At 45.5% G+C, this 142,400-nt stretch overlaps 6 protein-coding genes across 10 annotated transcripts; 4 read left to right on the top strand and 2 right to left on the bottom strand.

Moving 5' to 3' along the window:
* Nucleotides 1–29,754: 29,754 nt before the first annotated feature.
* krt8 (keratin 8) lies at nt 29,755–33,648 on the top strand. The gene is made up of 8 exons (XM_053849931.1): nt 29,755–30,263; nt 31,251–31,459; nt 31,833–31,893; nt 31,965–32,060; nt 32,135–32,299; nt 32,378–32,503; nt 32,583–32,847; nt 32,910–33,648. Exons 1-8 carry the CDS (start codon nt 29,871–29,873, stop codon nt 33,140–33,142), a joined length of 1,548 nt encoding a protein of 515 aa, XP_053705906.1. The 5' UTR covers nt 29,755–29,870; the 3' UTR covers nt 33,143–33,648.
* Nucleotides 33,649–50,259: 16,611 nt separating this feature from the next.
* Nucleotides 50,260–53,850, top strand: LOC128749920 (keratin, type II cytoskeletal 8-like). Its single transcript, XM_053849930.1, has 9 exons — nt 50,260–50,823; nt 51,712–51,920; nt 51,995–52,055; nt 52,125–52,220; nt 52,291–52,455; nt 52,530–52,655; nt 52,727–52,947; nt 53,020–53,075; nt 53,147–53,850. The coding sequence occupies exons 1-9, from the start codon at nt 50,368–50,370 to the stop codon at nt 53,374–53,376; spliced, it is 1,620 nt and encodes a 539-aa protein (XP_053705905.1). The 5' UTR covers nt 50,260–50,367; the 3' UTR covers nt 53,377–53,850.
* A 1,350-nt stretch (nt 53,851–55,200) lies between these two features.
* Nucleotides 55,201–59,863, bottom strand: zgc:171775 (STKc_p38 domain-containing protein). Of its 2 annotated transcripts, XM_053849933.1 has the most exons (12): nt 59,688–59,863; nt 58,564–58,693; nt 58,165–58,223; nt 57,837–57,948; nt 57,378–57,407; nt 56,774–56,821; nt 56,590–56,704; nt 56,445–56,516; nt 56,153–56,232; nt 56,010–56,088; nt 55,615–55,788; nt 55,201–55,534 (listed from the first exon to the last, which is right to left on the bottom strand). In XM_053849933.1, exons 1-12 carry the CDS (start codon nt 59,819–59,821, stop codon nt 55,473–55,475), a joined length of 1,095 nt encoding a protein of 364 aa, XP_053705908.1. In that variant the 5' UTR covers nt 59,822–59,863; the 3' UTR covers nt 55,201–55,472. The 2 variants fall into 2 exon arrangements, with proteins under 2 accessions (XP_053705908.1, XP_053705907.1); XM_053849932.1 differs by having other exon boundaries at nt 56,590–56,821.
* A 1,290-nt stretch (nt 59,864–61,153) lies between these two features.
* On the top strand, nt 61,154–108,093 carry LOC128749919 (plexin-B1-like). 4 transcript variants are annotated; one of them, XM_053849928.1, is made up of 40 exons: nt 61,154–61,349; nt 70,265–70,390; nt 83,419–83,495; nt 83,907–84,780; nt 85,563–85,799; nt 86,683–86,865; nt 90,080–90,208; nt 91,636–91,736; nt 91,811–91,943; nt 92,056–92,212; nt 92,284–92,392; nt 92,646–92,754; nt 93,012–93,779; nt 94,574–94,675; nt 94,836–94,958; nt 95,272–95,365; nt 95,808–95,977; nt 96,259–96,410; nt 96,474–96,579; nt 97,188–97,324; nt 97,393–97,566; nt 98,654–98,885; nt 98,952–99,194; nt 99,256–99,429; nt 99,713–99,861; nt 99,928–100,028; nt 100,092–100,309; nt 100,388–100,566; nt 100,637–100,703; nt 101,137–101,283; nt 101,359–101,530; nt 102,051–102,154; nt 102,222–102,306; nt 102,403–102,575; nt 103,754–103,914; nt 103,983–104,130; nt 104,383–104,447; nt 106,177–106,252; nt 106,478–106,552; nt 106,709–108,090. In XM_053849928.1, exons 4-40 carry the CDS (start codon nt 83,908–83,910, stop codon nt 106,811–106,813), a joined length of 6,531 nt encoding a protein of 2,176 aa, XP_053705903.1. In that variant the 5' UTR covers nt 61,154–61,349; nt 70,265–70,390; nt 83,419–83,495; nt 83,907; the 3' UTR covers nt 106,814–108,090. The 4 variants fall into 4 exon arrangements, with proteins under 4 accessions (XP_053705903.1, XP_053705900.1, XP_053705904.1 ...); XM_053849925.1 differs by having other exon boundaries at nt 98,654–99,194; nt 106,709–108,092; XM_053849929.1 differs by lacking the exon at nt 93,012–93,779 and having other exon boundaries at nt 98,654–99,194; nt 106,709–108,093.
* Nucleotides 108,094–111,960: 3,867 nt separating this feature from the next.
* Nucleotides 111,961–115,935, top strand: si:ch211-220i18.4 (SRSF protein kinase 3). The gene is made up of 11 exons (XM_053849685.1): nt 111,961–111,980; nt 112,459–112,562; nt 113,489–113,597; nt 114,033–114,120; nt 114,177–114,261; nt 114,336–114,439; nt 114,553–114,753; nt 114,966–115,073; nt 115,225–115,294; nt 115,369–115,461; nt 115,534–115,935. The coding sequence occupies exons 1-11, from the start codon at nt 111,961–111,963 to the stop codon at nt 115,719–115,721; spliced, it is 1,170 nt and encodes a 389-aa protein (XP_053705660.1). The 3' UTR covers nt 115,722–115,935.
* A 3,002-nt stretch (nt 115,936–118,937) lies between these two features.
* lhfpl4a (LHFPL tetraspan subfamily member 4a) lies at nt 118,938–142,192 on the bottom strand. Its single transcript, XM_053850064.1, has 4 exons — nt 141,169–142,192; nt 125,812–126,048; nt 125,130–125,146; nt 118,938–123,896 (listed from the first exon to the last, which is right to left on the bottom strand). The coding sequence occupies exons 1-4, from the start codon at nt 141,575–141,577 to the stop codon at nt 123,843–123,845; spliced, it is 717 nt and encodes a 238-aa protein (XP_053706039.1). The 5' UTR covers nt 141,578–142,192; the 3' UTR covers nt 118,938–123,842.
* Nucleotides 142,193–142,400: the final 208 nt, after the last annotated feature.

Here is a 142,400-nt window from a genome sequence, read left to right as displayed (position 1 = left end):
CCTGGACGGGTTATGTGAGAAGACCAAACCGCTACCGCCACGCCTCGTTCACGGCCCACCTGTTCCGTGAGGTGGACGTGGTGGCTCTGTTTTGTCTAACACAGGTGGTGGCCACACCTGAAACTCAAAATAGAGACAAAAAAACAAAGATAAAAGAGAGCGCGAATGACTGAGATAGAAGGTTGATTTGGATGATGGCCATAACAGTAAATCCTCTGACTTCGTGGGAGCGATGGAAGCAGGACATGAGGGTGTTTTTTACATGCGCCTACATGTTTATTAAACTCACTTTGTCCACCACAGAACCTTCACTGCAGACACTTCCAAGGCACTTCTTTTGCAAGCTAATATCACTCACTTTGTCAGTGTTTGAGAATGAGAGAGAGCGAGAGGAGTGACGCTAGAGTTAATGGCTACGTTGGAGAATGAGCCCTTCACTGTTATTAGACGCCAGAGGGGAGGAATAAAAGATCAGGAAGAATCTCGCTTCCTTCACCCAATCGTTGGATAGTTTTGGTGGCAGCTCATCCTCCAAAGCGCCAGATGTAGCTCGCTGACCCGCCCCCTCCGTAGCTACCACTTAAGCAACTCTAAATAAAGGGTCACTTCTTCACATTAATCTCGACTATCGTACTCACGCAACATAAACACGAGTGGCTCGCGGCCTGTAGCGCAGCTGCTATTGCACCTCGACAATCGTAATAAATCACACACTCAAGTTGGGGTGTTTGAAAATGGGGGGAAGGATGTTACACAACTGCAACATTCCGCCCTTCAATGCTAAACATCCCCCAGCTGTGTGTTTATCCATCCCTGACTGAACAAAACTCAGAATTACTGTTATTATGACGCCGGTTTAATACTACAGTTGACTTCAATCTCAATCCATTTGTCACCAAAACAGAAGGAAATCTGTCGCGTCACAGTTGTGTGAGCGCACGGTGCAAACAAGCCCCCCCCCTGCTCCCGGTGAGCAATCGCAGACCCAGAATAAAAGTGAGATACTCCTTTTTTCCCTTAAAATATGACTGGGTTCGGGCTGTGAGTCGGCCCGCTGAAGCTGGCTGGAGTTTGGTACCTCAAAGGACCTGGCCCGGGATCAAGAATTTGGCCACAGTCGTCCTGATAGCAATCACCCACCATGAATGATTCTCCTCCCAGCTGCACACTAATCTCCTTCCTGTTAGGGTCGACCCGCAGGAACAAAAAAAGGGAGCGGTCCAAATATTGCTTGGAAAGTTTGGGTGATACAAGGATTACAAGTTTGACTGTAGCCTGGATTTATCTTTCAACCCCCACAAAGACTCTTTCAGAGTTTGAAATCTATTTTATTTTTTATTTCCAGGGCAAACCTCCAGAGTGCAGACGGCAGATCTTTATAAGGAGACTCTACTCCGATCTTCTCCGGTGACCTCGCTCTGTGCTAGTTGCTAAAGGGGTTCAATATATACATATATTGACTATGCGATGTGGTTTAAACAAACTCTAAATAAATAAGCTACAAAAAACACTCAGTCTCGTACAAAATATACGGTATATGTTTGGTATAATGACAAGCTTCCACTACCTCACAGTTGACACCTGTAGCTGTACACGATTCCCCAGGATCCTGTGACCAAGAGGTGGGATAATACTAAAAAAAAAAAAAAAAAAAAGAAACAAACAAATATATGAAAAGCTAAAATATTTATTTAAATATCTAAATAATAAAGACAAAATGTAAAATAAAAGAGCAGATGTCCCAATTCATTTTAGATATTCTCAATATATATATAAAAAATATGTGAATATTTTCAGATAAAAGAACAAATCTATGCAATAAAAAGAATTTAGTTATAATATTTCATTCAGAATAGATACATGAAGGTCACAAAAATACAGGCAAACATGTCGCCCCCAAATGAGTTCAGATGTTTCTGCATTTTTTTTATGATGTATGCAATGAAAACAACCTTTTACGCTTCAAACTTTTTCAACTTCAGCTGTAAAAGTAAAATGTCCAGCCCCCACATTCTCCTCCCCATTTTCCTGATTTTATTTCTTTTTTTGTTTCCCATTTGCGTCATAAAAATCCAGCTAATACTTAGTGCCATGAGATTCACTTTTGATTTTGGAGGGAGAAGTGTTTCTCTTACACACTAAGCTGAAAGCACAACCGGATGATGTGCAGTGTTTTCATGGTCATTCTTGTGGAACTCTTCTTTACGTGTGACCCGGATCACTCTGATCCGCCCGGTCCTACACACCCATCTGTCACCGACTGGAACTGGCATCCTAGTCAGGAGGTGACATGAGGATTCATTCATCCACCGTGAGTGGATTTACCTGCAGGCAAAGTGTGTTTGAACAGCAACATTTATACTGCACAAGTCAAGTGTTCTGTGTTTGGACGATGGACTTCATCTCAGCAGTGAGGAGAGGAAAAAGCGGACAGTTCCGTCCTTGTTCTGCCGGACCATCCTTGTTCTGACCTCCTGGGTTAGAACACCCACGGACGGTCATAAATCTGAGCATGAGAAGTCTTGTTCCAGACTGGGGTCACAAGCTCAACACCTCATTCAGTAGGAGAGCAAGCCACAGGGGGAGATTCAAAGGAGCCCGAATGGAACTCTTGTTTGGAAACGTTCGCCTCCCTGGGAAGAAGACTTGATCTTGAATTCGACCCACTGCCTTCGATGAAGGACCACTTGCTGGTGGTTTCTCAACTCTTTCCTGCCACATCATTTTGCTCCCACATCACGGTCAGTGTGGGAGACTTATACCTGTCCCTCCATCATGTTCTAATCTGTCCATCTATCCATCCTTTTACAAATGTGCCACATGTCTGATGATCCATCTCTTCACTCATCCTTTCAAATGATTGACATTACTATCTTTCTCTCATGTGTTCATCAGTGCATCGTCCTTTTATCTCCTCACATTCTCCAATGGATCCATTCTGCCATCTTTCTCTGCCCATCCCTCCATCCATTTTTTGTTTGAATCAACAACCCTAAACCTTATGGTTGCCCATCCATCCATCCATCCATCCATCCATCCATCCATCCATCCATCCTTCATGCCATCCATCCATCCATCCATCCATCCTTCATGCCATCCATCCATCCTTCATGCCATCCATCCATCCATCATCCATCCATCATCCATCATCCATCCATCTATCCATCATCCATCCATCCATCCATCATCCATCCATCCATCCATCCATCCATCCATCCATCCATCCATCCTTCATGCCATCCATCATCCATCCATCCATCATGCATCCATCCATCCATCCATCATCCATCCATCCATCATCCATCCATCCATCCATCATCCATCCATCCATCCTTCCATCCATCCATCCATCATCCATCCATCCATCCATCCATCCATCCATCCATCCATCCATCATCCATCCATCATCCATCCATCCATCATCCATCCATCCATCCATCCATCCATCCATCCATCCATCCATCCATCCATCATCCATCCATCCATCCATCCTTCCATCCATCCATCCATCATCCATCCATCCATCCATCCATCCATCCATCCATCCATCCATCCATCATCCATCCATCCATCCATCATCCATCCATCCATCATCCATCCATCCATCCATCATCCATCCATCCATCCATCCATCCATCCATGCATGCATGCATCCATCCATCCATCCATGCATGCATGCATCCATCCATCCATCCATCCATCCATCATGCCAATCCATTTATCGTTCTCTTTCTGTCCTTGACCTTTCACCCCACCCTTTTCCTCAGTGCCACTGTTTCCAAACCATACTACATTGCCTGACCACTGTTTTGGACACTTTCCCTTTCCTCCTTGTCGACACCTTTTTGTCACACATCACACCTAACACTTTTCTCCAATGATTCCATCCGGCCTGCACCCGCTTCTTCGCCTCTTTCTCACACTCTCCATGGCCCTGGACAGTTGAGCCTCAGTACTTTAAACCCCCCACCTTCTTTATCTCTGCGTCCTGTCACTTCACCTGTCCACTTGGCTCCCTCTCATTCACACACATGGATTCTGACTTACTGCAGCTAACCTTCACTCCTCTCCTCACCTCTCTAGCTGATCTTCCACTTGCTCCCTGCTCTCACCACAGATCACAATGTCATCTGCAAACATCATGGTCCGGGGGGCTTCTTGTCCAACCTCATCCGTCTATCTATCGATGCACGTTGCCACGCAGGTCTGAGCCAGAGACGCGATCTCATCCTAACTCCTGAAACCAGTGTGCTAATGAAAGAGTGAAGTGAGTCAGGAGGGTCACACTTGTTTTCAGTCTGCTCACAGGTGTGTGTGGAACATTCCTGGCGAGTGGATCAGCCTCAGCAGACAGTGCCGACTCACTCTTATGGTCAGGAAATTCACATCTGATCTGGATCTGATCTCCCCCGCGTGATTACGGGGGTAGTTCGGTGCCCCTGGGGCACGAGACGCTGGATCAAACCAAGCATGTCCATCTTCACGATGACAAACAAGTGACTTCATGACTGTGATCATGTTTCCTGCGGGGCGGAGTAGACGTCCCTGGCTGAAGGCCGGGGTCAGAGGTCAATCATCTAGTTAAAGCGGGGTCAAAAGTGTGGTTGTCTGGGTGGAGTTTTGGAAAGTGTGTAGCTCCATAATGGGGTTTCCATACTGCAAGGGTTAAAGGTTAAGTTCTGTCCCGTCAGAAATAATGGTGGGAGTAATACATCACAGTGAAATATCTGGATGTTTACATTTATTCCAAGCACATGTTTAGCAGTGAGCAAGAATCTGAAAAATCTGTTTTCACTTTGTTGTTATTGGGGAGGCGGGGACTCGCTCTGGACCAGAGAGAGGAGCATCTGTGTCATGAAAAAGTGACACAAACATTTGAAATTCATCATAATGTGAAACGGGAGAATAAAATAAATGAAAAATAAAATACTGACAAGGTATAAAATAGCAAGAAAAAGGGTTTGATTTCTGATACAAGCTTATGTGAGCATCAAATGTCAATGTGAAATAGCATCCAGAAATATGTAAAAAGTAGAGTTTGGTGTTGACCGAGCGACAGCAGAGTGTTACCTCTCTGGGACGTGTGAGTGTGGTCACTTGAATTCCGATCGTTCCTTCTTTAAATGAGTTTGAAGTATGACCCACTTGAGCATAAGTGAGGAGAATGTATTGAATAAATGATCAAAGGGAATGAACTCAGGCTTGACACACCACAAACATTTGTCCAACTGCCATTGGAAAGTGTTATGAAAATACCTCTCCAATGAGGACAAATATTTTGAGTGAATTCAGCGCGTATTTTACATGTATTCACCTTAAAAATATAATGTAAGAGATAGCACTGGTTTCTTGTTTATTCACCCAAACAGTCTCTGGTCAGTAGCAGCTGAGGTGAGAGGTACGAGGCACAAGAACTCAGTGGTTTATTATTATTAACTATCAGTTTCATAGGAAGCAAATGGTCCATATGTGAGGACTTTTTTGTAGACATTTACATGAGAATAAATGTTTTACAGTTATTATTATTACTGTTATAATAAGTATTATATAATTCCAAACCCTCTTTGTCTTACAAATAATTTTTTTTTTCTGTAAAAAAAAAAACAAGGATCTATAACTGATAAATATGAAAACAAATAACTGACCAAATAACAAACCACTGCAAAATATGAAGAAAATAATTTAAAAAATCTTGTGCACTTCAACAATAAATCTGAATTGTTCTAATACGTATATTTACCATCTGTAGTTAAATAAATAATTACATATTACATTACATTTAAAATGAAACTGACATGGAAAACAATACCATTTTTTGTGGTTCCATGAATGAAACAATGTCAAGGTTGAATGTCAATGTAACATAACGTGCCTTATTTAGTTGCTCTACGTTAGAAGACTCTTCATTGGAAACTATAAAAGCTGGATGAGTTCTTCTAAAGGACCACGTGAGCTGGGTTTGGGAGTCACAGTCGACAAACAAGGCCAGAGTCTCACACATAAAAGATTGATGGCGTATGTGGCAGAAACTTGGAAAGGTTAGGTTTGTCTCGTAGCTCACACACACACACACACACACACACACTGCCGATGAATGAATGAATGTAAATCTTGCGTCGGAGCCTCAGCTTCATTCTCTCACACAGACATCCTGAGCTGCCGTCTCCTCCTCTCCTCATCATTCCTGCTCTGTAATTACTCCCACAATTCCTCGCTCTGACGCAGGGAAAGAAAGTTCCAGCCCGGGTCCATATAATTTAGCCATGGAGACGAAAAACAAATGTAAAGTCACGGTGGAAAAGTGCTGCCCTCAGGGCTTTATTTCATACAGTTGCTCTTGGCGGACTCCCGCAGGAGTCGACACACCACATTTCACAAGTCTGTGCGAGACCACACTGCAGTCGCCAGGGTCCATATTTCCAGCGCCCCGCTCCCCTCTGCCGCTGCGCAAGATGTTTTCAGACACAATGGGTGCATTTGACTGGACGCAGAGAAAAAAGCCCTCAGTCCAGAGAAGAATGAAAAGCAGGGGGTGAGAGAGAGCGGTCGCTGACTGTTCTCAAGAATGTGGAAGCTGGCCAAGTCTGGGAAGAAGCGGCCATTGATGGAGATGTTGTGAGAGACAAGTGTTCATGTTCACAGAGGGAGCCATTAAAAGGAAGCCAGTCTCATTCGTCATGGCGACATCACGACAACACAACCAAGGGAGACTCTCAACAGAGAGGGAGTCCACGCTACAGAGAGCGCGGCCAACTCCGTGGTGTGTTCTCTGAGTTAAAGCCACCGAGCAGTTGGATGGTGTTCACACAGCAGTCGGCCATAAAACTTCTCTTCCACCTTATTCATTCCACTTGTTGCTTTGACTGGGAATCGAGTCGACGGAGAGGCGAGGCGAGCAAGAGTTCTACTTCTTACTGTTACTGTTGAAGTCGCAGTGGTAGTTGTTCTATGACTTACGGTTTAGTGAGCCGGAAAAATTATCTGAAAAACAAATTTGACTCCATAACCAACATGGCGACTGTGGACGAAGCATCGCTCATGCAGCTCTGGCAAGGATGAAACGGAGGCAGCGATGTGGAAGGTGGTGGTCGGTGAGGCCGGGAATAATATCGCAACTGGAGGACAGAGAATTTCCACCAGTGTTATGTCTTATTCGTGTCTCTTGAGCGCTACATATCGGGTAGCAACAGCAACACTGCCCCCAGTGGTTTCCAATGGTACTAATGGTTGTGGAAACGTGTGGAAATACGGAGGAAGTGAAGGCAGAGCACGGACAGAAATCTCAATCTGGATTTGGATTCGTACGTAACGTTGAGCATAAATGGGATGACGTCATAATAACTGGGATATAAACATCATTGATTTATACATGAACTTGAAACACAAGACAGGAACTGGTGTCTCATGCAAGTCTACAGTCGACAGTCACGCACAACTAAGGTCGACACAGCAGACAAGGGTTGCTCATATTCTTTCCCGGGTTTAACCTCCTGAAGAGAATGGTCCACAGACTTACTGTCGGGAAACTGCACTGGTCATTTGGGTCCAACACAGCACTTAATATATTTATATTTAATATATTTTAATGGCTCACCTTTGCTCCACTTTGAGGCAAGATCAAAACGTGCCTCTCAAATCGGGGTGGGGGTTGGGTTGTCCGGGGTCACTGCATGTTCCCACTGGTTGTCTCGCCAACATGTGGTTGCCAGACAGAGCAAAACCAGACTGAATGTTACATGGAGTGCAGTTTTTGCAGGGATTATTGTGCACTAGTTCAGTGATACATTGAACTCTGTAACACTCACAGACACTTAGAGTGTGGAGAATATCATTTAAATTCTTGTCACACAAGTTGGTTCTGTTTGAATGAAATGTTGCCGACGATGCTATAGGAATTACCAGACCTGAAACCGTTAAAGTGGGCGGTAATTTTCCCGCCATTTGGACTCCATTAAAACCATATGCTGCCCCCGTGGCGTGGCACGGAAAACGCCGCTGAAAACGTGGAAAGTGGCGGGGCGACGTAATGGTTTCCAGAGCGAGAAATGATACGTCTGAGGGAGGCGGCAGGGAGGACAACGTATGGAGGACTCCCTCGGTTTGGGGGAAGCCCCATCCTGAAGGGATTTCCCTGAAGCCACGTCAGCACTCGCCACATTCCATTTACTGTATACAATGTGCCGCCGTGTCGCTGGCACAGTGAGTCAGAGCTGGAGCCTTAAATAGAAGCCGTCTTCATGATGTAGGTAACAGATGGCGCTTGTTATATCTTAACCCTGGAAAACTTTGGAGATGATTTAGGGAACAAGATGTGCGGCACATTTGGAAATCAGTAGCAAACCTTGTCGGCATTCACCACACCAGAGTACTAGTATTTCACTTTGGTAATACGTGATCAATCTCTTTTTAGACCCAAAAATACCACTTTTAGGATACAATACTCAACAGAAAGCACAGAAACTCTTTTTGTTTGGGTCATATAAAGCAAGAAATAACCCCCCCCCCCCCCCCAACAAATATTGAAAATAAATAATAATAAATAAATAATGAAAAGAAACATTTCAAAATTTGTTTCGTTTTTGTGTTTTCACCAATAAAAAGCCAACCAAACAATTTCAATGTTACTTTTATTTAAGTTAAATAAGTCCAAATATGTGTAAGGATCTTTCACATGTTTTTGCCTTTTTTACCATAAAGCAAGACACGCGCAGCGATGTCGAAGGTTGGATAGTTGATGTACCACGTTGTTCCCTTGTCTAGTCACCAAAGTAGCAGTGTCGCCACATGCAGTGTTGATTGTGTACTTTGTGGCGCTGCCGTTCCTCCTTCATTTTTCAGTCCATTTCAATACTTCTAAATTAAAATACTACTTTTCCACACATGAATCAAGTCTTTGCACAGTAAGATGAGCCTCGTGAGCGAAGCCAGCCTGGCGCGTGTTGATGACACCACCCTTATCCTGGTTGTGGTATCTTTACTCCTCACCTGTGCAGGAACTCTACATGTGTGATTTGTACTTTCCGGGACTGGGCCTACAGATTGATGCCAGAAGTATCACAATCGGGGTCGTGGGGTCAAGTCATCCTGTCACCATGGGGAGTAAAGAACATGAAAAAGTGAGTATTCACTTCAGTATTCAGACTATGGGTCTGGACCAGGCCGAGTCCCAAGCATTACATGGAGAAAGTTTTGGTCAAAGCAGTGAGGATTTTTTTCTCCTTTGGATGATGTTTGGATTTGTTGCAGTGATCCAAATTTTCATTTCTGTTTTTTTCCCCTTTGATGTCATTGTATTTGTTTATTGTTGTCTGTGTTGAACCCAATCGTCCGTGGCGGTGGACCTTCAATCTTCCTTGCTCTTGTGCGTCCGTTGCTACATGGCAGTGGGAAGTGACAGTAGCCCTGAAGGCTTGAGATGATTTATGACAGTGTGGGAAACTATTTCACAGTCGCGTCTGAGTGACTTCAAATTACTGGCGTCATTTCTCTGTTTTTAAAACAACAAAACTGATGTCATTTAAGATGTTGTTCAGTCCATCTGTGTGCACTCGCACACGTTTGCGTACACACGTCTAAACCAACACTGCTGCTTGTTATTTGCACAAGTGCATCCACTTTTTAACTTCTTGAATTTGTGTGTCTATATCTTAATACCCAGGTGTGTAACTTTTAGGTGTGTGTCTGTTTGCACTCTCACTTGACCTTTGGCTGGGGAGTGGCCATGGACACCCGCTGCAGAAATGCAGAACTCCGTCCGTCCTTCCTTCCCCTTTTCTGAAACATTTCTGACTTTATGATTCATCGGCTCCATCCCTCCTTTCCTGCTACGACAGATTAAACTTTGCTCTTTTATAACCTCCCAGCCTTGTATTCCTCCCCCGGTTCACCCGTCTCTCTCACCCCCTCCACCATCTGGATCCCGGCCATGTGGGAGATTATCACTCAGACCGGCTCGCTGTGTGCAGAATTTGGCCTCCACGTCCGCCACCGGAATGTGTGGTTCGCTGTAAAGCAAAACAAGAGTCCAGATAAGACTGTGTCTGCACAAGGACACAGTGCTCTCGGGAAAGCCAAAGAGGAAGATGAGTCAACCACCACAGGGCATGGGAATCACTTTCATGATTTACAGCAGAGCTGCATGAGTTTATACAATCGTCCTCACCAGAATTTATTAAACTCCCACTGAAAAAAGAAGGTGAGGATGGTAACGGGATGATCTTTATGTCGGGAAAATAGAAAGAAAAAATGACGGAAAAATATACTGGGGGGAAAAAAAAGGATTTTCAGAAAAGTAAATAATAAAGTAAAAATAAAAAATAAAAATATCCTGGGGAAAATGGATTTTCAGAAAAGTAAATAATAAAGTAAAAATAAAAAATAAAAATATACTGGGGAAAATGGATTTTCAGAAAAGGAAATAATAAAGTAAAAATCAAAAATATACTGGGGAAAATGGATTTTCAGAAAAGTAAATAATAAAGTAAAAATAAAAAATATACCGGGGGAAATGGATTTTCAGAAAAGTAAATAACAAAGTAAAAATAAAAAATAAAAATATACTGGGGAAAATGGATTTTCAGAAAAGGAAATAATAAAGTAAAAATAAAAAATAAAAATATACTGGGGAAAATGGATTTTCAGAAAAGGAAATAATAAAGTAAAAATAAAAATATACTGGGGAAAATGGATTTTCAGAAAAGTAAATAACAAAGTAAAAATAAAAAATAAAAATATACTGGGGATAATGGATTTTCAGAAAAGGAAATAATAGAAGAATAGAAGTAAATTACTTAACTTAATATTTGACATTAGAATGATCACATTTAAGTTGAATCAGTCCAGATTTACTGAAACAATACGCTTTTAATTGTGATAAATTATTTAAATAAATATGTGCAATAGCATATGCAGAAGGTGGAAATAACATCAGTAAAGTAGCTAAAATAAAACTCCAGAATCTCTGAGAAGTGAATGAGGAACTAGCGTGTGCAAGGGATTTTATTAATATGTGAAACAAAGCTTGTATTAGTGTAAAAAAAATCCTTGATAAGTGACAGCCGGATTTACTCTCCTGTCCAGTCAGCACCCTTTAATTATTGACTTTAGCTGCGCTGCAAAACAAACAGCGAAACCTTGAGTTGAAGAGCGGGACAGCTGGATGTTAGTTTTTAGTCACGGATTCCTACGTCAATGTCCCATGAAACGGCGGGTGTGGACGCACCGGTAACCATGGCAACCGGACGTAGACAGACCAAAATGGGTTAAACATTGGACTTCCCTTCAAAATAGGAAGCGCGCTGAAAGACTTCACATCCCCCGTGATCCGGCTCCGTGGATGCTCAAGTCAAGCATTACATAACTGTGTCAGGTTACACACACATGTGCACCAACAATGGCTCCTTTCTCTGTGGCTCAGTGCTGAGCAGACATCTGGCACATTTGGCCTCCAGAGCGACACACAAAAGCGTCGTCATACGTCTCATTTGATGGCAGCGTTTAGCGATTAGCTTGACACGGTGGAAAGCTTGTGACTGAGTGGAATTTATATTTATGCTTAACAGTAGGGGGCAGCCTTGTGCAGGTGTTTGGTTCTCAGGTAGCAGGACGTGGTTGGTGTGAGCACTTGTAGTTTGATGCATTTCTGCTGCCTAATTGTGTGTGTGTGTGTGTGGCGGCTGTGGCAGCGGACTGTCGCGTGTTTACGACTCCAACCGCTCGGGTTTGTGAGTGCGGCGCTCTCACTGCGGCAGTGTGTGGAGTCAACGTGGTTTTGAAAAGCCAAGTTGTGTCGCCGGTTTTTATTTGTCTGCTGTGTCTTGTAGGTGTGAGGAGTTTGGATTTTAGGGGGATCCAACAGAGAACGTCCAACGGGAGGATCATAACAAGCGTGGGCGAGTTCTGTGGAATCTCTGCTCTTATCAGCAGCAGCAGTAAAGTTGCTGGGACTCCAAAACAATGTGTTTGGGGGGGGGAAGCCAACTCCGTCTTTCCACAGGCTGATAAAATAAAATGGCCAGCTGTTATCTGCACTCTGCATGCAGACATAGTAGGAAGTCTGAAATTCACACCCGTCGTGCTCTCTGACCTCTGCAGCTACGCTCCTGAGAAATATGCACTGAAGTGTCTAAAAAGGTCACTGCGCACTAGTCATAAAATACCCATGTTTAATAATACACATCGATTGATAACTCCTTATTGGTCAAAGTTGCATGTCACATGACAGCAAGAGCCTTCTTTTACTAGCTTCTGCTCTCTGCACACATGTATTTCTCTCTTTGCCTTGTGAGGTTTGTCATGGCCATCACCCTTTCCCCAGCCTCTCACTCTAAACCTAACCATCCAAAACACACGGCTAATCTTAACCAGGACTCCGACACTTGCAACCAATTATAACATACGGCCCTCACAAGGATAGCGTTTTGTCAAAAACTGGTCCCCACAGAGCAGGATAAACAAGCGCATACACTAGAGGTGTCAATGTCAATATCAAATAAAGAAACACGCACAGTGCACATGCATTGGCAGCTATCCTCATAACAACAACATGGCTTTGCTATACACGACAGCACAAAGGAAAACCATTCGGATGCTACCATGTTAAGCATTTTCTGAGCGAGGCTCCGTCTGAGGCCTGATGACGGCACACTTCCTACTTATTTGATCTCCAGGTATTCGCCCCGAGGCTTCGGCTGTTGAACCTGTTGGACGAGTTTTGGTTTCCAGGTCTGCCATGAACACTCCATCCCAGGAATAGAATAAGCTCTTGTGAGTAGATATGAGCAGCCAATGTTGGCGGCCTGCGTGTCAACACAGCGCACAGTTAGAATTCCAAGCCTTTTGAAGTGTATTTTAGCAGTGATGGAGCATTGGTAGAAGGCTAAGACACCCCTTCTGGAAGGACAATGTGACTCCAACCTGTACCTTTTTTTTTTTTTTTTAAGTTTGGTGTTGTCTATGGTTCTCCGGTCATACTTTTTTTTTTCTTAATGCATCTTGTCTGTCTTAAATGCCACATTTTACAAAGCAAATGAGGCCTCTCAAACTCCATCCTGCCTCCCCAAACTCACCTCCTCCTTCATGCCCATGACAGCCACGTATCTACGGGACCTTGAAACAAAAGAATGCAGCAAAGGAAATATTGCACCTTCTCTGACCCTCCCTTCTCAGATAACAAGAAAAGCTGTTAAAGGTATTTTGCTGGCGCAAGGACAGGGTGTGTGGCGCCCGTGGCCTCATGCTGACGCAGACCATTATTATTAATAATTGCCAGTCTGTCAGGAAAGAGCAAAGAAGGTCATTGAGAGCCATTTGACGGCTTCATATAAAGCAACGCACTCACCAACACACCTTTGATTCATAAGCAGCGTTGAGTCAGTGTAGTCCCTGATGAAGGATCCGAAAGATAGAAAAACTGCATATTTGTCGCATCTGTTTGGTACATTTGACGTGTGGCTGGGACCTTAAGTTGTGCCACATTTAACCGTGACAGAAGAGACTTGGATATGAAGGGGAACCCAGTTCGAAAACCACTATGTTTCAAGTATAATACAGCCAAATTCTTCACTCTCTAAAAAGTGTGCGCTCTTACCGATGATAGGGCGTCTGCAGAGTGGGGATACATGGCGTCCACCTTTTTGGTAGCACCTTTTAGTGAGACCATCCTAGGGCCCATTGGGTTTGTGCATCCACCAGGAGTACTTCAGTACCTCAACTTCAGATGGCTTGAATCCACTTTTTCACACTCGATACCTTGAATATCGGCCGATACCGATTCAATACTGCATTCACCATGCAGCATATATTCCGTTCCCCTGAGGGAAAAAAGCAAAACGGCCGACAGAATAACTGAAGTCATGCAATACTGCGATGGATTACTTGAAAGTTCAAGACAATGGCTTCATTTGGTCAACTTCTCCTGAATGTGTTCGGAGCGAGACTAGTTTAGTCGTACTTTTCAGCACATTCAATATTTCCTCCATAGCTGTCTCTTGTTTTTATTTGTCACATAACTGTTCACCCTCCAGCAAGGCTTCCAGCTATCCACTGTCAGCGTGAAGACGCTGGATCTGAGCTACAGATGTCAGACGTAATGCTAACATGCCGCATTTAGCTCACCTGTACTTCAGACGGATCGGCGTATCTGAGGTGTTTCACCTGCACCAAGGAGCTTATGTTTTCAATAGTGTGGGTTAGTCTGTGTTCAGAATAACTTATGTCACAAGCTGGGATGAAATCTTACAGTGTCATTGGCAGATTGTTTAGGAGAGAAGCTGCTTGGCGGAGGTTTGCGCTCTCTGAGTGATTATCTGTCGCCCACACTTAAGTTTTAGCTCGTGCTTCTGAAGCGTTTCCTCATACCGCAAACCAGAAGCCACACCCACCTTTAATCGGTCAGTGTGCTTCTCACCAGGGTGGAACACCAACTGTTCCTATCGAAGGTCGAGGACTTGACGATGAAGCACGTGACCAAGACATTGATTTGCACTGTTTCAGCGCAATCCATAAATCAACGGATGGAAAAACAACGCTGCTAAAAACGTAAAAATGCAGATAAAGATCAAACAAACGGCGACTATTGAATAAATATCACTGCAGTTGCTGTAGCTGTCGAGTGGGTAGAGCCGATAATATGGTTGTCAATCCAGTTTGACCCAGTTCTGACTGCTGGTTGAACCTGTCCGTCAAATACACAAGTCAGCAACTCATCCTTGCAGGGTGCGATCCACTGACCTCATGAGATCAGGGGCCCGGGTAACACAAACTTGCACACACACACACACGCACGAGCGTTTCATTCATTCCTGTCAACATGGCAGCTAGAAATAATAGGGAAACTCAATTCATAAATTCATTTGAAAAAAGGCGTAATGTTATGTAAAAAGTATTGAGAGCGTTGCAGTTGTGTTTTTCACTTGTGATTCCTCCTGGAAGCCTGACAGGAACGCTGAGCGATTCTTCCTGACTCTGTTGCATCATCTCTGCTGCTTGTAGCTCTGGTTCTGAACCGTCACGGAAATGAATGTGTATCAGTGTAATTTCCTGGGTTGTGAAGGAAATGCTAATCGCAGTGCATGCATGTGCTGCCATGCAGCATGGACAGCAGCTCGCTCGCATGTGCGCGCACATGTGGCTCGGATCTGCAGATCTGGCCTTCCAGAATCGGAGAGAAACTTCAAAGGTGATTTTGCAGCTTCATATCAAAACCATTGGCGTCGTCCAGGGCAGCGGGTGGAGGCTGCGCCCTGACACACACACACACACACACACACACACACGCACACAGGGGCCACTCCTCAACAGGCCCTCTCCCAGTGGGTCAGGTCGGTGATAATTCACGCCATATGTTTGAGTGGATGACTGAACTGGGTGTGGAGGTCTGATGGACGTACATCATGGTTATGTAACGGTTTATAGGACACAAGATATATCATGAAGGAACATTCCAGAAAAACACGCCTCCTGATTCTATTCCAAAAAAATAAGTCATTGTCCAAATATAAGATTTGACTGCATTTTGTGGATTATTTACATTAAAATAATAAAATATTATTTTGGAGTTTCAACTGAACAATAATCCTCCTCATTTATGTGACGCCAAAGAGACCAGAGCATCCAGTCCTGGTCTGTGGGTGTTGACCTTTTCAGAGCCCTACCACACAAGGTCCCGTCGATCAATCGAAACCCATCGCAGTTGTTTCAATGAATATGCAAACTCAATGAGAAATAAAATGTTGGAGACCGTGAGATGGAATTGTATTGAGTGGGATGGAGTGAACTGCTGAATCCCTCTGACCACTTTCCATCGCGACAATAAGAAGGTCAGTCAGTCGCTGGTTTTACATTTTTAATGTTCAGCTTATAGCCACTTTGTGTGGGAGTTAGTGTACAGCAATAACCTTAAAAACACTATATAACCCTCAGTTAACTTCTCCTCGGTGAATATCATGATCAGGCTTTTAGCTACGATTTTGGGGCGGGGCGTTGAAAACCCCGCTCCGAACCCACCCCCACCTGACACACCAAGTCAACCAATGAGATGACACTATGAGTTGGGACGAATCGTTCATTTAGGGCGTCCTGCTGAGGAGACAGGGCGTCCGCTATGAAGTGCTGGAGGACCTCCATTTCTTTATGTTTTGCAGTTTAGACGCCATCCAGCGAGTTTCACCTTGGAAGCATTGTCAATATCTAGGTCCCTAGTAAAGTGATTTACTCCCCTGTTTTCTTTTGTCATACCAGATTCTTGTTGGCTGCTAACTTCTCGGTGTCTCTACTTTGTCTGAGCCTCTTCAAGTACACATCCAAATTGTGCGGATTCTTGGAGATATGCAAGCTATAGAGAGTTGTAGTTTTCCACTGTCAGTCACTCCTCTGCCTTGACCCTTCCCCTGAAAGGTCTTGCCACAAGTCTGCTCAGGTTCAAACACCAGGTTGCAGCTGCAGATTACTGGCTGTGGACAGAAGACCAGTGAGGAATTGGGCACCTCACATTCCTCCCTGAAACCCATAAATCCACTCTCACACCGACGCTCTTGTTGCTCCACGTTTACTCTCTTTTTTTACTGCACTTTTACTTCATTCCCATTCTGCTGCCGAGCCCATAATCCCAGGCTTGTATTCCTCACTGCGTGGTGTGCGTGAGGGAAGCTCGTGAAGTTACGTGGTTATGTTTGGTTTTCTGTCCGTTCCTCAGTTGTCACTTTCGTTTCCTCCGGTTGGCAGGTCGCCATAGCAACTATGAGCTATGCTTCAGCCACTGTTTCACACAGGGAAGAGTTTAGAATATATTGGCAGTAGAATGTGTATAACTCAACCAATTCATTTATTCTATTATTATTTTGAAAATGTCTTTTTCACCTGCAGATTGAAACCTAGCAAAGCGTTCTTGATGCTATTCCTGAATCATGTTGTTCCGACACTGCTGCTTGAAAACGTGTCTGATGTGATAGAAGCTATTACTGCAGATGCTTTTAATACCTCACTGGTGACAGGTGTGGCTACAAGCGATTTTTAAAATTGTCATTTAACTGATCATTACAAAGCCGAACCTTAGTGTTCCACTTACAGTGAGGTGTCCGAACTTCCTTTTCTTGCAGTGACAGATCAACCCTCAAAATGCTCTCCATAGAAACAGAGTGGGTTCTCAGGTGATGATGCTGTATCACTGCTGATGCTGTAGTGTGTTTCTGCTTTTATCCCACAGGATGTGTGGCGTGCCCCTGGGCGTGGCCTTTGGCCCGATAATCTTTTATATCTATTCTATTTGAGCCGCTTTTCTTACCACCTCTATGCAGATGACATCCACTTCTCACAAACACACTGAGCTCTGGAAGCAGAAACGTTCAACTGCAAGCCATCATTCACGGTTGTGCGATGTTATCTAACTCTATTTTGATTCAGAGCTTATGCAAACTGGGAGAGGAAAGACTGGACGTGCAAGCGGCCCGTCCTTCATGTAAGAAACTCTCCCTCTCTTGCTTTCACCCTCCCTCCCACGTCTCCTCTTGTCCTCCCCTTAAGACCCTTGCTCCCAGTCTTCTCTCCCGCTCCTCTAATCCATCTGGGCACATTCCAATCCTCTGCCATCATACCTGCTGTACACAGTCTCTGCATGTCCAAAAGTCTGTTCCCCTCTCGTTCCGGACAAAGACTCCATGGTGGTTCACCAGACACTTGAACCACTGTTCCCAGCTTCTGAGCAGAGAAGGAGAGGCAGAGGTGGAGGCACTTGCCAAAAACTTGCTCCAGTTGCCAATTTGTCCGCGTGTATTTCCTGAGATTATTTCGCTTGTGGGCTAAACTTTATTGCTTTCACAAAGCGGCCGAGCCAGAAATCCGAGAAGAGTCACGGAGAAATGAATCCGCTCCTCAAGCTGCATGGAAGCCCTTTATGAGTCATCTGTGGCCAGCACAGGAAAGCACAGCCCAAGATTTCAGGATTTTATTTAGAACATACTTTTTTCATTTTTATCTCTCCCTCACCATGGAGTCGCCGTAAACCAATGACTCAGCTTTATTTCCTTTACGTGAGAGACGGCTATTGTTTCTTTTCACATTGTTCTCTCGTGGGACCGCCGAGTTACAACGTGCTTTGGTTGGACGGCGTTAAGACTGTTATTTGGTTAAACAAAGATTGGTGGATGGGAAAGCTGGCAGATCCTAAACAGGAAATGACCGCCGAACACTAGCTAGTGAAGTTTTCAAAAGGTCAGATCGCATCTGTGGGATGAGGCCAAGGTGAAATAACAGGTTATCAGTGACACCTATCTCACTGTTGCGGTGCCAAGAAGACACACCTTGGCACGGCAACAACAGCCATCACGCCGTCCTCCGCGGCCCTTTAGAGACAGCTCTTTTGTCACCCATGGAGCCAGGTGTTGCGTGTCACAATGAGGAATTCAATCATCTCAAAAAGCCACTGGGATTCCACCAACAAAAGTGGTGTCCTGGTTTCCTCCCATTCAACAATGGCAATGTATATTTTTAATGGACGTGTCCTGATAAAGTAGGGAAGCTCTGGCAGATATCTGCTGGATGTGGCAGAAAACAAAACAAAATCGTAGCTGTTGTGGTCCACAATAGTGAGGTTGTCAGTTATGAATCGTCTTTTGAGAGCACTTTTCCATGGTCCCAGTATGTGGTCCACAAGCTTGAAGAAATGTCAGACTTCACCTCCAAGTGCAGAGTTCAAAGTTGTCTGAAACTCATCTGAGCATTGAGTCAACAGCAGTGCCGTGGTCACCCATACATGAGTTAAACATATGCTAAAGCTTCTTCCTCCAAGTCACCTGACTTTGAGTGAATGAAACTGATGGAATCATTGGCTCACTTGTTTCATGACGGTCATTCAGACCAATTTGGAAGCTGTGCAGTCTGAGGGAGTCAGTAAAAGCTGCAATAATTCCTTCATTGTTAATGTTCGGGAAGCCCAGTCTCATACGAGTCCCACCAGGACAGTAGAAAATACCAACACGTACCTGTAAACAAGGGTTTCATTTTGCTTCATTTTAATTTGGGCCCGCTTAAACCTGCAATAAACAGCACTTTCCGCCACCGTGGAAATTTAAAAACGGTCCGAAGAGAAGCGACCGGTTTTGGTCGGAGCCGAAAAACATTTCTGAAACACACAATCATGACACATTCCACACGCTGCAGCAAACAAACACAAGCGGCCTGTAAATCATCTTGCGTCTCAGTTAAATAATTCAGCAGAGCAGATGGTCAGACTGCAGACTATTTCGACCAAAAACTCCTGCTGCCTGTTCCAATTGGAGCTTTTGTTCTTTTATGGTGAGCGGAGTAGGAGGTCCGACTTCGCCTCATAACTCTGATCCCTTGAATCAAAAAAAGATGTGTTGCTTTCATATCCATCAAAAACGGAACGTCTTACCCGTAACTTGCTGGATGTGGTAGCAGCATTACCTGGAGAATCTTGTGTTGGGGTTGGTCTCTCTGAGGAATGCTGGCGTGACAATCCACATAAATCTTTGTTAACTTCAAACATGTGTCGTCACAGGTTCAGAGCTGGGGAGAAGAGGTTTGGAAAACACGCAGAAATACCTGCTTAGGTTTTACATTCTTGGCCAGATCTCGCTCAGGTTATGTCTCCAGACTATTCTTTGTGGGAAAGATCTTTGCCTCAAAGTCGAGGAGCATCAAAGCCTCTGTTCCACTAACCACCTGATACGATGTTCACATCCGCCTCAGTACTGGAGCCCTCCAGCTAAGCAAAGCCCCTCAGCTCATTGCAGCCCAGCACAAGCCAGAGAGGAAGTGGAGAACAGTACCAAAATAAAAGTGTCTGTCTGCCTTGCAAGCATCAGCGGGTCACTCCTTCTCTGTCTTCAGGGGAACAATAGACTTTATGCTTGTGTGTTTACATGCACAGCGTGGTTTTCTTTGCTACTTGCAAAATCTCACAGTAATAACGGCGAAGTCGCGCATAACAGCGTTACATACCTGTAAAATCAGCTGTTATTTATTCGTCGTTCACACCTTCTCAGCCTTCTCTGTCTGGATCACCTTGGATCTTGTTGATGTTGCCTTCACAGTAGATCACTTGGTTGCGACCCCACACAGAACAGGTGACTTTTTTGTGCTTGACATGTTTTTGGATTTCCCTGCCTGCTGAATCAGAACTGTCCTGAAGCCAGGACACGCAGGAGCTTTATTCAAACTGAGTCTTCTCGCCTCCAAATGACAGACAGGAGACTCGACCACATGTTATGATGTAGCATCAACACTTCGAATCACACAAGTCCTAAGTCGTAAAACCCCTATAACGTGATGCCCTAAGCTAAAATAAAACTAAATCAAAGGGGCGTCTTTGGCTTATCTTAGGTGGTGATGATGACCCTCTACTGCGATTCCTTCAGAGTCCATCAGCTAGTTTTGGATATGATCGGTCCAAGATTTGCTCTCTTGAGTCGGCACAGGCAAAATCAAATCTGACTGAATCGTCCTCAGTAGGTGACACTGACTAGAAGATTTACTTGAGCCTCCAGTGGCACGAGTGAAGACTTGAACGGGACCACATACACCACAGACTGAGGCGGTGACGGCGACATTTTCTCGACGCTGGAATTCCAAGTGCGAGAGATAAGATAAGCCGGGGATACGCCAGTCAGCTCTGGCCCAGACAGGCTATCCAAGGTGGTCCCTCTTGTGTATCCCAGCTCCAGCCGTTCTGAGTGGCTCAGCTAACCTCAGAGTGGGCAATGCTTAAACATGGCAATCAGCTTTGTTTACCTCTCTCCCTTCAAACGGACCACACCCAGTCCCTCGCCTCACCGGCAGATCCGAAGAAAAATATCACTGGCTCAGTTTGGTGCTCAGTTTATGAAGTAACTCAAGTCAAATGGAATGGAAAAGCCCGAGCTGTGAGTCTCATAAAACATGTCCTGATGTTGATCTCTGCTTTAACAATTGGATGGGACTATTGTTGCTGGGTGACATGTTGAATCACCACCTACAGCATGAGCAGTGGGAGGGATCTCAGGTGGTGCTTTCAGTTCTTATGCATGTCTGGACTGTAGCAGGAGCAACTGAAATATATTGTTTTCAAGCTTAAAAATGTGCGAAAGTCAATGGTTAAGACTCAACTACAGTTTGTTCTCTGGACAGGACTCAGGTTAGGGTTGGTGAGCCTCTGCACTTGGTGTTAAAGAAATGGCTACCCAGCTGTAAATGTACGGAAATTGAAACCAGCGAGTTATCAAAGAGTGACTCGTGCCTGTTGTTACTCTGAATCACTTTTACCAAGTCAGAAGCTCTTCACACATCCAGAGTTGGAAACTCAGTCCTGCCACACAGCAGCATCTCACACGGTGGAACAGCAAATTCAAAGCCTGAGTTTTCTCCCCGCAACAGAGAGACGTTGTTCAAGGGCCGGCGTAGAAATGTACAGACATGTGTATGTAACAGAGAGAGAAAAAAATGTCAGAATTTCTTGTAGTTGTTCCGTGTGTTCTTTGTGAGGGACATCTGTGCAGTTGGTGGATCCAGATGTAGAGACAAAAGTCTGGGGCCTTTGGGGTGATAAAATGCTTGTGTGAAGAAACAGTGTGTGGAATCCATCTTGAACAAATATTCCAGCCAATGAAGGTCATAGCAGCATTGTTTCAAAGCTGTTTCTCTGCTGCGGTAAACTGCTCGGTCAGCAAACAACTTGAAAGAGTATGACTTCACTGATCGAAAGCAGGACTTCAGGGCGACGTTTGTGTCACATGAATTCACCTGCTGTGTCTGTCCACATGCAGCAGGGTCACCAGCCTCAAAAAATTCCCCAGATCCACTTCAGGTTTGGTGGATCTGAAGACACACTACCTGCAGGTCTACCTCCACTTCTGAACCCGAGTGACATCACAGTTTGACAGAGAGAATGGAGGCACAACAGAGACCATTCTTCATGTAACCACTGTTTTGATGAGCGGAAAAAAACACCCCGCTAGGATGTGTGTGGGCGATGACGTCACCTCAGTTGGGGCAAAGCTACATGTCACACTGTGCTTGAAAAAAACTCCAAAAGATGAACGACGTGAAAAGCATAAATGGACCCCATACATTCAAAAACCCATTATACACAGCGGAGGTCTAATGAGCCTCAGAGTTTCCAGGCCTGAAAGTTTCCTTCGCTTTTTTCCAGGTTACTTCACCAACGCAAACTGCAAATCTGAAAACAAGCCAGGTGTTGTTCATTGTTTTGAAAGATTTTATTGTTAAAATAATATGATGCTGTGCATCATATTGCTGTGACACTGACTAAGAAAGTGCCAACACCTTTACACGCAATACTCTCCACAGTCAAAGTGAAATGGAGTGAAATTATTACGGCTGCATTATGATATTGTTTTTAGTGCGGAGTGTCGACTGAAACAGCCGCCATCTTTGAGTGATCTTGGGGACTCTGATCCAGAGTTCATCATGTTGCACCAAATAAACATTTCATTAAGAACCGAGCGGTCCGTCGCTTCCAGATATAAAACTCACGATTTAATGATGTGTTTCTTTAAACATCTTTACAGCCAGATATTATTATTATCTCTGAGGTTTTCAGACGAAATCTGATGGGAGCTGTTTTAAGTGGAATTCATCATGGAGCTGGGACAGAAGGTCAGTGGTGTGACTCAGATGTGAGTCAAGGAACAGGATTGTAAAACATTCTTTTTTTTCCCTCATTTCTGGTTTCTCTCAGAAGCAAGATAAACAGCCACTGACTTGGAAGCGCCCGGGCAGCCTCCCCCTGCTGAGTGGCACGTACACCCTTGAGTTGTAAGTGTGAAGAGCCTTTGAGATCCTCTCTTAACTTTAAGGAGGCGATTGTATTTGATGTATTTAACCAAATGAAAACAGGATTACGGGATTATTTGGGTTTAAAATGAGGTGGGTAGTGTGAGCAGAACTTCAGTGGGAAGATGTCAGACATGGTTTCGAATGCTCAACAGATTTCTTTGGCCTCGGCAAACAAAGATGTGTCAGGTGTATCCGAACTAAACCGGTGTTTTTTACTCACTGGGACCTCAACTTTTTGATTTGAAAACACTAGTTTTGAATCTTCTTCTGGATAACTTAACCTACGTTTAGAGAGTTTTTTTGTCTCTAGACCTTAAAGTTGTCACCTCTCAAAAGCAACTTTGAATCGTGCTCAGAACGGAATAGAACAGTTGAGTTGAAGGGTGACAAGCGCAGACGTCCAGGCGAGCGACCACCCAGGTGTAGTGCCGCCTTACAGGAGCTTCCAGCAGGAGGAGCACTTCCCAGAACTCTGTCTAATGGCTTGAACTTGCCACCAGATTTCTGGTGCCATGGAAAAAGAATTTTATTTGAAACTGAAATCTCTTTCTATGAAAGAACTCAATCCTGTTTTTGTGTCGCGAGGGAGGAAATTTGGCTATCAGCGCCAACCTCATCTGATTTACATGTGGGCGAATAGGTTTGCCTGTCTGGTGTTGCCAGGAAGTGACTGTGTGTCACACAAACCTCCAACTGCTCTCTATACGCAAGTTGACACCGTATGTGTACCCGTAACCATGGCAACCAACTATTTCCACGGCAGGCGCGTATACTTCTGCTATAGTCATCAAGGCACTGCGGTAACCCCCCGTTGCTATAGCAACCCGGGGTGGAGCATGAGGGCAGAGGGAGGAAATGACTGACAGAAAGATCACACGAGGACACGGTTGGAGAGGAACACACGGCGCTGTGCGTGCACGTGAATAAACTTTATTAAAGACAGAGTGACACACACTCTCCACAACACAGTCTTTGTCCTGAAGCAGGAAATGCTACTGTTCTAAATGAGAGGAAGCAGACTGAAAGCCAAACACGGAACCAAACTATTTTTTGTGGGTGCTGGTAAACCGGCCTGAGTAGTACCAGATTTTTCCACGGAACATCTCGCTCCTCTTCTCTTCTGCCAAGCTTTTCTCTTTTCTTTGTTGAAACGGCTGCCAAGTTATAAATACAAGGCAGAAATTGGAAGTTCCACATCATGGTCAGTTAGTCACTCAGTTACACCAATGTGGATGGAAACTGGAGCCCAACATGGAGCTGTGTTGACGCTTGGGATGGAATATTCTGGAGGAACATCTGCCTGATCTTTCTAGTGGAATCCGAGTGTAGTCTGCATTTGGTGTGATGCCAATGAAAATAAATCCTGAAGCATGTTGAGATGCATGTTTCTCAACACGCCATTCAATCCTTCTTTGGAGGTTCCACCTACATCATGAATGGGCGCCAGGACGGATGCATTCCACAAGCAGACCCATGTGGTACCTATGTGCCCCGGACCTATCCCTGTTTCCATCGCTCTTCCAAGCTTATGATACAGCCAGACTGCTGATGCTCTCTTTGGAGCAACAGACAGCACTGAGTCGCTCTGCACTACATAGTTACAGAGTTTTTCCAGTTTGGGTCAAAAAAAAAAGTTACACATGGAAACATTCTGGTGGCGGTTTTCACCCAGTTTCAGCCAAACCATGCAATTCCCCCCGTGCTCAGCCTATAAACCTCACCATAGCAGCCGAGCTTTCCTGTAAAATCCTTTAAAACGTAAAAAAAAATCCAGGAAAATACGTAAATTTGCCCAATTTTACCTACTACGTTTGTTTCTCCCCCTCTAAACACAGTTGCATTTGCTGCTTCCATCCACAGAGGAGCCGAGGGCTGACTGACCTGTTGACCCCTACAGTGGCGCTGGAAACACAGACCTGCTCAATTGGTCCTTTTGAAGAGACGCTAGTCATCGGTGGGTTGGGTACCTGAACTGTAAGTACAGTCTGCAGCAGGAATGACAGGCATGACATTACTCTCTCAGCAGATGAGAGCACTCAGTCAGCACTGAATGTCTCGGCATTTACGCAGCTTACGTCCATGTTTTTTGGAGTCAAGAGTCATATCAACAGGGAGAAACTGCGGAGTAAATGGAATACACAAAAGAACATTAGTTTTTCAGCACTTTATTCCATAAACCAAGTAAATGGGAAATGTGATGCCCTTTTCTGTGAGATTCAGATCAAGAACGCGAGTCATCATCTTCTGTCGACTCGAGTCAGGCAGCTGCAAGCTGCTTTTAATTCTTAGACAGAAGAAAACTGAATTCTGGCGGTAAAAATATTGACAATGGCGTTCGGAGTAATGCACAAAAAAGTTGCGCACATTTCTTCCCAAACGCAGTGAAGGCAGCTACATATAGAAGTGAGGATCAGATTGATGATGGGCCTCATGGACAAGTGCCATGATGCTAAGACTCTGCACTGAAGACTGCGCCACACCCTCCTCCGCACATACCACACATGCGGAGCTGCTTTCCACCTCCTGACCAAGAACAACACTCCACCTAAAGTCGGAACACAACACTGCTGCATTGTTTTAAAGGCCAGATAACATCGTGTGTTTTCACGCTCCGATACAGTCGCTTACCCTCGACGTGCTGAGCTACTTGCCGAGGAGAAAAATTGCAGAACATAACTTGCCAAAAAATCCATTAATACAAAAAACCTGACAATGAGAAACCTTTGATGTGATTTGCGCCAAATATCTCGACCAATGAGGAAGCAGCGTCGGCAGGCCTGGGTGGAGGAGGTTCACTTTTTAGCCCCACTATCAGCCCTAAATGGAAAAACTTAGATCGGAATCTCGACTAAATGTGATTAAAATACGTGTTAAAGAAAGAAAATCTGCCGTTTAAACCACAGCTGTGATCCATTCAAACAAAACCCAAGATGATTTTGCTGCCCTGGATTTAAGACCATGGAGAACCACTGATCTTATAGGGAGCCAGGTGATAAACATAATCCTGCAAACATGAGAGGAGTGCGCTTTATGAGCCTTATCTATGTGAGCCAACTTCAAATACGGCCCACACCTTTCCAAGGAAAACTGCTCCTTATCTGTACTGATATTATGGGCAGGTATTCTGACTTTTTTTTTTTTTAATACATCGAAATACATCATACATCTCTACCAGGTGTCAGATTAAAGAAGGGAAGCCCTCGCACTTGAGCGGTTCCTTTGTGGCACCTGCCTCACTCGCACCGCATCACGGCTACTATCCTGCTCTACATAAACACATTTGTCAGACGCTGACATATGAATCCCTCGCGGGCTGCTGATCCTCACACAACATTTACATACCTGCTGGGTTTGTTGTCGCTGCATGAGTCTGACTCCAACGTAATACTGGCTGTTGTCAAAGTGTCTTTAAATAAAACACCTGAAAACAAGCAGACAAACTCTCACAACAAGTGACAAATGACTTGTTGTCATATGCCTGTAATAAACCAGTAGTTACCCATTGAAATCATGGGATGGCAGAGGTTTCACCCGTTTGTCAACAGCATGACTCAAAAACTGACTTGGAAACTGTGAAGTGATGTTGCCGTGTTGCTCCTTGTGGATTGAGGAAGGTTGTATCATTCACTTGCAGGGCTCCTCACTGCTGCTGCTCGCAGTATACTCACTGCAGTTCTGTTGATTTTAAAAAGTCATGACCTAGTTTTGGGTCATGAACATTAAGGACAGAAATGTATTTCACTTTTAGGCCGTGGTACTTGAAACGCCAAGTTTAAACATTGACTTCAATGAGTTCATCGTAAATGTCTGTAAGTAGCTTTAGTTAAGGAGTAGCATGCCCTCACTCACCTTCTTGTTCCATGTATTTATATTTTGTTATTATTTGTTATTATATATTCACTATGTGTGACAAGGAAAAGATGCAATGTGCTACTGGCCAACATTAAAGTATTGAAATCTTCCGCTATCAGAAGCTTACAATGAAGTATTTTTCCTCCTCAGAACTTCCCCAAAGGAACTTTTGTTCTGCAGGAACTCATCTTGGAGGGAGGGTCATCTTACTCCGACTCAGGGTGCAGGAGGTTTAATTGCAAAACAATGGGGCCCTGGAGCAAAACAGGGTTGTTCAAAGTACATGCTGATTGTACTGCATCCTGAGAGGAAGGGCTGCTGTGCAAATCAGTACGCATTGTTGACTTGAAACTCATTTGACGGGAGCAAGACCCGACCATGCCGACCTGCCGAGGCTCGGCCCAATCTTTGTCCAAGCAAATGTATCGAGCAAAAAACGTTGACTTTGTAGCCCAGCGGAAAGTATCCAATCCACTATTTCCGGTCCAGGTTCTGCTGAGCGACTGGACGTGGCGGCCGGGCAAATATTGCTCAGAATATGACAGTCGCAGTTCTAGTATCAGAGTTTCAAAAGCCGAAGATTATCAGCCTCATAAAGCCAGACACTCCCACACGTACGTGTGTGATTTCTTCAGCCTGAACCCGGAGTTAAAGTCCAACTGCGGGACACTCCAATGCTGCTATAAAACCTTGGGTTACACAGAAACTATCAGCCGCTCCGCCTAACATGTGATTAGCTGGCTGATAAAGCATCAAGCGGAGTATTGATGCAGCAGTCAGCGTCCGGTCACGTGTGACCCAAAACCACATCCAAATGCTGCGTGTTAGCAACGGAGGAATCGACATGATCTGTCAGCGTCTTTCATCTACTTCACCTGATCCGTCCTCACCAGGGAGTGTTGTCGTTCTCTCTCTCACACACACACACACACACACACACACGCCTCTTCAGTCTTGGACCCGACCTTGCTCCGGTTTCCTCCCACAGTCCGAGAACGTACAGAGGTTCATGAACTGACCCTTAATTGTCATGTGTGCATGACTAGTTGTTTTACTTTAAAAGGCAAAAACATTGAATTGAAGCAAACAACACAGATGAAAGTTGCTTTCACAGGGGGACACATTTTAGTGCACTAGCTCCCTCTGCACCACATTATACAATGTGATGTCATGACCAAAACATCCATGAAGTAGGAGACTAAAGGAGATCATGCATGGAAAATTCAAGTTGCAAAATATGTATTTATATCCTGGGCACTGTATGCAGCAAAGAGTCCTCACATCACTGGAGCACTTATGTGTCCAGAACTTATGTAAATTATTATAATATTTTCACACAATTGATTCATGATAAAACTGAAATTTACCCAAATTATTTATTTATTTGAGTTTACATTATGTGCCCCACACACCTTAAAAAAAAAACGAATAAAAAAATATTGGGGGAAATAAACAGAGAAATACATTTTTGTCTGTGTTCACTCTTTACTGAATGAAAAGTGAATTGACCACGATACAAAAACAGTGTGATTCACAATGTGTTCCATACAGAAATATGTGGTCTAAAACCCTAAGTTCAACAGTTTGCATGTGTTTTTTACTGAGGATCAGACATGAGTGAGTGAGCTTATCTTGCTGCATTCCTCCACCACTGATCATCTCTGTGTTTTTATCTTTAACTTGTAGCAGTGGTGTCATCAGAGCTGATGAGATCTGACTGGTCTCTGTTTGTGTTCCGCTCTGAAGTTGATTGACCAGTCAATAGAGAGGGCACGACGGACCTCCCAGATGCAAGTCACAAGACTCAGTTCTTCATCATCCTGACTGAAAATTGAATCAGCTATGACCCATCACTCGTGATTCTATATGACTCCTCACTGAAGTGACACCAAAAACAGTCGTTTCACTTCTTCATTTTATCATTTTTATATCTACTCTTCAGTTCCTTCGCTTTGAGAAGCTCTTTTTTTAAGTCTGACTTTCATTTACTTCGGCTTGAGCTGGCAGTGATTTGGCTGAAGGAGAAGGAGACTTTTTTTTATTTTGGTGTGTTTCCATGGCGATGTTTGAAGCCAAGAGTTGCTGGTAGAGGAAACAAGGAGGTAAAGATGGAGGAGAGAGGAGGCCATGCCAAGACTCATGACTCATTGGTGAGGAACAGAAAGAGGGAGGAGAGGAAACTGGCAGTAGCTATTGGTGCGTGTCGTCCAGTACAGTGAGAGTAAGGTGCAGTTACACAACACTGTTGTTGGGTGAGCGTGTTGAATATATACATAGGAAAGTTGTTTGTAACGCTTGAGACCGGGTTCTTGTTTAGGAGAAATGAGGACCTTTTTGACTGTTGAGGAATTTCGAGCCCTAAAGGCTGAAAAATGGAGGACATGTCACAACAATGCAGTGGCTCCAGGCTGCTACTGCACTGCCTGTGTGTCCAATGGTTTCAACACATTGCTGTTTTTATTTGTTTCTGCAGGTTTCTCATCATGTCTTTCAGTTCAAAACAGAGGTGGTTCCAGCAACTTCCTTCTATTTAAGATGCTGTTGCTTTGTTTTCGTGTCTTCAAATCTGGAGTTGAGGTGTGAATGCAGGAAGACGGAGGTGGGGAAATGATGTTTTAACCCCATCAAAAATGAATGCAAAATGTTTGTTTTTTCCTTGTGCACACATGTCACTTCTCACACCTGTGACACTGATAAAAATGAAATAAAGATGAAGCTAGCAAGATGGATTTCAGCTTTTCAAAACATCTGCCTTTGCTTGATCATATAACGCTGCTGCGAAGGTTTGCACTGTAGTATTGAAATTAGAGATGAGCTCATACGCTACAAACTAATAAGCCCTTTCAAACACACCTCCCAGGTTTTCAGGCCTCACTTTGAGCGTCTTCTGTTGCAGATTCATTCTGTATGGATGAAATGAAAACAGGAGCGACCCGATCACCCTTTGCTTCAGAAGGAAGCAGCAGCATTGTGAGCAGGTAATGGTTTTCAGTGACTGGAGGATGTGTCACGCTGGTGTAAAGTTACAGCCCTGCCTCCTGCCGAACCGGGAGCCAATGGCAAGTCTCCTCTGATCCCTCCCACAGTGGCAGCTCTTTAAAACTCCTCACTAGTTTCTCCTCTTTCTATCCACTCTGGTCTCTCCCCTCCGCTGGGCTGCCTAAACCAACCGATCCAGTCGGTGTGACCTTCCCAGCTCCTCCAAAAGAAACTTCCGAAGCCCCACAATGGCCAGCTACAGGACCACCTCGTACACTGTGAAGAGCTCCTCCGGCCCCAGGAACTTCAGCAGCAATTCCTACGCTGGCTCGGGCGGCATTTCCCGCAGCAGCTACAGCGTGCGGAGTTCTATTGGAGGAGGCAACAGGGGCTACGGCGGTGGAGCCGGCATCACCAGCTCCTCGGTCTTCGGCCTGGGATCCAGCATGAGCGGTGCAAGCATGGGCTATGGCATGGGTGGTGGAATGGCTGTCCAGGCCCCGATCACTGCTGTGACTGTCAACAAGAGCCTGCTGGCCCCTCTGAACCTGGAGATTGACCCCACCATCCAAGCCGTCCGCACCCAGGAGAAGGAGCAGATCAAGAGCCTCAACAACCGCTTTGCCTCCTTCATTGACAAGGTAAGAGAAGCATCGCTCTACATCCTGCGAGGACTTTTACATTCTCCAAAGGAGCCGACGTTATTATGTCGTTACAAGGACAGCGTTATGTAATAGCCGATCCATATGTTCAGTCAATGAATGAAGTTCTCGGAGTTGGCCCACGTACAAGCATCTCAAACCTGCGATTTCAGAAATGAAAAACACATGCAAAAAAAAAAAAAAAAAAAAAAAGAGAAGGAAAGAAAGAGAGAAGCAAATGGGTGTGTCTCAGCTTGTGATACGAGTTACCTTGGGACTGGTCCCTCCCTCACACTGGGGTGTGGCTCTTTCAACTGCTGCCCGACTCCCAGTCACTCCTGAATTCCATTGTTGTCTGCATCTGAATTTGACACACTTTGCCCTCCTTTAATCCGTTGACGCGAGGTCAAACGTTGCCTCCAAGGCAAGCCGGTTAATATTTAAAAGGGCCGCTCGGTTTCATGTTCTCGGCAGCCAACCTATCAGCTGGTGCCTCATTAAAGCAAGATAAAGCGCATTCCGTGTGTCGGTGTGTTATCTGCTCACCACTTACCCGGGGAGGACGACGTGCGTCCCAGCCTGTCACCCCCCCACCCGCTCATGACGGCGGCTCATAAATCACCCTCTTCGCCGCTCTATCACCATCACACCTTCAAGTTAAATATTTACTATTCTCCAGCTGGCTTTTGTTGGAGCCGGGTGTCAGCTCCCCGGTTCTGTTACGCCACTGTTGGCCTTTCTCTGCGAGAACCGGAAAGCACACCGGAGATGGGTTAACCTGCTAAAACACGGCTGGCTTTTTCCATCCCTGTGCACTCGCTGCCCTCTCGGCCTCCTGACAGGATGCTCGCGCGTCAGGCCTTCCTCTGGAAAAGAACAGCCCTTCTGCCAATAGCAGATCCAAAGACAGATTAACCCAGGAATGGGGAGCAGGACGCAGTGCGGGGTTACGGGGTCATTGATGTTGTGATCGTCCTTGCGCCTCAGGTTCGCTTCCTGGAGCAGCAAAACAAAATGCTGGAGACCAAGTGGAACCTGCTGCAGGGGCAGACCACCACCCGCTCCAACATCGACGCCATGTTCGAGGCCTACATCGCCAACCTGCGCAGACAGCTGGACAGCCTGGGCAACGACAAGATGAAGCTGGAGGCCGACCTGCACAACATGCAGGGTCTGGTGGAGGACTTCAAGAACAAGTGAGTCCCAGCGAACACATGATGAAGTCAGTCCGATGAAATGTAGTGGACTACTCCCAACATCTGCTGTATTATTTCACTGACGCTCCGGGGAATTACAACACGGAGAAGTCATGTCCTGCTCACTTCTTACATCACATAGAGGTGGACTTTAAGTCTGATAACACAAAACGCTCGCTGCTCTGGCTGGTCCTCACCTCACTGATGAGATCAGTCATCTGGAGTGGTGGGAGGAAACCCGAGGGAGAGGCGTCAGCAGCACGCCTGGCACCTGGCGCTGGCCCCAACAGGAAGCCAGAGACAGCTGACTGGCGCCTCCCAGTGTCGAGACGCTGTGGCGCACAATTCAAAGCGGACTCCTTTTTTCTCGCAGGTATGAAGATGAGATCAACAAGCGCACAGAGTGTGAGAACGATTTTGTCCTCATCAAGAAGGTGAGTGAAGGTCACCTTGTGATGAGCAGCCGGTTTGGTCTGATGAGTTACCAGCCTGCCGTGGCCCTCAGGACGTCGATGAGGCCTACATGAACAAAGTCGAGCTGGAGGCCAAGCTGGAGAGCCTGACAGATGAGATCAACTTCCTCAGGTCCATCTACGAGGAGGTACTTGAAGCATGGATGGTATGGACGCTACAGAGCCGGGCCATCGACATTTACACCGTCGCGTTGCTTTCCAGGAGCTCCGTGAACTCCAGAGCCAGATCAGGGACACCTCAGTCATCGTAGAGATGGACAACAGCCGCAACCTGGACATGGACTCCATTGTTGCTGAAGTCAGAGCTCAGTACGAGGACATCGCCAACCGCACCCGGGCCGAAGCCGAGTCATGGTACAAGAGCAAGGTGGGGGTCCCGAGATAATGCCGTGATGTTGAGGGTTTCTTTCGTCGGCCATAACTCAGTGTTGCTTTCCTCCTTCAGTTTGAGGAGATGCAGACGTCCGCCACCAGATATGGAGACGACCTGAGGGCGACCAAGACAGAAATTGCTGACCTGAACCGCATGATCCAGAGACTGACATCAGAGATCGACGCCATCAAGGGACAGGTACGGGCGCCGCTCCGTCAAACGATGGTCGGAAGCGCCTCCGATTTTTTTTAAACAATTTTATTGTCCTCATTGGCAGCGTGCCAACCTGGAGGCCCAGATCGCTGAGGCTGAGGAGCGCGGGGAGATGGCCGTCAGGGATGCCAAGGGTCGCATCAAGGACCTGGAAGACGCCCTGCAGAGAGCCAAGCAGGACATGGCCCGCCAGATCAGAGAGTACCAGGATCTGATGAACGTCAAGCTGGCTCTGGACATTGAGATCGCCACATACAGGAAGCTGCTGGAGGGAGAGGAGGACAGGCTGGCCAGCGGCATCAAGGCCATCAACATCTCCCAACAGAGCAGTGAGTCGACAGCACTCTGTGGCCGGCGCTTGCCATTTTCTCACCGTGTCTTCTCTCCACAGCCAGCTACGGCGGTTACCCCATGGACTCCTTGAAGAGCAGTTACTCCAGCTCCTACTCCAGCGGCTTCGGCAGCGGATACGGCAGCGGATACAGCAGCGGCATGGGGGGCTTCAGCGGTGGAAGCGTGGGTGGCTACACCAGCAGCCAGACCAAGAAGAACGTCGTGATCAAGATGATCGAAACCAAGGACGGCAGAGTGGTCTCCGAGTCCTCTGAGGTCATCGAGGATTGAGCGGGAAGCGTGAAGGCGTAGTTAGGATCTCCCTTGCCATCCCGCTAGTTTCCTACCACACAGATCACTCCCCTCTTTGCTAACATTTGTAACGGTGTGAAGTGAAACGCTTACCAGCCACAGTCTTAACATGCTCATAAAGCGATGAGATCCGACACGACCAAAGAACTGAAAGGGACCAAAGAGTTTATTTAGTTTGTCAGATGCCCAAGTAGTTCCGTCTCTGAAAGGAGTTTGAGCAAGTGGCACGAGGATGTAAAGGACACGCTCCCAATCGCTGCAACCCTTCCCTCACAAGATGGTTCCCTGTTGGATCGAACGAACAGTGGTGTAAAGTTTATGTACTGAACGTGGTCAACTAATGTCTTCTAAATGCCTGCGACAGTAGGTAGTGCATGTCGTCCTGTAACTGAAACCATGACACCCCTGTGGAGACCGCCCACGTCACACTGTCCCCGAGGTGCTGTTTTTGCTACCAAACCAAATAAAACATGAAAAAAAAAAGAGTTTAAGATGTGTTGCCTTGTCTTGATTTTCTATGACAGAACATGGAAACTGACTCCTTCACTCACTCCACAGTATGAATGAGAGCCATCTTGCATGGTGCAAACCTTGGTTGGGTTCAAAAAACAACAAATTCGAAACACACTTTTCATTGAATCACTTTTCACTGGATTATAACTGGTGGGCAGTTACATTTCCTCACATACTGTGACTGTTTTGAGGGGCCATTAGGCTGAAAATTCAACATGTTTATTTCAATCCTCTGAAGTTGTATGCCAATTTTGAAACTATTATAACGCATGACTTATTAACTGCACACAATTCAGTCAATATTTCTTGTAACATATAATAAAAATAATAATGAATAGTAAATTCAACTTAAGATTGTAGCTCAAATATCACAATATTGTCAGATATAAAAAAGGCAATGCTATTATATGTCATTTGACTGAATATTGTTTCATCTATGATAGACAGATAGATAGACAGATAGATAGACAGATAGATAGATAGATAGATAGATAGATAGATACATAGATACATAGATACATAGATAGATACATAGATAGATACATAGATAGATAGCTCTATTATGGACCTCATAATGTGGCATGGTGGTCTGGACTTGGCCCCCAGGCCTTGAGTTTGACACCTGTGGTGTAAACCTTTATGCTTTACTCCGGTCCCTGGCTCCAGAAACAGCTGCTCGGGCCAAGGAGTGGATGGATGGCGGCACATTCTGAGGGCTCTTCTGTGCCCTTCAGAATGGGCTGTATATCCTCGGTCAACTCTCTTATGCAACCTTTCTCCCACTGTAAATCCAGCTGAAGGAGAGAAAGCGCTACAAACAAACCGCCGATGAAACTGTGATGCCGCTGTAACTCCAGCAACTAAGGATCTGAAGAGAATGGCTCAAGACACAGTGGGGCTTTATTCTGAGCTGGAATAGCTGTGGAACTGATTTATTTGACCTCTGACTCTTTGTTTATTAAACCAGCTGGGTCCTGTCCTGCACACGTCGTGACGGGAGAGCACCACCGGTGAGTCAAGAATGGGATCCTGGAACCCGCATGTTGGAGTCCCACTGTTCAAAGGCTGCATGTCCGATCAGCTGCACGGAGAAAAAGTCCTTTCCTTTCCTTTCCTTCTTCTGCCGCTTATCCGGGGTCAGGTCGCGGAGGCAGCATTCGGAGCAGGGAAGCCCAAACTTCCCGATCTGCACAAACCTCCTCCAGCTCTTCCCGTGGGATCCCGAGGGGTTCCCAGACCAGACCGGAGACATCATCTCTCCAGCGAGTCCTGGGTCTTCCCCGGGGTCTAGCACATGCCCGGAACACCTCCCCAGGGAGGCGTCCAGGGGGCATCCGGATCAGATGCCCGAGCCAGCTCAGCTGGTTCCTCTCGATTTGGAGGAGCAAACTAAACTTGGCCCTGGCAATTGAATGACACACCTTCGAGTAATAAAAAAAATCGGATTCCACGTTTCTCTTTCAAAAGTATTAAAATGTGAGAAGCTAAACTCACCAGCTTTAGAGCGAATTTCCAGTCGATCACGAACACGATCATCCGCCACCGTGCACAACAAGGAGCTGAGCCACAAACAAGGCTCAAGTCAATGTTAGTTTGTCCTGCTGCGTGTGTTGCCAGTGACAGACGCTGAGCTGTTCATGTTTGAATGTTTGGCAAGAGAAGTGGACTATTAGAGCAACAACCGTACTCAAATATTAACCTTTGGGAAGAAGAAGCGCAGCTGAGGTCCTGTTGAAGGTGGAAGAGTGAGGACTGAACTGCACCACTTATTCACCTCAGCCTCCCAATGTTTGCTGGGGACACGTTTGACCTCTTTTCAAATCTGCAATGTCAACCGTCCAGTGACATCTGACTTTTCTGAACGGATTAATCTTTTTTTTTTTTACATTTAATTTATTCATTTTTTTTTTTGTTGTAACTCTTGGTGTTTTCTACCGCGATGGACTCTCATTCTCGTCACTGCATTTCCACTTTACACCACTAGATGGCAGCACCTGCAAACTGCAAACCTTCTCTTTTGCGTCGCCTCAAGCAAAACGATGGACGTCAGAGCTTCAAAAGAGAATAACGTTAGACCAAATACTTGCTGGTCATACAGAATAGAGTCATAAAACACGGAGCACCTGCGACATTTGATGTATAAATCCAATCAAAAAAGGACATCGTCCTTGTGTCGGCTGCGTCGGGTCTAAATAAATAAATGAACACATAAATAAATACAAAAATAAATAAATGAATAAATAAACAAATAAGTAAATAAAGTGCGATCCTTCGATGCTTATTTTTGTTTGCTGTGAATTTTCGTTCCTTTAAATTAAGAGCAATTTCTTCTTATTATTATTATTATTATTTATTAGAATTACAAATTAATTCCTTTTATTAAGTCTTATTTCTCCCACCCATCATCACCACAATACTCAAAAGTGAATATTTTAAGCCGCGGAATCATCAAGACTTGAATTTGAATTTGTTTTATTGAGAGGTGTCAGTCATTTTGTTGGGCTTTTATTTTGTGGTCTCTTGGTGCCCTGCGGTTTCTGTTTCCAGTTCCTGTCGCCTCTCCTCCCACTGCAGGTGGAACCAATTCTGCCATCAGCCGTCCTCCTTATCTGCCTGCTGGCTCCAGGCTGCAGCGGTTCTTTGATTCTGATGTGTGTGTTTGCGCTGCAACTGTGTTATTTTTTGTGATCTACCTGCCTCTACATTGAGTGATTGTTTGTTCTTCCTGTTGAGTGTTGGTTGACTCTTGTTTTCTCTTGTTCTGGTTTGCTCCTCGTGTGTGTGAATGTTCCACCTCCGAGGGCTTTTTGATCTTTAGGCCTCGTGTAGCTGTTCTCCTCATTGTACGGGAGAGAGGTTCACTCTCGCCTGTTTTCTGTTCCAGTTTCTGCCCCCTGCCTTTGGTTCTTGTGTTTTTTTTGTGTTTTGTTTTTGTTTATATTAAATGACGTGTTGACCTTAACCCAGTTGTCCAAGTCTTCTGTGGGTGCCTTTGGGTCTGACCCATTGTGCCGCTCACATGACACGGGGGTCGAGGTTTGGGGCCATTATTTTAGTTACGTATCTCATGTGAGCAGTTTTCATTGACACCAAGTTTCAACACAAAAAAGGCTTGACAGAAACCTGAGTCGCTTCATAAGTCAGTGTTCTAACAGAATCAACTACTTCAGTGTAGATCTTTATATCAGGATTGAAAGGTTCTCAGGTGGAACTCTTGATGTTTCCATTTACAATTTGATATTGAACCTCTTCAGGCCATGCATCTTCATATGATTCGATGTTCTGAGGATGCAGCTTCTGAAGAGGTTGCTCCAATGTCTTGTTGTTGCTTTGTCTGTCGCACATGTTCAATGTTTGTTTGCTGCTCCAACATCCCATACGCGAGGTTAGTAGCTTGTGATGCTGCCTGACAACCAGCAGAGAGAGCTTCAACACCGCGCTGCTGAAACCGCCCTTGACTCGCGGTGCACCCCGGAACATGCCAGTAGAGAGGCAGAAATGCACATCAGAAATGATATTCCACGAGCAATAATCTGCCACCACGCCTCAGTAGCAAAGCCAAGTGAAGGGGAGAGTAGTGCATCTCAGTCTTCTCCAAAGCTCATCTGAAAAATGCCTGGAGGGATGGAGCGGCGCAAGTTGCGACCTGATTCTGTTCTCACCAGTGTAAAACGTGATGCACCAGTCAGTGTAATTGGGGCGCTTTTATATAAAGGATTACACGTACTTGGTGCTTGCCTTTTTAGGAACGCTTGAGAGGGCGCTGACCCACCCTCGGAATAATTTATGGGCGAGGCGGGCGAAGGCTACGATTAAAATGTGGTGCTCCTTTGTGCTTTAAGCCAGCAACATGCAGATATGTGCAGAAGTATGAACAGGTTCTGCCAGCACACGTCACACGAGGAGGTAGAAGCTTCGCACCAAAGAAGGCAATGCTTTGGACACGAAGCTTTGCTCCTCTAGTACTGTGGGGTTGCCGTCACGCAAAGGTGGCTAGTTCTAGTCGCCAGGTAGAAAGTGCCGAAGTCTTGCGGGCATTGACTGGAAGCCCGTGGAGGGAGTGGTGGAGGGCGGTCTTGTCTGAAGACACCAGGTGACAGGACCCTGGCCCAGGAGGTGACCTGTATCCTCCTGACATCGGGCGCCATAAACCATAAGAGGGGAGAGGTCACAAACTCCTCACTCAGAAGATTAGAAAATAAGTCGTGTCATCGGCATAGCTGCAAACACAGAAGCGTCAGAAACTCTACTGGTTCCTGGGTCACGCCAGCACTGGGTCAAGCTCTTTGAAACCTCAAGAAGTGCCACACTATTTTATTTTTTTCTTTCAAATGTACCATATTTTGTTCTGTTAAGTTGCGGTAAACACCAAGCAAACAAACACACGCTCGCTCCTGATGTGTCGCTAGCAAGTGCCGTTGCATGTTGACACATGGGTGGAATCAAATGTTGCCCCCGGTGTTCCAAAGCGGTAGTTCGGGAGCGCTGGGGAGGGTGGCGTTCTCCACGATGATGTCCAGACTGACTCACCATCAGGTCTGGATCTGCACCACCGCGGTTCAGCGGTGACAAACCTGAGCTGTGGTCGATGACTGGCAGGTGTCGTGGCAGGGATTTGGCTGAATCAGCAGACGTTTTCACTTCTGCTCTTTGTTCAAGACGTGTGCTCTGTCATCCTCTGTCTCCCTCTTTGTTCTCCACGCTCAAGTCAGTGACACAAAACCGTCAGTGACACTTTCAGCCTCCATGACTGACACTTCTCAAACAGAGGAAGACTCCTTTAGATGCTATATTTCCGGAGACCCTCTGGACCTCCTTTAGAAACAGGGATGTGATGTACGGCTTGAGCAGAATGTGGTGTTTCATACAGTGGTGGGAAAAAAAGTTTTTCTTGTGAAAACATAACTTTTGAAACGCCAAAAAATATTTTTCATGATACTATTCCAGGTTGAGTCAAATTTCAAGGGTAACTGAAAACTTTTTCTCGTGTGCAAACGCATAATAATAAATAATAAAAACGTATAAATAAATAAAAATAAGAAAAGTAAATAAAAAATGAAGTTGAAACTTTAAAAATAAACAAAATAAAAACCTGGAGTTCTCATCTGGCTTCACAGACACATGATATTGTTGGTTCCATTCATGGCGTCTCTTCAGGAAATGATTGCATGAAATAAATAGAACAGAAGGACGTGGTTCTAACACCTGATCTAATCTAATGGAATCGAACCTCGCGCTAAATTCTCAGCACTTTCTTTTCAAATCTGACCTTCCCATGCTCTGCTACTTGTGAACCATTGATGGACAGATGTGTTTGTACACACTCATACCGATCGCTTGCCAACACAAACTACGACTTGCATTCTCCTGCCGACGTGCCAACGAGCAAGTTAACTCCCTCTCCCTGCCCTTATTGTTTTAAATTCCATTTTTAATCCTTCCGCCTCTGCTCTCTTACGATCGGTGCTCTGCTTCTTCACTGCAGCCGCGACTGCGGCCGGCAGGCCCGGACACGGCGTCTGCAAACCTGCGCCAGCCTCCGTGTTAAAACAGGTCACTTTAGCAGGCAGGAAGGACTGCTGCAGCTCTCCACCGAGCACCGTCCAGAGTCAGAGGGAAAACAACGGCAAACAAACTCCATGTTTGTGGGTGTGGACGGGTGTGGAGCTGTGACTCACCTGTTGGAGATGAAGCACTTATGAGGTCACATCGTGAAGCTGGAGAGAATGTCAACGGTGGCATGAGAGAACAGAATCCACTCTCACTCTCTTATACAAGGCATGATACTGGTGGATTATGGTCATTGGTCATTCATGAGTCTAGAGTTGAGTCATGGATGGTTTGGACTCACCGAGAGGAGAGTGAAATAGAGGTGCGAAAAGAAAAAGATGCGGGTTCTTGGGAGGATGTGACCAGGAAGTATGAAGAAGTAACCTTGATGCCAAAGCATCAATCATCCTGCAACAAAACAACTGTCAAAAAGCAGAAGTGTTGCATCATAAAGTGCAGCGATTCGGACCTGCCCCGCCCTGCTACACATCCACACAGTCTCTGATCAATTTCCTGTCATCTGCCCTTCGCCGTCGACTTGGCGCCGCTTCAATCGAAAACTCCATCATCACGTCAAACGCCCGCAGGTTCAAGCAATGCAGACAAACAACAAACACAGTACGTCTGTGTAAATATGCATGTATATGCGTGCTGAAGTTCAGCGCTATTAAATAAATATCACTCGATCTATTGATCCATATATTCCATTAAACAAAGGAGAGAAATGGATGAGGGGTATCAGCTGCTGAGTAAATGATCATTCAGATTCATGAGGTGAGATGATAGAGATGACACTTGAAATCTGAGTTCAAATGTCGGGTTGAGTTCACAGACACTGTTGACTCCCTCGATGTTCAGAGACACCGTGGGACTTTTCTCCGTGTTCAAGATCTGATCCAGCTGTTTTCATTCAGTCCTGCCGCAGCCTCCTCTACGTGATTTTGTAAAAGTGTGTGACTCGCATCTATGACCCTTACTTCAATACATATTCCTGCACAGGAGACGGTTATTTCATTTCGAGTCGTGAAGAATCAGTCAGGATTCAGTCACAGTCATTGTTTGACCCTGGGGGGAGGACTGGCGTACGTGAGGTCTCCACATCACGAACGTGTCGGAGCGGAACATGTCTGGATCCGAGGCAGCGAAGGGAAAGTTCATCGTGCTTGCCTGACATGGGGCCAGGGGTGTGGTCTCACCTGCAGTCAGGGGGTGTGGTTTCACCTGGAGCTGCTTCAGCATTCCTGCCTGACAGAGCGCCGCGGGAAACCAAGCCCTGAGCTGCAGGAGTGAATTAAGAATGGCTCGCATCAGAACATCTCATAAATTCACCAGACGACATTTTCTCACAACTTAGAAAAAAAAAAAGAGTAGACTGAAAAGCGCATGTATGGAAAAGGAAAAAAGGTTTTGAAATGCTTACTTAGCTGTGGCTATATTCTCCTCAGTCCATTTCAGTAGGCTTTATGATCCATGATCATCTTATCACTTCCGCTTTTTAAACCTCCAAAAAACGGAATTTCATCCTGTGACTCATTACTGGAGAGAGTTGTGTATAGGCCGCAGGTGCAGTGGTGCTGTCTGCGCCGTAGAAAGGTCAGTGGTGCTTAAACTTGCATGAAGATCACTTCTGAACGAGTTTGGAAAACAGGCTCCAGCGTGGAGACTGACTCATGAAACTCACTGGGCAATGTTCTGACCAGGAATCATCAACTCCTCACATCTTTTATTGACATTAAAGTGCTCAAAATGGGCTGTTTTTGAAAACAGCACATTTTTAGTGCTTTATGGTCAATAAAACGCCTGCGATTTCATGGGTTTGATGTGACAAAGCTTAATATTTTGGCAGTACGATGCTCTTGAGCCTGTAAAAATCCATATATTAGCCATTAGGTTCAGACTGTGAGAAAAGAGTAGCAGCTCAATTTATTGGAAATTGGGTCTATTCCTTGGAGAAAATCAAACTATTTATCGGCTTAAATCACGTTTGTTTTCCTCCCCATTCTCTTCTGGTGACAGAGGTGTGAACCCAGGAAGTTCTCAGGCTTTGTGCTTCAATTTCCAATATAGAACTTTAATAAAAATGCATCTCGACATCATGTTTCACGTCACTTTTAAAACGCCATAAAACAGTGCCCCATCACTAAGAAGACAGAAACAAACTACTCTAAATCTGGTCATGTAATGGCCCAGAATGGTACCTGCTCAGCGCTGGCTGCATGTGTGTGACTCCTTTTCTGCATCACCCGATCGGGTCACACACTAGCAAAGACTTGACGAGCTGTGGGAAAGAACAACTTCTAAATTAAAGGCGTATACTTTGAAAGGACACCGCAGGGAGAGCCGCTCTGAGGTACGGAGCTGGGCGAGGTTTGCAAGGCAAGAGTCAAAAACCTGACGCGCTTGGAGCTGACTTGGGCTTATTTCAGTGAAACTGCCAGCAGCTCGGCGTCAAACCAGTTTCAAATTTACGTCTTTAAAACATCAACAATGAGCCCAAATATCTCAAAGTTAGAGAACGTTGCACCAAAACATCGACTAGTTCAAGAACAACTGGTTTAGTGACATCATTCTTTGATGTGTGGGAAGACAATGAGAACAAGTGTTCTTTGTGGTAGAGACCAGGTTGTTGATTTAGTCGTCTTGTTCAGGAGCAACGTTAAAGCTGCTGAAGACGCCTCGCAGCGTGATACTGAAGCAAATATAGAGAAAGTGAAGCTGGTGCAGCAGGTCGCTCATGTGCTGCTGCACTTTCTTCCCTGCAACACAGAAAGAGTGCTGGATTAGGAAATGAGTGGGATGAAGTATGAACTTTACATGACTGACTAGCATGTCTGTAAATCCTTCAACAAGGGTGGATGAAAGCTACAGTACTTTAGTTCCAAATAAACACCACTTCTGCTCAGATGCCAAGCAGATGAAATGATTGTCTTAGATTAAACCACGTCCTCTTATTTCCGTCTGAGAACTCATGATCAAAACGACTTAAATAAATGTGGTTGAAGATGAAACTAAACATCTACAGCTCGGCGTCGTCGTGAGTGACAGCACAGGTGACATCAGGTTTGCTAGGTGTTCGCCGCAGACAAAGATCAAAGGACACCGCTGAATCAAGTTACACACACCACTTCCTGATCGTACATAATGTTACTCGACCGTCGGAAGCTTCTGCAGCTGCACATCAGCCAGTCAGGTCCGAGTCCAGCTCCTCAGCTACATGCTAGCTTAGTTGAGCTATTAACCACATGATCCAGGCGTCTCCAGTGGTCGGACTGTTTAGATGCATTTGAGAAGTTTGATCTCCACCGGACTGTTCTATATTTATTTCAATTCTGGGAGTCATCTCTTGAGAATCTGTGGCAGAACACTTCATCCACTCAGTCTTCAAGATGGCACCCAACAGTCTGGTCTACAAGCTCACAACTTCTCTCCTCCTCTGCAGGCCATCCTCATCCTCTCAAGAGCTGCCCTCACATCCACCTTTCAAATTCCCTGAACGACCCAATCCGCCCTCTCACCTTCATTCACCCCCCTCTCTCAAACCAGTCCCGCTGATTCATACGTTGAATGCTGCGCTCACATCAGCTATTCCGCTCTTCTTTTTCCCCCACTTCTTCCCATCATGGCCATGTTGTGACCTGGGCAACAGAACGCCACCTGCCATACCATTACACCGGCACCATGGGAGGGGTTGAAAACAGTTGAAAGAAAGAGCACTGAAACGAACAGTGAAAGTTGTGGTATTTATTCACAGATTAAGACTCATATTAAGGCTCTGAAACTATTGGTCGACCACAAAAACCAGCAAGAATCCGAGCTGGACTAAGGTTAGCTCAAGGTAATTTACTTGGAGCTTAGCAGGGGGGAAAATTGCTGCTAGATTTATTTATGTTTTGCATAGTTGCATGTGAAACGGTGCAATGTTCGCCTTCGGTGAGCGTTCAATAATAGAAATAAAATTCCAGGTCAATACCATCAAGATGTTCTCTGCAACCGAAGGATTCTACAACATCTTCTCACTCTATAATTAAGATCGAGTCCAGCTCAGCTGCAGTCACAATGCTGCCGGTTAACTTCTGCCACGGGCAGAAGGTATATGAATCATGTGAGATAAGTTGAGACCTTATGTAAGGCGTCATTAAAATAGAGCCTTGTGACATGACAAGGAAGAGGATTAGCAAACAGCCATGGCCTTCCCATGTTCGCGGAGAGAGAGTCAGCGGCTTTGAAAGGCTGTGTCCTTGTTTAGCACTGACGTTGTTCACAGATAGAAAAGAGTCTGTCTTTGTCATTTTTTTTGTTGCGATGTCACTGACCTACAGAGTGGTTTTGCACCAACACTAGAAAATGTATTTTTCGAATACATACACCTCCTATTCCGCTTTGTCCTCCATATTCTGAAAAGTCAGGAACATGCCTCAGGACTGCAAAGGTGGCCGCCTCAAACTTTCCTCATCTCTTAATGAAAACAAAAAAAAAGTAGTGAAGAAGCTGTTCCATCCTGCAGTGAAGGATGGACTAGAACATATTGTTATTAACATTAACGGATGTGTGATGTTCCCGTTTGAGTGACGCGCTCAGGAGCAACCGCGTGGTTTCTCTTCAGAGTGAGAGTTTTGATGCAGATCCTGACACCCAGGTGTGTCAGGCCCTCTGGCAGCAACAGGTTTCTCTTCAGGCCAAGCAGCTGGTTGCCATGTTGTCATCACACCCGCAAGGCATCAACAAGTACTTTTTGAGTTTGAGGATTGAGGCAAGCTGAGAAACTACTGAACCGTATCATTCCTCTTGTTGGCTTTGAACTTTATCTGACAGTTGCCATTTTTTGCGTCCTATTCTCTGTTTGTCTTTGCCCTTCTTCCTTTACCTTCAATTTAATTCGATGAAATAGGCTCAGTTGAAACAGCATGAATGTTTTTCTCAAACTTGCAGCTCGCGGACCATTAACGGCCTTCAGGATGCCATTTTGCGGCCCCGCACCTGTGTTGTTCAATTTTAACATGGGTGTTACTTCTAAGCTTCACCTTGGGATCCTGTACTTAAGGTACAGATACCCCACAAGCAAACTTGGACTTTTGTGGCCAGTATGTAGCTGTGGTGATGACTTTATCATGACAGGTATTAGAAGCCAACATGCTAGCTTCTTAGTGTTCAACATACTTTGCTGCTGATGGCCTTTTTTAGAGGAGCCTTTTTTGTAGATCTTATAGATCTTCATTTGTGTTTCAGACCAATATTTTATATTTGGGGATTCCCCCATGAACACTCGATGATTTCCATGACTGATGACGATCCGCTGTTTCTATTCTTCAGAGTTTCAAGCAGGTCGTCCTTCCACAGCTGCATCAGGTCTTGGTTTTTGGCAAGATATTGGTTATCATTCGCAAGTTTTTGACTGTCTTGTCTGGTGCCTTTGATGCAACTTTGCTTGGATATGGAACAAAAATGAACTTTAGGAAGTAAAGGTTGCAGACCGTTGGATCGCAAGACGATATTTAGGGTGTGGCTGCTGCTTTGGGTGCACACCAGAGACACACACTTGAGAAAATCGTGAAATGTCAAAATCTTTCTGATATAATGAACGCTCAGAAGGCAGGAAGACCTTCAGGCGCAGCCATTTATGCTCTCTTCATGAAGGAGAGGCAGGTAGAGAATGATGGCACCAGCTCAACTTGCACACTCAGATATGTCTGGCAGCTTTGCGTACACAGTCCGCCCAGCAACATAAACTAAAATAAGATGAATGAATGCTAAAATAGCATTAATAAGTCATTACTTTGGACAGAGAGCGGGCTTCATTGATGCCCGACAGATCGCATTACGTAACATCAGCGGAAGCAAGTTTTCACACGCAGAGCAAGCGAGAGTATGCACGACCTTTTGCTCAACACGCCTGTGCTGGTGTCGGTGCAGGTCCCCTTGACTTGGTTTCAGTCGTCCTCTCGGGATCACAGACGCGTGATTTATATCCTGCAAACCAACCGTCCACACTTCATCGGAAGGTTTCTGCAAAAGGTGTTTGTTCAGGAAAATACAGTCTGAAAAGATATTGTGGAAGTAACTTGTAGAAAAGTCCTGCCATGGTTTCCTGAGCCATGAAGTTTCTCCAAATGAGACTCTAAAATGCTCATGCTATTTTGCACTGAAGGCATCATCTCCGCCAAACAATGAAGCCTCAACTTGCCTCTGTGGTATAAACTGGATGAGAAGAGACTGGAGCACTGCGTACAAGCACCTGATGCCCCCTGGAAAAGTGGCCATCCCAATGCTAAAATAAATTCTGCACGGTGTCTTCAAGTTCAGGTTTGTTAGTTTGCCCTCAAGCTCCTGGAGAGCTGGGTGCGGTTGCCGAGTTGTAGAAAGGCGTTGTCCACCAGAGTCACATATTTTAGGATTGCTGACAGATGCTACTAGTGTCACATAAACAAGTTATAAAGTACATGCGTGAATGCAGCCGCCAACATCTCCTTATAGCAGAGAGTAAGCTGTTTGATGAACGCTCAGGTCGCTGGAGTTCTGTGTGCAGTGCAGCCAGTTTCACATTTACACAAAAAAAAAAATGCTTTTGATCTTCAGCAGCTGCTTTCTACAACCATTTTTTGCATCACATGTTTGGCTTTGGCAAAGGTTTGCATGGGTGTAGACCAGCAGTAGTAGCACGGCTGCTCCGTAGTGTCAAGGTCAACGTCGTAGTACACCTCCTTGTGAATGTGCCCTGTGAAGGTGCGGCACCCAACTTAATCTTGCCTTTTTACAATGAAGTATTCCCCTCTGGCTTGATGGAACCGGGCCACAGACACTCCCTCGAAGTTTCGTTTAAAGCCAAGCTCTGCATTTTAAAACTCTTGCCACACCTCGATTATGAAAGCGACTGTAGTACAGGATGAGTTTGGAACATCACACATGTCTTCATCCATGTGATAAAAAAGGTCAAGCCTTGGCATAAAAGCTCGCAAGGCAAGAAATCTGCCACCGCTTTTTGAATGAAAAGGAAATGAAAAGTATTTTCAACAGCTGTGATACCATCAAAAAGCCTCTCAGAAAAGCTTGTATCTGTTGATTCTGCATGTTGGTTCACATGTCGATTCACAGTCACAGGCAGCGCCCTTGAAGAGCGACGGCTTCTGCACGTCGTCCTTTGCACGACGGCTTATAAGTCATACAATCAGTTGGTCACTCTGGATACAGCACAAAAAACATTACAACATCAAACCTGAATCATCACATTAAGGGTGTTAATATGTGGCACTTGGCAACATGCAGCTCCTGTCACGAACACACTGGAGTCTCCAAAAGCATGTAGTTGAAGGAAAAGTACGAGGCAAGACGGTGTCTGTTCTTGCACCTGGGAAATGTAACAAAGTATCTTCGGTCTTTAGTAGAGACAGAAACATGAATACACACTTGACTTCAGTGTGTTATTGTACAGCCTCACTTTTTTTTTTTTTTTACAGATATTAAAGCGTTGTAATGGTCTCCAAAGGGGTCTGTGCGGCCCTAAAGGGGACGTAGCCCACTGACAGCGGGGAGTGATAGGTTTAGGGGGAAAAGCAGAAAATAAAACCAAGCAGACAAAGAAGATGGAAGGCAGCCAAAACATGACAAAGCAGTGAGTCTTCCTGTCTGTGGAACCAATGTCAAAGCCAGTTTATCTGTTTTGGGAGGCATCGACACGGATGATCTGCTGAACGCGGGTTGTAAAATGACTTTTATTCACTAGAATCTGATTTGAATAAGGAGAAATGCGACAACATAACTACTTATAAAACAAGAAAAAATTTAGTGCAACGAAGTTCATTTTGTTTGCAGACAAATATTGCCAGTTAGCTTAGCGGCTAATCTTTACTATATACAAGCAAACAGGAAAGACACTAAGATCAATATGCAGATCGTGTTTTCTTTGAAGAAAAAAAGCTAATAAAAAAGAAAAGGCAATGAACATGACCTAAGTCAATCTCTCTGAGGTCCGTGCTTATGCTCAGCTGTTGCACTACAGCCGCTGGTTTGTACTGCGTTCACAAGTGACACATGATTTTGGGGGGGCAGGGTTCGGGTCAGGACTTCCAAGCTGGCTGAGAGTTAGATGAAGCTCGCCTCAAGTCATCACTGCCGAACCCTGTACCTTCACGGTGCCACTTATGGGACAACTGACAGTATGCTGCGGTTATGATAGTAGACCAACCACTACTATAAGAATCTTGGCCTCTTCACACATCCAAGTAATGTATTCGTTTGCAGGGTATATTTCTGTGTACTACTACTGTAACTGCAGGGTGATGTTATGAATTTTTTCAGGATTGGCGCCGACCAAACGACTGGTCTGCGGTCCAAGATGTTTCGTTGACATCATGAACTTATGGACACGCTGGTGGCCCAACATGGTGTTTGTTCTGAACTAAACAGAAGTCCAATTTCCACTTTCCAACTGGACTGAACCCCAAGATATAAGGTTTTTAATCGGATCACGGTTTTCCCTTCTTGCTTTTTCTGAAGGCAGTGCTCTCCTTTAGGTGCGATATCTTGATATACCACTTCATGTCACTGCTTTTTCGTAATGCTGTGGCTATGCACTTTGTTTGACGCACCTTCGGATCGGACGGGTACTTTGGAAAACAAAAAATCTGATAATCCATCCAGTCATATCGACCTGGTACCTCATGCACTTCAATCACAATGAACCATGCAAAGTAGAAATGACAGTGTAAGATGGTCCACCCCACCACTGAGCCGACATGCAGCGCAAAAGCAAAGGTGACTTCACTCTTCACACCAAGAGCCGCTGTGTGACGCCCGCACTGCTGGGAAGAAATCAGAGGTGGCACACGTCCAATACTCAGCCTTCATTTCTACTTGTCAAAGACTATCATGGCACAAAGAGAAGGAATTAATACGATTATAAACCTGCCGTGTGAAAGCTACATTCTGACATGGTGGCATCGCTGCCAAATTTTCGACATTCCTTCTCGGCAGAGGCACCTGAAGTAGTGCTTTCATGAGAAGATACTCTTTGTGATTTTTGATTTTCTCTTCTGCTCGACTTCTGCCTGAGCGCACGTCTGGTCCAAGCTTTTCAGGTTCACGTACTGAACTTTTTCGTCATTGCTCTGCTCTTGGAGCAGAAGCTAGAGTTCGGACGTGTCTTCAGTTGGATGCAAGGCGTGGCTCACAGGACGAACAGAACAATGTTCCCTTGACAGGATTTATTTTTATTAGAAACAGTGAGGCCATAAAAACAACTGTGTTCATCACCCATTAATGTAGGAGTTTGGGTTTTGAAACGTGGCCAAGAGTTCGACTGGATGAGTCGAAAATTCCAAAATGACATTTGAGCATTGAGGCATAGATCAGCTCTGACCTTTACCTGCTTGACAGGCGCCTACAGGATCAAGAATATAAACTCCTCTTTTACCATTGAAGGAGAGTATTGTGAGCCTTGGCTATGTTTCACCTCTAATAAGATGAGTGACATTTCAGGGCTTCCAGTTTGCACATGCAGCAGAATGTTCAGACTGTAATCATGAGAAGCAATGGTGTGAGGGGTGTTCATGGAGTCAAGCTTCAGTCAGGTTCTCTCTTGGAAACAGCTCACAATCACATCGTGTCCCATGTTAGATAAAAGAGTGTCCACCTCCATCTGTTTTGCGGGTGTTTCTGAGTCAAAAGTGGGAGCGTTGGGAGGAGAAAATAAGTGAATCTGGGCCTAAAAGACACTCTTCACTCAGCTACTTCTTGACCTCTCCACCAAAATAATGTTGTGTATCCAGCATGAAAATTGTCCTTGTGTTTAGGAGAAACTGAACAGAGATTCATCCAAAAACCATGCATCACATTCTCCAAAACTACTCATTTTATCGGCGGTGAAAGTGAGGAGTCGTGGTGTTTTCTTTGAAGGTGTGTCACCATTACTGCCCTACAGCACTTTCATTCATTTCAAGACTCCTTGTTGATTCATTGTTGGAGGGACTTCAACATCAGCTCATATCTGGAGTTTCAGTGCCACAACAACTATATTTTTGTAAGTCCGAATGGTCAGAAAATGAGAGGCGAATATGGAGGGCAGTGGTCCGGCAGCTTCCCCACAGAAGCAGGTGGGGAGGATCTATACCACCTGACAAGTGGTGTCCCGTTTTTGTCCACATTTCACGCATGAGTTTGGGAATCGGCAGAGTAGTCTGAATACACTGAATCAGCAGGTCACATGGGCATATTCCAAGATGTCAAAGCCGGGGTTTGACGCTCAAGGAGTGGCACATGAAGACCCCATTTCTTCTCATGGATTGTCCTGGATGAGTCCCGAACTTGACTCCATTGGCAATCTTTCTGTGGGTCGCTGGAGAAGTCGTGGTCCGACTTATCCATCAAAGCAAAACACGCTGAAAGCAACATTGAAAGTAAATGTCGTGTAACTGCAGCTCATTGAAAAAAGGCCACATTGAATGCAAAACTCAAGGCAGCTCAACAAAATACTAGAGAGAGTCGCACCTGGATTCTGTTTTAGGAAAAACATATTTTCAGCATGTCTCTGTCATGATGCCGCCATAGTTTCATGCGGCAAAAGTGTCACTTTCTGCAGCAACAGAGATGAATATTTAGGAATCAATTTGCAGTCCTCATGCTGCTGTAATGTCAGAACACGAGGCTACATCTTTTATTGATTCTTGCACATGCAACCCAGTGGTACTTCTATGTTTAAAGTCTTTCCTAGTGTGCTTCATATGCACATATGGAGGTTTGAAGATTCTGAAGAGAAAAATAAAAATCAGCGATTGAAGAACCTGGCCACGCCAAACTTTCTTCCCTCCCGTCCCACCCCAGGCTCCGATGCCAGTCTGCCGCGAGCGGCCGGGTGTGTCGAGCCCATATCAATTTACAGGGGTGGCACAGATACCTGTCTGACAGGCTGTGCAGCTCTGGCTCCGCCCACATCCCAGCATGTGCACTTTCAGGATCCAGGTAATTGGAGGACGCAGCGGAGGAGGTGTATCACGTTTGATCCTCCTCCTCTGCTAGATCAGCATAAAAACCCATCACTGACTGGGAGAAGACGCTTAGAGGGACTCGACTCTCCTCTTAGTGGACTCTGCTGCTCTGCTGAACCTCTTTCTGTGCTCCTTTTTCCCTTGGGATCACAACCATTTGAAAGAATGGCGAGCTCAAGAATGAGTTTCAAATCAACATCGCGCTCAAGCTATGGTGGTAGTGGATCTCTCCGAGGAGGAGTAGGAGTAGGAGGAGGAGGAAGTAGCTTTGTCAGCTTTGGCAGTGGTGGTGGCGGCGGCAGCGCCGCATTGGGTGGAGGTCTGACGTCTTACAGCTCAAGATCTGTCATTATTCCGACTAAAACTACAATGTCCATGGCCAGTGGTATGGGTGGAGGCGGCGGTGCCTATGGCGTTTCATACAGTGCGTTGGGTGGCGCTAGTGGATTCGGTGGCGCTGGTGGTGCAGCCTTTTGTGCACCAATTGGCAATGTGCAATACAACCAGAGTCTCCTGTCCCCAATGCAAATTGATATCGACCCAACCATCCAGTCTGTGAGAATGCAGGAGAAAGAAGACATCAAGAACCTGAACAACCGCTTCGCTTCATTCATCGAGAGGGTGAGCTGTCTTTTTTTTTTTTGCTTTGCTGCTGCTAATAGCTGCTAAGTGTACATCTTAAATCTCAACATCTAAAATTGACCATTTAGGTTAGCGCATGTGGGCGACTGCCCGCTGTCCTCACAAGAGCGAGGCCGGAAACACTAGAGTGCCATATCATGTGACTGACAGAGGAAGAGATCGGGTTGTTTGTTGTCATGGTGCACTGTAATGCACGGGGTTAGTTCGAAGGAGACGTGAGAAAGTGCTTCATTGGCTTTTCCTTCTGTGTCCACAAACCACACCTTTGTGTATCCTAAAGCAGGTCCTGATGTTTATTTTACTACCTCATGATGCAACCATTGGGCTGCTAATGTTGAGCCTTCTAGTTAACATATGGAACTGAGGCAAGATAGTTAGATAGTTAACATTGGATTCTTCCATTGACAGTTTGACTTTTGTGCAAGCCGACGCAAGCTCAGGGATTCTCCGTGTTTGCTGGGCGTGGCAAGATGAGGTGTGGTCTTTACGATCCCCGCCCCCACACGCACACATCACACCTTCAGTTGGATCATGGAACAAGCCACAGCTTGAGCCGGATCGTGATCTGACGCGATTTGCCAAAGTGATCTCATCCTGGTTTCAGGGGAGAGAAAGTCGGTGATGAGTCCAACAGCTTTTCCGTGTGGGGCTTGTCATGCGCCGATACTGGTTCACACAAGGGCCTTTTTTGTGCAGCAAAGTCACACAGGGGTGTGGCACCGTGGATCACCTGAGAAAAGTTAAACATACAAGACAAACAAATGTTGCCCGAAGATGAGAAAATGCAGGAGAATATTTTTTTACCACTCAAAATGGAAAGTGCTGTTCAGGCATTAGACCTAAGCCCCAGATGATGCCCTGTTTCAGGTCCGCTCCCTGGAGCAGCAGAACAAAATGCTGGAGACCAAGTGGAGCCTGCTGCAGGAGCAGACCACCACCCGCTCTAACATCGACGCCATGTTCGAGGCCTACATCGCCAACCTGCGCAGACAGCTGGACGGGCTGGGCAATGAGAAGATGAAGCTGGAGGGAGAGCTGAGGAACATGCAAGGACTGGTGGAGGATTTCAAGAACAAGTAAGAGCACAGCCTCCTGAGAAGGATTCGCCAAGTGCATTGTGTACATGTCTGAAATGAGGTCATTCATTTAGATACGAGGATGAAATCAACAAGCGTGCTGGTGTGGAGAACGAGTTTGTCCTCCTGAAGAAGGTAAACGTCTGCCAACTGAGGCTTGGGAGCAACATTCTCAATTGCTTTTTCCCCCACTTCTCCCCATAGGATGTCGACGCCGCCTACATGAACAAGGTTGAGCTGGAGGCCAAAGTTGATTCCCTTCAGGATGAGATTGCCTTCCTCAGAGCTGTCTTCGAGGCTGTAAGAATCGAAATGCAGCATCATCTACCCCCAGACTTCAGCGATATACACTTTGAAATACCTTTCTCAGGAACTGGCCGAGCTCCAAGGACAGATCAAGGACACATCCGTCATTGTGGAGATGGACAACTCCCGCGGTTTGGACATGGACGCCATCGTGGCTGAAGTTAAGGCTCAGTATGAACAAGTTTCTGCCAAAGCTAAAGAAGACGCTGAGTGTTGGTACCACCAGAAGGTAAGAGGAAACAAGAAGCATCTGTGCAGAGGATGGTGAATGAAATCAGGAAACAATCTGTCCATGTATTCTAGTATCAAGAAATGCAGGACTCAGCAGGACAGTATGGACAAGACATCCGCAACACCAAGAGCGAGATTGCTGAGCTTAACCGCATGATTGCCCGTCTCCAGAATGAGATTGAGAACGTCAAGGCTCAGGTAGGCACTTGCTCTGTAAACCTCCAGCGCAGTTGAAGAATAAGTCTAACATCAAACCATTCCAAACCTAGCGAGCCACCCTCGAGGCTCAGATCGCAGAGGCAGAGGAGCGCGGGGAGCTGGCCGTGAAGGACGCCAGGGTCCGCATCAAGGACCTTGAGGAAGCTCTGCAGAGAGCAAAGCAGGACATGGCCCGCCAAGTCCGTGAATACCAGGAACTCATGAATGTCAAACTCGCCTTGGACATTGAGATCGCCACATACAAGAAGCTGCTGGAGGGAGAGGAAGCCAGGTAAGGAACGCCGCACTTTTATGTTCTTAAATTTGGAGGCTTGCATCTGAATAGAATGTGATGCTTTCACAGAATCACCGCTCCTTTAGCTGCAAACGTCTTAATTCAGCAGTCCTCCAGCAGTTCCGGTATGATTCCACTCATGCATTGATTTTCAAAATGTAACTGAAGGTTAAACTGTCTAATTTTGTCATTGCAGCTGGAGGAGCTGGAGGAGCTGGAGGAGTAGGATATCTCAGCGGCGGCGGAGGAGGATACAGCATTGGCGGCGGAGGATATGGCGGGGCCATGGGCATGAGCATGGGCATGGGCGGGGCCATGGGCATGGGCATGGGCATGGGCGGGGGCATGGGCGGGGGCATGGTAAAAAGCATGGGCTACAGCAGCAGCAGCAGCACCCGCATGGGCAGCAGTAGCCTCAGGCGCTAAGAAAATCTATCTTTCCCACCAATCTCCATGCAACTTCACCCTTCCACCTCTTCTTCCCCCCCCACACCTGAACCATTCCTTCTACATTGGGCAGATCCACAGAAATGCACAGCTCTTGTACACTCACAAAACCACACTGGAAGCACGGCAGAGCCAGAGAAATCCCAAGAAAAAAGTCAGTCCTCTCTATCAGTGGTCAGTCAGCCTGGTTGCCGGATGTGCTGTCATGTAGACAAGAGCCACACTCTTGTAGTGTCCTGTCAGAGAGTCCTTTAAGAGCAACTATCAGGGAGCCGAAACACCCCTGACGCCGTGTTCACCTGTCGGGGTTTCTGTCGCTCAACTGATCCTGTGATGCTGTTCCACCGCGAGTGTCACTCTGAATGAGAAAACCTAGATAAGGCTGACTGTATCCACCAGATTTAATGTGAGTGTGTACCATCAAGTGTGTATTAAATCTGACTTCAAAATTCATTCCCGCTTCTTGTCTTTCTTGTGTTTGGTGTGATCCCAAAATATGAAAGCAAAAGTGGTATTTATTCAATTCCACTGTGCTACTGTGGCGAGAGACAATGCTACTTTAAAGCTGAGTGAGCCAACAGAGAAAAAAAAGATCGATTCCAGTATTTCCTTCAGAAAAATCAGTTCAAAATAGTCTTTAAAAAAGGCAAACATTTTGAACACAAGAACGTGAAAGGGCTTAAATGACAACTCTCCTGCAGTGTAACTAGCTAGTAGCTCAATGCTAACTGCTCCGACTTATAGTTTTACATGTCTCTTTTTTTTTTTTTTTTTTTAAATCACTTGGTTTTGAGTTTGTTCCTGAAAGACAAACTAAACAAACTAAACTAAAGCCACAGGCTTGTGCGCGAAGCATGTTACATAAGTTCCCAGTGTCTGATGAAAACGTGTAACAAGGTGAACAATATTTGCGTCGATCAATCAAACTAATACCGGGAAGCCGCAGGCGTGCGTGGCTCCACAAATCCAAGAAAGCGTGGAAGAAAGACGAGGCGAGGTGAAAGGTTAAGAGACATAAAAAGTTTGGATCTTCACAGACGCATGCCATTTGAAAACCATAGAGGCCAGAAAATGCTGACAAAGTAAATCAGCGCCATCTAGCGTTTGTTGTTCTCTTTGCGTTACGTCGGTTTCCTGCGACTGTGGTCCTTAAACACGCATTTGTGCCTGCAGTTTTACCCCTTTGGTTCTTTGGTAAGTGACTTTGGTAGTTACAGCATGTCGTCTGACTCCAGGACTTTTCATCCATCCATCCATCGTCGCCTGCTTATCCGTTGCCGGGTCGCGGGGCAGCAGCTTCAGGAGGTCACGCCAAACGCCCTTCTCCTGAGCGACATCCACCAGCACCGACTGGGGGATCCCGAGACGCTCCCAGGCCAGCGTAGAGATGTCATCTCTCCACCTGGTCCTGGGTAGACCCGTCGGTCAGCTGACTCCTCTCAGTGTGGAGAAGCAGCGGCTCTACTCCGAGCCTCTCCCGAGTGACAGAACTTCTCACCCCATCTCTAAGGGAGAGGCCTGCCACCCACTTCAGCCGCTTGTATCCGGGACCTTGCTCTCTCGGTCATGACCCAAATCTCATGACAGGAGGACTTCTCATATGAAACCGAAAAGTTGGCTTTCTCCTTTTCTAAAGTGCGTTGCTGCCATCTGTAGATCATCTATGAGTATTGATTCTCCATTTTTTTTAATATCTCCCTTTAATAATAGTTTGTTGACATCAGTAAATCTACTGTTTTTTTTTCTCCCTTTACAAACAGGTCTGAATCTAGCAATGTTCACACAACATAGAAGCAAGCAACACTGTTTGAACGGTTTATTTATTTTTAATTTCAAGCAGTGCTGTTATTCTTTTTCTTTTTTCTTTTTAAGCACAACGTTTCAGTCCATTCAGCCTGCCATCTTGTAACTGGACAGGAATAGAATACAGTCTCACAACGTCTCATTTGGGGGTGTCACCCCCTTTTGTTGTTCCTGTGAATGTACTGCAACATCTTCCTCCATTAAAAAAAAAAAAGTTTGTAGCAGTCCAAACAGCACTGCAGACTGGACGTCCAGCGACCTGACAATGCCCCCTATATAGCAGTCTTACTGGGGTCATCTGGGTCGAATGTCATTATCTCCATGTGGATCAGACCTAGTTGGGCAAAAGCAGAAGGTAATATGTAAAGCAGGAGTGTGGCTGGGTCGGCGTCAACATCCCTCCGCACGACTCACTCTTCCACTCTCCGACTGCCAGCTCCAGACTCTCGAAGGAGTCGTCATAGGGCGGTGAGTCCGGCTCGCACTCCGGGTCGTGGTACTCAGCCAGATAGGGGTGAGAGAGCCCCTGCTGGGCTGTCAGTCTGGTCTCCGGATCCAGCAGCAGCATCCCCTCCAACAGCGACACAGCTGCAGGCAGCGAGTCGGAAATGCATTGCTTTTGGGAACTAAATCGCATACATGACAACAAGTGCACTTGCAACACTCAGTCATTCTTAAAAAAAAAAAATATATATATATATATATATATATATATATATATATATATATATATATATATATATATATATATATATATATATATATATATATATATGTATATAAACACACATTAAAGTGCGTCAGCTCACCATTTTCCTCCATGGATGAAAACACCTCCCGAAAGTTTTTCTTCTTCTGTGGTGGGAGGCCCTGAACATACGACTGAGCCTGAGGGGGAGGAATAAGTTTATTTTGACATATTAACTTGAGGTTTTCATTCAGGTGGAGTTACGTCTTTGCTCTGCATCTTCTGGACAAGAGAGGAGTCTGGCGTCCCGGTCAGTCGGAGGATCTTTTTCAGCTGATCAATGCCTGAATGTGCTGGTTAAACAAGTCATTGGATGCACTTTTTGTATTTTACACATCTGTTTTTTTTAACCTGTTAGAGGTGTAAATGTCTAAAAACTAAGTTCAGACCCATCCAAACATCCATCAGACCAGTTATCATATTAAAAAGAAATCCATAAAAGTCTGACTTTCCTCAGTGTTTACTTGTGTTTTTGGAAGAGTCTCTTGAAGGATACTGTCATGTCCAGGGAAAAGAACTTGCCCGGTGATCATCTCCGCCAGGATGCAGGCAGCTGACCACACATCCACTGATGCACACAGAAGAGCAGAAGGATTGACACGGTCGGTCTTCGCCTTCATGTTTCCACGCAACAGTCGAACCTGTCTGGCTGTAGTGCATCCAGTTGAAGATGACCTCCGGAGCCCTGTACCAGCGAGTCACAACGTAGCCGGTCATTTCACTCTCAGTGTGTCTCGCCAGGCCGAAATCCAGAATCTGATGATAGAGGTAGAAAAACGCTGAGAGGACGTGGTCATCACCCTTCCAGGGGGCGTGTGTTTGTACCTTCAGTTCACAGTTCTCATTGACAGCAAGGTTGCCAGGCTTCAAATCCTGAAAACAAATCACTTGCTGACTTCTTCTTGTACACATTACTTATGCAATAGCAATATATTACACAAAGACTACCTCGATACTGACCATGTATAGAGGTAAATCTGTGCCAAGATTGGAATCCAAAGCAAATGAAATTGAATATGAAAAAATAACTCTTGTTAAGAATTGTTATTAATAAAAATTTCAATACGAAAATATATAGATATATTTGTAGTTGAAATGAAAAGTTGAAATAAAAACATTTTGAATTTAAAAAATAGAATTAAAAATCCCCATCGTAAACCTTTTTTTCACTTTCAAAATGTATTTAAAAGTTCAAAACATTTTGCATGTCTAAACTCTCTTTTTAGACTCCTGTTTCCTGTTTTCTTCCCTTTTAAAATGACACAAATATTTTAAATAATAATTTGATATTCTACATTGTTGAGTACAGGGCAACAGAAGAGAGTCATATTGGTATGAGCTCCAAAAACATTTCAACATTTCCCTGGAATTTTTATTCACCGTGAGACAAAGTTTTGGTTGTGACAGAGCTAAATGGAGAAGGACTCACCCGATGAATGATCCCAGCAGAATGAATGTACTGCAAATGAAGAGAAAACAGCCATTCGGTTAAGAAGAATAAATATAAAGAATGTATTCTACATATGTTTTAAGTCATCAACAGTCAAATGTCCTCATTTTTTCCAAGAACTGTCCACAAACATGGTTGTTGTTTGACGTTGCTGTTCAATATGTTTCACCATTTCACCAGTTTGTTTGTTTGTTAGGAATTGAAAAAAAAAACAGCCAGAAACACACACAAATACAGTATATAAACACATATTTCTGGAAGCAATAACGTGATAGATCATCACAGGACATTATCAAGTCTTAAGGGAGGTCGAGACTATTTCTTTCCTCAGTGCGCCTTATCTACGTATGTAATGTAATGTCGAAGTTGTCAGAGATGAACACAGTCTAATGTCTTGTTCTGAGCTGAACAGAAGGACGCCTGAGTTCCGTCTCTCACCTTAAGTCCCCGCAGAAGCTGGTAAAAAAGATAGGTGATGATGCGATCTGTCAGTCTCCGTTTCTTCATGATGTGACCCAGATCCTGAGCTACGAACGGCATCACCAAGTAGCTGAAACAGACCGACAACAGAAGTCACCAGAAGACCTGCTAGGTTTAGTAACATATTGTCAAGGGTCAGGTTGAGTTCTGGGATGACCTTGCTGAGGTGACCTTTCACTGCTGAACGTGTTTCAGCTTGCTGTCAACCAGCATGAAGATCTTCTCTCTCACAGACACATCTCAACACGCTGCAACAAATAGCAGCGGAATGTGGTTCTTCACTTACAAAGTCTGGAATTTCTCCAGGGAAATATCAGGTGTGAAGACGTCTAGGAGGCAGATCACCTATGTGGGAAAGAGAAAAACTATTTTTACATCCCAAATCTCTGAATCTTTGTGGAGATCCACTGAGCAAAGAGCCAAATTCCAGCTCCACTCATGTTTGTTTGCTCAACAAGTGTTTTCCACACAAACAAACATAGTTTTTTCTCAGCTCTTTGTCTGAAAGATTCGCTCCAAAAAGCCACCTTATGTAACGTCATTAGCAGGAACATTCCTGCATGTGGGCTCCAATAACACACACACACACACTTGGCTGGTGGCTTTTGTAAGAGATTACAGGCTGCTGTTGCATGTCAACAAAGGTCCTCACTGTCCTGCTCAAGGAGCTGCATCTGAGGCTTACGTTTTCGTGTTGTATATGTCGCAGCAGCCGCAGTTCTCTGTAGCCTCGCTTGGCGTGGATGAGTGACTGGAAGGGACGATACAGCTTCTTGATGGCCACCTTCTCCTTGGTCTGCTGATCCTGGGCTGAGCTTAACAAGAAGAACACACAGGCACAAGCTTAGCTGCAAGGGCAATATGGAGGACCAGTAGTCAACACTTCAGCTGACTCATCACTATTGTTTCCCTTTTCACCATTATATATTTAGCTTTCTTTTTTTTTTTTTGCAAATATAGTTGAATAAATTATAAAATTTTATTAGTTTTTAAATTTTGTATTTATTCACATGCTTATTTATTAGGATGCTTGTCGACCTTTTTTGGGTTACAGTAGTGGAAATATATTAATGAATTTATGTTATGTAAAAACACTGTGTTATTTTATTTTTATAAAATAGAAGCACTACTTTTTGTTGGGTAGTAATACAGCAGTCGTGCATAAGTGATTCGCCTGCCCATTAATACATGTGTGTGTTTGTTGTCCGGTGGTTCAGGAAAATAAACGGATGCAAAAGAGTATCACTGGCTGAGTTCCTAATTGTTTGCATGCACGTCGGGAATATATATATATATATATATATATATATATATATATATATATATATATATATATATATATATATATATATATATATATATATATATATATATATATTTTTTTTTTTTTTTTTTTTTTTTCCACTGCTTACTGGGATCTATGGTGGAAACATTTTATGAACGACAATAGTGCAGCCATAAAGAACACTGGTCGTGGTTGGATGATCTGTGATGGCCAGGACATTCTTGTGGTATCAGGAGACTTGCATCGACTTGTTGACTCGCCTCAGGCAACACACAGTTCTGCTTCTGTCGCAAGAATGTTTGGACAAGCACCTTCGGTTTTTAAATAAATTTAATTTAATTAATAAAACTCTTAACCTGCCGATACTATATCATGAGCATTAAACCGTTTCGAAATGTTATATTTAAAATGATTTTTTTTTTTTATGTCACTGGTGTTTTTGCATTGAGTGCATTGGTAAACTAAAAGTCAAACGCTCGCCGTCGAGTCCCGTCCTTGACCACCTCCTCCCGGGGGCCACTCACCACACCGTCCCGTAGGCTCCGGAGCCAACCGGCCGCAGAGCTGCGTATCTCTTCGGGACCTCCCATGTCGTTTTCTGGATCTCCAGTCTGTGGAAACCGTCTCGGACAGGCGAGTCCTTTCCTGGCGACTCCATGGTTCAGTGCAAAGTCCGCTCTCGACAGTTGTGACCACCTGACAGGTGAAGCAGAGGTAAAGCAACGCCGGACTCGCGCGCGCCAATAACCACGCCCCTTCGCACTCCTTTCCGCGCCCTCACTCAATACCGATTTAAACCAAATTTATGTCCATTATAAGAAGTAAAAATACACTTCAACTCAAGTGTGACGCATCATCTACACACAAATACACTTGTAGAACACAAGCGCCATGGAATTAATGTTAGTTCAAGACCCTTCATTTTTGTGTCATTGATGACTGACAGCGACTCCTTTAATAAAAGTATATTGTTATTCTATTGTATTGTTCGCCCTCTTGGTCGAAAACAATCTTAAAAACGGCTCTGAGTGTATGTTGACACTGTACCACTAGAGGGCAGTCACGACCATTTATTGATGAGAACAGCGAGCGGAGCGATGTTATTTTGAAATATTATTTTGGACATTGTGTCAGATTGATCACAGTCAACACAAGGCAAGTGGAATATAAATAGGATTTATTTCGATTTTTCGAATGCGACTGACAGATTCCTAGGGCCGTTCGTTGAATTCTACAGCAGAACACTGTATGTTGTGGAATGACTGCAGCGCCAGAATTAAATGATAAAGAAGGGATCTGAAATGGAGACATGAACTGGAAACAAAGTGGAAATATGTATTATGTATGTGTATTTATTCATAACCTAATCTGGATGCTCACTTTTTTTTTCTTAAAAAATGCTATTTTCAATTTGTATTGATGCAGATTTTTGTGTTTAAAGTGTCTTTCTTTATCAACTATTTTGTCGTCACATCGCATTTCATTCATTTACCGACTCCCGCAGGTCACACAAGAACAAAGCTACAAGTCAGAATACCAACACAAACAATAAGACGTGTTGTCTGGAGATCGCCTTCAAAATAAGAGGTCTTGTTTCTTTGTCACATTAATTTTATTTTTAACTTCATTTGTGTTTGAGCCGCCACACAACCCTGTCCTTGAAGTGTACCAATGGTATGATGTTCAGAGCTTTGACATATTCACTTGCACTATTCCTCAGCAGTTAGGAAGCACGCCACAGAAGTTAATGTTAAAATGGTTACGCAAATTGACACGCGATTAGAAAATATTTTGCGGTGAAATTGTCGAACGTAAGCGAACATGTAGTGAAGTGAAAATGTTGAAAGGGAAGGCGAGGCAAATGAACTCGCGTTCCCTCTTTTTGCGACGCGCTATTATTTTGAAGGCGGAGCGGATAACTTCCTGCCCCGCCAGATCGAACCTTTTTAGCTTGATTCAGCGTCGGCGTGGACGCGCTCAGACTGGAGAAACAACGGGGACGCTACACTCGGCTGCGCCGGCTTCACTCGCCTGCCCAAACACACACGCACACGCTCTCTCGGTCCTCGAGTTTTTCTTGCTTGTTTTAAACCCCGTGGACTTTGGGTGAAGTTACCGCCGGTGTTTGGTGCCCGCTCCCTCTCTCAACATCACCGACGGCGGAGTCTTCCACGAACCACCAACAGGTATTGCCGCCGCTCGTTTCTGTAGCTTTAAATGAGACCTTTGAGTTCGTTTTTTTAGCTGCTGAGCGCGTTGGAAACTCGGCGCCATGGTGTGTTTTGTGTGAAGTTGGAGTGGCACTTCTGTGTGGATGGTGGGCACATCCCATCTGACTTCCGTTTTTATTTCACGCTGAATATACAGTGGCGTTAAGGTCTGTGGTGGGCGAGGGCTTCAGGCCACACGCACACACACTCGCACACACACCCTGAACCCACACTTCTTTTGTCAGCTGATGTCGGAATGTGTGTGAGATGTGTGAGCCAAATGGCAAATGCCCTTGTTCACCTGCCAGCACACACACATGGACAAACACAAGTGCTCTATTTACTGCCTCGTTTACGATTCAGCGATGATCTGATCTGACAGTGAACTTGAATGAGTTGTGTGTGTCTGTCTGTGTGTGTGTGTGTTCCTGGAACTTGGTGTGTCAGCAGAGGCCCCCGCCGCCTCATTAGCGGTCCGCTTTATATTCCTGTCCCAGGCTGCTTTATCATGAGGTACATGATGGACTCGCATGCTTGAACCGCTTGGTCCATCTGTGACCAAACTTACATTCACCTTTGGGAAGTGAAGCCCAAACACTATGAGTCAGGCGACTCGCTTCATGAGCTTTTGAGCAGGGCCCTGATCGTACACGGGACAAGAGGAGGCTTCTTGTCCTGGACAGAATGCTGTGTATTCACAGATCATTTTTACATAGTAGACCAGCGTCCAGTATGACACACATCATACTTTGATTTCCTACTTTTTTTAAGTACTTTCTGGTTACACAATTGACCGTGTATTGATGACAGGACCGAAATATGTCAGTGGGTCACAGGCCTTATGTTGCCTCAGGCTCAGGAAGTTTGCCATTGATAATCCAGTAGGATTTTTGATCTGTATACTGAGTCCTGTCGAGTTTATTTCAGCACTTAATAATTCACTACCATTCCAGGTTGTAGTTTTACAGAACATATTAGATAAGATTAGATAGATTTTGCTCCCTTTCCTTTACCAATAGACCTTGGAAAAGTATGACCCAGGGGCCACAAGTGACCCTCTGCCTTTTGGTTCTGCGGCCCTCATGAGGTCACAGCAAAAACAGTAAAAAACGTATTGTACTTTTTTTTTTTTTTTTTTTAAATAACTAATGAGTGTGTTTTTGTGCTTTTCTTCCCCCAACTTTCAGTTATATTGACATTTTATATTAAAGAGCAATGCTCATTCGAAAATCTATAATAATTATCATTATTTATTTTTAAATAATAAAAATGGTTTTTTTTTTAACCTTCTTTTATAATATTTTAAAACAACATTTAAAAATCTTTTCTACTGCCCTTCTTAACAGTCATGGTGTATAATGTGGCCCCTCTACAGGAGAGGATGGTTTGACTTTTGTACTTGGTGGATGGACATGGCTCCAGAATGACATTGGTGCATCAGAGTCAGAGTGAAAGGATGCATGGCTGTTGGCGACAGTGAGATTTTGTCCCAGATTTGAACTCATGTAACCACTGGGGAACAAAGGAACTGCCTTTTCAAATCTCACTTGGTTTCCTTTCATCTAGTTTGGTGGCTGATATGAAGTGGTCTGGGTTGCCATCCGGACCAGAAGGTTGAAGGCCACTTCAGCTGCAGCTGGGCTTTTCAGAGCCAGAGAGCAATGTCCCTGCAGCTGAAGGCCAGAGCGCGGCTGCGCCCGACCCGTTATGATTTATAGGCGTCGAGGGTCTGCCTGAGTCTCGGTTAAGTAGCTGGCCTTTCAACTGCGTGAGAACTGGAAGTGAGTGGGGTGTTTTTTTTGGAGACGGGAGCCCAGGTTGGTCGCTCCTCGGGCATCTGTTGTTCTCAGGTGTCACCTCCTGGATGGATTGTAGCCCCCGTGTCAGCTGCCGGCGGCAAGAGATGCCACCGCCGGGGGACAAATGGCCGCCATGAGGCACGTTAATGTGATGAGCTGCGTGAGTCACATCATGGCATGCGTCAGATCGGAGCATGTTCAAATCTGTCGATTTTCACGTGTGGACTGGACATGGATTTGCAATATGGTGACTCACAGCTGTGATGTAAGCCACTTTGCAAGATTAAGAATAATGAGTACAAACCACTTGTGCTGTGACAAAGTGGTGGGATTGTTGAATGAATTGCCCTGTCTTTGTTTACCGTGAAAAAAAACAGAATAACCGTTTTGCTTCTGATTTCCCAAGCATTTTACTTTCTTTTTTTATTTCCTATTTTGTTTCCACGGCTCCTCAGGGCGTCTCAAATCTGGAGCTTGAAAGGAGGAAATTGAGTTAAAGCCACATGAATGCACCAAGACTTTTTAAAGTTTTTCCTCTAATGTCCTTCACACGTCTGTGTCGGTGAACGCTTCTTTGCCGGGATAACTGACCCACCTCAGCATGCCACAGTGTCCAGACGGCATGCTGAGGTGCCACACTGAGGGAAGGTCTGCCAGAGCTGCTGCCCTTGAATTGAAGGTTCATTTCCCCAGTACCAGAAATGATCTCCAGAAGTTGTCTGTACATCCAACTGGCCTCATATACCGTACCTGAGAGTGGACTGTATGTTTAGAAACAGTCTTAGATCTTTAGGTCTTTGAGTTCAGCTCATAAAAATGGGGGCAAAAAAGTGTTCATATTTTTGTTCATTGGACTAAGACTGAAAAGGAGAAATACAGTGAAATGATCAATCTTTTTTAGATATTATTTTTATCGCTTCATGTCATATTTTCTCATCTAACTCATGAAATAATAGTCACCATCTTCTTTTCATTTTTCTATTCTTTTTTTCAAAATTTGAATGTGCAAAACATAATGTTTTAACATGTTCTCTTCAAAATAATTTTATTACTATTGAAATGATGGCAGATGAAGGGGGGATAGATGATTTTAGATTTTTTTTTTTTTTTTTTTTTTAACGAATTGGTGAGGAGCAAACAGAATTCTCTGCTCCTCCTCTGATGATGGACGTGCAGTGTCGCTCTCTTTATAGCTGGTGGAGCAGCTGGTGGTTGCTCTGGCTTGGTGTTTGTGCTGCAGCAGGGCGTGTTGGTGGAGAATTTGCAGAAAACACTTGCTGGGGCTCCACTCAGACCACAGGCATCCCTGGGAAGATAAGGAGACTGACTGCCATTGTGCGAGCCTCTGTTTTCCTCCCGGCATACCTCCCTCAAACAGGCACCACTTTGGCAAACATAACCCAAATGCTTCCAAGACGCCTGACCAGAGTTCACATGTCTGCTGGGAAGATTGGAGCCCGACAGGGAGTTTGGCCGACACTCAGTTTGGCATCCGAATAAATTCTTCTTTTTTGTTTGCATCGACCTTTAGCCACTGTATTTACATGTGATTCCCCAGCATCCTTTTTACCAGCTTCTTGGGGAGATCACTGATCTTCAGATTAACCTGAAGTTTCAAAAGTGGGCGAGGCCGTGACTCTTTCCTCCCACATGGTGATTCATGACTGAATTGCCACATCATGGCAGGTTGTCCTTAAAAGTGATTTCCAATCAAATTCCATATGAAACTCTGGAGTCAGTCACATGGAGCAATGAAATTGGCTTACGAGATGGGTATTTAGCTTTTGCATATTAATATGAACATCTGAGTGTTTTCATTTTTATTTACATTATTTATTTACTTTACTAAACTGAATTAGATATTATTTATTTTTCCCACAATGGGAAACAAATGTATCTAATGTAATATAAATCAATAATGTAAATAATAATAATAATAAGAAATAAAATGCACCAAAACTTGCAACCAACTGCCACCAAATCTAACACAAAAAATAAATAAATAAAATGTATTAAACGATAGCTTGATGAGTGAGTGAATTTGACTGGTAAACTCAATTATAAAATGTGAGATGATCACAGACTAGTAGCTCATTTTTTTTTTTTTTTTTCATTTTATATATATATATTTTTTTTTTGTGAATGGGCTCTGAGGTTCCCCTGTTTTATACTGGATCAGGTGCTCAACTCTTCAGATTTTGTGCAGTTGATCTGTATTTTATGGTTTGCAGACTTTATTTCTCAAAAATGTTTTGATTTAAGGCTTAAGATTAAATTGTCAAGCATGTCATAATTCATAAGTACATTTGGTTGCACCGTGTCTGAGTTGCCACACTGTTGGCAAAATATTGAAGATCTTCTGCTTTCATTTTTCCGGAGCAGCGAGACGAGAGTGTCTGCTTTCCTTCATTTTCTAATCCATGAGATGAGTGTTATTAGCATCTGAATATGAGCGTTTCCAACAGGGATAAATCTGCATTCAGTCAGTTTTTGGCAGCGCATTGTCTGGAAAAAAAAAATTGGAATTGCTTCTTCCATTCTTGCTCTTCCTTTGCAAAGAACCAAGGAAATTTCATCAGTTTAGAGGAGCCCGTCTGAATTTAAAAGGTGTCTAATCCAATACAGTTTGGATTAAAACCCAGTAACGTAATCCTTCCCCCCGACATCTAATCTGTTTAGAGCAGTGAAAGCTTGTGGTGTAGAAGCCAGAGGGTGTGGCTTTATTGTCGCGAGGCGACCCTCAGGCCCGGGACAGTTGGTACGTGCCATGCCACCAACCCTTGGCCCTCGGCCCCCATACCCTGCTCCCCGGAGAGCCCCAGCCCAACTCCCAGACAAAACCTTCGCCCCCCCTCCTAACCCTCCCCCCAGCTGTCCTTTTCTATATGATAGCCTCCGGCTCTCAGCCTCTCAATTCACCTTTTCCTTAGAGAACATACAGATGTTCCTTTTGTCCATCAAAGGTAATTCATCACAACTTCAAGAGCACTTGACAGTACATTTTCCATACGCTTCTTAAAGACCACTCAAAAGGGATTTGCTGTGTAAGATACGATGGATAAGCAGCGTCCAATTTGATGCTGGTGAAATATTTCAGTAGTCGTCTTACCAAGACCTTATTGATCGCTATACACTTGTTATTCTAAGACGTGTACTTGAGTGAAGAATCAAGAGTCAACAACACAAATAATCAACAGTCAAAAACCCTAAGAAGCTTTTGGTTGGGTGACGGACGGCTAAGCATTAAAGCGGAGTTGACTCCAGTCGGAAACATAAACCCTTCCCCACATAAGCTGTCGCCCCCAACACCCAGTGCCAGGCCTCTGGACAGTTGTTTTTTGGACTCAGTGGAGCTATGCCCGGGATTCCACTGACTCACAAGTGGGACATTCCCTTTCTTCAAGGAATTCCAGGTTTATCCAGCATGCACCGACAACTGTCAGCGCTCAGTCAAAGCATGACCTCGGTCGGACCCTGGGATTAATTGTGTCTTTTATCACCATCAGCCAGCGAAAGATCGACATCTTTTGCATGCGATGCGAACATCTGGGACTCGATCGATTAAACAACCCCAACTTGACTCTTTTACTTGGCTGTCAGCGGAAGCTAATAGATGTGGGATTACATGTTTGTACACAGCGAAAGCTCATCCCGCGGCGATCGCTAAGTCAGCGTTGGCCTGCAGGCGCTCATTGTTGAGCGGGGCGTTGATCAGATCTGCAGGTTCATTAGCAGTGAAAGGGACTTGGCTGTCGAGATCCCCACTGATAGCAGAGGCCTCAAATCTCCTTGGGCTATTCAAGAGAATGAGGCGCATTATGAGGTGTGTTTTATGGTGGGTCAACAGGAATTTTGATGGAGCCCCCGATAACACGTTTATTCCCAACACTTGTTTTGGTGACAGGCTTGACAGTGTGTGTCAGTCGTGGTGGCCGTATTCTAGAGTGTTTATGTTTACAGCAAATAGTCAGCTTGCTGCGCCCTTTTTTTCATTTGCAACATGGCAGAGAAATCCCCCTAAATCGGCCCCCGATTAATGAGGAGCTGAGTAATGAGGTGGAAGATTAAACCTATAGGCTGAGACGGTTGGTCTCCCAGTGTGGTGTCCAGAGCCAGAGGACGCGGCGGACTCCTGCCTGCCTGGTCGGTCAGTTTGAAGGAATGTTCATCAACTAAATCACTGAGGTTTAAGTCAATCCCAGCTCACACCAGGCCGGTCAGTGGATTACAGGGATAACAAGTCACCTCTCACCACCCGAGTCGGCCGGCAGATCGGAGAGCTACCTGATCTTTTTGGACGAATAAAACTTGTGTTACCAAGTCTCGGAAACACGAGCCTTTCTGGGCGCAAAAGCTGATTCAAGCAGGTGAAATGTGGAAATTTATCTGCCACTTAATGAAGAGGAATTGCTACACGCCTAAGCTGTTGTGGTTAGTCTTTGTAAGAGAGGATGAACAAGCTTCTTAAATGGATCGCGTCTGATCTTCCTAGTTATATGTGACATAGTTTAGCCTGTTTTGTTTTTGTTGGAAGAAAACTTCTTCACCTGAAATGAGGGTGGATTTTAACCATTTGCAAAATAGTGTGTACCTCCTGAAGAAAAAAGAAAAACATTTATTCGCATTCGCAACATTTTTTATTGTGAGTTTGTGTGAGCGGTCAGTTGCTTGAAAGTTGTTTTTTAGATCCTTTTTTTTCAGTGATCGCCAATCACAAAATGTATTTTTGTCATTTAGTTGGGATGTGTCTCTCAGCAGTTTCACTTGAGGTGTCATCTTTAAAAAGACCATTTTTCTGAAGGTATGGCGGTTGTCATTTAATGGTGGCGTATGTTTGGACTACTTTGTTTGGAAAACCCAAGTAAAATCGATAAAGACGTGAGTTTCTTGTGTTATAAGGTGAAGTCTGTGATGAAGGAATCAAGTTTATGTGCCTTTTTCCACTGAAATGAGCCTCCAAAAAATGTAAACAGTGATATAGCATTCTCTTAAGGCTCTTATTTCCTGTTCAAAGAGTGACAGTTATACACTATTAGAGAAATGTATCTTCTGTTCTGCCCACCACTTGGACAGCGTTTTGCTCTTTGATCCAATGAGTCACTGAGTTTGACTCCCTGGAAGCGTCAAGCCCACTTATTTTCTTCTCAATAAAACTGCACTTGATCGGATTTGTTTAGTCCAGACAGTCCAACGACTGTTTAAGTCTGCATAATGGTGTACGTTAAAGTTCAAACGTGTTTTTTTGCACATCACAGTGGATTAGTTTGCAGAGTCACAGACGAGTTGCTGCCCTCGCAGTTGGCTAAAGTTTTACTTTGGAAAAAAGCAAAGTCCAGTCCAAGAATGCAGGTGCCTAACTTAAACTTCTAGCTACATTGTATTGACCGCTGTCTTAATGTTCAACTCGAATGAGGGGGAAGGAAACAAAAAATCCCTCTGCGTGGGTCGACTGTAGAAACACTCGACACACAACACGGTCTGTTTGCTAGCTCCGCTGACCTGGCCATCTTTTTCACTGTTGAGTTACTCACCATCACCTCCAGCTTCACCGGGTTTTGGTTATGGTCACAGACGTTTTAGTAACTGATGCACTGTCACTTGACAGGAAGTGCTGGTCTGATTCTCTGTAAGATTTAAGGACGTTATTAAACCCAAAAAGTGGCTTTAAATTATTCTATGTCCCGTCTCCTCTTTGCCTGAAACTATCAATCCTCTTAAGGGCAACTACTTCCCTTATATAGTGCTGCCCACTCAGAGGTTTACAGGATAAGGAGTGGGATGGAGGAGTGAAGATTCAGCAATGTTTTTTTTTTTGCTAGATTTTGAAAAATGTCCTCTGAGTCTGGACCGACTGCGAGTCTTTGTTGCATTTGGTTTGGGTTGAGAATGATAATGGTTTAAAATGTGGTGTTTTCAGTCTTGCTAAACAAACAATATGCATTAACTGGAAAAGGTCAGAAATCAATATTTGGTGGAATAACTCTGATTTCTTTTCAATATTTATTTCATTCATGACTGGCTCACCTCCTATAGTTGACGTTATTCTGCTGCCGGAGCAAAGAACCCTAAGCGCTACAGTTTTGTTTGACAGCTTGTGGTCATCCATCTTCCTCTTGATCACATTCCAGAGGAATCAATCCACTTATAAGGTAGAAAAGTTGCTTCCTTAAGCTCTGACAGTGTTCTCCAACACAGAGCTGGATCCATCAAGGTGAAGACTCACTGCAAAAAGATGCACATTTTTATTTTAAATTCATCAGGCGCTCCAGATTTAATGCCTTTAAATTAAACATAAACATAAATAATATAGTCTGACTTGACCCCAGTCACTTGTCCGTCCATCTTCTATGTTGTGTACTTGTGGAATGTTTCATCAATAAATGAAGTCTTGTGTGCCTCCAATAAACTTTCCCACAACCTGCTCTGAAAGCATTGTGAAGTTTCATTTCCTTTCCGCTGTTTAATCCCGGTGTTTCTCCAGTGCTTAATATGTTTAATCATTTCACAACACTGATGGAGCCTCTGCTCTCCGGGCAGATGGTAGCTGCTCTCCAGGTGGGGTCCTCCCTCCCTCTTCCTATTTTGGCCGCGCTGAAATGATCCCGCCGCGACCCAGCCAGCAGACACGCAACACGCCGTGTTTTTTTTTAGGGGGGTAATGTCATACTTTGTCATGAAAGTGGCTGTTGGAAACGTGAGAACTGAACAGAAGTTGTGTGAGGAGCAACGGGAGGGTGGTCTTCAGCAGTCGCCATTAGCGGAACAGTGGTCGGATCAAGTGTGTTTGTCCAGCTGCCGGATCATCCTCTGCCAGGGCAGCGCACACATGACTGCACTTAATGAGAATCCTTTGCAAACTCCTTACAGTACTGGCGATCATAACTCAGAGCTTATATCACGTCTGACGACCGGATTCAGCATGAATATCGTCCATCCCCCACACCCCCAGAATACCGACTCTGGCCTTTGTGTTGCACCTGAAAAGCACTTCCTCTCCCCCTCTTCTGCAAGAGCCATGCCTAGATGGGCTGTGTCCGTCTGCCTCCCTCTTCTCCTCCCTCTTGTCATTTGATGTGTCTTTTCTTTTTCCAGGGTGCACAGTTTGACCCCAGTTGCCCTTGACACAAGCATTTCTGGAGCTGCAGCCAATCAATAGAGACTCCTGTGGGCCAAGTGTCAGATGTTGCTCCCACTAATTGAAAGCAACAACAACCCATGGTGAGCAAGAATGAGCATTGTTGTTGATGTGTGCGTGTGTGTGCATGTGTGTGTGTGTGTGTGTGCGCCAGGATGAATGAGGTTCTGCCGTGTTCATACAGTGGATCACCGTCTCTGCAGTGCTTCTTTATATTGAGCAATACGTCCTTTCATTTGAATGATCGCAACAGTCCCTACAATAAAGAAAACATGGCTTCCTAATAGTTTATTTAGCATCACTGTAATGGTGACTCAAATACTGTACATGTGTGTTTGCCTTCCATGAATATTAATGCTCTAATATGTTAAGAACACGGGGACAATTCACTTGTCAGTGCCCCTTTATTGCCATGCCATTTAGTTCTCAGTCAGCTCGAGACATGAGGTGTCGACCATTATAAGCCATCATAGACTGCCACAGTTTTTTTTAACTCAACATGGTTCTCCTGGAATAAAGCTGGGGTTCCTCCCCTGTGCTGCGCCTCACCTCCTCTGTCGGCCATCCTGCTTGAATTGCTTTGACTTTTCATCACACTTGTGACTGCTCGCAAGTAAATGTGAATTTAATATAAAAAAATAACTTTGATCAAAAGCTAACACAAAAACTCATTAAACAAATATTGTTATTATTATTATTGGTTTTATTCTAATTTTACATTTTACTCAGCTGTGTTTCACTACAGATTTGGAGTAACATAAAATATGAAACTTTCGTATTTTCATTAAATGCTCTTCTTCAGACAAGATCCCCGGTCATTTACTGGCGCTAACTGGACTTGTTAGTCGCTGTGATGGATGAGGAAAGCGTGTGCTGAAGTAGCTGTTGTCAACTACTAACTTGGTAATAGATTATTTATTGCTGTCTCCTGTTACTAGGTAAACAGTACTGACAGTGTCTTTATGTTCACACACTGTTCCAGAGTCACGTGTGGTCATTGAACTGCTGTAAATCCAGCCGAGAAACAAACAGCCTAACTTCCAAAAAGGATTTATCACCCTACAGGGAATGTAAAAATGTAAACTGTCAGCTTGATGCGTATTGCCATTGTCATTTAACCTTTACGGGTGGGAATACAATATCGATGTTTGGTTGTTAGGCAACAAAAGAATGGCAGCTTTACGTTCAAAGACATTGAAATTAATCCTGAGCATCAGTCGGTCCATCCTCATGAATAATGCATTTCAGCAGCAGTCCTGACATTGGGAGTGGAAGCGAGGCTTTATTCAAAGATTCAGCAGTAATGCCAGGCCACACTCCGGGACAATCTGCTTCAATGGGAAGCCAGACAAGGAGCGGCGGCAAGCTTCTTTCATGGCCGTCTGTTTGTGTACAGTACGCTCCATTATTGTCTACCTTTTATTACCGCCGGGGTTTAGTCTGGTCAACATTGTAGGCTGGTGTTTCAGTCGTTTTCACACTTTCGCTTGTTTGGTTGTTGAAGTTTTTACTGACTAGACATCCTTTTGTTTTGGTTGCCCTTTTATTTCTTCTTGTTCTGCACTGGAGTTGGTCCATTTTGAATGCCCCTGGACAAATTGGGTCACTTTCTTCCCCCCCTGTTGTTGACATGTTTGGCCGGTCTGGCTGCTCTTGAAGATATTAATGGAAAGAGATGAGCCTCCTACAGTTTGTTGTGACGGAGATCAGAAGATAAAACCGCAGCCCCAAGGATTATGTCATTTAGGTGTTTTTTACGACGTGTTTGTTCAAGGCTCGGTTGGTTAAAGCCCTTTTGATATCGAACAGTTGGCAAACAATGGTAAAACCACTTCACTTGGTCTTCTGTTTGCAGTAACATGTTGCCCTCAAAAATGTGCTCGTCCTCGTGTCGACAGTGATACCAATACACAGACACACCCCTCAGCATTTCTGCTGCCTTTGTTGTTCCCCCACCTATCTTTGGCTAAACCCTGTAGTTTGATCAATCATTGATGCTCCCAGGTGTCTGCTGACCTCGGGCGATACTCTGATTGGGTAGGTCAACCTCGACGTAGACAGCCGCACCCCACTCCTTCACCCAAACACTCACACAAAGCGTCTACCTCGCGGCCCCTCCCTGCATTTCAACTTGAATCATATTCCCTACTCCCTCGATCCTTGGCTCTTTCTTATCTCGGCCTGCACGCTCTCCCCCCTACCGGATCAGGGAAAGCCAGTCTCAATTAAAGAAGCAGTGGGGCTCCCTAAGCCATTAGCCATATTAATGTTGGGGCCACGCCTGTGCCCCTTCCCCGACAAAGACGGTCAGGATCAGTCCGGTTGGCATTTATTGAGATTTACTGATCTTCAGCCGTGCGCCCTCTCACTGGCACAGTTGGTGGTGGCATGACCATCTGATGGGGTCCTCGCATTTTGCGAGGATTGCGTGGATATAGAATGGCACAGGCGGATCACTTGGAGATAACAGCTTTTTTAAGTAGGAGTCACGATAATGTTTCAAAATTGTGAGTTTCCATGTCATCGCCTCAGTTGACCCTCTGAGAAGTAATGTCGCGGACATAATGCATTACTTAAACAGACATACCTCAAGAATGCTACGCTTTCAAGACGAGTAATTTTAAGACCAGCTAGTACTGACTTGCGAGTGTCTTTTTTTTGTCATTCTTCTCACAGCGTTTCTGCCATTTTTTTAAATGTATTTTTTGCAAACAGTGGTTGAGACCCTCATTTTCCTGCAATAATTTCCATGTAGTGTAATCTAAATAACTAGTCCCTTCACCAGCTACGATATATCGACTCTGCTGTTGGGTGTTGATTCAATGTTTGCTTTAAAACGTTTTTTTAAAAGTGTCCATAGCAATGAAAAAATCCCAGCATAAAAAAGAATTGCGGAATGTCACAAGGTTCAGCCCAGAGACGACCTAGCAATACACGATATACACAGCAGGCATTTCAGTTGATTTTTATACTTCGATGGTAATCTTACAAAAACGACTGCAAAGACGGTGGAGCTCATACTCATTGAACTGGAGTTATGTCCAAGTAACTGGTTAACTCTCCACACTGCAGCTTGAATGTGATCTTTGAATAAATATACTAGTTGTTGTAGATATCCTCCTTAATTTGGGTTGGAAATGCAAGTAAATTAAGAGTTTTTACCGAAGCTGACATGGAAGACCAAGTTGTGGGGCTTCATATTCCTCACCTGAATTTATGGAATTTTTTAGATGTTGGGTTTTCTCTGCCTCTAGAGTCTCAGATTGACATTTTGCTGCTGACAGCATTCTAGTTACTCAAGTTACTTTCTTCAACTAACTCACTGGTGCGTGACAGCCGCGGATATATCTGAATGAAAAGGCCGAGTGATGAATGGCTTCAAGGCTCATCCACTGGCCTTCAACGTACACTTAACCTTTCGGCGGTGACTCTATTTGTCCCCTGACCACAATAGTACACCTCAGAGCTGTGGCAGCACTGGGCTCTCCTCATCCATCATTTTTGATTTTCTGCCACAGATGCAGATATCAGGGTGATGAGTGTGTGTGTGTGTGTTCATTCCGTCTGGGTCAGCATTACAGGCACATGCTCCTGAGCAAGATGGAGAGAACACAGTCTATTAAGCGTCTGACAATTGAAGACCTCCCACTCTAAAAGATCAGCTGAGATTTTCCTCCCTCAAGCTCGCTCCCTGCGGAAGGCAAAGACCAAGAGGGGGACAAAGGCGTGTCTCCGGGGGCGTCCATTTTCTTTCTAATGAAGCTGTCTATCTCGTGGCTTGTTGACAGAAGGCCAGGGTATCACACCCACCTGCCTACTCCCACAAAACCACCAGCTTGACTTGTTTTGAATAATAAAAAAGGACAGGAAATGTTGTTCAATCCAAATATTTTGATCTCGGCGTCAAGGGAGTCTTACGTTGTCAGCAGTATGTGTAATGCCTGGATAACCCTGTAGCTGTAGCCTGCCAGACTGAACGTGTTGCACACAACAAATATAGCCACAAGAGGTGAACTGGCTACTGTTGAATTCTCTAGAGAGGAAAAACAATCTGCCACTTAAGCTATGGACAACCATAAATTCATGAATTCCTGATAGGAGTGAGACCTGATCTAAAGCGGAAGCTTATTCTCAGGCAGAAATCCATGGCCTGTGGACACTTGGCAAAACCTGTTTATCTTCCCACCAGCTCTCTTATCTTGCCAAAGGCATGGGACACTCACTGTGAACCTTTTATAACCATAACTTTTCATTATCTACCTGGAAACAACCCAGACCACATCGGAGTTGAAACCCTGTCGGAAGAACGGAAAGGCCTTTCCCATCAGAACAAAGTGCCCAAATGTTGGGGATCGAGGTCACACGCAGACACTTCTACATTAACTTAAAGTGACTGAATTCCATAGAACTAATGTGGAGCACTTGTTAAATGGTGTTGTCAGTGCAAGCGCGCTTTCTTGCCAGCTCTTTCTTTGTCTGTCTGCCTACTCCGTCCAAACCTCACGGGGCTGTGGTACAATGTGCATCACAGTTCATCGTGAGTCACATTATGTTTCTGTCTGTCAAACAATGACAGCAGTCAAGTCACAGTTCGGTCTGAGTCGAGACAGCAGTGTAATGCTTTTTGATCCTCCTTTTCTATGGTTCGTTGGTGTGGAAGTAGAAATATATTGCAATATAATTGAGATGCATACTCTGGTCACATCTTAAAGTGATCCAACGTGGTTGTAGAAAAACCAAAGGCTCCATTTTCCAAATCAGATTCTGGTTGCGTAATGGCTTAATTTGTGTTCACAAAAGCATTGTCTTGTTGAAGCTGTTTAACTAGCCATTTGCTTCTGCTACAAGAACCACTGGGAGCAGGATTTATCCACCAATAACCAGGCTCAAATCTGAACAGGATTGTAGGGGAATGAGGAAATGCTGGCTGTGGTTGTTTTTAGCAATTCACCGGGATTATGTCTGCATGGGTGCCCTGGCTGCAGATGAAACAAGACTGGACCCATTTATTGTGTTTTGCAGCGATGCCAGTGAGGTATTAAGGACACACTTTGCAATAGAGCATTGTTTCCCTGTGATGTAACAGAAAAGCAAACACCAAAAAGGTAACAATGATGCTGACGAGGCTGTTTTTTTTTTTTAGTTTCAAAAGTAAGGTGCCCTCAGTTTTTGTCAACACTACTGTTTATGTAACGGCATGTTCGAGGTCACTGGTTTCTTTTTGGTGGCCCTGTGAGTGAACGCGGTGCCGGGTCCTACTATGAGTGAAGATGCAGGGCAAAGCTGAAAGAGGGATTATGTTGTCTGGTCTTCTCTCTGTCAAAGGGAACACCATGCCCATGCTTCAGTCCTGGGACTTTCCGCAGCATCAGGGCCAACTCTGGGGGTATCAGTCACAGCGCATCATGACGCTCTATGCACATTCTTTGTCGCCGCATTCGCTACGAAGGTATTTCAAGAGCATTGGGAGGCGTTCCACTCAATCGAGGTTTGTGTTTTGATGTTCCAAAAGCTTGAGCCAATTAGCTTCCCTCAATGCCAAAGCTGTTCCCTTTAGCTTTGTAAACATGGATCCGGAGCAGCTAGTGCCAATTTGGTGTGGAGCAAGGAAACTACCTTACGCAATGAAGGGACTGAGCTTTGGAAGTATTCAAAGGGGATACCTGCAGGTTGCTCTTCTGCAATGACAGTGTCTTCTGTGGTAGATTCATTCCACAGCGACCATCACAAACAGAAATGCAAGTGAGCGTCCACACGCTACATATGACTGTTTGTTTTTGCAGCAACTTTCACCATTAACTTCTATTGGATATGTGATATTGGTGATTTAGGGCCCCTTGTATGCACTTTATTTAGTCCATATATATTTACAGATAAGGCAGATATACTGCACTTAGATATGTGTGTGATTTTTTTTTGGTCAGCATCCAGTGCAATTGCTGAGAGAAAAGATGGTTGTGGAAGGTCTCAAAAATGAAGTTTAAAATTGAACATTTTTTCTTTTACATTAAACTTGCTTTCTGTTAAAGATGTTGCTTGTCCTTTTGTGAGGATAGTTAAATTGTGATGTAATTCTGTAATGGTTTTAACTGGTGCTGTGTTAGGGCAGCCGCTCAGTCCGGCCCTGACTAAACATTTGGAAAATGCCTGGCATCCAGATCGGCGCCCGGGATAGCTGCAATGGTGGCGAGATGTGGGGGGTGTACGCCGGGGGCAAAGACAAGGGTGAGGAATTACTAAGAAGGTTGAGACTGATGCGACGCAGGGCTGGATCAAGTCTACTTGTTACGAGTCAAAGGTCCGCCAGGGGTCATTTGCTGCAAACCTGTTCATGAATAAAACACGTCTTGCTCTCGGATTCCTTTTGCCTTACATCATAAATGAGCGCCTCTGGGAATAGAAGTGTTCTTCTTTTCTGGGTTTTTGAGAGACATGGCTGGGACATTTTCCTATCCTTGAGACTTGTTTGAAAGAGGAGGCTCAGCAGAGCACAGAGCTCCGAGTCCAGGCACATTAGCAGTGATACTCTGGTTCACTATCAGACGCCTTGTGGCTCAATATCCTTTCTTTTTTGTGGTGTCTGTAATTGAATAAACCAGCAGAAAAGCGGTCTTGATGTTTCCCAGAGCTCTTTGAGTCATCAATTATATTCAATTTATGATGAAGATAATAAGACGAGAAGGCGTAAGACGCATCTCCGCATTTGCAAAGAGGGAAGCAGAAATGTGTCTACAGACGGTGTGACAAGCTGATTAAAAAATGCCCACAGACTGAAAGCGCGAGACCGCCGCTCTGTATTCACTGGACCCAAGCACGTCGTCACGACAACGAAGAATGACAAAGGGCTTTCTCAGGCTATTGAGTGTTTTGAAAGAGGAGGCGGCTGCATGTGTCTCTGTGTGTGTGCGCCTGCGAGTGACTTGGAGTGAAGCCGTGGCTGTACTCCCTGTAGGTGGTAATGTATGCGGACCATTCACAAACAAATGAATACACATTCACATCCCACGGGATCCTCCTTAGCACAATGACAGTATCAGTGCGTCCTTGATGACGTGATGCGTCCACTGGACATATGGCCTGTCAAGATTCGACCAAACTTTCCAGAAGCTTTTTAAACCTGTTATGTCTGGCCAGACGATGCTAATGTCTTTTTTGTCCACTTTGTTATTGTGTTTGCCGGCTAGAATAGTTTCAGCAAAAAATGATTTTAGTTAAAATGAATCGTCAATAATAAGAAAAACCACAAAATTCTTATATGAGAATGAAAGCTGTTTTTTCCTCTCTCTCTGGGGACGTGAGTTATTTTAACTGCCTGGATTTGGTCCCTAACAGATGACCTCCACTGAATGTCCTTCCTCCTTTCACAGAAAGACATCAGCAATTGACTCTTCTTGCACTGTAAAAGCGGCAGACGGTAAATAAATAAATGAGCACAAAAGGGCACGATTGCAGAAGCCCATCCATCTTTGCAAAAAAAACAGGTTGACAACAAATGTCAAGCGATCCAATTTTGCCTCGTGCTGCTAAGCGCGTCCCCTCCGGGAATATGTGTATGCCTTCCATGATGTCATTGTTATTAGCCATCTACTTCCTTGTTATTGCTGAGAGCATTAGCCGTGTCAACTAAGTGAATAAGGTCTAATTTTCTGACTAAGGCATCCTTAAAATAATTGGATTCATGCGGGAGCTTTGCTCAGCTCTGGGTTTTAATGACGATGATCAAGTCACCGATGATTCATGTGTCATTGTGGACAAGGTGAAATGGAAATTTCTGTTTTCCTGGTGTTACAAATAAATACTGAGCAAGCTGTAATGCAACAGGTCAGGGGTCACAATTCACTGAACTGAACACACTTTCAGGTCACTGGTGTTATTTTTCATTTCAAATTGTTCTTTAGGTTGCTATATGATTTCGCTGTAGTTTATAATACTGCTTAGGTGACTCAACTTGTTGCCTAGCGATTGGGAAACCACACTTCCACCTGGCGATGCAGGCTCCCAATTCATTCCTCCAGGTTGGAACAGTGGTTCTGTGGACTGCTTTGTCATCTCTCCTTGTTCTTGCTCCGGAATATTTGCTGGTAATATAAGGCGGACTGCTGTTGAATTTGGCTGTGGTATTCTGTTCATGGCTGCTTTGCATGTGTCCAGAGCAGTGCAGGAAATCCACCGTCTCATGTTGCTTATGAAAGATTAGATTTTCTGCTCGCTTCATCCTTTTTCATGAGAAGAAAATGGATTCCAGTTATTAAGTTTGTCTTTACTAAGCAGGGTATAGAAACACAAACACTGTTTCTTGATCAGTCCAGCTGCCTGTGCCAGTCACCTTCTTTGCTTTTGTCTGCCATTTTCAGTCTGACTCATTCATCCTCCGTACCTTTTGCTTCTCTCTGATCTCTGATGAGTTACGGCAGCGTGAGTTGGGGTCTGCCATATTTCAGCAACGGCATGCTAGTCTTTGTTTTCGCTGCTTCAGGAATCGGAAATTTCTCCTTCGCCATCATTCCATCTCTCACTTTTCAACCAGATCTTCAATGAAAAACTAAAGTCATTGATAACTAAAATTCTACCCTTTGACAGCCATATTTAAATCTACTAAATAAAGATGATTAATAATAGTAATAATTCAACAACTCATTAAAGTTATAAATCAAATGGATGGCGGTGGTTGTGTGTATTTGCGTGTTCACGTGGGAGACTGTCCTCCTACACTATTGTGCGATGCCAAGTATCACATTTCCCAAATGTCCCTCTGGGGCCGTCTGTCCTGCGCGTCAAACTCTAATAATAACTGTGATATAGTCATGCATAATACAACATCTGTGTGCAATCACTTAACACTGTGGGGCTCCTAGAAAGTAATTGATTCACTTGTGGGGGAACTTCAATAGTAATTAAGTTGCGATGGGATTTTTTTTCGATGACACATTAAGTGAAACGCTGTGTGGCATGATGATAGTTCATCAATCCTTATCAATAAATGGATCAAAATGAGCCTTACAGTTGAAGGCGGGTCATGAGTGTCATGTTAAGCAGCGCAGCTCACACCTGCTTTTCAGAGCGCTGCTGTCTCCGCACTGAAAGGATCCTGTCATAAATCGGGTGTGTGTGTGTGTGAGTGGCTGCGTGAACTTGGAAAAAGTGTGTTCTTTCTCTGCCTGGATGTGTGTGTGAAGGGTCTCGATTGAAAGGGAAGTTACTTTTATCCTGTGTCCGTTAAATGCTAGCGGTCGGTGAGAGGAGTGAAAGGGACACTATTCCCTGCAGCAGAGTCAGACAGAGGGTCTGTTCAGCCCACCGGAGGGGCCGAGAGACAGACCCTCTGTGTGTGCATGTGAACCAAGGCCAGAGAGATGGCCTTTGACTCTTAAGAAGGCGACGGAAATGGAGAGAGGCCAAGCATGTGTACGTCTGCCTTTCATAATATTAGCCCTTTCACAGATCTTACAACACAACAAGGATAATCTACTGATAAAGCCAAGTGTTGTGAAGTGGATGTCCTTTAATACTTGTGCTATTTGTCGCTGCTCTCTCATCTTGTTCGTCTTTCTTGGCCACGATAAACGAAACATACTGGAGCCAATTTAGAATGATCTGCTCTCACTGTAAAATGAGCTAAAATAGGAATATGATCTTCTTCTTGTGGGTTCATCCGATGATCTTTTGACCCTTGTAGACGCCTGTAAGTCTTGCTGCTAACCTGATCCAGTTCTCTGGATCCGTCTGTACTTGAATAACCGCTGCATGGTAACCAGTTAACCTCTAGTAGATTCCGTCATCGTACACTTACAGTGTTTTGTGGTCATGCACTGGCTTGTATTTCTATATTTACCAAGAGTGAGGCGAGGGAGTGGAGCAAAAACATCACTCAGTCAGTCCGCTGTCTAATTTCAGTCATAAATAGTGGTGGTTTGCACACAGGCTTTAAAAACCATCCACTGCTAATTTCTAGGTTTCAAAAAAATATTTTTCTATACGGAATTTCCGTGTTGTGCGAGCATGTCAAATGCCCTAGCACCTGTGGACCAAAAATATTAAATATCCATGAGTCAAAAACGACGTGGTTTCCAGAGTGCACTCTCAAGGATTATCTTCCCATCGCCTCTTTTGGACAGAAGCGAGTGCTCTGGTGAGACTGGACGAGCAATAAGTAGGTGATCGCAGTAAAGGAAGTGGTTGCCAGTCAGATCCCCAAACGCATTGTTCGCGGTTGGAATTTGATCTCACCGGAATCCACGCGTCCTGAAGGTTGAGGACATTTGCATATGAGGGAAGTGGCGGCTGAAGTGAAAACAAATCAATGTGGAAGGTCCATCCTTGCGGTTGAGTCAGAGTCATCTCAGTGAGATCCTTGAATGACATTCGGCGACTGAAAGCATCCAACTTATTTACTCTTAAATATTCTGATACTATGTGATTCAGACGGCATAGTCTGTTTATACGGGTTAAATATCTGGTTGTATTCGGGGATTGTAGTCCATGCTTTAGTGTCAACACATTTTTTCTCAGTTAAAACTGTGGATGAGATCATCTCGACCCAAAGTCCGTGGAAATATTGCCTCTTATTCTTATCACATCCCAATTCCCATCCAAATGATTTATTAAGCTTCTGTTTGTATCCGCTCACTTATCTTGTCAAATGGCTGTCCTTGCTGATCTCCCCCAGATATGTTCTCCTCACTGTCCTCATGCTGTGACATCTACCGTCAAGGAGTCTGGGGGCCCCGGGGCCAGACGCCAGCCAGCCCACCAGAACATCACAATGCAGAGCAATGCTTCATGGCTCCCGGCCCAATGTCCCCCCACTGTTCCACTGCCGATGACCTCACATATTTTATGGGGTCTTGGGCGTTCAGTGGGCTGTCACGGTCCATTAAGGGCTTTAGAAACGAACTTTCACAGTTGAGTCTCGATAATTATTAGACATGGACATACGAAGAATGTGAAATGGACAAGAATGGTCCGGGCAAAAGTTCAGCGATGTGACCGCAGTTCGGGAACTTTTCAGGGGACCGTAAACATTCTGGCATGAATAAGTACGTAGCATTGTTAGCACAGCTCTTCTCAGTGTATTACATACTGTTTAACGTGTATTATTAAACATTATAAATGCTTATAGCGTTTGCCTTGCCTTTGGATTATATCTCACATCAGGCTCATAGTCGTTCCCTTCTGTTCAGCGACTGCCTCCCAAAGCTCTGTCAACATTCTGATGGTCCACCAGGGGTTATTTATAGACCTCGGACTGTGCCCCTGTGTCCAGTCATGCTGCATTCCAGACACTGCTGTGAAGAGTGTTTGTTGCCAGCTTTATTATTTGGTCTGAAAATTTTGAAACTGACTTTGCAAATCCGTTTTACCAAACTTGAAGTTTCACTTTATAAGTTGAGTTCCTTTGACGGATGGAGTCGTCTTGCAGTTGTATATTCTTCAAGAGTTATGGGACCCATGGGAAACGGCCGCTGCTTTGGGCTTTCCCTTCTTTTTCTTCACTCAAACCACAGCTGGATGTCCAAAGTCTGCTCTGCTCTCATGGTAGCTTGGTTGGAAAATCATCATTGCTGGTTGGTAAGAGGAAGTTCCCATGGCGATGGGGTCAGAGGGAGTTATAAATAAGTTGACCCCAGCTTGCTCAGTGGTCAAAGAGCAGGTGAGGACGCCTGCGAAGAATGATTGTGGGAATTTGTTTTGTATTGTTCCCAGGCTTGTTCTGTGATTTTCTTTGGGCAAGGCACTAGTCTCCTTCCCCACTCCCTGCTAGAGTTGCGGCTTGAGTCATCATGCTCATGTTTATACAAGTTGCACCTAACTGAGTATGTTGCTGATCCTCCTGTCTGATGAGATGCTCAGCAGATGTGGCATTTGGGTTTTAAGATGTTCCTGTAGCTGGCCGCTCTCTGCTGCTGATGAAAAATAGCAGCAACAAACTGTCAAACTAAGTGAAGTGGGTGCTGTATTTACTAGAAATAGCTGCTTTATCATCTGCACGGGATGTTTTTCTGCAACTTTTTCAACCCCTCTTAAAAAGATATTGTGCATCAGCGTGCAGTCCAGTTTGTCTTAATAAATCATGAGACAGGAAGGTGAGTTTGTTTTAGATGTATGTTTTATAATGACTGCTCCGCTTCCCTGGCAGAGGAGCGTGTGCATCTTGAGCCCTGTTTAACAGCCTGTAATGGAGCGACTCCTCTTCACGTCTACACACTCTCCCACAAAGGGCGTGGAGGTTATTACTTATTATACTCCTCATTCTGCTCATGAATAAGTCAAGACAAGCGCTGAGACACACTTAGTAAGACCCTCCAAAGACACGTGCACCTGCTCCAGGATGGCCTGTGGTCATGCACACACACACACACATATGAACACACACATTTCTTTTAACCCCCTGCCTTTGTGTCGAGGGGGTCGCTTCAGTCAGTCGACAATTGGGTGAGATGACACTGCATGTCTAATGTAACTGCAATCTATTCACACTTAAAAGTAATGGTGCATGATGTGCTTCATGGCGGCGTGTCACACACTTCTGGAGATTTGCCTTCCTCTGTCATTATGAGAGGTGTTGGTGCGTCAATAACCTGGGCTGAGTATGAATTTGATCCCCTAATGATGCGTTTGTCGCGTGACAAAAACGAGGCGCGTGTAGGATGATGATGATGCACTTGTTTATTCACACGTAACCTTTCCTCCGAGGTCAGGGAAAGGTCCGCGGAGCTTCTTCAATTATTCAAGTGGTTTTTGCACAAATGGAGAGTAAGTGTCCACAAAGCACTCTCTGTGGAGGTGTTGAAGGATGGCTGTTCTGATGGGAAATGATAGTTGTTTTGAAGCTTCCAACTGTAAATGATACGACGGCTGTCTGTGTTTTGACATGGACCAAATGCACTTTATGTATTTGAGCATGTGAGCGGCTACTCTTCTTTGCACATCTCAGATTTCTCTGCTGTCTGACTTGTCCACGTTGTGAGACGTGAAGGGTGACTGAGTACTGTCTATCGGACCTGTATATTGTTTTGCCATCTTGTCGGTCCTGAGAGGTGCGTTTGGCGTCCCCTTGTTTGTTGCCAACAGATGTAGGTTAATAATTATTTATGTTGTTGTTCCCCCGCAGAGGCAGAGGAAAGCAACGGGATATGATTCCAGGCGATAGGCAGGAGGAAGTCTTCGTCTTAACAAAGATCACAGATGGTGAGGACTTGATCCCGAAAGTATTCCAACCTGCCTAACAAGACCTCTGAGATTCATCTAACCCTTCGTTGAAATAAATGACGCCAACATCATTCTCTCTTTGGAAAATTGTATAACACAAATAGGCTTGCATGTTTTACAGAGCATGAATTATTCTCCCCGACATCTGGACAGAGTTGTTTTCGGTGTTATCCATCGAGCTATTTTCAGCCACAGGGTTTATGTAACAATAAAACTTGACAAGGTTATGAAACTCTTGAGGAACTTTGTGAAAGGAGATAAAAGTTGTGATATGTGTTAATAGCTTTAGTAATGTGTGGGTCACTGTTCTCCTTTCTTTTGCGCTTCTCTTGTTAATGTATGCTGAAAAGGAGTTAGCACTAAAGTTGTGTTGTGTTGCGTCTCCTTTAGAATGTTTGCCATGCCACATGGGAAGACTCTGAGCACCTCTCTACTCGTGCTCTTCATCTCCGTCGTGTCCGCCTCCACACAGAGACATTCTTATCCACGATTCACTCGGAATGACACACATTTCCAGCACCTGGTGCTCCACCCGGACCCCCGTGTGGGGACGGTGTACGTAGGCGCCAGGGACCACCTCTTCCAGCTGGATGGACTGGATGCACTTCGACTGGAGCAGGAGGAGACGACGGGACCCTTGAGGGACAGCAAGGACTGCCTCCCTCCTGTCACCGAGTCCAACTGTCCTCATGCTAGGAAAACCAGCAATCACAATAAGTTACTTCTCGTGGATCCAAAAGCTTTGGAGCTGATCACCTGTGGAAGTGTCCACCAGGGCACCTGCCAGAAACGGAGCCTGGCGTCCATCAAGAAGGTGCTCTTTTCCAAAGAGAGGCCGGTGGACACGCAGCATGTTGCAGCCAACGACCCAGCTGTGTCCACGGTGGGGTTGGTGGTGGCCCCCCATGGAGGTGAAAGGACGGTGATGTATGTCGGAAGAGGCTACACGTCCAGCCATCCACCCATATCCACTCGCCATTTGTCATCGGAACCCATGTTTTCCTACGACGAGACCGCCAAGTTGGCAGTCGCCGGGCGCCTGGCTGAGTACAACCACCATTTTGTAATGGCATTCAAACGGCGCTCGTACGTCTACTTTCTTTTCTATCGTCGGGACATCAAGTCGATATCGAGGGAGTACCGTACATATGTGGCCCGGGTATGTCTTGATGACCAGTCCTACTATTCTTACGTGGAGGTTCCTCTGGTCTGCCACTCCGACTTCAATCCTTCTACCAACTACAACCTTCTTCAGGCCGCTCAGGTACGTTATCCTTACTTATCTACTCATGACCAGCTGGTTCACTGGGTTGTAAGATGCTTTTATTATTATTATTATTATTTGATTGTAACACCAGAAAGATACATTTTTTTTAAATTGTATTATGAATAATTGTGCGTAAAGGTTGACAGTCAACAACAAACAGAAAAATAGCAATAATAACATAAGCTTGCAAAAATAAACTTCAAGAATTGCTCTATTTTGCAGCACTAAATTAGTGTGTCCTTGAAACGAATGGCCTTTTCAAAGAGCTCATAGTTCAAATACACTGTTGTCACTTTTGGATTTTGGAGAAGCTACTTCCTACCTTCCAGAAATCTGAACTTGTGAATTTGCCTGGTGGTGCTTCTCCATTGGTTCTGCACTGTAGTCACGCAGACCTGGTCTATAGTGGAACCTCAGTTTAAACCACAAGCTGCAGTAAAAACTTTGAACTCTGTACAACTGTTTCCACTCAACAGTACATAACCATTTCCGCTACTTTGACTGATTGGCAATGCAAGAAGCTTCCGTCCGCGAGACACCACACAATCATCAGGAGCAATTATGGCCTCCACTGTTTGACAGCACTTTGCCAGATAGTTGGTGGATCCCGGGACAGAAAGTTTAAGTTACAACACGGTTGTTTCTCTAGATGTTTGATTTGGAAATCAAAGGCCTTTACAGCTCTGTTGCGAGTCACCTGACTGCTTTTCTGTATTTGTGAGGGTGTGAGAACCTGCTGTTGTGTTGACCATGCTTGCTACACCCCTGTTTTGCCTCAGGTGGGGCGAGGAGGTGAGCTGGAGGGCGAGGATCTGCTGGGAGTCTTCTCCACACGCAGCAGCTCCACCAACAACAACTTGGATGGCTCGGCTCTCTGCGCATTCCCATTGGACAACATAGACAAACACATGGACTCCACCCGCGACCTTTGCTACACCAAAGACGGCCTCATGGAGGGAAGAGAGGTGGCTTACATTGAGTATGAGGTCAAGTCCAGCTGCGCCACCCTGCCCCCGGTGAGAACGCCAGCTTGGTCCGCTACTGTATAGAATGTCAACATGCCAAATGATGACACAAATAAGACTAAAAATGACAATTGACATGAGAAAAAAAAGAGCATGATGGAGTCTGAGATTATTGTTTGGACCATCTGCTGAGAACAGTCAGCTCCAGTTGGTTCTGCTCAACTCAACTTGTAATATATAATATTTTTGGGAAATCCAATATGTGATCCGGTGGGTTAGGGGTTATTTGATGGATAAAAGAAAATCTAACCATGTGTCCCAGTTCTGGATTAAAGAGAGGTCGTCCCTGGAGGCTGGGCTCAAGCGGTTTAGGACCAGCAGACATATCATTATGGCCATTGTTGTTTACTTACTGTAGTCGTCCTGACCAAATGCAGCTAAGCAACAAAGGATGCCACCGTTAACAAGATTAAAGTGGAACGCAGGAAGGTTTTCTTAAAGACGGACCGGCGTTGTAACAAGGCCATTGTTGAAATCGCCCGGAGCTCCCAGATGCCTGCGAGTGCCTCTGCACAGCTGCCTCCCTCCCCACTCCAAACCTCCGTTGAAGACAGTCAGGTCTTTGCAAAACCTCGGAGCCATTAAAAGACATTGTTGGAGATCAATACAGCAGATGAAGCCGGAATCAGCTGCGCGTCCTCTTAATGAGCACTGACATGACGCAGTTGCTCCTCAGTCATGCAAGGACACAGAAGCATGGAACCATGGGAAGGAGCGTCCCGTTGCTTCAGAACCTTATGGTCCTGCAGAAGACATTTTGAAGGAATTGAGACTGTTTTAATGAGCCGATGCACTGAGAACGGATGTTGTTTATGAAATCAAGTTTGATCCTTTCTCTCACCAGTCGCACTGACACCGTTGCCTCTCTGTCCAGAACACCCTGAAGGCGTATCCCTGTGGCTCGGACCACACCCCGAGTCCAATGGCCAGCAAGATTCCGGTGGTAGCCAAAGCTGTGTGGCAAACCACTACAACGCACCTGACTGCTGTGGCTGTCAGCGTCAGAGACGGGCACAGCATCATTTTCCTGGGAGACTCCAGAGGGACTCTTCACAAGGTAGCTACACAACAACTTCCAGACACTGAGCCCATCTGCTGTGCTGTCTGAGAGGCCGTCGGTCAGATCACTCAGCGCATACAGTGCGTCTGCAGTGGTCATCCACACACACCAGTCAATGGGATGACGCTGAAGGATGTGTCTACATAGCAGTTTGTAATTAATGTAATGCCAAAATGAGTTATGAACGGGCCGCAGGCAAATGATTCAATACGACAAACCTCAATGGCCATTTAAGAAGCTGCCACTTACAGCTAGAAATCTGAGACTACAACTAAATCCTTCTTGTTTATCTTAGCTGATCGAGTCATAGTTGGCAAAGTCCCAATACCTTTGTTTACAGTCAGAACTGCTTTTTACATGCAAGTGACTGCATTAAGTGTCCTTTTAATTCTTATTAGCCTTTGACTTTTAATAATAACAGGCTGCACTTGGTTTCAAGCATTTTCTCTTCATGGTTGGGTGAATATTTTAACACTTAAAATGGCCATAACTTTTGAAGGTTGCAAAAGTCGTGAGTTGTATGCCCTTTGTTTCTTACCAAATGCGTTTTATGTGAGGCTTTTTCTGTGTTGGTTTTCATTGAGTAGTGGCAAGGAGTACATGCACTGAACATGACTTGCCAAAGAAGATCCCAAACCTGAGGACCATAGATAGCAAACCCACACCGCTGTTTCCCTGGACCGTCAGACCTGCCTCAGCATGCATGCTGTGAGCGACGCCCGAGACTCATCAGTTTATCTCCTCCTTGAGATCTGGCTTCCCTTTATAACCCTTCCAAGAATTCACTCCCAACCTTCGTGCATTTCCTAATATTTTGATCCCAGTTTTTGCGGCCGCCGCTATTAAAAATGAATCACTCCCCACCAAAGCAAACACCTGATGCCAGAAACAACATTCAATTTCAGAAAAGCTCCCGTTTGTGTCTACTTCATAAGAAAAGGAGTGCTTGGTAGATTCCAGTCATTCCGCCGTTCGCTGCTCCAACATCCACACAATGTTATTTCGCTTTCATCCTGCCCTTTATTCTTTTTGTTCTGGGGATTGACGTGTGCGGGTCTTGGTAGCTTTAGTTTTTTTAGTAGGTTTGTGTGTCTACAAGGAAGAGTTTGAGGGCAGAAAGGAACTATTGTGAGTCACAGGATCCATAGATGAGATAGTTGCATGTGCAGTCAAGATTAAAGGATTGCAGCCAAAACTCTACATTAGACTGGGGGAGGGACGCAGGGTCTAGTAGGTTAGTCTGTGTCATACATGGTACTTTTCAGGAGCAGATCAAAGCATCACTGCGTGGAGCCATCTGAAGTAATCTATTTAAACAGGATTATCGTATCACAGCAGGACCAAATTCCATAGCCCAGTGTGCGTATGTGTACGTGTATGCTTCAAATGAATGTGTGTGTGGATTCATGCAAGCCAGTCGAACTGGGGTCAAGTCAACAAATTCATTGTGTTGATGCGGAATAGCACAATATATTTGTGTTGAGTTGCAATGTACGGCTTCTGGCGTTGCTGCTGTATACTGAGCCTTTTGAAAAAAATGTTATACTTTTTTTTTCCTTGTGTAAGTGTATGTTTTTAACGGAAAAAATAGGGTGCTGTTTGGTTGAGTTGTGTTTTACAGTGAACTCATTTGTCAAAACATTATGCATTCGTGGGAGAAAAATGCATCAGTGTCTTTTTTTTTTTTTCTCCCCCTAAATTTCCTTCCATAACCTTGACTCATTCGGGTGACTCATGAAAGGGCTTCTTGTATGAGCAAAGTCTAATTCTTGTGTGAACCAAAAAGCAGCAGGTAGGAAAAAAAAAAGAAAAGGGAAGTGTTATACTCTCTGGCAAGAAAGAGAAGTGTACTGTACTTGGACAGTCAAAAGGCGAGACTTAGATTTCATGATAATACACTTAAATATAATGAATAAAGGCTTTCACAGAACTACAAAATCATCTCTGGACACATGTTTGTCAGATAGTTAACTTCTCATTTTCTGTTTACCATACTGAGCAGCTCCGCTTTCCTCCTCTCCAGGAAGTCACAGGCCTCTTTGCTGTTGTAAACACTAGTACACACAAAGTCTTCATTGTATTTGGGCTTTCAGCATCATTTCTTCTTTAAAGGAAACAGTTGATCAAAAATGTCAGTCAACGTCGCCATTAATTCCAGTTACAAGCATAAAATTGCTGCCCTGATTCGTTCCCAAGTTCCCAACAAATTTGACGACAGAATCTTTGGCTATTTCTGAGAAGCATGGGAAAGTTCCGCCGACGGGATGTTTCCTCATTGTCAGAGGATCTTTGGTGAACCCTCACGACAGTGGTGGGTTCAAAGCTCTTGTTTAGCAGTTTTTGTCAGCTCAGTCCGTGGGCCTCTCTAAACCCCTGCGATGGTTGTTGATGTTTCACACTTTGAAGAGCTCAGACTGACAAAAGTAAATGGATATGGATATGAAGTGCAAGCTTCATGTGTGCAGGTATCATAAACCCTGGACTGGATTTTTATGTCGAAGGACACAGATCTTCTTCTGGACCAAGCAGATGTAGTCTCTTTGCCCAGTGGACCTCATAAAAAAGTAGTTTTTTCATTGAGAGGCTATGTGTGCATGCATCTTGGAGGAGGGCCAACAACGGATTCTCTTAAGAGATTACACATCTGTATTTCCCCAGAAGCAGACTTTAGGCTTCTTTGCATTTTCTGCTGCCCCCTCCACCCCACTTCATGAAACATGAAGCGTCAGTAGGAATACTGTGTGTTTTAGTCGTAGGCTCAAATGAGAGGCGTGTATGCCGCGTGACACCCACTCATCACGCTCCTCTCAAATATGCATAAATACCTCTAAAACCTCCGGACATAACTTGGCAGCCTCCTGCCATTATGGCCTGAGTGCATCCTCATAATGGGACGGCCGAAACTCCACTCATCCGTCGGTGATGAAGCAGCAGCCTTATGGAACGAGGCATGAAAAACCTCTGCTAATCTCATTAACATGAGGTAACACGAGAGTCGGGCTGCCTGGGAATCACTTAGGCCAAAGGTGTCTTCCTGCGCTCCAGATTCGATTTGAGCGGGTGGTAATCGCATTCCTGGCCACTTTGGACGCGATCCTGAGTGTGATTTGATTTGCTGATAGAGCCAAAGTTAAAGCCCTCGACTGATACCAGTCTATTGCTACAGATAGTTGTCAAGTCGTAAATCTCTCTTTTTTTTTTCCCCCGCCAGGTGTATCTGGGCAAAGATGGCCGCATGGAGGTCTACGCTAATGTTAGCATCGAGGCCAACTCGCCCATCAACAGTGACCTTCTACTGGACCAGACTGGAACTCACATTTACATCATGACCAAAAATGCCGTAAGTCTGACTCTGGTGTTCACGGTCTCTTTCTATTTCAACAGTAAGTTTTCAAGCCTGTCTGCCTACGTCTGTTCTCTTTTCATCTTATCGTTCGACGCAAGGGCTATTAGCAAATGTGACCTTTGTAAGAAGTTGTGAGGACAATGATTCGAGTTGGTTTTACTTCTATAATAACATCTGTGACATAGGGTTTTTTTTTTACTTCTGCAAATATTTATCCTTGAAATCACTCATTGCTGTAACACTTTTTGTTCACTTCAGGCCACCGTAGATCAAGTTACTTGCGCGACCTGCTTGAGCTGATTTGCTTTTCGCTCTGTTGGGTGATTTGTGTGTTGTGGGGACTTTCTTATGTGTCATTCTATGTGTCATACAATATGTTATTTATTCATGAGTTGTGTGTCGTGTAAGTGTTTGAGTGCATGCATGATGAATTGTGTGTCAGTCACCATCAATTGCATTTGTTGCTGCTGAGTGCTATGCCGTTTTTTTTTTAGGTCTGCAATGACTCTTTTGATAGTCAACTAGTCATTGGCTGTGTTCATGAGTTGAGTCCCATGTACAAGTACACGTGATCGTAGTTGTCAGTAGAAATGGATGGTGTTGGATGTTTCAAAACTTGCTTCTGTGGTCATTGTCATTTAAACTTTTGAACTTCTTCAAATAAGCATTTTAAAAGTGATTTGTGCTGCTGCACATTCAACATTCATATCCATAAAAAGATGATAAAAAAGATGATACCGCGTGAATATTTCAGCGCTGTCCCTTGTTGATGACATCACGCTGTCACAGTGTTGACACTTCATTCTGTCGTGGGGTCGCATTCATGACTTCTATAGCTGTTGATACAGTGCTCCGAAAAAGCTGCTGGTAACTTCTTTAGTTTTTTATAACCATTTATTTTTGTCCAAATATGACATTGTATTGTTGGCTGTCATACATCTAATCTAATCTAATGCGTCACGACCAAGATCCCAGTTATGACTGTAAGCAGAAGTGGGACGCAGCCGTCGGCCAAGTTAACAGATGCAGCCTTTTCACCCACAAGACGTCGACTACGTCATTCATCAGACAAACAATCGTTTGTCAGACTTGGATACTTCCTCAAGCTGTGTCTCACTCCTGAAATAAAGCACAAAATAGCGAGGAGAAAGAGAAACTGTGGCAGCTGGCCGTGGAGGTCGAAGGTCACCTGCCCTTATGTGCAGGGCGCAACAGTCAGCAGGGGGTCAAAAGGCAAACACAACAATGGTATCGATTAGGAAGAGTGGCCCCGATTGTTGTGGCACACTCCCTGCTGAGAGCAAGTCGCTCGTGCTGCATAAGGTTTTTGTGGTTTGAGTTGTTGTGCGAATTATGATTGTTGCTGCATGTATTAGTACAGCTGGGCTGTAAAGCTTTATGTTTTATGATTTTAATCTTAGGTGGAGAAGCGTCCGGTGGCAGAATGTGGAGACCACATGGACTGTCAGACCTGTCTGCTTGCCAAAGACCCCTACTGCGGTTGGTGTGTGCTGGAGGGGCGGTGAGTTGCTGTTTCATGTGTTTCTGTCCATGTGAGGAACAAGCTCTCACTCCCTTCTCCACATGGGGTTCTAGGTGTGGTCAGCGCTGGGAGTGCCAGCGCGGCGCTCTGCGCGGACAGTGGTTGTGGAGCTTCAACCAGACGCAGCAGTGTCTCAGCATCCAGCAGCTCAGCCTTTATAACATCAGCCGCGGGGAGAAAGCTGATGTAATATAATACACTCATACATTGCTGTGTTTTCAGACTCCGCTGCTTCTGATTGGATTTTAAGTTAATTTATTTTGCTTTTATTAATCTCATTGCGTGTGATTCTAATTAGATCACCGTGTCAGTGGAGGGTCTTCCGTCCATAGCGGAAGGAGAAGCGTACTCCTGCTTCTTCCAGGACACAGAAACACCAGCCGTGCTCACTGACAGTGGAGTCAAGTGTTCCACTCCTGATGCCGGCAGTCTGCCCCCCATAAGCCTCGGAGATGGTGAGATTAGAACGCTGTCCCACCTGTGGTGAAACCCTTCCAACACCCATGGGTTCGCCGCTGTCTTCCAGAGTTTGTTGCCGTCATTCTCTCGCTGCGATTCTTGAACGTGACTGTGGCAGAGACGGAGTTTACGTTCTACAACTGCAGCTTGGTTCAACAGCTGTCTGGACGCAGACCGTAAGTCGGCTTCACATCTACACCATGACAAAAATCGAGAGGGATTTAAAGAACTTCAAAAGTTTCAAAAAAAAGAAAGAAAATTCAATATTGATAGAGTTTTGACTCTAAAATTTTGTAGTGTTAGTTGCACAGTTTCATCTATTGAATCATTTTTGTTCGGTGTTGTATCGCAATGAGAATGATGGATTTTGTTACCTGTTATCTTATCGACACACTCATGATGTCATCATCCTCACCACACCTCTCACAGGTGCCAAGGTTGCACCAGCAGTCGCTGGGGTTGTAACTGGTGCATTCACCAACATGTCTGCACACATGAACACAGATGCTCTCGTGGAGTCACCGTCTACAACCGAAACGTGAGTCAGCGTCCTTTGTTTGATTGTTAGATTACAAATAGAAGGTGCAGTCAGTATTTTTTTTGTGGGTCATTTGTCCCTCACCTTTTTCATTATCAGTTTTGCCCATGTATTGTTCAACATGGACTCCATTTTTATCTTTTGTTATGACATAAGTTGCTTTTTTATTGTAAACACACCATTGTTCCATCCTAATTTTGTATTTTTTTTTGTCCCTTCCTTTCTTTTTCCCTCCCCATTTGTCTGCTATCATTCAGTATCAACCGCCAGCACCCACCACCATCCCACCTCCTACCACAACCCAGACTCCTTTACCTCCCACTGTTCCGATTGATACAACTACAGCAACAACCCCGCCACCACCCACAGAGACGCCCGCTCCCACCTCGGCAGCTGTCGCCCCATCCAACACCACCCTAGTGACACCATCCAACACCCCTGAAGCTCAGTCCCCCACACTTTTGGCCACCACCTCCCTCTTTATCAGCTCCACCCAGGCTACCACAACGCTCACAGATGCCAGCTCCTCCGGGGAGGCCATCTTTGATATACAGGGCACAACAGAGGGGAACCTTGGCACCACACTTGCAGAAGATGTTGGAGGCATGATAATGGAAACTGTGGATGTAGCTGATGAAATCATTGACACAACAGTGGCCAGCAGTACCACTCGCATCATGTGGGATGCCGATGATGAGGGTCTTTCAGGACCATCTGGTGATGTAGCTGGCTCTTCTCCAGAGAGTCCCACTGTCCCTAGCGAGGTTTTCAATGTGTTTTCAACCATGGAGAGTCGAGAGGAAGTTCCGCTGGTGACAGACAGTGACTCAGATCTTTTGGTGAAGGATTGGGAGAAGCCAGAGGGCGAGGCAGACACAAACATCGAGCCAGTCTCTGCCACAGGCTTGTCTGCTGCAGACACTACCATGCAGTCTGTGGTCTATATTCAGACACCTGAAGCAGCTGCTGATGCCGACTATGACTCTGCCAACTTCCAAGCTCATTCTCCTGAAATGGATTACCTGGTGAGTTAAGGTGCTGCCCCACAGACATGAAGGAAACAGGGGCTATTTCCACTTCATAGCAGATGTTCTATGAAGCTTTATCCCTGAGCCGTCGAATAATATCTTCACTTTTAATACTATCACGTTGACCTAGAACTTATACAAAAAAAAACAACACTCACAAACACACAATGTGACTGCAGTGTGGCACTCTAAACCCCAATCTCTCTGTCTTAAAGGGCGGGGCTTAACAGTCCATCTCTGGCAAGAGTATTAAAGCGTGGATGATTGGCTGATGTCTATTTATTATTATGCGATTAGGGTGACCACATGGCCCGTAGAAATCCCGGCAGTCTGGAAAAGGGCAGCTGTCCTGTCGAATTATTCTAGAACAAACAGGCATGTAGGCTTCTATTTATGAGCAATTATTTATATATTATTATTATATTATATTATTTATTTATATGTATTATCATGGCTCAAGTACTATGGCTTCATAGTTTAAGGTGCTGTCCTTGGTCCTGTGTTGTTGCCGGTGGCTTGGTCCACTTCTGTCTGCTGCAAACCAGGAAACACAGCTGATTTCAGTGTGTCTCCATCACAGCTGCTTTAAATTGTAGGAGCAGTCTTAGCAAGTTGGGCGCTCTCCCCTCACAGGTCTAAATAGCACACACCATTTAGCACACCACACAAACCCGGATCTCGGTCAGTCTGCCCGGCAGTCTTTCATTTTCATGTTCAGCGTCACCTGTTGTTAAACAAGAGAAACAGGCTGTTTCTCGGTAAGAATGACGGCTACACTGTTTGTGTTGCAGCGTGAGTGCCCGTGTGTGGAGAAGGTGCAGGACACCTCTCTGCTTCCTGTCAATGTTGAGCGGAAGATCACCCTGGTTGGACAGCACCTCGACCTGTTTCAGGTAATGAATGTTGAAGCTGTTTTTCAAGCGAATTATTGTCTGTATTTTCATATACAAAATGATACGGAAGTTTAACCTTCACATACTTTTTAGTGTTTTTCTGTTGTTCCTGTAAGGTCCAACTAGAATTGAATTTCAACTGTCGTTCCTCTCCATTCAGGATGAGATATTCAACTACGAGTGTGTGTTGGATATCGAGGGCCGGTCAGTAGTGGTGGAAGCGACTGTGGAGGCAGATCTGACAGAACCATCAGTCTTCTTTATTACCTGCCAACCACACCAGGTCAGAACCGCTCTCATTATTAACTTATGTCCTCAGTCGTAAACTGCAGAAATGTGTGTCTTCAAACCGACTCCAGCATGACAGTCTCGATGATATATTGGTGACACGTGTGTCACAGTACAAACTTATAGATTTACTATATTCTCTAATCACAGAAGGTCACGATCCCAAAATGAGAAACCGATACGCTGCCGGATGTCAATAGTCTTTCAGTGTCTGTATGAGTCTCAGCCATTATTGCTGCTGTTGATCTCAAATTCACCAGTGCAGAGCGGTGAGTCGGAAGAATAACGCCTCCTAACACCTGTTTCAGTTTGCCTACACAACTGCCATGGAGGAATACGCAGCCATGATCAACGTGCGGAGAAGAGACAACTTCCTCATCGACAGTGCAGATGATCTCTTCGGTGAGTGTGTTGCCACACTTATCGCAGGTCAAAACAATACAGTAAACCTTCCAGTGTCATCTACAATGACCCGTGCTTGTGGTAAAATGAGAGATCATCCTCAATATAGAGCTGATGGTGGAGAGCTAGCATGGGCCTTGCAGTAGAAATGAAGAGCCCGGACTAGTCTGCTGACCCTTGGCAGCACTCATTGTGATGTACACTGTGGAACTTTCTTGGCACAAAGTGTCCAAGGAGTTCAGGTCTGTTTATGCCATCCCTGCTGAGCCTATTGCCTTTGAGAGTTCATCTTGTGTCCATATTGTTGACGTCTTGATTCTGAAATATTTAGTCTACCTCTCCAACTTGTGTTAATAACTTGAATTCCTATTCCAGCTGTTCTTGCTTGTCTGTTTTTTTATTGGCATTATTTCAATTTTGGCTGGGTTTCATCTTGTTTCAGTGACACTGTTCAACTGCTCCGTGGGGCGGTCCGACTGCAGCCGCTGCAGAACCGCTGACCCGAAGTACGGCTGTGTCTGGTGCGGGGGCTCAACAAGCTCCAGCTGTGTGTACAAGGACTCCTGCAGCGATCAAGTCAAACACACTTGTCCTGCGCCGGTCATTCACTTTGTAAGCATTTAATACTTCATGTTGAATGAGGGACATCAATCCGGGTATCATGCTTTCTGTGGCAAGATCTATGTGAAGTTTTGTGTGTCACAGAACACTTGAGCTTTGAGGCAGCTAAAGGAATTTACAAACAGCTCCATTTAAATCACCCAGATTCTGTGGTTTTAAACTACGGTGTCATTATGGTCCACAGCTTTCCCCAATTAGTCCCTCTCTTTCGAATCTTGTGTCAAAGTGAGTCGACCACTGGGGTTAAATCGTTTTTTAAAATGACTCCATAGCTGGATCCGACGTCCGGCCCCATAGAAGGCGGCACCGTCGTGACCATTTCCGGATCCAACCTGGGCCAGAGAGCGGAGGACATCCAGAACTCTGTGACGGTGGCCGGCGTTCCGTGCAGCGTCATCCACAGCCGATATGAAGTTTCGTCAAGGCGAGTGAGAACTCTGACTCGGACTCGGATCATCGGTTCTGACTGGTCTTCTGTGCCGCACAGGATCGTCTGCGAGACCACCGGCAGTGGAGGGGAGAGGAGCGGTCAGGCCTCGGTCAAAGTGAGAGGAGGAGGACTGGGCCTGTCGGCTCAGACCTTCCGCTTTCAGGTGAAACATTCTGTGCCATTATAACAAGTTATAAAAAATATTACCCAATTGCATTTTAGGTCGATAAACATGTGAAAGAAGGAGTGATATATTGAGTGTTTTTTCATGAGGAGCGAGGAGAGAAAACCTGCAAGTTATGGGCAACACTTGCCCTCACTCAAGTCAAACATCTTTAAATGTCAACATAGCCTGTTCTGGGTCAGAACACAGGCGGTTCTGAGGAAAATATTTCCAGGATTCCAGCTGATAATCCTTAGACTCCAGCCTGCGCAGCTCAACTGGCCTAATTCAATTTACAGCCGCCTCCTCTCAGTTGATATTAATTAGTCTCCGCTCTCCCAGTGTGCACGTGAAATGCTTGGTTTGAATCGGCCTGCTCCTTATTTACATGATGGTGAGTGCAGCGTTGACAACTGGGCTGGTTAATTGGCCCCAGTGACAAGACAATGGATGCTCCCTCTAAGACTGGGAAGCACACCCTCCAGCGTTTCCCAGAATCCTCTGGTGTCCGTTTTTTTCTCACCAGTGAACTGGAATATTGATTCTTCTTTTGGCTTTGTTGCACCGAAGCTTATTTTCTCTGTCCTTTTTTAAATGTATTTATTCAGGATCCTGTTCTGAGCGGCATTTTCCCGACCCACGGCCCCAAAGCTGGAGGAACCTCTCTGACAGTCAGAGGTCGGCGACTGCGAACCGGGCACCCGGGCGATATCAGCGTCCTGATCGGCGGCGTGCCGTGTCTCGTGTAGGTGTCGCAAACATGCTCTGAGTGTGTGTGTGTTTTGGTGGTTAATGTGCAACTCTCTGTCACAGACTCAACATCCACGACGACCTCATCAACTGCCAGACCAAAGGCAGCAACAGAACTGGAGACCACGGGATCATGGTGCGGTTTGGTGGGGCGGAGCGCCCTCTGGAGGGTGTCATGTATCGTTACACCCACAACCCCAACATCACATCGGCTGCTCCATCCAAGAGCTTCGTCAGGTGGTCTTTCCTTGCAGTTACAATGCTTGAAAATCTGCTCACATGATCTCCGCGGAGCGGACACTCTATTTCAAGCCCCGAATATTCAATCTTTTTGTGTTTGGAGAACACAAAAAATAAAAATATATATATAATTGCACAATTTGCTACCAGTGAGCTCTGGCCCGACCTTAGTTATACATGTACATTTCATATTTTAGAAGTAATTTAACATATGAATACATTTATAATGTGCTTTATAACCAGATTCCAATAATATGGTCTTTTTATTTATTATTCTTATTCTTCCGCCATGTTTTTGTTCATTTTATTATTTATTATGGTATAAAAAACATCTTACAGTACATAACTAGAATAACTAAACATTTTGTCTGCTATTAAACACTGAATTTATTTCTCTGTGAGTAGGATAGAAAAGAGGTCGCAATGAAAGTAAGTTAGCTGTAGTTGGCTCCAGTTCTATGAGTATATTTGAAGCCCTCAAGTCAGCTTAGGTACAGACCACATGTCATGTTAATGCATGGAGTGATTCAAACATAACCTGGAGAAAAGTATGCAATATTGTGCTCATATATTTTTCTAACCAGGAATGGTTCGTACATTGGAGTACGACCATCTAATGAACAGGAACAGGTCTTAACAACAAAGAATTGCATTGCAATATCCTTAAAAAGTGGGTCAGTGAGTGCAGACAGTGATGCTGCCAAGATCAGATTAGAACATTCCAAAAATAGAACCTCTGAATGTGATGTTAAATTTATAGCTGGAAGTGCGATAGAGGTCAATGCAGAAGACTGATGTGACGTGGATGTCCCTGGGGAAAAGAATGAAGTTTGAAGTGTCATCTTACGGAAGTGAGCCTTGGAGAATTCAGTGGCTGTTCATTTTAGGGAGCTTGAGTGAATTTCAGTCTTGCATACACCTGTCACCGGTGACTTTGCATGGACCATTTGCATCTGTTCATGTTCAGTTTATGATTTGCACTCATGCAAACATGTGGCTGTTTCTGCATTGACAGTTTCTGTTCCTTTTTCATTTACTTCTTACCGTGTCCACTGGCTCATTTTTGTTGTTGTTGTGTCCCCAGCGGTGGCCGCATCATCCGAGTCACCGGCAAGAACCTAGATGTGGTGCAGGAGCCCAAAATGCGCGTCACTCTCAGTCCTCCTGACACTCTGCCGCCCAGGAAGAAGAGAAACGTCCGGCGGAGGAGCAAAGGCCGAATGAAAAGAAGAGACAGTCAGCCTCCAGTGAAGCGATGGAGGAGGATCGTTCCAGACTCTGACTGCCCTGAAGGCTCCTTGTGTCAAGTCAAGCAGGTGTGTGATGCATTTAAAAACATGTTCATTTTTCATCTGAAATGTGCTTTCTCTTCTCACCTTCAGTATGAGACTCTCTGCACGGTCAACAGCTCCACTCTTATTTTGTGTCCAACACCTGCGGTGGCTTCAGAAGCCAAGAGAGCCCGGGTGAAAGTCCACTTCCTGCTGGACAGTCTGCATTTCGATTTCCATACCGTAGCGAACGAGGCCTTCAGCTACGAACCCAACCCAAAACTCTTCTCTCTGAACCGCAACGACCCCAGCAAACCATACCACCACAAGCCAGGAAGCATCATCTCAGTGGAGGTCAGTGCTCCAGCGGTGTCCCTGAGGCAGAGTTCAGTTTAAGACCTTGTGTCTACTCCAGGGGGAGAACTTGGACCTGGCCATTCTGAAACATGAAGTGGAAGCCCGGATAGGAGAAGGACAGTGCTCCGTGAAGACCCTGACTCACAACCACTTGTACTGTGAGCCTCCTGCTCAACAGCCATCAGTGTCGTCCAACAAGAAGCAGGACATCATGGAGCTCCCGGAGTTCACAGTGAGTCAGCCAGAAGATGTCGAAACCAAGTGAAAAATAAAGTATTGAGAGTTAATTTATGTGTTGCATGACTTTATAAGTTTCAGTAAGTGTATATTAGGATGAAAGTTGAGGATTGTATTTTTTAAATTCATCTTTTTAAATTCCTGCTGATCACGATAAATAAAGTTTGAGCAGTGTCACAGGAAGTATCATACCCAATGAGCATTTTTAACACTGTAGAGCAGTTTATTGTGCTTGAAAGTTGAACCTTAGATGACGCTTACTGTGTAATGTTTTTCAGGTTAAAATGGGAAACTTGAATTTCTCCCTGGGTCGAGTTCAGTATGACACCCAGGCCCAGTCCACCTTCCCCAAAGAGGCCCAAGTGGGTGTCGGGGTCGGAGCCTCCATCGTGGCTCTCATTGTGCTCATCATTGTCCTTATATACAGGTGAATTAAACGTCTCAGTGCCAACTGCTTTTTAGCATCTCTTATGTTGCTGTGATGTCTTGCCAGGCGGAAAAGCAAACAGGCGATGAGGGACTATAAGAAGGTGCAGATCCAGCTCGAGAATCTGGAGACGAGCGTGAGGGACCGCTGCAAGAAGGAATTCACAGGTACAGTCATGACGCATCAAGCTAGGTTTGAGCCTTTAGACTAACCTTTCTGTTTCTCTGCAGACCTGATGACCGAGATGATGGATATGTCCAGTGACTTGGTGGGATCGGGGATTCCCTTCCTGGAATACAGAGCCTACGCAGAGCGCATTTTCTTCCCTGGCCACCAGGAGTCACCACTGAGGCGAGATTTGGATGTCCCAGAGAGTCGACGGCAGACTGTGGAGCAGGGCCTGGTCCAGTTGTCCAACCTGCTCAACAGCAAACTGTTTCTGACAAAGGTCAGTCAGGAGTTGCAGGGCAAAGTCTTGCCATCAATAATTCAGTTTTCACCGACCTGCCACTGGCTTTCCTTCCAGTTTATTCACACTCTGGAGGTCCAAAGGACATTCTCCCCACGGGACCGGGCGTATGTGGCCTCGCTGCTGACGGTGGCGCTGCATGGAAAGCTGGAGTACTTCACCGACATCCTCAAGACTCTGCTGAACGACCTGGTGGAGCAGTACGTGGCAAAGAATCCTAAACTGATGCTGCGAAGGTGATAAAGCACAAGTGTTCGCCCTTCAGTACTCTGTTCTCTAATGCTCCTCTGTGTTCTTCACCTTCAGAACCGAGTCAGTGGTGGAGAAGCTTCTTACCAACTGGATGTCCATTTGTCTCTTCACCTTCCTGCGGGTACGATTCCCTCCTTGTTTTGTTCCCTGAGACATTTGCTGTTGAAAGATGATTTGCTCATCGCATCCATTAAATTATTGTGATGCCGAAAGATATTTCACATGACTGGAACAAGGACGTTTAGATGTCAGAACCAGGAGATTTAAATTTTAATATTTAGACGATCACAATATCCCGAATATCTCTAATCTCTTAAGTGATTAAAATGCATCGATAGTGAGCCAAATTGCTCATAGCACGTCACTTATTTATGTAACAGAAACATGGACACAGTCAGGGGAGCAAACACAGACAATTGTTTTTGCTATGTTATGCATGGATGACAAAGAGACTTAAAAAGTTATCGGTCGCGTTATTGGCTAAAATGTAGTGTTATGACATTCATCCGGCCGATGAAGCTGTTCCTTGACCTTCTGAATTCATCCTGATGCAGGAGTCGGCGGGAGAGTCCTTCTACATGCTGTTCAGAGCAATAAAACACCAGGTAGACAAGGGTCCCGTTGACGCCGTGACCGGAAAAGCCAAGTACACTCTGAACGACAACCGGCTTCTCCGAGAAGACGTGGAGTACCGCACCTTGGTCAGAGGCGATTCCAAAGACTCTCTGCTCCCACACATATTCTGTGTGATTTATTAGCAACTGTCTCTATTCCAGACTCTGAACGTTGTAGTGCCCGGTGTCACCACTGGGGGTGCTGCCACTCAGACGGTGCCTGCGAAGGTGCTGGACTGCGACACCATCACCCAGGTGAAGGAGAAGCTTCTGGAACAAACCTGGAAAGGAACATCCTTTTCTCAGAGGCCACACATTGACTCCTTGCATCTCGGTAAGTGACTCGGAAAGTGACCCTCACTCATTCGCTTTTTATAACCATAATAATTTACCCTAAAACATTATTCAGATGTGGTTTATTGTCACAAATAGTATCAAAGTAGTTTCTTTTTTATAGTTTGAGAATGAAATTAAAATGACGTAATGCAGGTATTTAAACTAATGCGCAACATGCAGAACAAAATGAAGAGTAATAAATGTCCCTTAAATGTAACTGCTGTATATTATATTATATATATATATATATATTTTAGCAAATATATTTGAAATCAATTTCCAAAATGCAGCTCACTGAATCATACCCTCAACAGCTGTTGCTGTTTTACTAGTCTAAACATTTGAAACTGAATGCACAGTTAAGTTGCGGTTACTGTTGTGTGGTTTATAGCAGCGCAGCGCCTCCTAAAAATGGTACTTTTATAATCAGGTGTTCTGGATTTGCTGCTTCCCTTGGTAACTACCCCACTGTAGGAGCCAGAAAAGGATTAATGTTTGTAACATTTGATTTATTTCAGAGTGGCGTGCCGGCATGGCCGGTCACCTAATCCTGTCAGATGAGGACCTGACTTCCGTGGTCCAGGGGTCATGGAAGCGCCTTAATACGCTGCAACACTACAAGGTTATACCAGAGTGCTGCCCAAACAAGACACGGTGTGTGCGAGGTCTGATCAACGTTTGTGATGCAGGTACCCGACGGAGCCACGGTGGCCCTTGTCCCCCGAAACACCAAGCATCTCCTTCACGACAGCCACGACTACATGCCGGGAGAGAGTGAGTCACATGATCCCCAGCAGTGTGTTTGGCCTTGGCCGCCTTAGTTTGTCAGGATGGTAATCCAATGCTCACACTGGATTTCCCTGACCCCAGAGACCCCCATGCTGGATGACGGAGACGAAGGAGGAGTGAGACTCTGGCACTTGGTGAAAGCCAGTGAGGAATCCGAGCTGCCGAAGCACAGAAGAGGGAGCTTCAGGGAGCGAGGAGGGGAGAGAGCCAAGGCCATCCCGGAGATCTACCTGACCCGACTGCTCTCCATGAAGGTAGTGAAGAGAAAGATCAGTTTTAGCAACATTTTAATGCTCAGATCTGACTGTTATTCAAGAAGACTTTGTTTTTATTCCACACTTTTGAGGCACTTTATGGCAGTCCAGTGTCCGGTGGCAGGGTCAAGAAAGTAGAGTATTGCGGGAGACCTTTCATTTCCAAGGCATTTTCATGAACTGTGGGACACACGACCACTGAACTGTGAAGTTTAATCTGGAGCTGCATGGGATGAGAGGCTGGTCAGCCACTATAGAATCACATTTGCATTAAAAAAAGAGTTTGAAAAGCAAGTTTAAAATGGTGATAAAGATGTATAGATATGCAGATATTAATCTCAAACATGTTTTGTTGAAGGAAATCTATGATTTGGAACTGAATACTTTCTTTCCCATTGGCATCATAAGATGGATGCGTTCTGGTAAAAGTTGTGTTGTTGTTGTTTTTGACTACAACCCACTAAATTTAAGAAGGAAAACAGATCTTGTTTATCTTGTTCATCTATAAGCCGCGGGTGCAGTGGTGCACCAGGATAAAAAATGCATAAGGATCACTCCAAAACTAGTTTTGAAAATGGGGTCCAGCGTCCAGACTGACTCATGAAACAAACTGGTCAATGCTCTGAACTGGAATCATCAACTTCTCGCGTGTGCGATTGACATTAAAGCATTCAAAATGCGCCGTTTTCGCCCACGTGTCCAAAGTTCCAACACCACAGCCGGTCTCAGCTGCTGCTTCTTGTCTCCGGTCCTCCGGGAGATCGGCTCTGTGCGTGGAGCTGCGGACACACAGGTGAAAATGGCACATTTTGATCCCTTTAAGGTCAATAACACGCCTGGGATTTCACCTGTTTGTTGTGATGAGGCTCAGTATTTTGGCACCATGACACTCTTTAACCTGTAAAAATCACCTTGAATTAGTATCTTCAGAATTTATACTTTCAATTTCATATAAAAAAAGTTCCTGAAGCTTGCTCCTAGTATGTTCCAGCGTCATGACTATCGAGGCTGAAAGCAGGCGGCGTGTCAGAGGCTCCAAATCTAAATCTAGATTGAGGACGCTGGCTGTCAGTTGGATCCCCACTGCTCATATCTCGGGGAGAAAGCAAGCTTGAATGAATAAATGAATGAAATCATCATCAGATTAGTTAATGATTCAAGTGCTTTCCACTCCTCAGGGCACTCTGCAAAAGTTTGTCGATGATTTATTCACTGCCATCCTAAGCACCAGCCGTCCCGTTCCTCTGGCAGTCAAGTACTTCTTCGACCTGCTGGATGAGCAGGCCCTGCAGCACAACATCACCGACCCGGAGACCATCCACATCTGGAAGACCAACAGGTGCGCGAGCGGAGTCTCCACGCTTCAATATGACTCCGAATTCACGTCTGTCACATTTGCGTCACCAGTTTACCGCTGAGGTTTTGGATCAACATCCTGAAGAACCCGCAGTTCATCTTCGACGTGCAGACCTCCGACCACGTGGATGCCGTGCTGTCAGTCATCGCCCAGACCTTTATGGATTCCTGCACCATCGCTGACCACAAACTGGGGCGGGTGAGCCGCTTCTTCTACCTCAGTCTCGCCCCACCTTTGTTAGATCCCATCAACGCTTCTGCTGGGACTCTGCTGCAGATCAAATATATTCACCTCATCGAATAACGGAAGGAATTTGCTCTTGTTCAATTAGTAAATGGCTGTTGGCAGATAAGACTGTTTAAAATGCAATATGCCAACAAGTGGATGTTTACGTGCAACAAGCTGTAAAAGCTCTGACTGGGTTAATAAGTGTCTGTATTTGTCCCTCAGGACTCTCCCATTAACAAGTTGCTGTACGCCAGAGACATCCCCCGCTACAAGCAGATGGTGGAGAGGTAAGAATCTGGCAGCCTTTCGACCAGCAGACCCTGGGCGTTTAGTATCATGAGAAATGTGTGGAAAGAAGGGGGGGTGAGGGTGGATTCACGTGAGGGAAGGACAATCTGTCAGTGGCAGACAAAGTCCAGACTGAGCCTGCGAGGCTTCCATGCGTGCGAGGATGTGGAGCAGTCTGCTGCCTTACTGCTGCTCTGCTCAGCCCACTGCCAATAGACAACTGTTTTGAAGAGTAACTTCATTTTGGGATGACCTTTCATTCATGATCTTGCTGAACAAATAATCAGGCTTTATATACTTTGTCCTGAAATGGAGTCCATTTATCGACAAGTCGTGATGCGTTTTCTACAGAGATGTATAGTTGAAGTGAGCGCTCGCCAAGTCAGCAATAACGTTCGGAGTTCAGAAGTTCTCATCCTCCAAACAAGTGTTGCCGTTACAGTCTTCAGACGCCTCTTCTGTGAGAAGGTGAGGTGAGGTCTGAAGCTGCACCCACTGTGGCCCTTAGTGGAAGTAGCTGCCCACCCCTGAAGAAAGCAACTGAAAGAAAGTGGTTGCTGAACGTAGAAAATAAGAGCTCGGCGTTGTCATGCATATTGGGGGGTTTAGCGACAAATCCCACCACAGGGAGTGATGGATTGTGTCAGTTTCAGAATGTTAATTCAGTTAGCAAACAAGTCAGAAAACTGTTTATTTTAGTTTCCCTTGCTCACAGTTTTAACATGTCAGAGAGAGACCACTAGGCTGCTTCAACTGGCAGAAGAACAGAGTTTATGCCATGTTATGCAATTGAAAAAACTGGTCTAGTTTTTGCTCACCAAACTCTATTGTTGAATAACTGATGTATCATTATTATGATTATATTGTGCAAAAAGTGACAGAGTTATTCAGTCACATGTTTTTAACAATTCTACTGCAGCACAGTCAAATAAAATCCTGCAAACTCTTGTGTCCGATTCGAACGTCGCTACTCTCTTACGGCCAGAAGAGGTCAGTGTAGCGCTCCTCGTAACTCAGCGCTCCCTCTCTGGTGTATTAAAACTGCTTTTCTTGCATTTCCGACTCATTTGGTTGCCAATTATAGCCCAGATCAATAAGTTTAGATGTTCTTTGGACAAAATGAATGGACTACAGTGAACATGATGCTCGATGAACCCAGTTTTTTTTTTCTTGTGAAGTTTAAAAGCACTTACGGTCTGTGATCCATCGGAAACCTCAGCGCTATTATAGTCTTTAAATATTTAAAATGTGGTCTTGTCAGGATGTCAGACCTGGAGTTATTACAGGCTGTAAATATCGGAGCCTGGTTCATAATTTCGGCCGTGGGATGGGAGTGGTGTCTCGCTGCGTGGGGTTATTTATGTACTTGTTGAGCCTGCTAATGTATTCTTTGGGTCCTTGGATCAGTTGGAAGCTTTTGCAGGAATGTCAGTGACGGCGGAAGAGGATATTCAGCATGAACTGAGCTTGGAGAAGTACAGCATATGATAGTGCTTTACAAGCTGGCATGCATGTATTGTGTCAGCCGTCAGGAAGGATGAGGAAGTCTTGTTCGTGACAGCTGCAGATTCATGGCCATGTCATGAGGATAGAAATACAGAAAGTTACATGACATCAATGATGAATGAATATATGATGCAGGTGTAAATATTTAAAGCGGAACAGATTTTTTTCCACGTCGTACAAGCACTTCTCGCATCCCGCTCTGCTAACTCCCCGTGCCCGCAGGTACTACGCCGACATCCGACAGACCATCTCGGCCAGTGACCAGGAGATGAACTCGGCTCTGGCAGAACTCTCCCGCGTACGTTACCTTCTCCTTCTCCTTCTCCTGCTCCTGCATGTTATAAAAAACATCCTGTCTTTCGGCAGAGGTTGAACACATAAATCATTCCGGGACTCAGCCGTTTCCAGCTGAGTGGGCGCCGACCATGATAGATGTGTAGTTAGAAATAAAATATGAATGTCGGTTTTTAACGGCCGCCGCCATCTGATGTTTCCCTGCTCGGCTATTTTTGCTCTGATACAGAATTATGCTGCCGAGGTCAACTGCCTGGTGGCCTTACACGAGCTGTACAAGTACATCAACAAGTACTACGACCAGGTAAGGTTAGAGATTAGTGCGAGTATTTGAACAGAATTGATCTGAATTGTTTTTATCCAACAGCTGGATATCAGATAAACTTAAGTCAGAGTTTGTTGAACTGGCTCTGTTGTAAATCAAATATTACAAAGCCTGGATTTATCTCTCGTGTTCCAGATCATCACGGCTCTGGAGGAGGACGCCACGGCCCAGAAGATGCAGCTGGGTTACAGGCTCCAGCAGATCGCCGCCGCTGTGGAAAACAAGGTCACTGACCTATGACCTCCAGGGGCTCTATTTCCTTAAGAAAGAAGCGGGCGAAAGTCCCGAGACTCTGAAAGAGAGAGACTTGAACGGAACTCCAGAGGAGATTTTTGTAACTGCGTTGTCTTCACGAACTCGATGGAGCGAAGACGGGGTGAAGTCTTACACGAACATTTTCCCTTCCACCCTTCCTCCAAGTCTTACTCCTCATCGTCAGCGACGGCCGAACTTTAGAAGAAGAACGCCTTTTCTTTTTTAGCATCTCAACTCCACATGACAGCCTTCGTGTTGATCCACTGCTGTTTTTTTTGTTTCATTTGCCAAAGTTGAATCAGTGTTATGTGCAATTTGAACTTCATTCCTGACAGATTTTAGCGGGTGAGAGTGGCAACATATCCGTCCTGTAACTGCAACACAACAAGCCTATGAGTGTTAGCCCGAATTAGAAAAGTAAAAATGAAGAGTGAGTGAAAACGGATTCGAGCAGTTCATTGCCAAGTCTACAGGTGAGACCAGCTCTGAGTGGAGTTCTTTGGCCTCTATGTTCTTGATTCACTGCCCTTTTCGTGCTCTAGTTTCCTCCCTTTAGGCGCCACTGTGCAGGTGAAAATGTTAATGGTTCAGTCTTGTTGTAGGTTTTATGCAGGTGATTTAAGTCTGCTGGGATTTGCACCGGCCACCGCTGTAGAACAGAGACTGAATTTGTGAAGGAGATCACAACTCGCTTGACTCATCTGAAGGTGAAGACCTGACACACCGAACGTGACACTTCATGAATCTCGACGCCTTTTGAAATGCCATTCACTTTGTGTCAAATTACAGTTACGGTCGAACACTATTCAGATTGGATGCATCCGAACTAAGAATCCAAGTCCACAACCTTTCAGTGCCGCCACATGAACCCGACTGATCCCATCTTAGACCTGTCCACTTTTAAACTGCCATTGTTTTTATTTATTGTTTATTTATTTAAATGCAAATGTTGGTTTGAAGTTCTGCCATCATCTGACTGCATATCAGCATTTTACCTTGGGCCACATTTCTAACAAGTGTTTTTAAAGGGTTTTACCGGATTATTTTTCCCCCCACGCGCATTACTTTGCTTGTAGCTTTTTTTCTCGTGAGTGCTGAGCCGTGTTTTACCTGTGTAGAATACCTGCTGTTTTCTGACGGTACTGCCCTTAGAGGACTCCAACTAACTGGTAGAATGAAGATAACGTGAATGTCCTGCAATAAAGTTGTTCCTGTGCTCAAAATGGTGCTCCTTAACATCCTATGTTCCATCCTTTATATCCCACCTGACTTCTCATTTGTTTCTCCAGGTGATTGTCCTGCAACTCTATGCAGCACTGTTTGAAAACAATGTCGTCGTGGCGGCTTGGGAGCCTGCATTGCTGCGACCTTCCTGTCCAGTGTCTTTCACCGTCAGGCAAGAATGTAGCTGAGGTATAAGAGCTGCTCTTGTTGCCTTTGAATTTCCACTTGGAACTGCTTTTCATGAGTGGGATTTTAAACCAAGAGCTCAGTAGGTGGTTTCAATGAAATGGTTGTTCAAATCCAAAGATTTTACAGCGCCATCTAGAGGGCTCCGGGAACGAGGACACTAGTTTTAACTGCTGTAACGGAATGATTCCTGTCCAGTATCTGTACCGTGGACCAGGTGACTTGCACTTGGTACAGGCCTCAGCAGCTGTGACGGTGACAAAAATATCCTTCTGCTGTTTGATAAAAGGCGACATTAGCCGTGAAAGTCTTGAAGTCCATATTAATATTCAAGTCCAGGCACCTGCCTCACGAGCGCAGCTGCGCATGCCAGTGCAGCGCATGTGTGGGAAAGTCTTGAATTAGCGCCGACGTGATAAGAAACCAATGCGGGTCACGTTTCAGACGCTAGTGGACTCGGCTGCAGGGTCAGACAGGCCGAGCGGGAGGTCAAGGACAGTGTGCGTGTGTGTGCACAGGAATAATGTCCCAACCCTCATGTGGACAGAGGAACTCAACAGCAGCTTGCCTTTACAGTTAATCCTGTTTAGAACCTCTACCCACCAAGGATGGCAACAGATGAGCGGTTAAATGTGAACAACGGAATGACGGCCTTGTTGCACCTGATTTATTGTTGCAACCTATTGAAAATAAATGTGAGCTGCAGTGGAGCATGAGAGCAGGAAAGCTGGGCCCATAAAGTGTTTACCAGCTGATAAGTATCCCCTGGTAACCCAGTGATCTACATGCACACACGCTTGCTTCCTCCTCCTCGGGGAGCTGGCTTATAATAGCGCTCTGAAAATGGAAAACAGCAACGGCTCACGTTCTCAGCTGAGAGGAAGACCGACCATTACCGACTAAGAATAGAACTTTGAAAGACCTCACCGAAGCGGTTTCACTGAGAGAATTTGAATATTGCTGAGTAAGCTTTAAATAATGTTTGTGTCTGGAGCTAAAAATTGAAAATATGGAAGTGAATATAGAATTCAGTTCAGAGTTTTCAGGATGATATATTCTTCACATATGAACTTCCTCCGTCTGTCATACACACATCCGACTGTACAGTTTTATGTTTCCTGCTCTTGTTCTGCAACATGTAACATTGTCCGTTCTTATCGTTTTACATATTTATATGACTGTTTAGTCGATATATTTAAGTGTTCATTTTCACATATTTGTAGGGAGTTCTGAATTATTTTCCTGCTCTGCAAGGATTCCTCGCTGAGGTGAAGTGAGCTGCAGTGTGAGCAACAACTCCTCTTCACTTCGACTGTGTGTGTTGTGGGTGCAAGTTCTCTACTGCTACTGCCACCTGCTGTCCTATTGGGATCATTGCTATCAACTATAGTTCAATAGCTAAAGGAGGTGTCTTGCTATACAGATGAAATGAGAGGGTCTTCTTGTCTCAGGAGTGGCCTCCTCCACCTGGACCATATCTTGAACCTCCCTACTAGTCTCACCTGGCCTCTTCATGTCTTTGTCATTGGCTGTTTTCCTGTGCACTCCGGGCGCTCTTCACGGAAACCCCACAGCTGTCAGGATCCAAGATCTTAAAGGCTGGGGACGGCGCTCTCGCAAGAGTTTTTAAATATCTCTGAAGGTTTAGCTCCCTGTGAGGTAGTAAAACCAGCAGCTGTCACCGTCCGCTGCAACGTGTCCTCGCCAACTCAAACGGAAACAACCTGCATCTGGACGGTGGAGGAGTCGGACGTGTGCCGGTTGGTCCGCAGGGTGTTTCCATGTTTAGACTTTTGCTGACTGCTGTTACTGGTGCATCAGCTCAGAGACACCCACCCCCTCTGCAGCCAGACGGCGGTGGGAACCCTTCAACGTTTACGCTGAGCTGCAGCAGACCGGTTCCGTCTTTGTGTTTAGATTTGCTTTCTCCAAAGAGTCCTGCCATGCTGAGGAGCTCGGCGCCGGCCCAGGAGCCTCTCGTGTGAGTACGACTCTTCAGACACACAAGCGACTGTCGGATCACATTCATGCAATGGCATTTATTTTTTACTGATATTCCAATAATTTTGAAAGAAAGTTTGTGCCCTGTCTTAAAGTACTGAATATTCAGCCCATTTTCAATAATACTAGCTCCTTTTTACCTCATAAATGTATGAAAAAAAAACAGAGTAAAATCAAAAATAATTTTGATTTAATTCATTTTTTGTCCACGGTGCATTCGTGTGATAGTTTCATCTACTAGAGGTTCAGTTTTAGGCCTTGGAATTAAAAAAAAGTTGTTCATCTCAACAAAATAGTTTCTTTTTTTCCAGAATTTTTTTCTTCTTCCTTTTTTTTCAAATGTTCTGTAATAAAATTAGAAATGGCTTTCATCCATTTATCTTTGCCAAACATCACATGAAGACTATTTTATTTCGGGAAACATCAGATCAAACTGATTCAAACAGCAGCTCCATGACAAGAGGTCCAGTAAAAGAGCTACGAGAACAAAGAATGTTACACGTGGCAAATGGTAGCACCAGTTTCCGAAATGCAAAACTCCACCGTCCATTTCTCATTCCTTCACCCATAGAGACCTCATGATCTCTTTTACGGGTGAAAGGAAAAATGACTTGTATGGTTTACAGATCACGCGTGAGAGTTGCCCCATACGTAAGGTCAGGTTTGAATTGTCGGCGCGTATGTGTTGACTTGGAGGACAGAGTAGGGAGGTGACCAACCAAAGCCCTCGACTCTCAACAGCGCCGACCCAATCGAAGATCAATAATATTTACATCTGACCAGTGACAGTGGGTCCAGCCCAGGCGAAACCAACCAATCCAGCAAAAGGATCGTGTGCAGGGTCTGATCAACCAGGGGCTTAGTCTCCATAGCAACTGACACACCAACCTTTGAGGCCAAGGTGTGAATTTTTCACCTCTCACCCCCTTAATCTGGAATAAACAGGAGCCCAGTTTTTTCCAGCGGTTGCCGGTTAATGCCTGTGAGTCACTGTAGTTTGTCAGCAGATACTGATCCGTAAAGTAGTCTTTTCTCACAGTGTGTGTTCTACCTTGGTCAGAACACCTGTGTGACCCAGGCGTCACCAGTCAGGGACGTGCACAGATGGCCCTCTCGTGGTGCTCAAGCCTCGGCCATGGAGGACTAAGGAGCCCACTATTCTTTGGTTGTTCATAAACTAAATCAAAACGTTATTTAGTGCCATATTTCGCACTGGCTCAAGGTGAAATGTGTGACAAAGTGTTACACCACATATGAACTGGCAACCTTGTGACATCTATCCTCTACGCAAGGGCTTCTTAACCTTTTTAATCTCGGGGCCCACCTTTTCCAGAACAAATGGGTCCGAGTCCCATTCAAGGATCTGATTTCAGTGACTTGATGTCATTTGTGTTCAATAACCAGACACGCAAACAGACCAAAACCTTGTGAAATGACATGAAACCATGTGATCAGATATTTGTCTTGGAAAAGTCCAACCAGCAGCAGAAGCAGGTGCAAGTCATTTTCTGTTGAGAAAATTGGAAAAACTGTGCGTCATGAATGAAATTCCGAGTCAAATAAATGTAATAAAACGATGTCTAACTATCATATTCTTTTTTCTATTCCATAAATAAAGAGGCCCCAAATGGTGAAGAGTTTGTGCTGTTGGGGGCGCCATCATTTCAAGATCACACATTTGACACACTACTGCCACCATAGGGGGCGCTCACGGCCCAACCATGAGCGCCAGCCCTCCCCAGTATGTCTGTGCATGTGCCTGGCTCCAGCCCTGCGCCCAGAGCTTGTGGTGATGCTCGCTGGATCAAATATCTTGGTGTTCATCTCACTCCTCTTAGAGACCAAAACAACCCCGTGAGTGTTATTTCCAGACGCCCAACAATCATCTCACGATCCATGCAGTGATCCGGTTACACACAATTGATTTATAGTTGGTCCCAAAATAGAGGTACCTCGGCTGCTGCTGCCGCTCTGCTCCGGTAAATCTCAGTGACTCTTCTTGAAACAACTCTGCTATGTGGCCAACCTCCTCACTGTTAACCATGTCGCCACCCATCTGACCGCTTGAGGACTCTCACGGTAACGCTCACTCAAGTCCAGATTTGTGAACGTTTCAAGGGCAGCGAGAAGTGCCGTGGAAAAATCCCGCCGCGGCCGCCTTGGGAAGTCCGAGAATCTGGTCGCAGTAAATCAAACGTCCTGTCTTGTGCGTGTCGCAGGAGGAAAGCTGGGTCACCTCACTGCCCAGAGGTCCTTGGGGGCCATGAGCAGCTGGATCTAAACGACAGCCAGGACTCTGAGGACCCCAGAGAATACTGTTCCGGTATGACAGTCTCCTAACTCTTCTTGTCATCCGCAGCTGCCACCGTTAATGCGGTTTAATAGGCCGGACCTCAGCCCTCTGGCGGGGCCTCAACAATGAGTCCCAACATCTCTTCATGGAGCTTCAAGATCCAGCTGGAAATACGGACCACGCCCTCGGCCCTCCAAGTAGAACCCAGACTGGAATTGGATTCGCCCATTCCCTGCCTTCCGCCACTGCCTCACATTGAAAAAAAAAAAAAAGTCAAAGGGTCCTGGAACTGAGAGACGAAGGCCTGTGCATCATCGTCTTCATTTTTCAGTGTCCTGCTGGCACATTCCAACATATTAGTCACTGCAGACACGCTGTAGCTGGAAGGAAGTTGTGCGGCCTGAAATAGCTGCGGTGCCACATTTTAATATCTAAACACCAGATGACAAATACATCCTGAGTCACGAAGCATGTTTGATTATTCATAGAGCAGGAAAACTCCCCGCGAAGATGAGCTCAGTGGAAAGATGAAATTCGAATGAATGAGTCTCAGGAAAAAAACAGCCCAGTAGATGAGAGCTGCAGGAGAAGCTGAGGGTGAGCTGGACCTTGATGTCCACTGTTCATGGGGATCGTTCCTTGTCTGCACTTCCGTCCACACTATAGGAGGTTTGTCAGCTGTTTCACATGGGAGTCCGAAACAGTGTTCCAGAGCTCAGTAGATGGCACTCTAGGTTTCATTGAAATGGTTGTTCAAATCCAGCAGAGCGCCATCCAGTGGGCTCTAAAGATAAGGACACTGTTTCATGAAGCCTCATCTGGGCATCACTGGTATTTTATCAGCAGAATGCAGTATCTAGGTCAGATATAAATATGAATATATCTGGTGTTAAAGAAACGTATAAAGAAACATGCTTCTGTGTTGGAAAATGATGGTAATTCCTATGTTTTCTCAGGCGGCTACCACCCCGTCCAGATAGGTGACGTCTTCAACAGAAGATACCAGGTGCTATCCAAACTGGGTTGGGGGTACTTTGCCACGGTTTGGCTCTGCCAGGACCTCAGGTATCCCATAAATGCAATAGATACGTAGAAAAATATTCAGTCATAAAACACGCACACGAAGAAAAGCAGGTCGACTAAGATGTATGGATGAAATATTCAGTGAAAAGAATCTTAAAATTAGATTTACATCAGAAGTAGGGGGTGATAAATCAAGTCACAGCTGAAATATTCACTAACTTTTTACATTCATAACCAAGTTGATGTGATTTTGAATGGGTTTTTTGAGAAGCTGGATCATGGTTTTAATCTCAGACCTGCCGTTTGGATCAACTAGACATTGATAAAGAAGCTCCTTGTGCTCACCTGAATATCAAACATGATCATTTAACCTTACAAAATACATAAACACTGCGACTTGTCTTCCTGCTGCTTTTACAGCTATGTTAGCGGCCTAGCATTTTAGCATCGGTAATTCTTGTGCTTGTTGTGTTCCAGGTTGGTGCGGCGTGTGGCGGTGAAGGTTCTGAAGAGCGGTGACGGCTTCACTCAGGCGGGCCAGGACGAGCTGGCTCTTCTTCGATGTGTAAGTCCGATCCGCCACACTGTGCAACGGCGGCCTTTAAAAACTCTCCTCTTCAGTCCAGCGGAGCGAGTCGACACCCTGCATCCCAGAGAATCGTCGGCCTGCTGGATGAGTTCAAGCTAGCCGGGGTCAACGGAGTCCGTATCCTCTTTTAGAGCTTAGCAACGGAGTATGAGATACAGAGGAGTCATGTTAGTGTCCTGAATGGCTACTAGATATATGCCTGGTTCTGGAGCTCCTCGGTCCAGATCTGAGAAGCTGGCAGCTGTGTTCTGGAAGTCCACTGTCTCGGCCATTGGCTAAACAGATTCTCACTCAGGTAGAGACCTTTTTCACGATGTGCATCCCGCCCCCTGCTGGTGTTACGAAAGTGTCACCTTTACAGGCGGATGTTTCTTCTTTTTAACATCGTTCCTGTCTTTCCTCATGAAGGTTCTTCAGGGTCTGGACTTCCTTCACACTCACTGTAAGATCATTCACGCTGACGTCAAGCCGGAAAATATTCTCCTCTGTCTGGACCAGCCGTCCCACAGATCACCTGGTGGGGGCAGCAACTTCCTGGGCAAAATCGAGGGACACATTCCGCAGGATGTACAAGTGAAGATCGCAGATCTGGGAAGTTCCTGCTGGGTGGTGAGTCGCTGTAACGGATGTTTTGATGTCACTTAGCTAGTGAGGCTTCATGAAACAGTGTCCTCATTTCCGGAGCTCTCAGTTTCATTGAATAGGTCAGTCCAATCCAGAGATGTCGGAGCAGAGGGTGCCATCTAGTGGGCTCTGAAGAGGAGCAGGTTTCATGAAGCTTCATGAGCCAGTCCAACCCGCCTTTGTTTCCCTCTGCTCAGTACAAACACTTCTGTGAGGAGATCCAGACCCGACAGTATCGTTCACTCGAGGTGCTGCTGGGCGCCGAGTATGGCCCTCCTGCTGACATCTGGAGTGTAGCATGCATGGTGAGAAACAAGTCTCTCAAATGTACATGTACGATGGCGGAAACAGCCCGCCATCATGTCGCTTGACCTTCCTGGTGTGTAGTCAATAAGCTCGGTGAGTCATGTATTGATCAAGAGGTGGCGATACTGAGGGAAGTGGGTTGCTCCTCAGGCGTTCGAGATGGTGACTGGAGACTCTTTGTTTGAACCCAGAGGGAGCGAATCCTTCTCGCTGGAGGAAGGTAGCGCTTGTCCTGACACACGCAGACCAGTGTAAAATTTCAGTGTCTGTTTACCTGAACTCTCTTCTTCTCAGACCATATTGGCCAAATCATGAACCTGCAGGGTAAAATCCCGCCCTCCGTCGTCATGTCGGGGAAATACTGGACCTCTTACTTCAACCGCAGAGGTGAGACTCCACATGTTCAACTGGCAGCTTCTACCAGGTCGTGTTAACTGGCCCCGGCCTTTGCTCCACCAGGTGACCTGAACCGAGTGGGTCCTTTGAAGCGATGGAGTCTGTACGACATCCTGGTGGAGAGGTACCACTTCCTGCTGGAGGAGGCGTCCCACTTCTCGCACTTCCTCCTCCGCATGTTGGATTATTACCCAGAGAGGAGGGCCACGGCTGCAGAGAGTCTCCGCCACGCTTGGCTCACGTCCTCGTGAGCGCTCGCGCAGATGCTCACCAGCTGTCACTCACACTCGTGAGACAAACTTTGGAAAAGTTTCACCGCCTTCCTCTCAGCATTTTCATATCTCAGGGATTGGTCATGACTAAAGCACTTGTCCAGTGTGGTCTACAGGAAATGATTTTGATGTCTAATGTCAATTGTTATTTTCACTTTGGTTTGCTTCGCCACAAGCGAGCACGTAAACAATGGCAGGGATTGTCAAATACATTCGCTCCATTCAGAGTGTTCTATCACTGCAGGTGGCATCCAATTCAAACGGTGAACATTCCTACTAAAGGTAATTCAGAGCTCTCCTTCTGTCTCACACGCTCCAGGACGCTACTGCCACCTGCTGTCTCATTGAACTCATTGCTATCAATGATATTTCAAATGCTAAAAAAGACAAAAAATCTGTGTATCAATTTGAATTTGAATTTTTCGTCTTCATCTTTACAAGTGCACTAATGTCACTTTCCTCCCACTTGGGAGCGTTGTTTTTGTTGTGAGTTCCCACCGCAGTCCACACCTGTCTTTATATATATCCGTGGTTTGGGCTTCTACACTTGACTCTTGCTTGTGATCCGGACTCTAAAGCTGGACTGAGCTTCTGGTTTTGCCTTTAGACTGGATGGTATTTTGTTCCTGTAACTAGTCACACTGCCTTTAGGCGAGTTAAAACGACTTGAAAGACCTGAAATATTCTCTCAGCTTTCAGGTCAAATTCTCCCTTTTTTTCTTTGTTTTTATTGATGAAAGTCTGAAAACTGCATTCACTCACGGAACAAAACCTGTGAACATCATGAGTCCAACCGAAGTAAGGTAGACTGTAGTGCTACAATCTGTTCTGCCGTGAATGTACTGTACGTGTTGTTGAATTCTTCTGATACTGCAGTGGATGTCATGCGGCTGAGGACATAAATTGGCAGGAACGGTGGCGTCCACCATGGTCGCACTCGCTTCAGCGCGTCCAAATGGCTTCTCTGACCAAGAGGTGGGCTGTGAAGGGTGGAGGGGGGTAGTTTGTAAAGAAGGGAAATCATCAGACAATGCACACGCCACAATGACAGAATGGCCTCGAGCACTTGTGCATCGCCCAAATCAATTAATGTGACCTGAAGTGAAAGGAGGACTCGGGCACGGCAGTCCGACCCAAAGCCGTGGCAGAAGCAGCCTCTCCAGAAAGCCTCCCCTGGTTCTGAATGAACGGATACCTGTGGGCGGGATGACAAGCTGCATTGTTCACGGTTCCTCGGGTTCTTTGCTTGAAGATCTGGTTTGGGAAGCCGACGATGAATGTGGTGCCCCTGGTGAGCTCATGCAGTCTGAGGTACTGCTCTTGCTGTTTTGTCCAGAAACCCGTCCAGGTCCATCAAATACAGCGCTGTCGCTCAGCTCCGTCAGTGATGGGTTCCCTCCCAGAAGAGGAGCTACCAAACACAGCTCTATATTTGCTGCATGTGGAGTGATGTTCACGCCTCAGTCATTCAGAAAAAAGCAATAAAACAATGTTAATTCAGATGAAAGAGACGGTGCTCTCTGTCATACACTGACCTTTGGGTGTGTTGCTGTTGTCCTCAGAACTGGGATGTTCCCAGTGCCGCCATTGAAAGCTGTTAGAATCCTCACCACCTTGAGAGCGCCATCCAAGATGGCTGCCCCAAACGTAAGCAGGATGGAGAAGTTCAGGAAACACCTTTGTGCTTCCTCTTCATCTGTGGGGTTTCTTGTTCTAAACCGAGCGCCTACTTATCAAGAAGGTGCTTCTAATAGGACAACGCACGCTTCAGTATGGCTCCCATGGACGTCGCCATCTTCTTTTCTGACCTCCTTAACTGGAACACCATCTATGTCCAGCTGAGACTCCGAGGCTCAATGAGCATGTACGATGAGAGTGAGAATGAGTTCTGTTCCATACTTCCTGTCTGCCAGAGACGGTTAGAAATAACTGGGTTGCTGTTATTTCTAACCGTCTCTGCCGGTTATCCAGAATTCAAAGAACTGTAGTTACATTCGGAACTGACTCCAATATCAATGTCATCGTTTGATGAAGGGGATTTAGGCTTCTAAATGAATAAATTGTCCTCCGTCACCACTGACTCACAACACGGACACTGCTTTTCTACCTCTGTTTTTCGATCTTTCTTCGGAAATTTCAGGAACTTGACGTTCATAATCTCCTCCTGTGTCCGCCTGTGGAAGGGCATATCTGGAAAAGTTACCTTTATGCATCCAGATTGGAACTCGCTTTGTTGCAGATCTAGTTTTTTTTTTGTGTGTAGTTTAGCTATGGGGGGCCGCATTCAATGAGTTGGCAGTCCCGAACTGGCCCCCGGACCTTGAGTTTGGCCTTTTGTTTGTTTGTTTTACAGCTTACCAAAATTCCAAAATGAATAAATTCTGAATGCGAAGCATAAACACCCTGCCATTCTTCCCAGACAAGAAGTGCCTGCCTGCTGTAAACAAACGATGGTGAAGAGTTCAGCTCACCAGAAACAGAATTCTACCCACTCATCCATCCTTCCCTTGTGTTTTCTGGAATTGCATGTGCTCCACTAACCACAGACTGCCTCCGCCTCTAACTCCAGCAGGTCCTGCCGGGGGCCCGGCTCCAGCATCTGACCAAAGGACACGGTCCTCCCAACGATGAAGGAATCCTCACCATGGTGGACCTGGAGAATTTGAACCCACGTGTGGAGTGCAGTGGATGTGAAAGTCACCGAGGGCCGGAGGCGTCGCCACCCTCTTCCTTTGCATGTGTGTGTGTGTGCAGTGGCCTGACATTTTGGTGTTACTGCATCACTCTGGCGGAAGATTAATTACATAAACAGTAAGTTTCAAATCTGCCCTTTTTTTCACCACCATAATCCGTGGCATCCTCTGCTTCGTGAAGTTTCAGGTCACCGTCACCTCACAAGAAGAAATCTGGCCCGGACTGAAAGCCAACCCTCAGATGTTTGGAGAAAAGGTAGGGTGACGCTGTAACTGTCTCTTCCATGAGTCGCTGTTCTAGAGCTGTAGAGGATCAAACTCAGTCAAGACTCCTCTCTCCAGCACATGAGCTGTAGAAACCAGTCAAGTGAGGCTGCACCTGGGTTTTTTTTTTTGGTTCCTCAAAGGTGCTCAGTGAGTGCTATAGAGCAACCATAAACAGACCCATAAAAAACCTGAAAAACTGTGACTTTTGAATGTAAAATATCTTTATTTTGACCTTCTCAAAACGTGTTTCAGAAACAGAAATCATCATCATCATGGTGAGTCGTAATATTATTCACAAACAGGAATTAATCAGACATTATAATTTGAAAATGAAAACTCAGCATGTCGTCATAAAAAGCCTCTTTCAGACTCCATCTCTTCACTATCAAGCAACTTTATAAATAGACTTTTATACAGCTTTTTTTTTTTTTTTTTAAATCTCTTCTCTTTTTTTTCACGGTGTTGAGACTTGAACCATCAGTCTTTCGTTTTTCTTGAGACCAAAACAGGAGATGTTTTTTTTTTCGTTTGATGTGACGCGACAACGATCATCATACCAAAGATACATACAAAGAAAACAGAAAGGAACAATTCTGTAGCAACACATAAAACAAGTATCTCATCAGAAGTACTTGACAAATATCAGTATATAATTATTTTGTAATACAAAACAAAAAATATTTTTTTTATCCCCATGTTAACGCGTGATAACTATAGTCAATGATATTTTGGCAACATCTTCTCATGGTAAGGCCTGTGTGGAGGATTTGGTGATCCAGTTCGCTCTCCCTCTGAATCGGGTTGTTCCTCAGTGTATATGGAAAAATAAAACTACTAAACCTGTCAATAACTTGTATCCAGTCTATAGCCAACTGGGGACTGACTACATCACAGCAACTTCACTTCTATGAAGCAGGATCCATTCAAGAACCAATGGTGCCGACTTGTGATGAGGCTTCATGAAACAGTGTCCTCATTTTCAGAGCCCACTAGGTGTCACTCTCTGCTCTGAAACCTTTGGTTGTTAACCAGTTTGATCATTTTTAAACTGAGAGCATCACTGAATATGACAACACTGTTTCACGAAGCCTCATCAGCCCATCAGCTAGTACTTACATTACCATCAATAATGGGCTTATGAAGCTTCATTCTCAGGGCTCAATAGGTGGCGCTCTCAGTTTAAGACTTTTGTGTTAGCAGCATCTGGTGGGCTGTGAAAACAAGGACGCTGTTTCATGAAGCTTCATTAGCCCGTTTTAGTGATTCAGAAATGAGGTTTCATGAAACAGTGACGTCATGATCAGGGCTCAGTAGGTGACGCTCTCTGTTTAAAAAAATGGTGTGAGGCTTCATTGAGATGGTTGTTTGAATCCTAAGATTTTACAGCAGAGAGCGCCATCTAGTGGGCTCTGAGAATGAGGACACTGTTTCATGAAGCCCCATCGATAATTCCCATCACGCCAGGCTCATTTGAACTGCTAGTACAGGAGGATAGTCAAAGAAGTATTAGTCGTAGCTGCATATAGTTCAAATAAACAAACAAAATAGCGACTAAAAGTGTTTCTTGTGGGGGGGTTGCTGCTTTACTACAAGTTCAGCAATGAGAGAGAGACAAAGAGCGTTTTATTAAATACAGTTGGATTCCACCAAATACTTCACACATCCTCAGTCATTGTCGAAACATAGTTTCCCGACATTATTGTTCTCCTTTTGCCGTCACCAAACCTTGATCCAAGATATTGCATGATCCTCAATGGAGTCCAGCATTTCCATCAACAAACGCTTCAAGACTGAGGTGAATCCACCCAACTGTTTCGTTCAAGAGAGTAAAATCAACTTTTATTAAAACTGAATTGACCTCGAGCCCTCGGTAAAGCCAGTCTTGCTAAGTCCAAGTGTGTAGCCTTCGGTACAAAAACTACAGATTCACTACTTGTTTTGCTGGTTCTGCACCACGTCTGAACTAAAGTTCTTAGAGGCACCTGGAGTGGTACAAATATGTGCTCATCAGGGTTAACACGTTGTCAGTTCCTTGTTAAGGTCATTTTCAGTTCAAGTCCTCAGGAACAAGGTCCCCACAGAGGAGGCCCCGCCGCACCTCACGCTCGGCATGGATGCTTCTCTTAAGCAGCCAGGTCTCAGGGTTTTGCTATTTCTTAGATGAGCATAAAAGACTTGTTACAAAATGCGTCCTGGGCCGGTGAAGCGCTCCCAAACTACCACGGCCGTCTCTGGATATGTCTCGGTCACGGTGTGGGATATAAAAAATCGCCACGCTGACGTCTGAGCCAGTGCAATCTTCGGAAATGATCATGGAAAACGTCGATCCCGCAATAGCCAACAGAGGAAACCCGAACAGTTTCGGAGCACAGAAACGTGAAATCCCGACACACTCGCTCAAATTCGTGTCCATTTCAGTTGTAAAATCGGTCTCGATGGTTGTGAGTCATGAGTAAAGACATGCCGTGCTTCTGCTGCTCAGGTGGTACAGGTCCAACGACCTGGCGGGAGGAAGAAAGGCCCCCGTAGCGACAGCTTCTTGTCACGCACACAGGAGTCTCTCAACATCATTGGTGCCACGTTCGTCTCCGATGCTACATTGTTGTTGTTGTCGTGCAACAATCCAACAGGCACGAGTCAACTGTCACGTCAACAACGCTACATAGTATAATTGAGAGCTGGGAATCGGGGCGTGGCTACCACAGGTGGCACTGAGGTCAAAGACGATTGGTTGTTGTTCAAATTCCCGATTTTAAAAGGAGGGATTGTTTAGAACGCAGCATAGCTGCATTGTATTCTGAGCCGTCTACGCCTTCGTCGCAACATGGGCTCCTATTGTTTAGCTAGCGTTTATACATTGGAGGATGATGGGGGACGATTCCCGACATTGGCATTTGGATCAGGGATTGTTTATTTTTGAAGCACACGTTGCCACTGAAGCTGCTTGGCAAAGGTTTCTAGTTTTGGATCTTGCTTTCACTCTGGTATTCTGCGGTTTGACAAGTCTATGACAAACGCTCGAGCTTTAGCTCGTCCTGGCACCGACACGATCCTCTCAAGGTTCATGCTGTTGCACACCTACCCAGTCCTGTCCTCATGACGTGTCGTAACTTGGGTATGAACAAAGGTTTGGCCCCTCTGTCTTGTTCGGTAGAAGCATGTACAGTGTTAGGTGTGGTATAAATGGCTCTGGAGAGTCAGGCCTCTACTTCTCTGCCCCTCGGGACGCAGCCTTAAAGCACTTAAACGCGAGTATTGTGCGGCTTGACAATGGATCGGCCTGTTTCCTTTACGCTTGTGAAACCTACTGCACTGACCTGGAAACACCCCGCTAGAACACTAGTGAGTCGAAGCAAGTCTGGCATGCCACGTGGGCTGTTGCGCACTTTTAAGACATGAAAAACAAAACAAGGCAATCGATCCTGCTACTGTTCAGCCTGACAATGACAGTGGCGAGTTCATAACAAGGTTTTTCAAGGGAAAACGGTGTTTCTGAAGGACGTTCCAGGAGTCACTACCTCAGTCCTTGTTCACCCTTCAGCTACATGACCCGTATTGATCATGCCGGCTCGTATTTGTTGGTAAAAAGTCGCCTCTCATGTTTCTAAGCAGATTATTCCAGGGCTTCTTTACCGTAAAACCTGTTACAAGAGGCAAATAAGTGACATCACCTTAAGACATTGGCGGCACTTGTGGCTTCCCTGTGAGAGAAGGCCAGGTCGCCAGCCATGTTCACGCAGTCTTAAGACATCTGCAGAGTAAACGGACCACTGTTTGCTGGAACCATGAACTGGAGTAAACTGCACACAGGAAAGCAGGTTTGTGAGAGTCTTGTTACAAAATAGTGAAAGAAAACATTCTGCCCAGGCGCCACAGCGCAAACACCGTCAGGCGCTGCTTTAAAGTCGAGCTGGAATGAAAGTTGACGGCTGTCGATAATCTCGCAGATTACCCGACAGACTGAAAAACAGTGGTGAGGTAATGTAACTAATCCGATGCTTTAGTGTCAAACCCAAGGCCCGGGGGCCAAACCTGGCCCTCTACGTCATTTTGTGTGGCCCACACTGTTGAAATACAGTTTCAAAAACATATATAATTTCAAGCTTCGCCCTTTCCTTTAGGCGAGCAAGTTGAGATTATATATGTCAGGAACTCATCTGGAGAACTGCGATGCGTGCAGGCAGATGTGAGAAAGACGATGGATGTTTGTGCTTCAACTAGAGCGGAGGAGACTTTTGAAAAAAGGGACACTTTTACCTCAAAGAGTGCTATTTATATCCTTCAGCCCAATACGTTTTGTTCTGCCATTTTTTGTAGTTGTAGTTGTAGCTAGTTGTATCCAAAACATGGCGTGCTAACTTCAGTCCACTTGTTGACCTTTATTATATTTTACTCTCCAGCTTCCTGTTTCCGTTCCTACAAAAGGTGATTTTCCAGCTCGACTTTAACGGCCGCTGTGAGAGCAGAAGAACTTCTCTCTTTCAAAGATGAAATATTCAGCTCATGTTTCCTCCCTTGTCAGCGAGGAAACGGCGTCCAGCTCCAGGAAAAACAAAGGTAGAAATTCTGAAGCCAATTCATCAGAAGGATCAGATGAGGTTTTGTCGTCGGCTGTCTGAGTCAGCGGTTATTTACATAGTTCAGTATGTACAGTAGAGAATCTCCCAGAGATGTTAGGTTCTGTAAAGCTGCAAATGTGGGCAGGGGGTCACGTCTTTCCATTCTTCACAGTCCTCAGAGGGGAGTCCCTGTCGAGGTGCTTCCTGCTCAACTGGCTGCATGTTTTCAGGGAGGAACCTCGAGAGACCTCTGAAGCGGCGGATGCACACGACACACAAACCGAAGGTCTCAAATGAATGAAATAAGAGGTGAGCGTCATGGGCCTTCCTCTCAAGGGTTGAAATTCTCACACAAAACCAAGACTTTAAATACAGTAAATCTTTTTTTTTTTTCATAAAGGTAATTATTGAGAAAGCCAAGTGTTAAATGCACTGTACAACTTTTTTCTCCAAAATATAGTTTCTCCCAGTGTGTTTCGTCGTCTGTTTTCTATAGAATCCTGTACACATGGATCTGCATGGATGGAGAGTGAAATCCTGATCGTAGAAGGGTGGAGGAGCGGCCACTGGCCCCGCCTCCCTCAGTGAAGACGCTGCACGCCGTACCGCGGCTCTCTTCTGTCTCGAACTTCAATCTGCAACAGAGAAATGTTGTTACCACCAAAAGGAAGCACCGGATTAAAGGGGCACTATTGTGCTCCTCCAGGACTGAAGAAACACAGCGCATAAAGGCAGAGGTGGGCCATTCATTTCCTATAGGGCCGGTTGTGAGGGGCCATCATGCCAAAAGAGACAAAACATGACGGAAAAATATCCAAAATATATAAGTAACAAGGACAACCGAGAAGAGAAAATGTAAGAAGGATATTGAGAGGTGTGAATATGCCATGAAACCTATTGATTTTTTTTCATTTCATAATTTGAAAATGAATAAACATAACTATGGACTGGATGTTCAAAGATAAAAAATATATTTTCAATATTTATTTCAAAATATATTTTCAATATTCCTTGAAAAACACACAAATATGGCCATTAAAAAGAACATGCTACATTTACTGCTGAAGTGGTGGTGGAACAAAAAATGACGAAATATTAGTTATAGTTTCAGTGTGACATCAAAAGAGCAATATGCAGCATCGGGCCACATATGGCCCCCGGCGAGCACTTTGCCCAGACCATTAAAGAGTACATTTGTGAAAAAATGATTCGACCCTCGGTTGCTGGGAGTGGAGTCCTAGTGACTAGTCACTAGTATCAGTGTTCTTAACAAAGGCTCATAGGATCAATGATGTGCGTCTCTCACCAAATGAGGTTGAGAACTCATTTGCAAGTTCTAGCTGGCCTTCATTCTTCTTTCATTCTTCACAAAAAGAGGCTTTCCACTGGCAATGGGCTGATGAGGCTTCATGAAACAGTGCCGTCACTTTGAGAGCCCACTAGATGGCAGTCTCTACTCTAATTTTTCGGGGGTTGAACAAACATGTCAATCAAACTTCACTTCATTTTTAAACAGGCGGCGTCACCGACTGAGCTCTGATCATGATGACACTGTTTCATGAAGCCTCACAAGTCCATCACTAGCAAAAGAAGTGGAAAGGTTTGGGTCATTTTGGTGGTGTTGTCAGTCCAACGCTTCGGGATGTGAAAGTGCCCTTTCTGGTGTACGGCTGAATTATTCATCCAGCTTCTGTATTCCAACAAGGCCTTTTATTTTGAAGGCGCCTGCCCCTCAGCGCCGCATGGCTCAGCAGTGCTGGGTGGCCAGGATAGTTGATCACACCACAGTCAGCTAATGTGACCTGAACTTGCCTCATGAGCCTCTGCGCAGGACTGTGTAACACATTAACAAGTAAATGTCAACTTACCCTTGACACAGCAAAATCTGCGGAGACAAGAACAGAACGTGAAAGTTAGTGGGGCCAAATGGTGAAAACACAGCAGAGCGGACGTGTTTGGAGGCTGAACCGGTGTAAGGACACCAGCGTCTCCATGGATGATTGTGTCGCTGCTGTTTGTGTCACACACATGTGTGTGTCGTGATGTCGTGACATGTTCTTGGGGGTCACCCACAACCCTCAATGAGAGTTGGTCGCTGTGAGCAGACTCATGTCCCGGAGATAAAAGATTCCACCGGGGCATTCATGTGCGCAAACGTGTGCGGGAACTTTCCGCAGCTGATGAAGCATCACATGCTTTCAATGTATGAAATCAGAGTTGCTGAGGTTAATCAGATAAGAGAGCAACACACTTGTGCGCTGGAATGTTGCCATGGAAACCGTCACGGAGACAGACCAGGGGAGGACGGAGATGTCTCACACTCCTCACTGTTGATCTGGCTGTGTATTAGAGCCTCATGTTTTATGGCAGGCTCCAGTGAGACCCGCTCGGTTCGGAGACACCAAGACAGTCAGCAGCTGAGGGTTGAAATATGAACCCAGTTGCAACAGAAATACAGGTATATGAAGGTATACTATTCCAGGGGATCAAGAGGCACGGCCTTCTCTCATCTCAAGTTTCACAGTGAAAGGCTGCGTGATGCTGTCTCACCTTTGTTGTCTGTCTGCAAGTCGTCCAGGTAGAAGTCTGTCTGCCGGTTGCCCAGGACGAAGGCCAAGAAGGAGAGGATGAGGGCGTCCAGGATGCCCATGATGGCCAGCATGTAGGCCCAGCGGACGGAGCAGTCGCCCAAGGAGTACTTCCCTGTCTGCTCTCCACACATGTCCCGGATCACTTCGGCATCCCAGCCGTCGGGGAAGATCATGCAGCCCAGCACCAGGCACACTCCTGCGGGAGCACAGGGAAGCTTGCTCTCAGTTAAATCCTTTCATGGAAATCTGTCTGACGCTAGAATATCTACAGCATTCCATGCGGCTCCGCATTGCTTTATTGCTATTGCTATTACTAATACAAGCCAACCTCGGTTCTCCACCACAGTTCAGTTCGAGAAGTGATTCGTTCGAAATCGGAATCGATTTTTTTCCCCAATACAAAAGAAATAATGTGTTCCAAGCCTTAAAATAGTCTTTTGTAGGAGTGAATGTAGAGTGTCTGCTGCAGGTGGCTGTTCCTCTATGTGTGTGGCCGCTGCATGTGGGAGGGGTTGCAGAGTGAGTGACGTCTCTCCAGAAGTGAAGAGGTGCCCGGTGCGTGTCCAGCTCTGAATGTGCGCTTCTGTGCAGTTTGGCTGTGACAAAGTCATAAACCAAGTCACGCTCTGTCCCAGACTCGCCTCATCCCTGTCCCAGCTCCAGCCCACAACAGGACATCAAACCCTGGAGTGAGCGCTCCAGCACCTCCCCTGTGACACTCTACCACGGTCCAGTGTGGAGACAGGAAAGGTTTTACACCTCAATATGAAGAAAAAACTGTCAGTGAATGTAGCTAACGGGACACGTCTGCATACAGGGGCTGCGTTATACACAATAACAAAGCACATTGTGGTTCAGCTGATCGGTCCGCGCACGTTATGTTTTTTCCGGCTTTATTTGGGGGCGTTCCAGTTCTGGATTTTCGTTCGAAATCAGAAGCAAAAAAATCTCGAACTCCGATTTGTTCGAAGTCTGGGACGTTCGAAAACCGAGAGTGGGTTTTATTTATTTTAACAATGTAGTTCATGTTTGCGATGAACTTTATTGAACAGTAGGCGGCAGTAGTGAGTTCCAACGACACACTCAGACACACAGCTTGGGAGGGACCCACGGGGCGGACGTAGAAAATATATCTAAGTCTGGTGAATGTTACAGTTTTTACAGCAACATGAAAGTTTGTCACACGATTTGTAGATACCAATATGTCTGTAGTATCACTAAACGTTGCGCCAACTCCCTGAAAGTGACCAGAGCTTTGCTGGGTTGCGGCGCTGCAGCCAAACCGTGCTGCTGCCCGCTGCTTCCTGGCTCCGGAAGACAGCCGAGCTTGTCTCCCTTTGATTCTTGCGGCTCTCCCAGTGTGAGCAGACTGATAAAAGTGTCTGATCATGAGGGGAAATTACACTCCGCCATTCACTCAGCTCTCATTACATTTCTGCTTGGATCAGCACTGACCCACCAATCTGAGTGAAACGCTGGCCTGCCGTGGAAGGAAAAAGCCAGAAAATGGAAGCCAGACAAACAAAAATATAACATAGATATGGTGATTTATTTGGGGTTTTTTCACTTCATTAAATAAAATGGGAAATCAAAGATCATATATAAGAATAAAATGTACTTATTTATACCTGAGTAACATCAAACTCCGGGAACAGGGGCCTGTTGTAACTTATAAGTGGTCCAGAAAAGCTTTAAATAAATCAATATTTGGCTCAAAATTCATTTCTAATGCATGAAAAACTAGATTAGAAATGTCAAGAATTATTCAGGAAACCTTTAAATTATGAGGAATGAGGGACGGTGGCTCTATGTTTGAGCTTAATGCTAAAATTGCCCTCCAAAAATGAAAGATATTGGACTGTATTTCAGTTTATTTCCGGTGTAAAGATGATGAAACGAATATAGATCTGGTTCAGCCCACGACTTGGACTGTGTTTACAGACGTGGAGCCCAGATTTCCAGTCATAAATACTGATATAATAGGCCCATCGCTGGATTAGAGATAAAGTTGTATTCCAAACAAGGGTTATATGATCTGATAGAAATGTCCATCTATTGTTATGGGGCTTCAAATAACAGTTTGATTTCATAAGCAAACACTTGAAGCAGAAAGCAATATGTCTGCAGCGCGTCATTATTGCACTTGAACCTCTGGCTGAGTGCAACCGAAGGATGGAACACACGTAAACACGGCAGACTTGAGGGGACGTGACACAAACACAAGTGCACACGACGCTCTTGAGGGAATTCCTTACATGCCATTTCAGCACCACAACAAAAATGGAAATCCATACATGGCACCTATGCTCATTCATCTCATTGAAGGGAGCGTCGCTGGGGAGCCCATGGTGCCGTATCCTTTGCTCGCTGGCGCTGTTTAAATAGCAGTGATCTGCTGCCTGCAGGCCTGTAAGTAAAGCCCTGGCTCCTCTGGGAGACAGGAACATGCATGGCAGGCGTCACACTCCCTCTCCACTCGCACATCCGACCTGCCGTTTACCGCTCTGCTTCCTCGCGCACACCATCTTCCACGCGTGGCATGTCGCTGCAGTGTGTGGTGGGCTGAGTTAGAGCTCAGGTCCACTGCTCGGCCTCCGTCGCAGGACAAACTGGAGGAACCCGGCGGCTCGTACGCGGGAAAAAAAACCTGGCATTTCAAGCTGAGATGCAGAAAAAAAGTGACGGCTCCTCTGACAGAAAGATTCCAGCCCTAAAGAGAGCGTGTAATGAGAAAGCAGATCAAGATGATACGGCTTTAAGTAATGAGAGCTTTGAAGAGCAATGGAGCGAATGGTCCTGGGAAATCTCCACGTTATTAGCTTCTTTTATTGCCTCTGTATGGGATATTAACATCAATGAGAGATGATCAACTCGTGAGCTGAGTGATGGTCGTCAGGTAACGCGTTTTATTGATTTTTGATGAATGTCTCGGTGCCTGACAGGGAATGAGACGGCAAGAAACCGGAGCCGATCCCAGTGGACGCAAGCGTCCAACCTCAGGGCGGCTCATTTACCAGCCTGCTTACCCTCGTGGAAATTTTCTGTCTCTCTTTTGTCTTGAGTTTCCGGACTGAAATAGCCACACCAGGCCGGCGAGCAGAAAGTGGGACCTCCAGATGAGCATCCCGACTCGATAATGTGATTTGAAAATGGTGAGCCATGGCGAAAGAAGTGGATCTCGGATTTCATTTCCGTCCTGTAGTGGACCTGTTAGCACTTTTAAAGACGCGGAGGAGCCGCGGAGAACACATTCTCACTCCCAAGGTGTCGCATGTCAACAAAGTGGACGTTTGTGTCCAATGTGGACGGCGAACTCAGACGTTCCTTATACATGTTGACGCAAAGGAATTTCTCTGGATCCAGTGTCCCCAAGGTCACGCTAGGGGTCACCACAAGGATTCGTGAGCTACAAGTGTGGACCACTTGCTATGCATAAGAGGGGCTATCGCTGCACCTCACAGAGGAGACGCAGTGCAACGTACCAGTCCACACCAGCCCAGTGCCGACGAACTCCTCTCTCACTCACCCAGTGACTTCCACCTCTTGCCAGGCTGGAAAACCAGCTTGAGTTCCAGAGATTTGAGGGTGATGATGAGCTTCTGCAGAGGGTTGGTCAGGTGACCGAGGTGACTATATTGAAACATAATAGACTCTTCATGTCTCAGGCTCAAAACTTTTCCCTCGACATGAAGGTGAATTTCAAGAGCCCCCTCTGTCTTAACCCTCGCCACAGCCGCGCTCTATTTTTACGCTGCCTGAGGTGATTCAATTGAAAGGCGAAATCCTGAAGACGCAACGTAGACAGCTGACTCCGGCGTCACTCCGGATCGCAATATCTGACGCTTTAGGAGCGAGAATGTGTGTGAAGCTGCACTCTGCTGCCACTCTTACCTGGTCACCTCACGCCTCCAGTTACTTCCCGTTCTCCAGGCCTTGTGCTTTGCTAAGCTATCGCAGGCATTGCTTTTTCTCTTTTGGCATGTGCTTTTGCTGTTGTTCACTCTTTGTTTTATTAGCGTCACATGTTTTTGTTGCAACTCAGGAGATACATATTACAAACTGTATCCCCCATATACTTTTTCCACCCCCTACACGGGGCTTACCTCAGAAACCAGGGGCCAATTCTATCATCCCCCATTATTCCAGAGAGGGCAGGGACAGTCCCAGTTCAAATTAGGCGAGCAGCATGGGGCTGGACAGGGAACATAGATCTCAGCGCCCCGCAGCCGCTCATATCCGCGACAAACTGACATGAACCAAAATGGTTGCCAGCAAAGAAAGCCTTCTTTAAGGCCCCACTTTGACCTGTGGTAGAGGTTTTTTCACAAGTGTTTACGAGTCATCAATGACATGCATTTTTGATGCACTCGGGAAGTGGTCCAACAAGAAGCAATGCTCGCCCATTCCTCATGCAGAAGTGGGCACGAGCAGCTAAAAATAGTAGCCACCTTCCTACAACCCAAGACTCGGCCTTTGAAGTAGTTGGGGTGTTTCCTCTTCCTTCCTCCCCTCCTCCTCTCTCCAGACCCCACGCTCTGATCATGGAGAGGAGGATCTTCAAAGGCTGCGAGTGGCGGGATCCAACCGATCACGCGGAAGAGAGCGGAACTCAAGATTTAAAAAAAAAAAAAAAAAAAAACCACTCGGCTGCTCAACCTCTGCACATCACCGCCATCTCAGTTCATCGCCCCCTGTCATTCCTCTCTATCGCAGGCTGTCAGCCGTTCGACAGGCGGCTTGAAAGCGAATCAAACTAATGATAACATTGGGAACAACAGTCGCAGGACCCAGTGGTGATCCTGCCAGTTAAATATACAGCGCCCACATTTATTTATAGCTCACCAAAGCTATTTCAGGACCTGTTACATAACTATTTTGTCAGACTTTCTTATCACGTCTACACTTTTTTTTCCCCTTTATTCCATCCAAAAAATGATTATATAAGAGGACTATAAATACCAGGGATATGATTCAAGCGCAGCTTGTCTCTGGTGCTCACTGTGTAACCCCCACAACGGCGGCAGACACGGCCCTGCGCTTCATTCAGCAAACGCTTTGGAGCTCATTCTCATATTGCATACTTTGAACCCTTCACTTCAGGAGCTATCTATTTCGGATTTTTGAAGTTACAAGGGCACTGAACCTGTGGCGTGTTAGTCAAGTGAAAAAAAAAAAACCCGCAAATATCACAATGTTTATTGTGATGTGTCGATGTAACCGGTGACCAGACGCAACATCGCAATGCCAGTTCCACACACAGCGCCCCCAGCTGGACGGAGGGAGCAAGCAAAACATGAGCACAACAAGAGAGCAGCGAGGGCAGATGTGAAGCGCGACTGACTTTGGCCCTTCTGGGTCTGGCCTTGCGGAGGGGAAGCAGTGGAGTAGGGTGTGAGCGTAACTGCATTAGAGCTCAGCGTCTCCAGCGTCTAATGCAATCCAGCTGCCCTCCCCTCCACCATGGCGTCTAGACCTTCCCTTGTCCTCCTAAATCTCACTAATGGACACGTCTGAGCGCTCATATACACACTTTTTATTGGACCAGCTCAGTCGGGTGAGTGATATTGCTGAGAGGGCACTTAAGAGGATGCTGCTACTACTGAGGTTCCCTGGTCCACTTGGCATGGAGCCGCTTTATTCCTCCTCTGCTCTTGACCCTTCCCGACTATGGCTTGACTTACAATCGTTTTACAGACTGTGAAGTCAATTTGGCGCGTTCGTTCTCGTGTTCCAAACCCACTGGCACATTGGAAACACTTGGAAAAAGGAAAGTTGAAGAAAGAAAATGATGAAAATGTTTCAAGCCGAGGAGACGCCAACAAGCAACCTTCCCAAATGGAACTATTATTCAAGCTACCAAGCTCAAGCTCCTCTCCACTGGTACAAAGTTAGGCCAAACAAAGAACCTGATTTGTGCTCATGATATGGACCCGTCCACAGTTGGCTGCAGAGGGCTGGAGCGGGTCTGTATGTGTGAGGGACGTCTTCTAACCAGGACACAGCGAGCAGATAGTCAATAATGAATGATTCATGAGGAGCGTGTTTCTTATGCTCCACATTCGATGGTTGTTAGTGTTGTTAATTTGCCGCATTTGTTACATGTTTCATTGTGATGCTTAATCTCGCTCTGGTACAGTGGTTCCGTGATGGTCTGAAGGATCAGCGCGCAGCTGTTCATCCATCCAGTTCAACCACTGACCAGTTCATGAGAGCATTCAGAGCCTCTGCTGTCATTTGCTTTGTTCTTGTCCTTCACATTTCCATTGGTTTGAATGACTGAAGTAAAACGTCCTGATTCAAGAGTCGGGGGGTCTGGTTCAATAGTGAGGGAAAGATGAGGGATGTCTGAGGAATATGAGCTGAGCCAAAAGGCAAAGCTCTTGATGAGTCGTTCCGACTGTCACCTGTGGTCACAAGCTTGAGGTGGTGACTGAAACAGCAAGATAGCAGATGCACCCCCAAGTGGCTGGGGTATCTTCCGTACTCCTGGCATGTCTAACTGGGAGGAGGCTCTGGGCTCGACCCAGGACACACCGGAGCGGCTGTCTCCCTCAGAAGGCCAGGGAACAGCTTCATATCCCCCTAAAAGAGCTAGTGGATCGTGAGGGAAAGTACGCCTGGACCTCTTTGCCCCAACCTAGAGTTGCGTCTGTACAACTGGGATTTCCCACTTGTCACCTACTGTCATCGTGGGAGGAAACAGGAGCACCTTGCATCCTGAACAGATCATCGATTCAGGGCTGAGATGTTGAGCTATGTGTGTTTTCATATGACTCCAGTTTACCGCACTACTCCGCGTACTCCAGGCTCCCGCCGTCCGTATAGAACGACTCAGCGGAATGGATTTGGCTCACGGGCCCCATGATTTAGAAGAAGCACTCTTCATTGCTATCAATCACGGGGCATCAACCCCCCCTCCTCCTCCTGCTACTGAATATTTAAAGTGCTCTCCTGTTGGGACCAACGTTCAGAAGGCAACAAGGCTCTCTCTGCTGCCTCAGTGCTGGCTGGGACAGAACGGAGAGCGGTGTCGGAAGCTTCCACCGTGGTGTGGGAGAGCGGGGGATCCCCGGCATTGTCATGTGGGAATGTCCGCGGAAGCAGCGCATCAGTTGGAGAAGACAAAAAGGAATCCTGCTTCCTTCAGAATCTCATCGAGCCTCTTCTTTGTCTCTCGCAGACAATGCTGAAAAGGGTCAAGAGAATCCATAATTCAGCTGCCAGGCTATTTTTAGACGCACCCCGGTGACTATGGAATTATTTAGTAAGCGCCTGATAATTAAAACATGCACCTTTGGTTGGGAAAAGCCGTGTAGAAATCTCAGAGATGCAGAGAAAGAGGCGGGTGGGTGGGGGGGGGCGAGGATATCCCCCCAGGAATCTCTCTGCTTCGCTCCCTGCTTCGCTCTGTCGCTCGCTCTCCTCCTCTGTAGTTCTATATTTAACTCGACCACTGCAGCATCTATTTAGCCGCCGCTGCTGGAAACACATGCACGTGGGCGCGTTTTTCTACGCATTGGTGCGATTCCACACTTGACACAACATGCACACACACACACACACACACCATGCAGCGTGTGGAGGCTGCACACACACACACACACACTCGGAGTTTTCATTAATCATTCAACTCTCACACCATCTTATACACATTTAGCTGCTGTCTTACATTCTCACGTGAACACGGCGCGTGTGGCCACTACCATTCATTGAGTTGCAGTAATTCACTTCCCCCCCTTCCTTCTTCCGCTCTCACATTCACGCTCCTGTTTTCCTTAGCTTACGGGATTCACAGGATTTGGCTGTGAATGGGGAACCTGTGCTTTTCATTGAAAAAAATAACAACCAGAAAAACGCTTTTGAGGCGAATCCCTGTCAAAACCTGAGCATCTGACGCTTGTTTTCTCCGGTACTGTTGAGCGAAATTCAACACATGACATTCCATGTGACTTTGGCACCGTGATCCTGAGGCGAGCAGGGGGGCTGGAAGATGGATGGAGGCGGCGGATCTGAGGGGACGGTGAGATGGAGGACAGATAGGGAGGTGAGCTACGAGGGGGTGAAGGACAGGAGGCCGTCTGGTGATGATCCGGCCAGAGAAGTTTGGCAAAAAGACTGAGCAAGGTTGGACGCAGTGTGGCCAGCGAGGGACAGGCGGAGTCAGTTGAGGTGGGGGGAGGGACAGGAGTGTAGTCTGGTGGAATGAAACGTCTCACTCAAGGCGTCAAATTTCGTTATTCTCAAGTGAACTTTTGTGTCCAACGTTGGCGCCAAAACAGGTGTGTCATAGGACTCAAGTACGTATCCTCCCATGTGACCTGCTTGTGTTTGTTAACAGCTACATATCATTTTCCCGACAGATGTCTGTCTTCATCAAGATATGGATCTGGATCTCGGTGAAAGTTTGCACGTCTGGCAATGAGCAGCATTGGATGAAACCATTAGAAACACCGCCAACATTTATTGATATTTCTGTTGTTTCAACAACAAATATCTGACAGATTTTAGTCACTTTCAGTAACCCTGGTTGAGAAAAATGGCTGCCGTCTGATCTTGACTCCCATTTTGCTTACTCACTTCCTCACCCTGCCGAGTCATGGGTGTGTTCCGAGCCTTTCCCAACCTCTTACGGTGGTGAAACGGCAAGATATCCACCTCGGTGGAAACGCACCACGAGGTGTCACTTGGTATGTATTGCACCTTATGTGGCTGTGATGATCTTTTCAGGAGCAACAACAAGCAAGCCTTGCTCCCACGCCAGTCTTTCTTATGGGGGACGCACAGCCCACGGCGCCAGAGCTGAAGGTGAGACCTGACTCAATTGAACGCCGAATCTGTCAACCAAGCCGGTGGACGACATTCATGCAGCGGTGAAAATGGATGTGGACTTTATGGTAAACACCGCCAAGAGGGAGGAGCCCAAACACAAAATTGTTGGCGGTTGGGACGGGAACCTGACTGGAACGCTTGATGGAGACCAAGTGAAGATGGGGGTTTACAGATATTTTAAAATTTCAGAGATGAATGTTTGATGACGCAAAACGTGCCGCTAGCAATGATGTTTGATTTCTGGTGAGACATTTTGGAATTCACGTCGTGGATTGTCGAAAAGGAACTGGAAAGTCTGGGCACGTCCGGCTGTTTGTGGAGGTCTAATAATGTGATGCTGGCAAACCGTGGATCACCTTTTAATGGCCCTCAAACTTCTTGTTGACCCTTCCTACAGTGAAGTATTTCCGAAACTTGCTTCCATTTTTAGATGCTCTGTCTCTCTCACACACACACACACGCACACAGACACACACTCTGCCTGCAGAGGCGCAGACAGGTCGTTCATGGCAGGACAGCTTGTCCCGAGTGACGCGGCCCGTGTCTTGCTTAGTTCTATTAAATATTTCAATAGTCGGGGTCAGACCGTGAAGGACTGACGGCGAGCATGAGCTAAATGGGAGAGGAAGTGGGCAAGATGTTTCCACTAGAACAGGCAGTTTACTGGACGACGCCATGCAGGAAGAAGAAAGAGGAGCGAAACAATGAGCCTGGAAGCTTTAAGACTTAAAATGCCCAGGTGACTGTTGATTCAAGTTCCATAGGTGCTCGATCATGTGAACCTGGACAAGCATTTCCCATGTAGCCACTGGAAACGGCAGCTTCTTCACTGTGTGTTGTGCTGAAGAGCTGTCAAGTGTGTGACTGACTGTCTGACCTGCATGACTTACGCAATGAGGGGTGAGACACTGGCGTCTCACAACCTTGTCATCCAGTGACGTGCCACTCTGAGATGTTGGAGGCGCCCAGTTAGCATCCGAATGATCCCATTATATCATCGGCCTAAATGTATCCTACCCTTCAGTGCTGCATACTCAGAATACCCAGGAACCCTTGACACACACTCTGCTCCTGTTGTGTTGAACATCTGTATCGACCCGACACAACCAGCTGGAACAAAACCCTTTGAAGGAAAACCAGAAGGAGGAGGATGTGAGGGTTCATTGAAATGGTTCTTCAAACCCAAAGATTTTAAAGCACAGAGCGCCATCTAGTGGGCTCTGAAGATGAGAGCACTGTTTCATGAAGCCTCATCAGCCCATCACTAGAACAGAGGTGGCATATCAATGGGGAGGCAGAGAGAAACATGGAGTACACTTTCATTTTAACACACTTGAAATGGCGACCTGTGGGTCACAAGATCGCAAATGTCATCTGCAACAAGTGAATGATAAAATAAGAAGCTCAGACCGGAGCAACAGTAGCAGTTCTGTCAGCCAACCATGCAACATATTTGCTGCTGGGATTTTTTTGTTTCTCAAACCTTCACTTGTCTGTGCAGCTCAGAGCCACTTCCATTGGCTGAGTTTGATGATTTGAAATCAACACAAAATGCTCTATTCTGAAGCTTTATTTTGCTCTAAAGTCGAGGCAGATCTTGTTCCTTTGATATGGTTTTGGTCCACCATTTTGCTTGTCGTTCCCTGGCACAGGCCCGTGTTGGAAAATAAGTGGAGCGTGAGTGTAAAGAACTAACCTTTAGAAATCACACACTCGCTGATCTATCTAAATATCCTTTCATTCCGGACCAAGCTCAAAAACCCCGACGGTCCGTTTGGACGGCTCGTGCCAGGGGACGTGCTGCTCCCCCAGCAGGGCCGTGGAGATGACGAAATGATCTCCTGCGAGGTGGCTGAGCAGCATTAGGCCGACAGCCAAGACTGTTACCTCTGCCACACGGCGTGAGCACCCGCGCAAGGACAGCGGCACCTTGCACTTAACAAACTCGTAAAATAAGGCAATATGCAGTTAGATAAAAGCGGAAAATGTCGTCTTCGGATAACTCAGTCAGCAGTTCCTGACACGCGTTTATTTATTGAAGCCTGCCGAGGATGGGACCGGATATTAAAAACCAATCATGGTCCTGTGGAGATGAAAGACTGGGACCCTTCAGTCGACGCCCATTGATCTCCGGTTATTGATAACCGACCTGCAGCACTCTTCATAGTTCTATTGATCGTACGAGGCAAAGTCACCGTTCCGCTCAGCAAGGGCGTCCTGTTTCGCCGAGCTCTGCTGCGAGGACCACGGTGCGGTCCACTCCAGATTTGAGAACTTTACAAAGCGCTCCCTCTGATTTAGCGCCGATTGTAGAGCTCTTTTAACAGACGCGGCAGAAAAGAAGACGGAGTGGGCAGATGAGGCTGAGCAAAAGATGAATTCAAAGAAAAAGTGCTGACCTCGGCCTCCGTGTCCTTTTTTTTTCTCTTTCTTTCTTTCTCACTTTCCTTCCTCATTCAGCATGCTGACTGTTTCTGTACAGAATACTGACTCCCACACTATTCCAGCTCGGCCTATTTATCACTTCGATGAAGATGTCTGGAGGCTGGATGGAAGAATGCAGCCTGTATCACCATAATAGCGTTCAGAACTTGACTGTGGCCTCCCCTTGAGATGAACCAGCCATGTTACTGAGACAAGCATTTTTAGATTGTGGGCATGTGCGTAGTGTCAAACACTGAGGACGGGATGTTGTCATGGCTCGCCGTCTTCAGTCACATTCGGGGCTAAAGTGGCCTGTGCAGGGCTCTATCTGAGGTCCCATTTCATTTGCTAGTGACCGAAACATCGCCGTAAAACAACATCAAAAAGCATGGACGATATACAAGTAACATCCGACTTATGGCCGAGATCGGTTCCAACCAACCGGTCGTAAGTCAGATTGGACTTAAGCCATTCAAAATGCCCGACGCGAGGTACTACTGAATAGGATACACGATGTCAATACTTTTTTCTATTGAGTACTATTATAAACCAAGCTGTTTACAGCTGTAACTGTCGTACACGGTGCTGGCTGGCTGCCATATTTGTCGTACGCATTGCCGGGCTGCTACGTGGTGCAGTGCCAAACATTGAATTAAAAAAAAAAAAAAAAAAAAAAAGCAACTCCTGGCCGTGGTCGTAAGTACAGGTGAACCTAAGTCGAGCAGTTCGTATGTCGGATGTTACTTGTGTTGGCATTAATACCATTACCAGCATTGGTCCTATAAGCGAAAATGGGCCGATATTCTCAACATATGTTATATATGATATAAATCTTGTTGCTTGTTTATGTCAATGTGTATCAAGCGCCACATTTCAACTACGCAAAGGCGTCAGATTGTGTGGCGTTTGAACCGAGAGGACGTTTTTTTCACACCACAAATACGATGCGTCATTTGAAAAACCAGCATAGATGGTCGCCAAGCAACGGCTCAACACCGCGCAGTCGAGAGCCCGTACAACAAGTACATGACCAAACCAAAAAATGTACCAGCGTACAAGTCAACAACAAAGAAAGTAGTAGAGATGTGCTGGTTACTTGTCAGACTCCACTGGGAAGACATTAAAAATCACTTTGCAAGTCTTAACAATTTACTTTTATAATCTCTGCCAGAAACAATAACATCGGATATCGGCCAGAATTTTTATATCGGCGCATCCCTAGATTAATCTTCAGTTGACAATATTTAAATCTCACCCTGAAGTTGCTCCTGGACCAGCAGATCCTCAAGGGACCACTTCTACAGACTGTGTTGTGAGTCATGTTGTCTTGTTTTCCAACCTGCTACGCAGCTCTTAAACGCTCTTAAACTTGCAACCTAAGAAAACCTCTTCAAATGCCGAAAAGGACGCTCATTGACGTCATGCAAAATATGTCATTTGAGGTAACGGATAACATTTAGAAAACGCTCAACGTGAGAGTCTCCATTCATGACAAGTGCCTGGCCCAAACACCGTAGCAGGCCAGCGCAACGTTCCTCTGTGACAACACGCGATCCACCTGACTCTTTATCGCAGCTGAAAAGCCGAAGTCAAAGTCGCCTGTCATCAAGAGAGACACACTTCCCATGTGTGCATGAGCTTGTGTGTGTTGTGCATCAGCTTTAGCAAGAGTAATCCACCCGCCCGAGCAGGAAGCACAACATTACCTGCCTGAAAACAGTAATCCAATCGACCCCTGATCATCCCTCAAAATAGCAATGCAGCCTTGTACAGATAAAGCCCCTCGCTCACAGGAGGATGAATCCATAACTCCACTGCGCATCATAGTCCATGAGCATGAATGAAATTAGCATCTGATCAGCATAAAGCCATGATGGAGCCGCTTGTTCTGCAGATGCAGCCAGGCGTCTTCCTCGGAATATCAACTGTTACAGGAGAGCTCCGTCGGTCGCGTTCAGCCGCGTGAATAATGCCTCCTGCTGTCTCAGTGCAGTGGACCCCTCATGGGCTGCAACAAGACAATGCCTTGGTATTGAGCGACAGCTGGACAGCAGCGCCCACAGTTTGTGTTGAAGTCGAGGCCTGAGGGCCAAATCTGGCCAGCTGACTGACTTTATGTGGCCCTCACAAGCCTATAGTTTGACACGTCTTTGTTTGACACAAGAACCCACACAGGTATGTAGGTACACACGCGCAGACTGAGGTCATTTCCGTACTCAAGAGTGCACTGGAATATTAGCCCCACCCACTACATGTAAGAAGGAAAATAGATTGAGCGCCGTAGAAAGGTCAGTGGTGCTTAAACATGCATGAGGATCACTTCTAGTTTGGAAAACGGGTTCCAGCGTGGAGACTGACTCATGAAGCACACTGGGCAACGTTCTGAACTGGAATCATCAACTCCTCACATCTTTTATTGACATTGAAGCTCTCAAAATGTGCCATTATTGGCCGCGTTTCCACGTGTTCCGACACCACAGCTGGTCTCAGCTGCTTCTTCTTGTCTCCGGTCCTCCAGGAGATCGGCTCTGTAGGCGGAGCTGCGGACACGCGGGTGCATTTTGAGCACTTCAAGGTCAATAAAAGTAAGTACCTATGTTCACAGTTGCTAAGTTGGGAAGCTGTGGCACGGACTCTGATGCACTCCATATCCTTAGACCCTACACAGACATCGTCCCTGCCGTCTGCAGTGACCACAGCACAGCGCTCTCTTACTTGCCTGATGAATAAGAACGTGTGAGTCCAGATCTATTTCTTGCATTTTGTTAGCCAAAGATTTAAGGTGGGCCTAACATTGACTGATTTCTGTTCAAGGGCATCACAAGGCGTCGCATCGGATTCACAGAATCCTGCTGTTCTGTTGGAGCATCTCCCCTGAAAACGTCTACGGTTTACAAGGTCAGTTTATAAAAGGAAACTGTTGGGGACGAAGAGAGTCATGTGCCACCTTAAATACATGACATAGTACAACAGATGTCACCCAACCATCCATCCTTCCTGAAACATTTGTCACTGTTGAAGTCACACTGACAGTTGTGCTTCATTACGACCACACAACACTGACCGTCCATCAATGTGCTGCAGCTCCGCCAAAGTTCAGAGTTAGACGTCTCACCATTTGTGTACGAGTCTGACGGGACAGCTACATTCAGAGCACACTGCTCCCAGGCTTGATAACTCATGTGTTCTATAAATGGATTTGCATTCACCCCTCTGAGAGAATCGCATGTTAATGCCCGTATTACATATTCATTTCAGCAAATGTATTAACTCATTTTGATTTTTAAAACAAGGAATTGCACTGAAATCCGATCCAAGTTTGGACTTGTTTCGCCTTTTTACATTAGTGATATTGGGCCACTTTCCAGTTGATCTGTCTCATCATATATGAGTCAATAATAATAATGAGTAAACAAACAAGATTTTTCAGACACAGCTAAGCAGCCACTGGTCATAAAAGCAACACATCCAGCATTTCCTTTACTGCTCACACAGCTCCTGCACGCATTGATTCATTTCAATTCAGCTTTCCAACTTGGGTTTTACTTTTCTGGGTTTTTTTTTGCTGGTTTCCAAATATGATCTAGGGGCTGAAATAACACGTCCAAGTCAGCAAACCCTTTCGTGTCAATATAATGTGTTTGTTCAATGAGTTCATCTATTCATAAGAACAAGGGAATGAGCTGTTTTACACTGAGATATTGGTAGAGGGCTCAACCTGTGTGCCATGTTGCCGTTTGTTCCTTTGTAAAGCAACTGACTCTGGAGCGTTTTAGGGTCACTCTATCAGTACAAAAGGAGACCTTGAGTTTCACTCCCGAAATGCCAGTTTTAATAGAATCTGACTTTGTGTTCAAAGATGAATAGTTTATATGGTCAAATATATTTTTATTTCATTTGGGCAGATTCGAAACAGTCGCTTTTTGGGGGGATAAAGTTGGTGTAACAAGCAACGCCTCTTTGTTCTGGTGTCAATGATCCTCAATATGTTGAACTCAAAGTGGCTGCAATCGGATTTATCGGGGCTCAGTAATAGTAATCATAAAAGTGGGGAGAATCCTACCGCACAGCAGCTGCATCCAGGCGCAGGTCTTGTAAACGGTGGAGGTGTTGCAGAAGAAGAAGAGCGCCATGCAGGCGATGCAGCTGAGGATCAGCACCATGGAGAGCAACACGAACACCGAGGCCGCCTTGAAGGCTCCGGACGGGATCGAGCTGAAGTCGGAGAAGCTGCCCACGCAGGTGAGCTCCCGGCTGGGCGACGGCCCGGAGCCCACGCAGTAGTGGAAGAGGCCGAAGTAGCCGGCCTGCGGCGTGTTGACGCTGTCGCCGATCCAGTAGGGCTGGATGAAGACCACCACGTTGACGATGGCGAAGCAGATGGTGAAGATGGCCCACAGAACCCCGATGGCGCGCGAGTTGCGCATGTAGTTGTCGTGGTAGATCTTGGAGGCTTCTTGGGAAGGCAACATGTTTTGCTCTCTGCGGATCGCGACGGCTCAAAGGGAAACGGCTCGCTTGCCAGATGATCTGAAATGGTTCCTGCTTTGGCCTACATAACCCCACGGCGCTGTCACCGAGATGAATGGGAGAGATGCTACATTGAAGCAAATCATAGCAAACCTGTTCCACGAGCGAATCGTTCAGCAGCAGCACCAGTCATTCGAAATCCCGGAGGCTGCGAGCGTCAACGCTTCAAAATCCATCAACCTGGCTTGTTGAATTCACAGTCGTCGGAGGGTTAAAGCTCTTCGTCCGTCACCTGATCACCATCCAAGATCTGCTTGTCTGTGGCGCCAGCGGTGGACCCCGTTTTTTCCCTTCATCCGTGGGGTGCTTCCCCCTCGTCCTCTGCCTGGCTTCCGCCAAAAGCCTGGTGGGATCGCCCGCGTCAGACCTCGGCAGCCCCGCTCCTCGACATCCTCCCGCGCCTCGACTCCATGATCATCAGCCTTTTTTTTCTCCCCCTGTCGAAGCCTTCATCCACGATGTCTCCCCTCTCTCTCTCTCTCTCGCTCCCTCCGTCCTCCGCCTCCTCAGCGCGCCCCCGGAAGATGCTGATGTTGTACTGATGACAGCGAGTCTGCGCGCTCACGTCCGCAGCGCGCCTGCGCCTCCTCACCCGCGGTCTGCGCGCAGACCTCCACTCACGTCGCGCTCTCCTTTCACTCCGTATCCACGACTTGTCTTCAAAGCACGACAGTAAACAGGGGCGAGCGTCTGGTCCCTGCGCCTTCATTGAATCGCACTTCATATTTACCTGACTATAGTGCTGGCCACATTTCCACGACTGAG

The sequence above is a fragment of the Synchiropus splendidus genome, chromosome 18 (assembly GCF_027744825.2).
Source record: "Synchiropus splendidus isolate RoL2022-P1 chromosome 18, RoL_Sspl_1.0, whole genome shotgun sequence".
NCBI lineage: Eukaryota > Metazoa > Chordata > Actinopteri > Syngnathiformes > Callionymidae > Synchiropus > Synchiropus splendidus.
The sequence above is the reverse complement of the archived record's forward strand: the minus strand, read 5'-3'. Positions and strand labels throughout refer to the sequence as shown.

Bases quoted from the DNA above. Each gene is read 5' to 3' on its own strand.
- krt8 (XM_053849931.1), top strand. From the start codon at position 29,871: ATGGCCAGCTACAGGACCACCTCGTACACTGTGAAGAGCTCCTCCGGC. The intron at 30,264-31,250 runs GTAAGAGAAGCA...CTTGCGCCTCAG, and splicing joins TTGCCTCCTTCATTGACAAG to GTTCGCTTCCTGGAGCAGCA. The intron at 31,460-31,832 runs GTGAGTCCCAGC...TTTTTCTCGCAG, and splicing joins GTGGAGGACTTCAAGAACAA to GTATGAAGATGAGATCAACA.
- LOC128749920 (XM_053849930.1), top strand. From the start codon at position 50,368: ATGGCGAGCTCAAGAATGAGTTTCAAATCAACATCGCGCTCAAGCTAT. The intron at 50,824-51,711 runs GTGAGCTGTCTT...GCCCTGTTTCAG, and splicing joins TCGCTTCATTCATCGAGAGG to GTCCGCTCCCTGGAGCAGCA. The intron at 52,656-52,726 runs GTAGGCACTTGC...TTCCAAACCTAG, and splicing joins TTGAGAACGTCAAGGCTCAG to CGAGCCACCCTCGAGGCTCA.
- zgc:171775 (XM_053849932.1), bottom strand. From the start codon at position 59,821: ATGGAGTCGCCAGGAAAGGACTCGCCTGTCCGAGACGGTTTCCACAGA. The intron at 57,949-58,164 runs GTAAGTGAAGAA...GGTCTGTTTCAG, and splicing joins CTGGAGAAATTCCAGACTTT to CTACTTGGTGATGCCGTTCG. The intron at 56,822-57,377 runs GTGAGTCCTTCT...ATTTGTTTTCAG, and splicing joins CTGCTGGGATCATTCATCGG to GATTTGAAGCCTGGCAACCT.
- LOC128749919 (XM_053849926.1), top strand. From the start codon at position 83,908: ATGTTTGCCATGCCACATGGGAAGACTCTGAGCACCTCTCTACTCGTG. The intron at 94,959-95,271 runs GTCAGAACCGCT...CACCTGTTTCAG, and splicing joins TTACCTGCCAACCACACCAG to TTTGCCTACACAACTGCCAT. The intron at 96,580-97,187 runs GTGAAACATTCT...GTATTTATTCAG, and splicing joins CTCAGACCTTCCGCTTTCAG to GATCCTGTTCTGAGCGGCAT.
- si:ch211-220i18.4 (XM_053849685.1), top strand. From the start codon at position 111,961: ATGAGCGCCAGCCCTCCCCA. The intron at 114,121-114,176 runs GTAAGTCCGATC...TCTCCTCTTCAG, and splicing joins AGCTGGCTCTTCTTCGATGT to TCCAGCGGAGCGAGTCGACA. The intron at 114,754-114,965 runs GTGAGTCGCTGT...CCCTCTGCTCAG, and splicing joins TGGGAAGTTCCTGCTGGGTG to TACAAACACTTCTGTGAGGA.
- lhfpl4a (XM_053850064.1), bottom strand. From the start codon at position 141,577: ATGTTGCCTTCCCAAGAAGCCTCCAAGATCTACCACGACAACTACATG. The intron at 126,049-141,168 runs GTAGGATTCTCC...GTGCTCCCGCAG, and splicing joins CTGGATGCAGCTGCTGTGCG to GAGTGTGCCTGGTGCTGGGC.